The following is a 132,094-nucleotide window of genomic DNA, read 5'->3' as shown; positions in this document are numbered from 1 at the left end:
AAAACGGAAATTACCATACATATATGCAAATAGACTTAAGGTTCCAAAATTATTTGCTAAATGCATGGCTTACTCCTAAAATCATGGACACTTTGAATTATTTTAAATTAAATAAATAGTCAAAGTTCTGATTTATAATTCAATAAATAAATAATTTAATAAAGTTTATATATTTATCCTAAATTCAATAAAACGGTTTCTGCAAAAACAGCGTAAAAGTCCCAAGCAATAGGGAATTTGTTTTACGATTGAGAGAGGAAAAAATTTGACAAATTCAGGTGTGTCAAAATATCGTAGTATTAACATAGAAGGTCTAAAACAAATTCATCAAAGGTATAACAATAATGACAAATTTTCAATTTTCATGTACGAATACAGTCAATTAAAATAAACCAAAAACAAGGTATTGCTACAAAACCATTGTTCAACAAAGACTAGATGCACCGATCTGGATGTGCCAAATTGAGTAAAATAAAATAAACATACAGAGTTTGTTTCAAAATTAAAGAAACAAGTCAAACTTAATTTATCATTTAAACAAAAATTGACAATCACGTATCACCAATCCAATCAATTTTTGAAAATAAAATATAATATTTCCAAACAAATATTAGCCAGTATTGAAAAACAAAGTTTATGGATCATGATAGGCCAAAGAAATTGATTACACCGTTTTACCAAAATTGGTTTAAACAAAAAATATTGACTTGTTTTGAAACCAATGAAGAAAAAACCAAATTAGCATTGATAAAAAATAAATAGAGGTACTGGATGATAACAGAAGCATCACCGATTCGATTAAAAGAAAAAATGAATCGCAACAAACAAAAGTGTTTCATCAAGATTCATCCATGAATAAATTAAGCCAATGATGACAAAGTGTTGAAATTAGCATCGATGAATAACCAAAACAAAAAACAAACATCATCGATGGTTAACACACAAGCATACAAAATTATATATATAAATATAACAGCCATCACAATTAATACAACTATCAATCGATGAACAGTCAGGCCATATAAAAGTGATCGATTGAAAATAAAACATTAATCATCAATCGATGATATATACATATCAACCGAAACACATAATTTGCATAAACGATCCAATAAACCAAACATGAAGTGGCTCTGATACCACTTGTTAGCAAATTTCATAAACAGTTCAATATACATAAATTTAATTTATCAATCAACAGCGGAAGCAGTTATTGAACAAGTTTATGATCAGATACAACATGTTTGATTTACTGAGATTAAAGTTCAAGGTCATAGGAATACCTGGATCCATGACAAAAGAGTTTTTCCGGCAGCAGTGATCTGAAACAAAAACAAAGTCAGCGGCGGCTGGTTTGGTTCTTCCTCAACCTGTACCTTGATGCCCTAATGCGCTTCAGATGGGGAGAAGAGCGGTTTTGCTGTGTACGGTATATTGGGGACCATAGCCTCTTTATATAGGATGGCCATTAGGGTTTCCCATTATTCCGTTAATGGACCATCCAGACATCCACCCGATCCAAGCCCATATCACTTAAATAATTAATTATTATTTTAATAGAAACCTAATAAGCCTTTTTTCCATTATATGATCACTAATCAATTAAGGCCCTTAAAGATAAATAGCTAATATAATTAAATTAGATATATATGCCCACATAATAATCATTGGAATATTATAATTAAATAAATTAAAATATTCCAACAATAGAAAGATTACACAGTTAAAACAAATTCAACTAGCCTAATTATGAGTACCAAAAATAAGTGATATGATAAATATCTAGGACTTCAGAAGAAATAAAGAAAAAAAACCCAAAAAATAAAATAATGAACAAGGACCATATATGTCCAATTTCTAGTTGTAGATAGAAATTCCATATGTAACTGCAAAATCAATAGGCATACCATTAATGAAATATTTAAAATATCATCCATCACTCATCTGAAAATGAAATACCACATGATAGATTTTATGGTGGAAACTTTCCAAGCGGATATGGAAACGAACATAATATATGACTAGTGACATTACTTAAGATACACAAATCTAAAAGCCAGGACAAAAAAATATTCACTCATTCCTAATGGACTAAAAATAGGTCATAACAACCTAATGCCCGATAAAGGAAATTGAAAGCATAACAAGGGGGTAGGAGGTACATAGATTATACCCCCATAAACAGGCATCATCCCATGTGCCCTAAATTTTTTATACAAGACAACCATTTGTAAATAGAAAAATATAAAATAAAACGACCTAAATGCTCAAACTACTTTCACTTTAATTGACTTTTCGAGAAAATCATTCCCAAAATAAAAGTCTATCTATGGGAACCCTATCGTTGCCACAATACTTATAAGTTCAAAATACAATAAACAAGTGATTCAAGGATAGACACATTGTTTGAGCACAATAACATTTTAGCTAAAGCATCAACAAAAAACCAAGTTAATTCCTCCTACTTATCATCGTGGATGAAAGCGTCAACACCCAGGGTATTCATAACCTCTCTTTAAATGTAAATCCATAGGCAAAAGCTAATTATTCATCTAGCCACATAGTGAGTGACGTCCCTTTCATCTACATTGAACCAAATTTTCACCAGGGACAACGATGGGAAACATACCTATTAGATGAGGATTTATTTCTCATAGGTGATAACATAACCTAATGTAGTATCATGAACAAGGCCAAATATGTCACAAAACGAGCAAAATACAAGCAGAATGAATGTACACCTGGAACCACGATATCACTTAAGGTAGGAAGAGGGAACTCATTTAGAAAGAACATGAAGATCTCTAGAGGTATTCAATCTCTTTTAAAGGAATATTTGTCTAACTGCTAGTGCGTATATGGTATGCTTTAAAATCATTAAAATGGAAAAAGTCACATTATGAGAATATGCATATATGGTATAACTCATAGACTTTAGTTGTTGAGAGTCTTTATAGGTGCATCACCCTATTCCGGTGAAGTACAACAACATTCCACCATGTCTCACATACTTTAATCATTCCACTATATATATTACTATTAATATTTAGAAATAATCATCATGTTAGCCGAACTATAAAAATAGGAAATTAAATGACTACGTGAGAAGATTCTTAATCGAGTGAAGTGTATGCGATGGAGGTGATTCTTTCTCAAGACCACTAACTTAAAATGTCGGTCTTGAAAGGCTCATAATTGAGTCAAAATATAGTGGGGATGGACAATGATGCAATAAACCCATGATCCATGCTCTAAACGCCACTAAGCATTTTGAGGAATAAGGGAGAAGACACAATCTCTATTGGAACTTTGCATCAAGTACATTGTCAATGGATCATGCCAAGGAGAGGAGAATGAAGCCAAACATGGGCCGCCATAATCCAATAACAAGGGAGTAATTATGCAACACGAGTGAAACTAGCCAGATGAAGGTTTAAGCATTGTATACCATGTTATATGGGTAGTAGTCAACAATTACACTATAATTACTCTTTTCATACATTGTAATTAACACATCTAATTAATCAAACAAGCTTATATTACACTATTTATTTCTGCTTTCATTTATGCATTTCTTAGTGTAGCTAAAATCCAATAATAAATGTACCTAACGCTATAGTGGAGAAGTTAGGGAACCTACAAATGAGGGAAAGGGAATCACAATTGAGAAATGATAAGCCTACAGTGAACCTAGTAGATTTCTTGAAGTAAAGGGAATCACAATTGAGAAAACTCAGCTAATTTCAACTTTCATCGTATATATATATATATATATATATATATATATATATATATAATTCTACAGTGAACCTACTCATTTTAATGAAGGTGTATTTTAGATTTTATCTCATTTTCAGTCAAACCAAATAACATTTTTTGTGGATAACAAATGACTTTTTCCTCACATTAAAAAAGTAATAAAATCTATGGGGATGAAGGTAATTCCATCTTTTTATTAATTTTGATGAAACTTTTTCCCTCTCTTTCATTTGAATGTACATCCGGTTGATAACTATCAAATATGTATTTAGGGGGTCTTAGAGATATTTGGGAGGTCTAAAAAGAAACACTTATTTCATTTAGACCATATGAGATAAGCCAAAATATGGATCAAGCCCAAGCCATTAAGAGGCCTATACTTGACCCTTTCTCTTGTTGCATGGGTGACACACAACCTATTGCATGTGAGACACATGGAAGTTGCATGTGCTTAAGGTGACAAGTAGAATTAGAAATTGTTGCATGTGATACACCTGGCTTCTTGCATGTAACCATTTTAGTTGTTCTTCACCTATAAATAAGGTTTATATTCATCTTCTTAATCATCTTTAAGAATTAAAAATCAATAGTCATTGTTTCAAAACAGAGTGTCTGCGTTTTTCATCACAGGTTCTAAAAACTTTCTTCCTTCCTCTTTCTGATGTTACCTTTATTAATCCTAAAATTTAGAATTTCTATAAAGGAAATTTATATTTTTTTTCTTCTCTTATGTTCACTTCCAGAAATCAAATCAATATAATGATTATTTTAAAGTGATAATAACAAGGTTTAAAGGTCCCTGCACTTTCATCAGATTTTGGCATTGGTCCCTGCACTTTTTTTTGTTTGGCATTGGTCCCTGCACTTTGTAAAAATATTGGTATTGGTCCCTCTGTTAACTTTCTGTTAAAAAAAAACACACAAAACTAACGGAGTGCCACGTGGCCCAATCATTTCATGCCACGTGGCACCAATACCAATATTTTTACATAGTGCAGGGACCAATACCAATATTTTTACAAAGTGCAGGGACCAATAACAATAGTTTTGTGTTTTTTTTTTAACGAAAGTTAACAGAGGGACCAATACCAATATTTTTACAAAGTGCAGGGACCAATTCCAAACAAAAAAAAAGTGCAGGGACCAATGCCAAAATCTGATAAAAGTGCAGGGATTAAAGGCATATTTAAGCCTAAACTCAATTGCAGCTTCATTCGTATGAATTTATTGACTTTTATATTTTAAATTATATAAATAAGAGTACATATGGTAATGAACTATTCATTTTTTGACTGGAAAAATAAATAAATAAAAAGCAAGTCATTTCCATAAGTAATATTATTTTATTTGGTTTAAATTTAAAGTGAATAAACTTATATCTTTTCCCAATAAATCTACACATGGAAATAAAATATTAGGGAAAAAGATTTATTGAGATCAATTTTTTTTTTTTTGGGAACGTTCTAAATATGTAACGGGTCTAATGAAGTCAATCAAACTCAACTCATGTGAATTATTGTTAATTGTGTTGTAAACGTTGGAGATTCACTTTATGAGTGTAAGTTTTCTTTCTCGATGGTTGAGGTTGTGAAGATATATTTCTTATTATTTTTTATAGATTTCCTATTTGGATAGCTTCTTGATCTTCTAACTATAAAACTAATCAAATTTGATTTTTGTGATTCTTGGGTGGAACTTGTAAGGGTTTTGAAGATATTCACTTCAAAATGGACGACAAGAATAATGATCACCGCTTTGTTATTGGAGTTAAATCATGCACGATCCCTAAATATACAATTATTGTGTTCGATTCATGCAATTTGGATTTAATTTAAGAATTTTATTCTTTCTTTTTAATTTTTACAATTTTCATTTGTCTGTAAAATTCTTGGTCAATTGAATTTTAAATGTTTGTACAAGAATTTTTTTTTATTTGATTTGATTTTAGATCCAATATACAAAACATTGGTACAGTTTAATTACATAAGTAAAATCATTTCGTGTCAATAGCAATAATTTCCTTAACAAAAAGATATAAAGACAAAGACAAAAGACTATTATCTACTTGAAATTTCGTTAATTAACTTAAGGCTATCATTAAGGCACAACTGTACTTTCAATGTTTATATGTAATTGCATGTATGTTGTACGTATATGATTTATTATATACACACGTATGTATTTATACAATGAAAATGTAAACTTCATTCTACTGATTCTAAAGTTGATTTTTATTATAGTTGAAGTAGGTTCTTCTTCAAGTGAAGTTGTCAAAAGCATAGCTTCAAGCACATGTGTGAAAAAAGAGGATATTGGTATAAAAACAGATGTTAGGCCTAAACTATACACAAATTTAATGTTCTTGCGCTTTTGATGAAAACAACGTACTAAAATTTTATGTATTCGATATTTAACATTTTCTTTCCCAGTGGGTGTGGTTTTTACCATGATATACAATCTCATACCAACTGTGGCCTGATGCAATTATGAGTCCTGCTACAATTGATATCTTTCAATTGTATCACCCGATACGGTCCCCAATAAAGAAATGTTATATTGAGAATATATATAGACTTTGTTAACTTTATTAAACTAATTAAAATAATAGTAGATATGGTAATGATTGTTTTTTTTAATAGATAGATTTAAAAAAAAAAAACACACTAACTCATTGCCATATGTATTGTTTATTTTATTTGGCTTAAATGTATAGTTTATACATATACATTTTCCTAATTAATCTACATATGAAATTCAAATTTCATTTTGGCAACATTTTTGAGACATAATCTATCTAACTAACGATCACACTAATATAAAATACTGTTAATCATGTCTCAAAGATTTCATCTTAATGATTCAGTTTGTGACAATATTTTTTTTTTCTCAATACGTGAAGATGTAAAGAAAATATTTTTGATTTAATCATAATAGCTTGGTTCTCTTGATTAGATTTTATAGATTTTCTATTTAGCTAGTTTGTAGATCTTATTACTGTCAAATGAACCAAATTTTATTTTTGCGGCTCTTGCATGGAATTTTTTAGAGTTTTGAAGAGTTTCACTTCAAAGTGGGTGACAATAATGCGCATTGCTTTGCTATTGGAGGTAAATCATTTATTATACCATAATATTAAATATTTATGTTTGATTCATTGAATAATATTAAATTTGGATAAAATTTATGTATTACTATCTTTCTTTTTAATTTCTACAATTTTCATTTATTTATATGACTCTTGTGTTCTATTAAACTATGAGTACTTGTATGATAAAATAAACTTGCTTTTTGTTTTTTTTTCTTCATTTATTTGAATTTATCTCACATGGATAATACGAAAGTAGAGGAATAAAATTTAAAATTGAAATATTGAATTGATCTATTGTACGAAATCACCATATTAACATATAGTTTTTGCCAAAAATATAATAAAATCTTGGATAATTTTACAAACAAAAATCTTTGTGTGTGTGTGAGTTAGAGAGAGAGAGAGAGAGAGAGAGAGAGAGATCAAATGTCTGACAAAGATATAAGAAATTATAATAAGCAAGAGAACTTGGTTAGTGTGTAGGAGAGAAACTATTTACTTTGGTTAATCAAACCAGAATTACTATAGAGAAAAGTAAATTAATTCATATGATTAAATTCATTAAATCTAAAAAAAGACTTAAGATTATTAAAAACACTGTAATATCCCGCTTGTCAGTATCGGAATATTACCCGTCGAAAGCGTCAGATGATATGTATTTAAGGAAAATAAGTATGAGGGAAATGTTTATCATGAAGTGACAGTCAACACGAGCTAAGTATCAACGTCGTATAAACACGTACAAGGCAAGGGCATAATGGTAATTTCACGGTAAATGAGTGTTTAAGTGTTTTGGTCCAAAAATATCTCATTTTCTCATGTTGTTTCTCTTTCTAGGGTTTGAGAATTTGGTCTCTCCTCCTTCTCTCTCTACTCTCACGCCCTCCCTCTCTTCCCCAATCTTCTCAAAACTTCTTCCAAATCAAGAAATATGTTGTATAAGATCACCTCAAGATATTATGGTGCTTGGAAGCTTGGTTTAGGATGTTATTACTACTTCTCCTCTTCACTAAGATAATCTCAAGAAGTTAGGGTTTTGTTTAATTTGGAAGAGGAAGCATGAACTTGTGCAAGAGATGGTTCCTTCATGATCAAAGGGGATGATTTGAATATAGATTGATGAGTTAAGGCTTTGGAGGTTGATGAAGCAAGATGCTAGGGTTTGGAAATTGCTTGAGCTTGGAACTTGGAGCAATCTCAAGACATTGGTTAGGTGAGTTCCTAGTTAGATCCCACCTTTGGGAAGTCATGATTATGCTTGTGAGAAGATTTTATATTTTCTAGAGTTTATGTACATAGATATGATTCACCCTTTTCATGCCAAGCTTATTATACTTGCAAATACTTGTGTTATGACTGTTTTACAGGTTTTGTATGAATACTAGAGTCACAACATGCCTTGGGTCACTTGGTTATGAGGACTCTTCATCAAAAATATGTTTTGTGCAGGTGCTGTTCTGCATCAACTCGCCACTGCGAGCAAGGAGCTCGCGAGGCGAGTAGGATGGCCGAACTGGGGGTGTTGCTCGCCCCCTAGCTCGCCATTGCGAGTTGGAACTCGCCACTGCGAGTAGTGTAACGCCCCATTTTTATTCTAATATTTTAGTAGATGTGTGAGTATTTTTATATGATTTTATTTGTTAAATAGATGATTTTATGTGAAATATGTGTTTTTGGTGATTTTATTTGATATATGGTGTGATGCTATTTTATTATATGATTTAGGGAGTTGTATATTATTTAAATGAATATGACTTTATTATTTGTGGAAACATTAGGAGAAATAAAAATAGGAGTAAAATATTAATATTTTGGTTAATGGGAGTTAATTAGTAATTATGTGAGTTTAAGGGAGTTAAGAAAAATAAAGGAGAGGTTTTGTTTATTGGGAAATAGAATAGAAAGAAAGTCAGAAAGAAATATTTCACGTACAATTCAGAAAAACATAAGTTTTGGGAGAAGAAGAGAAAACCTAGAAGAGGCAAAGAGAAGAGGAGGAACAATTCTGTAAGCTTTTGATTCACCTAAATTAAGGTAAGGGTGGGATTCCTTTCAATAATCATGGTATATAATTCTGATTTTTGATGATTGTGGTGTTTTGGGCATTAGGGTTAGAAAGTTTTAGGTTAATTGCTTAATATGATGAATTGTGTTGTTGATGCATGTTTCTATGTTATTTGATTGCTATATTGCCTAATTGAGCCTGAAAACTACTGTTGAAACGTATTTTGGGTAATCAGGGATTGAAAATTGGGATTTTGATTGAAACGTCGGTGTCTGAATGTTCTACAGACAAGTGATTATGTGAGGTTGGGAAAACGATTTTTTTTGAGTGGTTTAAACTTGAATTTTCCTGTAGAATATGATAGAGCTTAGTGTCAGAAGCGCATGAGCGAAAACGGCATCGAAAACGGATTAACGGTTTAGGTTTTACGCACGAAAACGTGAGAGGTAGAAAATCTGATGTTGTCTGTCGAACTATGAACGTGCCACGATGGCATCCCAACGTGCCACGATTTTTCCAGGAACGAAACCATTTTTAGGCTGTCCAAACGTGCCACGATGGTACCTTAACGTGCCACAATGAAGTATTGACTTAGACTATTTTTGACCTATTTCTATGCCTCTAAAGGGGTCCTAAGATGTATAGTAAGACCCCAAATCAATAAACTTAAGTGTTAGGGATTTAGTTGAGGTGTTTTATGGATATTTGACTTATGTTCAATTGATCAAAACTTAATTGCTTTTGGGGGATGTTTTAGACTTTGAGATGAATGTAATTGATTTATAAATATATACTATGTTGTTGATTCCGTTGTTGACGTTGTTGTAACGTCTAATGTCAAAGTTGGGGAGTGTGTCATAATTGTTGTAGGCACATATGTTGTTGTTGTAGTCGTTGTTGAAGTTGTATGTTGATATACATAAGTCGAGTCCATATGCATACTCATGTTCTGTTGGGGGCTTATGCCCTGTGTCATACCCCAATTTTGGACCAGTCATTTCTTTTTAGTCGTATTTTTTAAAAACGTCAAACTCTTTTCGCTTTATTTATTTAAAGTCTTTTAGTCGTCTTTTAAAATTTTTTAAGGCTTTATTTTACAGTTCAAAGCGAATTTCTTTTTGTCCAACTTTCGAGTAATTATTTCTTTTGCGCGTCAGCTTTTTTTAAAAAAATATTTTACGCGCTCTTTTTAAGTGTTTAGTGTCCTATTTCTATTTTAATTTCCTGTAAGAAGCTTTTAATTCAAATTTTCCTCTTTGTCCGTCTTTAGATTGCTTCAAAAGAATTTTGTTCGCGCTTTAAAACGCCGCGTTATTTTAGACGTTTCAGTCAAAACTTCGGCAGAGAGGTATTTTAAAATACCTCATTTAAGATAAAGTCTTTATTTTTTATTATTATTATTATTATTATTATTATTATTATTATTATTATTATTATTATTATTATTTTTATTACAATTTTTATTAATATTTTGTTTTAGTCACGTGAGTTAAAAACTCACCATCCTTTTTATTTTCTTTTTGCCTTTTTATTATTATTCTCATTTCATTTTAGTCCTTGAGTCCTTTAGTCTTGTCCAAGTGTCAGTCTGTCATTGGTCATTCAATGACTTGGTCCCCAATTATCAGATGAAATGCTGGCATCAGGCCCAGTTGAGGGCATTTGCGTCCTTTGTATCTGTCAGCTAACCCTAGAAAATGACAGTCTATAAATAGACTGTCATTATTGCTTCACTGTAGACGAAGTCAGAGATTGGCAGCTGCTTTTAAACCAATAAACAATTCCCAATTTTCTCTCTCTTTTCTTTTAGATCAAACACCAAGAAATTCATGAAGAAAATATGAATATCATATGAACAGACTATGAACAATTTTCCAGAAACATAACAAAACCGAAATCAACAAATTCAAACAACACCTAAATTCATTCCAGCTTCGATTTCAAGCTTACCAACACAACACAATTATTTTCGAGCTAGAATCTGCATCAATATATCACCAAACCTTGAATCATGCATTAACAAGTTCATCACAAAACTTGTTTTCGGTTTCCTTTGAATCTGTACTGCAACAACTGCGATTCGGATCTTATAACAACATCTCAAATCGGACCAGTGATAGAATCAAGCAAAGAGGGGAAGAGCTTGAAGTTTTCCCGTCGGTTATCTACTTTTATTTTTTCTCCGATCTCGAAAGGTAACCAACTTCGTCTCACTCTTTTCTTTTTGTACTCATCTCATAGATAGAAAGCTATGCATATGTAAGTGTATGTTCAAAAATGCAAAAAAAAATCTACATAGGTTTGAATCCGATTTTTTTTAAAACGTAGATCTATGGATTTTTACTTCGATTTTGGAAAAAACGATGCCGGATTCAAACTCTATGTGAAAAAGGATGTCAAAAATTGTGGTTGTTTTCAAAAAACGGGGATGGTTGTGGTCCGGTACGGCGGCGCCGCCCTGTGGGGTCGGCAGACCACCGTACCGGAGCGGCAATGCTCGCCGGAAGAGATGAAGATTCATCTCTGTTCATACTGTTTTTTTTCAGAAAATAGAGAGAAATGAGAACAAGTGAGAGAGGGAGTATAGAGAAGAGGAAGTTGGGTTGTGGCTTGCTGGGTCGATTTTGGGGTATTTATACCTCAATAATCCGGTGCTTGCCTACCCACCCCTCTGCCGTATGCCCTCATCTCTCAGATTCCTCAGATCAGAATCAGATGTTCCAAATTGATTCGATCCAGGCCCAACACGTTTTCACACTGGCCCATCTCTATTCTCATGGTTTCTTTTCTAAATCACTACTATTTTGCTAACTAACACCACTGTTTTCACCATGACACTCCCTGTTTTCTTAAAGAAAAATCCTATGCGCATCATTTTTTCTTCATTATTTTCATTGTCGTTTTTTTTCTTAACATTTTAGTTTAACATATTAATCTTTAGCTATGATCTCATAATGTTCTAATTAGTGTTCTAATCTTTTTCTACATCATGCATTTGCTTCAATTTATCTAAGGATGTAATTGTTATTTCATGCATTTTAAATGTTTTTTTTACTCCATAATTTTTTTTGTTAATTTTGCTTTACTTCATGCATTGCTTTAAAACTTTTAACATCATGCATTCTACTCTAGTATTTGATGCTTTAAATTTCTCATTTATCTCATTATATCATGATTGCTTTAATTTTGGTACCTATTCATGTTTTTTTTTTCTTATTGCAAAGCCCCATATTTTTTTAGTGTGTATAATTAGGGGAATGATGTAATTTGTTGTGGGCTTTGCATTTAGGAATGGTATGTAATAGCTTAGTAATCGCACACACCGACACAAGCACCGACACTACACCATTTTATCCATGCTTTGCTTTACTTTTTGCATCGTTACGCCAATTTACCGTTAGTTTAGTAAAACCTTTTTCATTCCAAAAATTAAATAAGCAAAAGTCAAATTATTTTCATAATAAACTTTGGATCCAAATCCAAGTGATTTTCCCTTTATTTTCTTAATCAAAATCCTAATTGAACTTTAATTAAACTTAGACTCAATTTCTTAAATAAAATGAAACAACCTCACTTCTATTTTTATTTCTAGTGCCTTGAGGCCCCTCAATCTCCTTCTTGAAAACCATTTTTTCAAAAATAATTAAAATCAACCTAACCCACAAAAATATTTTTTATAAGAGTGAACTACGGTGGTTTTGATCCCTTTTAAGGGTACGTAGGCAGAGGCTTTATTCCTTTCAAATCAATCAAATAAAAATAACCAAAACTCCAACTTCTTCTCCCTCCATTCTTTCACTTCAAACAACAAATTTTCGAATAAAAATAAAGTTAGAAAGAGGTTCTCACGGAGTACCGTGAACGACGCGGGTGCCTAACACCTTCCCGAATCGTAACCAACCCCCGGATCCAAAAAGGGTTTTTCAATCTCTTTTTCCCTTCCCAAGAATAAAACCGAGCAAGTCCGGTAGATTGAAGGTTCAAGTCCAATCAATGGCTTGACACCCGAAAATCTTGGTCTACAAAAATGGCGACTTCACTGGGGATCCTACGCGGGTTTAGCCCACCTTTCTTTCTTTATTGCTTTTGCTTTATCATTTGTATATACTTTGTAAATATTTTTACGTGAGTGGTGAGACAAAGTCCTATACCCGGACTTGAGTGAAACATAGGATATAGGACGGGGTAAAATCATAGTGACATACCAAGAGCATTCTTGGACCATGTTTACAAGTGATAACCCTACTCGGCGGAGGCCTCACGGAAGGTAGTAGTCTTGTTAACATGAGCATTCGTGTTGACGTTATTACTTTCAATGTGAGTGTCCGGTGAAGCCGTGGACCTTAGTAACCCTTAACCCCACTTGGCCTTTTTAGGACGTAGTGCGGAAACTGAACCAAGAGCATTCTTGACTTTAGTTGTCACGCGATACTACACTCAAACTAGACTTCCTTATGGATGATATTGGACTAGGAGCATTCCTACGCACCGATAAATTCATAAGGGTAGTTGTAATTTGGGAACTTGGTAGAACCCTTGTCACATGTGCAAATGAAAACCATAGTCCTTACCTAATGGCGTTATTATCCCTTGACTCCAGCATTGTTTACCCTAAACCTCATTATGTTTTCATTGCATAATCATGCATACATGCATACATCCATAAACCTTTTGCTCATCAAAAAAAAAAAATCGAAGGACTTAGACAAGTTTTTGTAAACATTGTAGATATGGCTACTAGGAGTATTAAGAGGTATGGCTTCAAGAAACAAAATTTGGAAGACTTGAGGAAGTTAGCAGTCATCGTCTCTGACCCGGTGGGCTTTCGAGGCCGTCATGGAAAATTGCTCAACATTCTCAATCAGAAGTTTGACGAAGGAGTTCTCAAGACCTTGGTTCAATTCTATGATAACCGTTACCACAGTTTTACTTTCCCTGATTATCAGCTCATTCCTACCCTCGAAGAATATGCTTACCTGGTTGGTTTACCCGTGCTTAATGAAGTACCTTTCAGTGGTCTTGAGGAACCCCCCAAAGCAAAAGCTATTGCAAACTCTCTTCACCTCAAATTGACCGACGTAACATCTAACCTCACTGCTAAAGGAAAAGAGAAGATCTTAGGTCTCACTTCTGGGTTCTTGATCGGTAAAGCTTACACTTGTGCTAATGCTGGTAACATCCACGCTTTTGAGTCTATACTCGCCCTACTCATCTATGGTCTTGTGCTCTTTCCCAATGTTGAAGGCTTTGTTGATGCCAATGCTATCCACATTTTCCTCGCAAAAAATCCGGTCCCTACCCTTCTTGGTGACATCTACCATTCCCTTCACTATAGGACCGAGAAGCAAGATGGAACTATCCTTGGTTGTGCACCGTTGTTATATCAGTGGTATACCTTACATCTACCCCGATCCTACCTCACCAAAGAAAAAGCCCAATACTCTGAAAAAATCATGGCCCTTACCCCTGACAATGTAGTTTGGTATAACCCGGCTTATGATACTGGAGTGATCATTGATCGTTGTGGAGAGTATGGTAACGTGCCTCTTCTCGGCATTCATGGGGGGATCACCTACAACCCTATCCTTGCAAGACGCCAGTTCGGGTACCCTATGAAGCAAAAGCCCCTCAACATTGCACTAGACAGCATATTCTATCACTATCATACCGACAGCAAGGGTTTGAGGGAGCAATTCGTGAAGGCTTGGCATACCATTCATAAGAAGGATAGCAATCAGTTGGGAGAGAAGTCAGACCTCACTTATGCAACCTATAACCAATGGATCATAGATGAAGCTGCTAAGTACAGGATGCCTTACCCTATACCGAGATACTTATCATCAACCACTCCAGAGCAACCTTTCCCTTTACTTCCTGCCACTCAAGAGAAATATCAGGAGAAAATGGCTGACCTAAGCCGAGTGTGTGATACGTGGAAAAGGAAGTATGAAAAAGCTATGGCTCAAGTAGCAGATAAGGACCTCGAGATAGAACTGCAACAAAGTACCATCCTCAAGCAAGGGGAGCAGCTGATTGAGAAAAATATCCAAATTCAAGCTCTAAGCAAGAGGCTTGCACCGTTCATTAGCACAAAGGAGCGTATGGATTTCTTTGCAGGAACACACCCAGATGGCGAGGAGTAGGAGCGTGAGAATTTCCCAGGCTTTTTTATTTTATTTTTATTTATGTTATAATTGTAGCTTTTGTTTATGAACTTTGGAGTCTATCCCTTGGCTCAGTCTGTTAGAAAGGGAACTACCTTGTAGTATTTTCTATTTTGGAGTCCACCCCTTGGCTCAGTCTGTTAGAAAGGGATTTATCTTGTAGTATTTTATATTTGTAAGTTTATCCCTTGGCTTGGTTGTTAGAAAGGGAATTATCTTGTAGTACTTTTATCATTAATGTAATGTTTAAGTTGTTATGTTTACAAAATTACTTCTATAAGTCCTTCGATAAAAATGAAAAATGCATACTTGCGCATCTTGCATATCATGCATCATTTGCATTCATCAAGTGTCAAAATCAAGTCTCACACTTCACTCCTTTTCTGCCGCAGTAATTGAAAGTGGCCCGACGAATTCAATACAAGCCTACTCGCATTCATCACACAAGGGCTTACATTAAGAAGAAGATGGCAAATGCGGAACAGGAAAACGTTCAGCTCAGAGCAGATGTTAGTAATCTCAAGGCAGAATTAGAGAAGATGGCACTTATGATGGAAGTCCTGATGACTGAGAGAGAACATGCAGCGGTTTCCGAGCCAGCTCCTACTGTGGTCGCTTCTGCTGCACTTAATGGTACTTCACAGCCGATACCTGCTGTTGTTACATCTGCTGGGCCTACACAGCCTCTCATGGTGGGTTTCTCATCTGATGATATGAACAACCAGAATTTCCGTCCTCCTGGTCCTCATGGTGTTGCTTCCCAATACTACATGCCGCCCGGTTATCCATGGGGCATGCCACAAATGATCAATGACGGTGTTCGTCCTGGTGCTACAGAAATGCCGTTTCCTTATGGTCAACAATCACCACCATTTGTTCAGCCTGGCCAGCCAATTCCTCAGGCTACTATGACTCAGGCAGGGCCTATTGTCCATGCGACCCAGCAAGAGGAAGAACAGGTTTATCACTCTGGTAGCGTAATGGGGGATGATCGAGTGGGTAACTTGGAAGAGAAGTTTGATGCAGTACAAAAAGAGTTGAGGAGTATCAAGGGTAAAGAGGTATTCGGTCAAAGTGTGCATGATCTCTGCTTGGTTCCAAATGTGGTAATACCGCCTAAGTTTAAGACGCCGGTGTTTGAGAAGTATACAGGAGAAACTTGCCCGCAAATGCATTTAACCACGTATGTGAGAAAAATGACAGCTCATAGAGATAATGAACCTTTGCTTATTTATTGTTTCGAGGACAGTTTGGCTGGCCCCGCGCATACATGGTATATGAATTTGAAGAGTATTACCACTTTTGGGGAACTGGCCGACGCTTTCCTTCAGCAATATAAGTACAACTCCTATCTGGCACCTAATCGGAAAGAGCTGCAATCTATGACACAAGGGGAAAAGGAGTCATTCAAGGAATATGCTCAGCGTTTCATCCAGAAGTCTGCTCAGATCCGCCCAGCGCTGAATGAAAGAGAGTTATCTGATTTATTCTATGAAACTTTGAGCCCTTTTTACTCAGAGAAGATGGTGGCATGTGCTTCGCAAAAGTTCACTGACATGGTGGATACAGGGGTGCGTATCGAAGAGTGGGCCCGGAAAGGACACGTGGCTAAAGATAATGGTTCATCGAATGGTTCTTCGGGTGGCTCATCAAGTGGATCGTCTAATGGTAAAAAGTTTGGAAATGGGTATCCAAAGAAGAACACTCAAGAGGTCGGCATGGTGGCCCATGGCGGATCTCAGCCTGTATACCCAAACTACCCATATGTCGCCAATATCGCACCACAAACGCCAGCCCCACAAAACCCACCTCAACAACAACAACGTCCTCAAGCTCCTCCACAATACTATCCACCATTATACCAACAACCTTACCAACCATACAATCCTCAACCATTCTACCCATACCCATATTATCCTCCACCACCCTCACCACCTCAACAACAACAACGTCCTCAAGCTCAACAGCAGCCTCGCCCTCCTAGAAATCAATTCCCTCCCATACCTATGCCATACAAGGATTTGTTGCCTTCTCTCCTTGCCAGAAATTTGGTGCAAACTAGGCCTCAGCCTCGCATGCAAAACCCTTTACCAGCCTGGTACCGTGCCGATCGCACCTGTGAATTCCATCAAGGGGCACCGGGGCATGATATTGAACATTGTCGCGCCCTTAAAGAAGAGGTCCAGAAGTTAATCAATGACAAAGAGCTAACCTTCGCGAACCCTGACCCTGTTGTTCCAAACAACCCTCTGCCGCCACATGGGCCTGCTGTCAATATGATTCAAGGAGACAACTATGTTCTCTATGCCAGTGATATCAAGACTCCTCTGGTCCCGATCCATGTAAAAATGTGTGAGGCCACCCTTTTCAGTCATAATCATGAGGCTTGTGTTGTATGTTCAGTGGATTCTCGCGGGTGTAAGCAAGTCCAGGACGATGTGCAGGGGTTACTGGACAGGAAAGAACTTGTTGTCACTAGAAAGGAGAAAGATAAGAATGTTTGTGTTGTTACTCCAGTTTTCAAGACTCGGGAGCCACTTGTGATAATGGTCAATCGTGCCAAACCAGCCAGTACTCCCCTGGTGATCTGCCCGCCAGAACAGTTGCCTTATTCATCTCAAAAAGCTGTGCCGTATAATTACGAATACTCCATTCTGGAAGATGGAAAAAAGGTACCCCTTGATTCGTCAGTCCATGTAGACAACATTGCGGAAAATAGCAAGATCTTGAGAAGTGGACGGGTGTTCCCGGTTGTTAATCAGAAGGAAGTCAGTGCTCCAGCCGAAGAACCAGTGAAAGGGCGAAATCTTGATAAGGGTAAAGCTATCAGACAGCCCAATGAGATTGTCTATGAAGATAGTGATGAGATCTTGAAACTAATCAAGAGGAGCGAGTATAAGGTAGTGGATCAGTTGCTACAAACTCCTGCCAAAATCTCTATAATGTCTCTCCTATCCAGCTCTGATGCCCACAGAGATGCCTTGATGAAGGTGCTAGATCAAGCCTATGTGGAATATGATGTGACTCTGGGACAATTTGAAAGTATTGTGGGGAATGTGACTGCCTGCAACAATTTGAGCTTCAGTGACGAAGACCTCCCAGCGGAAGGAAAGAATCACAATCTGGCATTGCTTATCTCCGTCCTCTGCAAATCAGATTCTCTCTCTAACGTCTTGATAGATACTGGGTCCGCTTTAAATGTGATGCCTAAGTCCACTTTGGACCAGCTTTCATATCCAAAAGCTCTCTTGCAGCCCAGCACGGTGACGGTGAGAGCATTTGACGGAACTAGAAGGTCAGTATTTGGGGAAATAAAGTTGCCTATCTCAGTGGGCCCGCATGAATTTGAAGTTAAATTCCAAGTTATGGAGATTCAGGCCTCTTTCAGTTGCCTCCTTGGCCGGCCTTGGATCCATGATGCTGGGGCAGTGACATCCACTCTCCACCAGAAGCTGAAGTTTATAAGTCATGGAAAGTTAATAACCGTAAGTGGTGAGACAGCCTTGTTGGTCAGTAATCTGTCGGCTTTCTCTTACATTGGGGGTAGTAGCTCAGAGGGGTCATCATTCCAGGGTCTCTCCGTTGAAGGGAGTGCAAAGAAAGCTGAGACTAGTATGGCTTCTTTGAAGGACGCTCAGAGGGTTATTCAAGAAGGCAAGACTGAAGCGTGGGGTCAGTTGGTGGAGCTGCACGAGAACAAACGCAAGGAGGGAATTGGTTTCCCGAATAGCAAGCCTGGGGCATTCAACCCTGCTGGTTGTACTTTTTACAGTGCTGGTTTTATCAATGATCCACCGGAGACTAATGCGATCATTGAAGATCAATCTGAAGAGGTGGCACCTATCTTCGTAACACCTGGGGGAGTCTGCTGCAACTGGACCGCTGTGGATGTTCCTTCTGTGATACCTCGCTTTAAGTAATATGTTTGTCTTTGTTTTGTTTTTTCTTTAAGAAAACTCCTTTCGTCCTGCCCCAGACGAAAGTGAAACTTTGTAGGGCCTTATGTTTTGTTTCAAGTACTTTTGGTTATTAATGAAATCGTCGTTTCTATCACGGCCTTTATTTTACTTTACTTTATTTTATTTTAGTGCTTTTTCTGGAAAAATGGTAATACATAAAACCAAAATTGTTCTCTTTTTCTTTTAAAAAATCAAACTCAAAGGTCCTGCATTTACTCATTTAAAATCAATCATAAATCATATGCAGGCTGAACATAAATGAGCCCGTTGAACACAGTAATCCTATGCTTCCTCCCAACTTTGAGGTTCCCGTATATGAGGCTATGGTAGAAGGTGATGAAGAGATTCCTGATGAGATTAGATGGATGTTGGAGCGAGAAGGAAAAGCTATTCAACCTCATCAGGAAGAGATAGAAATTGTCAATCTGGGTACAGAGGAAGACAAGAAAGAAATCAAGATAGGGGCATTGTTGGATGCCACGGTTAAGGAAAGAGTTATTGAGCTTCTCAGAGAGTATGCTGACATTTTCGCATGGTCATACAAGGATATGCCAGGGATAGATGCCGAAGTTGTGGAACATCGTCTGCCTTTGAAACCCGAGTGCCCTCCTGTTAAGCAGAAGTTGAGAAGATCTCATCCCGAGATGGCCCTCAAGATCAAGGAAGAAGTGCGAAAGCAGATTGACGCCGGTTTCCTAATCACATCTGAATACCCTCAATGGTTAGCCAATATAGTACCTGTTCCAAAGAAAGATGGTAAAGTCAGAATGTGTGTGGACTACCGAGATTTGAACAAAGCTAGCCCAAAAGATGATTTCCCTTTACCTCACATCGATGTATTGGTTGATAATACTGCTAAATGCAAAGTGTTCTCCTTCATGGATGGTTTCTCCGGGTATAATCAGATCAAGATGGCTCCTGAAGATAGAGAGAAGACATCTTTCATCACGCCATGGGGCGCTTTTTGCTATAAGGTGATGCCGTTCGGATTGATAAATGCTGGTGCTACTTACCAAAGGGGCATGACTAAGATTTTCCATGATATGATGCACAAAGAGGTCGAGGTCTATGTGGATGATATGATTGTTAAATCAGGTACTGAAGAAGAGCATGTGGAATATTTGTTGAAGATGTTCCAGCGGTTAAGGAAGTACAAGCTCCGTTTGAATCCTAATAAGTGTACCTTTGGTGTCAGATCTGGGAAACTTCTTGGTTTTATCGTTAGTCAGAAGGGTATTGAAGTAGATCCCGACAAAGTCAAAGCTATCAGAGAAATGCCTGCTCCAAAAACAGAGAAACAAGTCAGAGGATTCCTTGGTAGGCTGAACTACATATCCCGGTTCATCTCTCATATGACTGCTACATGTGGGCCGATATTCAAGTTGCTTCGCAAAGATCAAGGGATTGTGTGGACCGATGAATGCCAAAAAGCCTTTGATAGTATCAAGGAGTATTTGTTAGAACCTCCAATTCTTGTACCTCCAGTGGATGGAAGACCTTTGATTATGTATTTGACTGTGTTGGAAGACTCTATGGGCTGTGTACTTGGTCAGCAAGACGAGACTGGTAAGAAGGAACATGCAATTTACTACTTGAGCAAGAAGTTCACTGATTGTGAGACTCGATATTCCGCACTGGAGAAAACTTGTTGTGCTCTAGTCTGGGCTGCCAGGCGTCTCCGCCACTACATGATTAATCACACTACTTGGTTGATATCTAGAATGGATCCAATCAAATACCTCTTTGAGAAGCCTGTCTTGAATGGAAGAATTTCTCGTTGGCAGATGTTATTGTCCGAGTATGACATCGTATACCACACTCAGAAAGCTATCAAAGGTAGTATCCTCGCTGATCATTTAGCTCATCAACCAATTGAAGATTACCAGCCTATCAAGTTTGACTTCCCGGATGAAGAGATCATGTATTTGAAGATGAAAGATTGTGATGAACCGTTGTTTGGTGAAGGTCCTGATCCTGAATCTGAATGGGGTTTGATATTTGATGGAGCTGTGAATGTCTATGGTAAAGGAATTGGGGCGATTCTCATCAAACCCAATGGCGAGCACATCCCTTTTACTGCAAGGTTACGTTTTGATTGTACAAATAACATTGCAGAGTATGAGGCTTGTATTATGGGTATTGAGGAAGCTATCGATTTGAGAATTAAGAAGATTAAGATATTTGGTGATTCAGCTCTGGTGATTAACCAGATTAAGGGAAAGTGGGAAACTCATCATGACGGTTTGATACCTTACAGAGATTACGCCAGACGTCTGTTAACTTTCTTCAACAAAGTAGAATTGAACCACATTCCTAGGGAGGAGAATCAAATGGCAGATGCTTTAGCTACCTTATCCTCCATGATCAAGGTAAATTGCCCCAAAATGGTACCTTTGATTAGTGTCAAGTTCCTTGACAGGCCAGCTTATGTATTTGCTGCTGAAGCAGTCTTTGATGACAAACCATGGTTTCACGATATCAAGGTTTTCCTTCAAACTCAAGAGTATCCGCCTGGGGCATCTCGCAAAGATAAGAGGACTCTAAGAAGATTGTCTGGTAACTTTTTCTTGAATGGAGATGTGTTGTACAAAAGGAACTTCGATGAGGTTTTGCTCCGATGTATAGATCGGCGTGAGGCAGATTTGTTGATGCATGAGATACATGAAGGCACGTTCGGGACTCACGCTAATGGCTATGCAATGGCTAAGAAGGCGTTGAGGGCAGGCTATTACTGGATAACGATGCATGCTGACTGTTATCACCATGCCAAGAAGTGTCACAAGTGTCAGATTTATGCGGATAAGATCCATGTCCCGCCAACTTTGCTCAATGTTATCTCCTCCCCGTGGCCTTTCTCTATGTGGGGCATTGATATGATTGGTCGGATTGAACCAAAAGCTTCCAATGGACATCGTTTCATACTAGTGGCTATTGATTACTTCACCAAGTGGGTTGAAGCGGCATCTTATGCTAATGTGACCAAGCAAGTGGTGGTCCGATTCATCAAGAACAATATCATCTGCAGATATGGTGTCCCTAACAAGATTATCACAGATAATGGTACCAATCTGAATAACAAGATGATGAAGGAATTGTGCGAGGATTTCAAGATTGAACATCATAACTCCTCTCCTTATAGACCACAGATGAATGGTGCAGTTGAAGCTGCAAATAAGAACATCAAGAAGATTGTGCAAAAGATGGTGGTCACTTACAAGGACTGGCATGAAATGTTACCTTATGCTTTGTATGGTTATCGTACCTCAGTGCGTACTTCGACAGGGGCAACCCCTTTCTCCCTGGTATATGGTATGGAGGCTGTACTCCCGGTGGAGGTTGAAATCCCATCTTTAAGAGTTTTGAAGGAAGCTGAATTGTCTGAAGCTGAATGGTGTCAGGATAGGTATGATCAGTTGAATTTGATTGAAGAAAAGCGTATGACAGCTTTGTGTCGTGGACAGCTATATCAGTCAAGAATGAAACAGGCATTTGACAAGAGGGTGCATCCCCGCAAATTTAAAGAAGGAGACCTTGTGGTCAAGAGTATCAAGTCCTTTCAACCAGACCCAAGGGGCAAATGGACACCTAACTATGAAGGTCCCTATGTTGTCAAGAGAGCTTTCTCCGGTGGTGCTTTAATACTTACAAATATGGATGGAGAAGAGTTACCCCGTCCTGTGAATTCTGATGCAGTCAAGAAATACTATGTCTAGAAAATATATAAAAGAACAGCTCGGTAGGTTGAAAACCCGAAAGGGCGGCCTAAACCAAAAATGAGCGTCTCGATGGATTGAAAACCCGAAAGGGCGGTCCATGCAAAAATTAGAGACACAAAAAAAAAAAAGAAGAAAAAAGAAAAAAAATGTTTACCCTGATAGATTGAAAACCCGAAAGGGCGATCTATGCAAAAGTTAGGGGTTTATGACAAGTAACTGCATCAGACTAAGCATCACTCACTTGGGGCACCTTAGTTGTCAGAAGTTCTCCTATATCAGAGCATCATAGCAGTGGATTTCAAAGTTGTTAGGGAATATAGTGGTTATTGTGTTCAATGTACCTTCCATATTTTAATTACCATTTTTCAAATTTTGTAATCCGTGGTGCCATGCCTTTGGCCGGTTACCATTTCTAATACATTAATTCGAGCCTCTGCTTTTGCTTGGAATTCTTATTTATTCTATGTGCAAAATTTCTTCCATTTTTAATATTATTAGTACTTGAAACAAAAACTTTGAAAAATCTTTTAAAATTTTCATGTTTTCTTTGGAAAAAACAAAACAAAAATGACAAACATATTATCTTTACAATTATGTATCATAGAAGCATGTGTCAACATTCGGTCTAAAAGCAGGTGGATACAACAATTGGACATAGTCATTGCTAAAAAAAAAAAAAAAAAAAAAGAGAAAAAGAAAAAGCTCGCTAAGTTGAAAGCCTGAAAGGGTGACTTAGGCAAGAATGAGTGTCCTGGTGGATCGAAAACCCGAAAGGGCGGTCCAGGCAAAAATTAAGGACATAGAAAATGCAAAAAAAAGAGAATATATTCCCGATGGATTGAAAACCCGAAAGGGCAATCCAGGCAAAAGTTAGGGATTCCGAAAGATTTGAAAGAAAAATATTCAAAAGAAAGCAATGACTATGTAGAGCATGAATTTGAGAAGGTGCCGCGGTTGAGAAATGTCGACTTCTGCCATTGATTTGTTTGAAGGGTGGTACCCCGGCTTTCGATTTGGTTCATCCCCAGCAATGTTATCCCCAATGAAGATTACTAAGTGTTGGCTATGTGATGTCGGGCCACTTTTTTGGACCTGCCCATGCTCGTCTCTATAATCTTTCTGTTAAATCGTCATATGAGTCTCATATGCATTCATTCATCCATGCATAGATAGCATGCATACAAATATCATTCATGCATAACTGCATTATTTTCCCATGTTTTACTCCAATACTTAAAAATGTCAATCCCAAGGTGTTAACCAATCAATTCATGCTCAAGTGGCAGGTCACATCAAATGACCATTTTACCAATGTTAATCAGTTTCCCAGTACCCTGCTTAAAGTACTCCAGTATTATTGATAGACAAGCTTTATCTTCCATTCTTTCGTCTTTACCACGGGCAGTTGGTAATAGACAAGCTTTAATCAATATTTTCGTCTTTACCACGGCAGTTGGTAGTAGACAAGCTTTATCTTCCGCATTTTCATCATTTACCACGGGCTGTTGGTAATTGATAAGCTTTACTTTCCACCTCAAGCTTTACTTTTGTCTCAAGCTTTATGTTCAGTCTCAAGCTTTATCTCCCGTCTGAGCTTTATTTTTTCAGTCCAAGCTTTATCTTCCGCATTGGCATCGTTTACCACGGGCTGTTGGTAATTGATAAGCTTTACTTTCCATCTCAAGCTTTACTTTCCGTCATAAGCTTTATTTTCCGTCTTAAGCTTTATTTTCCGTCGCAAGCTTTACATCCTGTCTTAAGCTTTATTTGCTGTCTGAGCTTTATCTTCCAAGCTTTACCGTCTGTTCAAGCTTTATATTCCGACAAGCTTTATCATCTGTATTTTTGTCTTTACCGCGTCAGTTGGTAATAGACAAGCTTTACCTTCTGTATCTCCGTCTTTATCACAGGCTGTTGGTAATAGACAAGCTTTACTTCCCGTTTCAAGCTTTATCTTCGGTACTTTCGTCTTTATCACGGCAGTTGATAAAAGACAAGCTTTATCGTCCGTATTTTCGCCTTTACCATGGCAGTCGGTATTAGACAGGCTTTATCTCCCCAGTGTTACTTGTCAGCTTTTGTCCCCCAGTCGATATATATTTGTCGTCATTGCATTCATAATCACATTGCACGCATGCATACCATAATACTCATGAGCATTGTATTCTCAGCATCTCAACTGGTCCAAAAGTGGTGTACTTAAGTATTTAAGTCTCTTCGACCCATCGATTTAAAAGTCTTCTTTCAAATCTTCGTGACGAAGAAACTTAAATAGGGGCATCTGTCATACCCCAATTTTGGACCAGTCATTTCTTTTTAGTCGTATTTTTTAAAAACGTCAAACTCTTTTCGCTTTATTTATTTAAAGTCTTTTAGTCGTCTTTTAAAATTTTTTAAGGCTTTATTTTACAGTTCAAAGCGAATTTCTTTTTGTCCAACTTTCGAGTAATTATTTCTTTTGCGCGTCAGCTTTTTTTAAAAAAATATTTTACGCGCTCTTTTTAAGTGTTTAGTGTCCTATTTCTATTTTAATTTCCTGTAAGAAGCTTTTAATTCAAATTTTCCTCTTTGTCCGTCTTTAGATTGCTTCAAAAGAATTTTGTTCGCGCTTTAAAACGCCGCGTTATTTTAGACGTTTCAGTCAAAACTTCGGCAGAGAGGTATTTTAAAATACCTCATTTAAGATAAAGTCTTTATTTTTTATTATTATTATTATTATTATTATTATTATTATTATTATTATTATTATTATTATTATTTTTATTACAATTTTTATTAATATTTTGTTTTAGTCACGTGAGTTAAAAACTCACCATCCTTTTTATTTTCTTTTTGCCTTTTTATTATTATTCTCATTTCATTTTAGTCCTTGAGTCCTTTAGTCTTGTCCAAGTGTCAGTCTGTCATTGGTCATTCAATGACTTGGTCCCCAATTATCAGATGAAATGCTGGCATCAGGCCCAGTTGAGGGCATTTGCGTCCTTTGTATCTGTCAGCTAACCCTAGAAAATGACAGTCTATAAATAGACTGTCATTATTGCTTCACTGTAGACGAAGTCAGAGATTGGCAGCTGCTTTTAAACCAATAAACAATTCCCAATTTTCTCTCTCTTTTCTTTTAGATCAAACACCAAGAAATTCATGAAGAAAATATGAATATCATATGAACAGACTATGAACAATTTTCCAGAAACATAACAAAACCGAAATCAACAAATTCAAACAACACCTAAATTCATTCCAGCTTCGATTTCAAGCTTACCAACACAACACAATTATTTTCGAGCTAGAATCTGCATCAATATATCACCAAACCTTGAATCATGCATTAACAAGTTCATCACAAAACTTGTTTTCGGTTTCCTTTGAATCTGTACTGCAACAACTGCGATTCGGATCTTATAACAACATCTCAAATCGGACCAGTGATAGAATCAAGCAAAGAGGGGAAGAGCTTGAAGTTTTCCCGTCGGTTATCTACTTTTATTTTTTCTCCGATCTCGAAAGGTAACCAACTTCGTCTCACTCTTTTCTTTTTGTACTCATCTCATAGATAGAAAGCTATGCATATGTAAGTGTATGTTCAAAAATGCAAAAAAAAATCTACATAGGTTTGAATCCGATTTTTTTTAAAACGTAGATCTATGGATTTTTACTTCGATTTTGGAAAAAACGATGCCGGATTCAAACTCTATGTGAAAAAGGATGTCAAAAATTGTGGTTGTTTTCAAAAAACGGGGATGGTTGTGGTCCGGTACGGCGGCGCCGCCCTGTGGGGTCGGCAGACCACCGTACCGGAGCGGCAATGCTCGCCGGAAGAGATGAAGATTCATCTCTGTTCATACTGTTTTTTTTCAGAAAATAGAGAGAAATGAGAACAAGTGAGAGAGGGAGTATAGAGAAGAGGAAGTTGGGTTGTGGCTTGCTGGGTCGATTTTGGGGTATTTATACCTCAATAATCCGGTGCTTGCCTACCCACCCCTCTGCCGTATGCCCTCATCTCTCAGATTCCTCAGATCAGAATCAGATGTTCCAAATTGATTCGATCCAGGCCCAACACGTTTTCACACTGGCCCATCTCTATTCTCATGGTTTCTTTTCTAAATCACTACTATTTTGCTAACTAACACCACTGTTTTCACCATGACACTCCCTGTTTTCTTAAAGAAAAATCCTATGCGCATCATTTTTTCTTCATTATTTTCATTGTCGTTTTTTTTCTTAACATTTTAGTTTAACATATTAATCTTTAGCTATGATCTCATAATGTTCTAATTAGTGTTCTAATCTTTTTCTACATCATGCATTTGCTTCAATTTATCTAAGGATGTAATTGTTATTTCATGCATTTTAAATGTTTTTTTTACTCCATAATTTTTTTTGTTAATTTTGCTTTACTTCATGCATTGCTTTAAAACTTTTAACATCATGCATTCTACTCTAGTATTTGATGCTTTAAATTTCTCATTTATCTCATTATATCATGATTGCTTTAATTTTGGTACCTATTCATGTTTTTTTTTTTCTTATTGCAAAGCCCCATATTTTTTTAGTGTGTATAATTAGGGGAATGATGTAATTTGTTGTGGGCTTTGCATTTAGGAATGGTATGTAATAGCTTAGTAATCGCACACACCGACACAAGCACCGACACTACACCATTTTATCCATGCTTTGCTTTACTTTTTGCATCGTTACGCCAATTTACCGTTAGTTTAGTAAAACCTTTTTCATTCCAAAAATTAAATAAGCAAAAGTCAAATTATTTTCATAATAAACTTTGGATCCAAATCCAAGTGATTTTCCCTTTATTTTCTTAATCAAAATCCTAATTGAACTTTAATTAAACTTAGACTCAATTTCTTAAATAAAATGAAACAACCTCACTTCTATTTTTATTTCTAGTGCCTTGAGGCCCCTCAATCTCCTTCTTGAAAACCATTTTTTCAAAAATAATTAAAATCAACCTAACCCACAAAAATATTTTTTATAAGAGTGAACTACGGTGGTTTTGATCCCTTTTAAGGGTACGTAGGCAGAGGCTTTATTCCTTTCAAATCAATCAAATAAAAATAACCAAAACTCCAACTTCTTCTCCCTCCATTCTTTCACTTCAAACAACAAATTTTCGAATAAAAATAAAGTTAGAAAGAGGTTCTCACGGAGTACCGTGAACGACGCGGGTGCCTAACACCTTCCCGAATCGTAACCAACCCCCGGATCCAAAAAGGGTTTTTCAATCTCTTTTTCCCTTCCCAAGAATAAAACCGAGCAAGTCCGGTAGATTGAAGGTTCAAGTCCAATCAATGGCTTGACACCCGAAAATCTTGGTCTACACCCTGGAATGTTTATCATTCAAATTGTTGGGGGCTTATGCCCTGGAATGTTATCATTCACCTGTTGGGGGCTTATGCCCTGGGATGCTTTAACCATCCAAATCGTTGGGGGCTTATGCCCTGGAATGCTTAGCATTCAACGCGCGTAGATTGGTACCACCTGCATGATGCATTAGTTGTTGTTGTCGTAGCATTGTCGAGTTGTTGTTGTCGTTGTAGCATTGTCGAGTTGTCGTCGTTGTCGCATTGTCGAGTTGTCGGTGTCGTTGTGGATAACGTTGTTGTTGTTGTAGTTGTTGCTGTACCTTGTTGCTGAAAATAATTATGTCGTTGCTTATGTGTTTATTTATATACATTATTAATGATGTCTGTTGTGATATGCTTGTTTGTTTTCATTAATTTGATGAATTATATATATTATTATTGGATAAGTTTCTCACCCCTTCTGCGTATATGTTGCCTCGACCGTGGGTAATGTGCAGGTAATGATGGCTTGTAGGTTGATTGACTCAAGTGTCTAGGGCTCTAATACATATTAGGATGGGGATCGTCGCGAGTGTCTTCTCATTTCTCTTATGTATCACATATTTTGGAAAAGACTTGCTATTAGAATAAAGCTGAATTATGTTGTGGCCTTTGTGCCAAGATTTTTATTGATGTTGAATTTGGTTGAATTTATATTTTAAAGAATTATTCCGCTGCAGTTTGTAAGATAATTTAAATGTTGGTATTTAAATAAATAGACAATTTTCTATTATGAAATTTTGATTAGCAGTGTGACACTCCGTTCTGTGATTACTCTGATTTTATTTATTAATATTACGTTGTTGGGAGAACGGGGTGTTACAATTGGTATCAGAGCAGGTCGGTCCGTCCGGCCAATTAGTAGAGTCGTGTCGAGCCATGTAGAGTTGTTTGACAATTTATATTGTCTTAGTTGTGCTGATTTTTGTTGTTATGTAGAGTAGAGACCTGGAGGCTGCGAATATTATCTGTTACAAGAGAAATAGAATGGCTGGAAGAAACGATGCTGCGGTTGCTGCTGCGTTGGAAGCTGTAGCCCAAGCTATAGGACAACAACAAAATGTTGGTGCTGGTGTTAATGCTGACGTAAGAATGTTGGAGGCATTTCTGAGGAATCATCCTCCTACTTTCAAAGGAAGGTACGGCCCTGATGGAGCACAGACATGGCTCAAAGAAGTTGAAAGAGTTTTCAGGGTTATGCAATGTACTGATGACCAGAAGGTACGTTTTGGTATGCACATGCTAGCTGAGGAAGCTGATGATTGGTGGGTGAGTCTCTTACCTGAATTAGAGCAAGGTGATGCAGTTGTGACTTGGGCTGTGTTTAGGAGAGAGTTCCTAAACAGATATTTCCCTGAGGATGTTCGCGGAAGAAAAGAGATTGAGTTCCTTGAGCTGAAGCAAGGAAACATGTCGGTGACAGAGTATGCAGCCAAGTTTGTGGAGCTGGCTCAGTTCTATCCACACTATACTGGAGATAATGCTGAGTTTTCCAAGTGCATAAAGTTTGAGAATGGTCTGCGTGCTGACATTAAGCGGGACATTGGTTACCAACAGATCCGTGACTTTTCTGCTTTGGTGAGCAGATGCAGAATCTATGAAGATGATACCAAAGCTCACTACAAGGTGATGAGTGACCGTAGAGGTAAGGGACATCAGAGTCGTCCGAAGCCTTACAGTGCCCCTGCTGACAAGGGCAAACAGAGGATGCCTGAGGAAAGGAGACCCAAGGGAAGAGATGTTCAAGCTGAGATAGTTTGCTACAAGTGTGGTGAGAAAGGCCACAAGAGTAATGCATGTACTCAACGGGATGAGAAGAAGTGTCATCGTTGTGGTAAGAAAGGGCATATCATGGCTGAGTGCAAGCGTGGTGACATGGTTTGCTTCAATTGTGATGAAGAGGGTCATCTTAGTTCTCAGTGCAAGAAGCCTAAGAAGACTCAGACTAGTGGGAAGGTGTTTGCATTGGCCGGTACACAAACGGCTAATGAAGATCGACTTATCAGAGGTACTTGTTTCTTTAATGGTACTCCTTTAATTGCTATTATTGATACTGGTGCTACACATTGTTTCATTGATGTTGATTGTGCAAATAAGTTGGGTTTAGTTATGTCAAGTATGCCTGTGGAAATGGTTGTTGAAACTCCAGCTAAGGGTTCAGTAACCACATCGTTTGTTTGTCAGAGTTGCCCTATATCCATGTATGGTAGAGATTTTGAAGTTGATCTTGTATGTTTGCCATTGACGGGTATGGATGTGATCCTTGGTATGAACTGGTTGGAATACAACCATGTGCATATTAATTGTTTTAGAAAGACGGTGTACTTTTCTTCTGCTGAAGAAGAGAGTGGAGCAGAATTTTTATCTACCAAGCAGCTGAAGCGGTTAGAGCATGATGGAAACTTAATGTTTTCCTTGATGGCGTATTTGTCTGTAGAGAGTCAGTCGATAATTGATAGATTGCCCGTGGTGAATGAATTTCCTGAAGTTTTTCCTGATGAGATTCCAGATGTGCCACCAGAGAGGGAGGTTGAATTTTCGATTGATCTTGTACCGGGTACGAAGCCTGTGTCGATGGCTCCTTACCGTATGTCAGCCTCCGAGTTGACAGAATTGAAGAAGCAGTTGGAAGAATTGCTTGATAAGAAGTTTATAAGACCGAGTGTCTCACCTTGGGGAGCGCCGGTATTGTTGGTGAAGAAGAAGGATGGTAGCATGAGATTGTGCATAGATTACCGTCAGCTTAATAAAGTGACGATAAAGAACAGGTATCCACTTCCGAGAATTGACGACTTGATGGATCAATTAGTGGGTGCTCGCGTGTTTAGTAAAATTGATTTGAGGTCAGGTTACCATCAGATTAAGGTGAAGGATGAAGATATGCAGAAGACAGCCTTTAGGACACGGTATGGCCATTATGAGTATAAAGTGATGCCCTTCGGTGTCACTAATGCGCCAGGTGTGTTCATGGAGTATATGAACAGAATTTTTCATGCTTTTCTGGATAAGTTTGTTGTTGTATTTATTGATGATATCTTGATTTATTCTAAGACTGAAGAAGAGCATGCAGAACATCTGAAGATTGTGTTGCAGGTGCTGAAAGAAAAGAAGTTGTATGCAAAGTTGTCAAAGTGCGAGTTCTGGTTAAGTGAAGTAAGTTTCCTTGGCCATATTATTTCTGGTAGTGGTATTGCAGTTGACCCGTCGAAGGTTGAAGCGGTATCACAATAGGAGACTCCTAAGTCAGTTACAGAGATTAGAAGTTTTCTTGGTTTGGCTGGTTATTACAGAAGATTTATCGAAGGATTTTCGAAGTTGGCACTTCCATTGACTCAGTTGACCTGTAAAGGTAAAGCTTTTGTGTGGGATGCTCAGTGTGAGAATAATTTCAATGAGTTGAAGCGAAGATTGACAACGGCTCCAATTTTAATTTTACCAGAGCCGGATAAACCTTTTGTGGTATATTGTGATGCGTCCAAGTTGGGCTTAGGTGGTGTGCTTATGCAAGATGGCAAGGTAGTAGCTTATGCTTCGAGACAATTGAGAATGCATGAGAAGAATTATCCTACACATGATTTAGAGTTGGCTGCTGTGGTTTTTGTGTTGAAAATTTGGAGGCATTATTTGTACGGTTCCAGATTTGAAGTGTTTAGTGATCATAAGAGTTTGAAATATTTATTTGATCAAAAAGAGTTGAACATGAGGCAGAGAAGGTGGCTAGAGTTGTTGAAAGATTATTATTTTGGCTTAAATTACCATCCGGGTAAAGCTAATGTGGTTGCAGATGCCTTGAGTAGGAAAACGTTGCACATGTCGGCTATGATGGTGAAAGAATTTGAATTGCTGGAACAGTTTAGAGACTTAAGTCTTGTTTGTGAATTGGCACCTCAGAGTGTGCAGTTGGGTATGTTGAAAATTAATAATGATTTCTTGAAGAGTATCAAAGAAGCCCAGGAGGTTGATGTGAAATTTGTAGACTTGATGGGTGCTAGTAATCAGAATGCAGATGGTGATTTTCAGGTTGATGATCAAGGAGTGTTGAGATTCCGAGGTAGGATTTGTATTCCTGATAATAATGAATTGAAAAAGTTGATTTTAGAAGAAAGTCACAGAAGCAACTTGAGTATCCATCCGGGAGCTACAAAGATGTACCACGACTTGAAGAAACTGTTTTGGTGGTCTGGGTTGAAGCGAGATGTCGCATAATTTGTATATGCTTGTTTGACTTGTCAGAAATCGAAAGTTGAACATCAGAAGCCTGCTGGTTTGTTGACGCCTTTAGATGTGCCGGGATGGAAATGGGATAGCATCTCCATGGACTTTGTGATGAGTTTACCAAACACTCAAAGAGGGCATGATGCCATTTGGGTTGTTGTCGATAGATTGACGAAGTCGGCACACTTTATTCCAATTAATATCACTTATTAGGTAGCTCAGTTGGCGGAGATTTATATTCATAATATTGTGAAGTTACATGGTGTCCTGTCGAGTATTGTGTCGGATAGAGATCCGAGGTTCGCTTCGAGATATTGGAAGAGCTTGCAAGAAGCTTTGGGCTATCAGCTGAAGTTGAGTTCAGCTTATCATCCGCAAACAGATGGTCAGTCGGAAAGGACGATTCAATCATTAGAAGATTTGTTGAGGGTGTGTGTACTTGAGCAAGGTGGAGCTTGGGACAGTCACCTACCATTGATAGAGTTCACGTACAACAATAGTTACCATTCGAGTATTGGTATGGCACCTTTCGAAGCTTTATATGGTCGAAGGTGTAGAACTCCTTTATGTTGGTTTGAGTCGGGTGAAAGTATTGTGTTGGGACCTGAAATAGTTCAGCAGACTACGGAGAAGGTCAAGATGATAAGAGAGCATATGAAAGCGTCGCAGAGTCGACAAAAAAGTTATCATGACAAGCGTAGGAAGGACCTTGAATTTCAAGAGGGTGACCATGTGTTCTTGAGAGTCACTCCTATGACCGGTGTGGGTCGTGCATTGAAGTCCAAGAAGTTGACTCCGAAGTTTATTGGTCCTTATCAAATATCCGAGAGAATTGGCACGGTGGCTTATAGAGTCGGTTTGCCACCACATCTTTCGAACTTGCATGATGTGTTTCATGTGTCGCAACTTCGGAAATATGTAGCGGATCCTTCACATGTTATTCCTAGAGATGATGTGTAAGTTAGGGATAATTTTACGGTGGAAACTTTACCTTTGAGAATTGATGATCGTAAGGTGAAGACGTTGAGAGGCAAAGATATACCTCTAGTCAGGGTTGTTTGGGGAGGAGCAACTGGTGAAAGTCTTACTTGGGAGTTAGAGAGTAAGATGCAGGAGTCATATCCTGAGTTGTTTGCTTGAGGTAATATTTCGAGGACGAAATTCTATAAGTTGGGGAGAGTTGTAACGCCCCATTTTTATTCTAATATTTTAGTAGATGTGTGAGTATTTTTATATGATTTTATTTGTTAAATAGATGATTTTATGTGAAATATGTGTTTTTGGTGATTTTATTTGATATATGGTGTGATGCTATTTTATTATATGATTTAGGGAGTTGTATATTATTTAAATGAATATGGCTTTATTATTTGTGGAAACATTAGGAGAAATAAAAATAGGAGTAAAATATTAATATTTTGGTTAATGGGAGTTAATTAGTAATTATGTGAGTTTAAGGGAGTTAAGAAAAATAAAGGAGAGGTTTTGTTTATTGGGAAATAGAATAGAAAGAAAGTCAGAAAGAAACATTTCACGTACAATTGAGAAAAACATAAGTTTTGGGAGAAGAAGAGAAAACCTAGAAGAGGCAAAGAGAAGAGGAGGAACAATTCTGTAAGCTTTTGATTCACCTAAATTAAGGTAAGGGTGGGATTCCTTTCAATAATCATGGTATATAATTTTGATTTTTGATGATTGTGGTGTTTTGGGCATTAGGGTTAGAAAGTTTTAGGTTAATTTCTTAATATGATGAATTGTGTTGTTGATGCATGTTTCTATGTTATTTGATTGCTATATTGCCTAATTGAGCCTGAAAACTACTGTTGAAACGTATTTTGGGTAATCAGGGATTGAAAATTGGGATTTTGATTGAAACGTCGGTGTCTGAATGTTCTACAGACAAGTGATTATGTGAGTTTGGGAAAACGATTTTTTTTGAGTGGTTTAAACTTGAATTTTCCTGTAGAATATGATAGAGCTTAGTGTCAGAAGCGCATAAGCGAAAACGGCATCGAAAACGGATTAACGGTTTAGGTTTTACGCACGAAAACGTGAGAGGTAGAAAATCTGATGTTGTCTGTCGAACTATGAACGTGCCACGATGGCATCCCAACGTGCCACGATTTTTCCAGGAACGAAACCATTTTTAGGCTGTCCAAACGTGCCACGATGGTACCTTAACGTGCCACGATGAAGTATTGACTTAGACTATTTTTGACCTATTTCTATGCCTCTAAAGGGATCCTAAGATGTATAGTAAGACCCCAAATCAATAAACTTAAGTGTTAGGGATTTAGTTGAGGTGTTTTATGGATATTTGACTTATGTTCAATTGATCAAAACTTAATTGCTTTTGGGGGATGTTTTAGACTTTGAGATGAATGTAATTGATTTATAAATATATACTATGTTGTTGATTCCGTTGTTGACGTTGTTGTAACGTCTAATGTCAAAGTTGGGGAGTGTGTCATAATTGTTGTAGGCACATATGTTGTTGTTGTAGTCGTTGTTGAAGTTGTATGTTGATATACACAAGTCGAGTCCATATGCATACTCATGTTCTGTTGGGGGCTTATGCCCTGGAATGTTTATCATTCAAATTGTTGGGGGCTTATGCCCTGGAATGTTATCATTCACCTGTTGGGGGCTTATGCCCTGGGATGCTTTAACCATCCAAATCGTTGGGGGCTTATGCCCTGGAATGCTTAGCATTCAACGCGCGTAGATTGGTACCACCTGCATGATGCATTAGTTGTTGTTGTCGTAGCATTGTCGAGTTGTTGTTGTCGTAGCATTGTCGAGTTTTTGTTGTCGTTGTAGCATTGTCGAGTTGTCGTCGTTGTCGCATTGTCGAGTTGTCGGTGTCGTTGTGGATAACGTTGTTGTTGTTGTAGTTGTTGCTGTACCTTGTTGCTGAAAATAATTATGTCGTTGCTTATGTGTTTATTTATATACATTATTAATGATGTCTGTTGTGATATGCTTGTTTGTTTTCATTAATTTGATGAATTATATATATTATTATTGGATAAGTTTCTCACCCCTTCTGCGTATATGTTGCCTCGACCGTGGGTAATGTGCAGGTAATGATGGCTTGTAGGTTGATTGGCTCAAGTGTCTAGGGCTCTGATACATATTAGGATGGGGATCGTCGCTAGTGTCTTCTCATTTCTCTTATGTATCACATATTTTGGAAAAGACTTGCTATTAGAATAAAGCTGAATTATGTTGTGGCCTTTATGCCAAGATTTTTATTGATGTTGAATTTGGTTGAATTTATATTTTAAAGAATTATTCCGCTGCAGTTTGTAAGATAATTTAAATGTTGGTATTTAAATAAATAGACAATTTTCTATTATGAAATTTTGATTAGCAGTGTGACACTCCGTTGTGTGATTACTCTGATTTTATTTATTAATATTACGTTGTTGGGAGAACGGGGTGTTACAAGTAGACTCGCTCGCGAGGCGAGTGAACAGAGCCTGTGCTTTGTTTGCTCGTCTCACCCTTTTTGGTGTCTTTTGGTTCGGTTTTCGTTCATGCATTCTTTTACATAGATAAACCCATTATAACAAGACCCAAGGCATGAGTTTAAAAATGATTTCATGATTATTGAAGCAAGTATTTGATTGTATAGTAAAGCATGGCATGCGAGAGATATAACAGGTTTCGAACGGGTAGCAAGTTATACTTCAAGTAAGGGCATGAACTAGAGCCTCGACTAGTTGTCGAGAACTAGCATGTTTAGCGAGAATCCCTAGTATGATATAGTAAGTATGATAAGCCGCAGAGTGGTTAGTTAGTTTCCCCACTATGTTTAAATATGTACAAGAATAATCAAGTATGAGTATACCGCTAATCGGATCGATTAAGGTTCCGAGGTAACACGCAAACATGAATAGGTTTAATCTTTCACGATGATAAGACTAAGATTATAACCGCATGGCGGTGCTCGTGTCTCTTGTTATCCACGTCAGGGGGATACGAGAGGTTCTCGACTCAAGGGGAACGGTTCAAGCCGTAACGGACCCGCACGACACCGAGGGAGTCTGATGTACGTACATCGGTCATGATGGGATTGTACTCGGGGTTACTCCACCCGGGACTCTCCATAAAATGAATCAAGATAATGATGTTTGTTCAACACTAACATAATGAATAATGAACTTATATGTGAATATGTACGATATGACTATGATTATGATCACGAATGAACTCATCCACGATTATGTTTAGTAAAGAATGTGATGTCGATGACGTTCTTAGGTTTCCCTAATCGTCCGGCTTAGGATTGTGTCGTGAACATGTTACAAGTAGACCTCGATGCGTTTACCGTGTCTTGGCATAGTGGTCTTAGGTTCCCTCGACCGCCATGACACATAAGATGATAGTAAACCTATAACAAGTAAGATGTTTTTATGACGGTCCTAGTCTGCACAACCGTCTAAGCATGCAAGTCCCCACTCACGTATAATCAACCGTCAGGTTGTAAAGTAGACACGTGGTGAACGTAGGTTTCCCCCGAGGTTACCTATAGCCTAGGATTTAGGGGAACTCACTGAGACATTATGTCTCATCCCAATCCTTATTTGTTTCAGATAAACAGGTTGGACGTCAAGTTAGTTGCCGAATGGATGATACAACAAGTGTTCGTTCGTACCGGCGAAAGATGAGATGGACGTTCAAGGATGCACCTATTATATTATGGACAAGATGAGTTGTATTTTTATGTACGAACACATTTAGTTGTATATTGTATTCATTCGAAGCATTATTGTTGTAAATTTCTAATGTATCCAGTACTAAATTAACGCACTTGCTAGACTTTCTAGATACGTCTAGTATGGGTGTTACATTTGGTATCAGAGCAGGTCGATTTAGATCGTGCCTTGGGTCATTAAGTTACAACTAAGGTAGTGGGACCATTGGGTTCCGGGTAAATGTTCTATTTGTTGTTGTTAGTTGAGCCTGATCAACTCAATTTAGCATTCAACGATTAGAATGGATGCCTGAGAGCTGAATAGGACCAGGAGGAACGAAGTATGTGATGAAGATGATTTGAGAAAGTAGAAACTCAGAATAAGAATAGTACGAGTCTAATTGTGCCAAAAGGTGGCAGGTGAACTATGTAGTCGAAGTTTGAATCCTCTGAAAATATAAAGCAATGTTAAAATGGATTGTTCCGGCAACGTAGGGTAAGTTGTTAATGATATTTCGTGTAACCGAAAGTGAAGGATTTGGAAGTATCTAAGTTTGACCTGGAGATTCAGTATGAGTTGTTGTTGGAATGGGATTGTACCCTAGAACGCAATTGCAAGGCTACAAGATAAGGAGAAGTCAACACATGTTGAAGGAATCAGTGAGCTTTCAGGGGTAATAGTATGTGGATGAAGTTCAAGATGTGAATGCCCAGAGTGGATAAGGTTTTGATGTCTGAAAGGTTGCGCAAGGAGACGTAGTTACGAGATAAGCTATGCGTAGTGGAAGAAGTTAAAGTTTTAGGTTAAGTGTTATTACGATTAAGACAACAATTTCTGATTGTGCCGGGAATTATGCTAATTGATATTAATGCTTGTCACACAAATATTATGGAAAGTTTTTATAATGTTAGGGGTAGATAATGTGCATTGTCACTTGTGAAATAAGAATTTTATGTAAAAGTTAGTTTTTTCTCTTAAAACATGGAATCGAAGAAACTCGCTAATATCCAACCTGGGGACGAAACTTCAATTTTCCTGAAAACCGTCAGTTCGTCTCTAGGGACTGCATTAGATATTTGGGAGTTGTCTTCATGATATTTTTATACAATAAAAACTCCTTGAAACACCAAGTATCGAATGCACATTACATCCTAAAGTTTTAATGGAAAGGCATGGACAACCATTAACGAAATCGATTTCGGTTCAAGGTAACATTAGAAGTTAATGTGTTAAGAGTTAAGAATGGGCTTGAATCAGAAGTTTGAGGTTTCAGATTATGGGATAGACGTCGTGGATACGAAGTCATGAGACGGAGAGTAGCAAGGTGAAAAGTTGTGTGTGTAACGCCTGTTTCGATTATTTAATTATTTTAATGAGTTTTAGAATATATTTATATGATTAGTGTGATTTATATGATTTTAGAGAAATTTATGAGACGTTGTGACTTATTTTATTGTTTAATAAAATAAGATTCGAAAATAAAATAAATATTAAGTTGTGGGGTTATTTTGTGTAGAAATATATATGTTATTTGGTGTAGAAATATATTTGTTATTTTGTGTAGAAATATATATTTTATTTAGTGTAGAAATATATTTGTTATTTTGTGTGGAAATATATATGTTATCTGGTGTAGAAATATATTTGTTATTCAGTGAAGAGGTATATTTGTTATTTGGGGTATTAATATTATTAAGTGGGAGAGATATATATTTAATTTAGAAATAAATAAGATTATGAGGAAAAGAGTAATTTTGAGGTGTAAGAGAAATTAGATGAGGGGTTATAAATAAGAGAAGTTAGGTTTAGAAAGACATAGAACGTACGATCAGTTTTTGGAGAAAACAAGGTTTAGAAAGAAGAGAAGAGAAGAGAAGAGAAGAGAAGACAAAGAGAAGAGAGAAGGGCTGACAATCGATAATTCTAAGGTAAGGGTAAGACTAACTTTCAGTAATATTAAGTCTATAATTCTGATAATTAGATTTAACATGTTGTAGGTTGAGTTTATGAGAATTTGAGAATTAAGGTTTTGAGAGAGATTTGATGATTAGATGATGAAAACTTGTTGAATTGATGTAGAAATTGTGTACAGACCTTAGATAATACATAGGATGATTATTGGAAGTAGTTTTGAGGTTAGAACCATGAGATTAGGTGAAACTTGGAGAAAATCTGCATTCTGCCCGAATTTTGATATTAAAACTGGTATTGATCGGTGCTGAATTGGTCTTAGGTGTAAACACGAAAGTTGTAGGTATGGATGTTAGCTTTCTAATGCCGTTGGTCTCACGTCAAAACGATTTATAGAACTTGAGTTATGGTCAAATTACTACACGTAGGTCATAGTAAATTTTTATGGACTTTTAGCACAACTTTTCCGAAATTAAAATGAAAACTGGTATTGATCGGTACAGAATTGGTCTTAGGCGTAAACATGAAATTTTTAGATAATTTTGTTAGATTTCTAGTGGCTTTGGTTTGACGTGAAAATGATGTTTGGTCTTTGAGTTATGATGAAAATACTACAGGGAGGTCTCAGCGAAATTGCACAGTGACAACATTTTCTGTTTCATGTTTTTGCGTTTTGTTCATATGTTTCTGTTTTGAATTGATCTTTGTTGTAAACATGAAAGTTGTTGATATTTGTGATACCTTTCCAGTAGCTTTGGTTTGACATGAAAATATGTTGTGGATAATTTATTATGTTTTTACAAAGATACATAGTGAATTATTGTTGATGTTTAAATACGATGTTATATGATGTTGTTTATGATTGATGAATATGATGTTTTAAGATGTTGTTTATTATCATTTGCTATTGTTATATTATGATATGACATGAATTATTTATGTGATCCATATGTTGTCAAGATGCTAAGATGTTAAGACGTTAAGACGTTTAGATGATAAGAGTTGTTAAGTCGTCGAGTCGTTATGAAGTCATCAAGTTGTTAAGATGTTATGTTGTCAAGATGTTAAGATGTTAAGATGTCATAGATGTTCATGAAGTTTATAAGACGTAAGATGTTGAGTCCATGCATACTCATTTAAAGATGAGGGCTCATGCCCTGGAGCTTTTGCTCAACCACGACGATGGAGCTTTTTCTCTACCACGACGATGGAGCCTTTGCTCAACCACGACGATGAGGGCTTATGCCCTAGAATGGTACCACATGCATTTGCATTTGTCAAGATGATTTGAGAAGTTGAAGTTGCATAGTCGAGTCGAAGTTGTTAAGATGTTAAGATGTCAAGTTGTCGAGTCGTTAAGATGTTAAGATATCAAGTTATCGAGTTGTTAAGATGTTAAGATGTCAAGTTGATGAGCTATTAATGAAGTGCTTTATGAATGATTTTGATGCTTAAGATGATGAATGATTATGATGTTTATGATGATTGATTATGAAGTTGCTTATGAAGATTGATTATGAAGTTGTTTATGATAAGATGCTATGTGATTTATGATATGATGCTATGTGATTTATGATAAGATGCTACATGTTTACTAATGATGATATGTGATGATGTTTGTGATATTTATGATGATATATATGATGTTATGATTAAGGTGATATATGATGTTATGATTAAGATGATATATGATGTTTATGATTATTTATTATGATAATATAAGATGAAGTTTATGACTAATGTAGGAAGATTAATGATACTAGTTGATGAAGTTTAAGTTGTTAAATGTGATTGATGAATTATATGCTTAATATTGTTGTTTGGTGAAATCTCACCCCTTTGCTTGAAAATGTTGCTCTTCGTATGGGTAACTTGCAGGTAACCAAGATTAGTTGCGGTCGTGAGTGGACTCCTCACAAGTGTGTCTTAGGTGCTCTGATACGTAACGGGATGAGATTATGTCTTTACTTTCTGTTCCTTACGTATTACTTTATGAATCTTTCAAGAATTGATGTTGAACTAAGTTTTATGAGATTTTATATTGAGGCCCTTGTGCCAAAGATTATTTAAGTTGTTGAAATTATTCCGCTGCGAAGTTTAAAATAATATGATATTGGATTTTGAGGGATAAATATTTATTTATTCAGTTTATGTTTTTAGAAAAAGAATGCGACATTCCGTTTAAGTTGAATTACTCTGATTTTTATTATGAAATTTTTATGTTGGGAAAACGGGGTGTTACAGTGTGTAGCCACAAGATTTCCGAATTATATGAAGTTATTGGTTTTCCTCGAATCTATGTTTTGCTTAATTGACTTGCTAAGGCTCGGCATGATGATGAATCATGAAGTTTACGTGGTTTTAGAAAGGATATATGCATATGAGTGATTGGAGTTGGCATTTTTGGAACTAAAATGGAATTCTGCAGGTACCAGTCAGTTATGACTCAAGTAGAGTAAATTAAACTCACTTGGAGCAAGTTGATGGCACTGTTGTGTTATCAACTTGTTCCGTGAAAATTTTATGGTAACGACTAGTACCCAGATTCACAATGTTTTTATATAAGATAAAGAAAACATCAACGCCAATGACTCGTGTGCTAATTTATGAAGTTTTCGTTAAAAGTACAATCAACGAGCAAGCATTAGTATGATTAAGCAAAGCATAGCATGCGAGGATACGAAGATGCAATGTTGGATGTTCAAGAAAGGTATGTATGAGTACGTGATGAGTCTACCATGGGAATTCGTAAGGATGATTCATGGAAATGGTAATTATGTGGTAACGAGAATGTGCACCATGAGTCAAGAATGCTCGGGAATGAGTTTGAGTATGGTATCGTTATGTCAGGAGATAAATTCAACCAATAAGTATGTAAAATTTATCCGCAAGGAAAGTATTGCGAGCATATGATAAACCTACCGTGAAACTTAATAACGCAAGGTGGTGAAGGTGCAAGGTCGTAGTGTTGGTTACAGCATGGAAGATTTTGATAAGATAGTAAACATGGGCAGAAAGAGATGTGAAGTTTTACCCACCTCAAAGGATTAAGGAATTGGTTAAAGACAACAGGTGAGAATTGGAGTGGCGCAACGGAAAATGATCAGTAAGGTCTTTGACGGTATTCACGGAATCATGAGTATGATAATAAGAACCTTCAAGAGGAATGGTAAGAAATGTCAAGTGTAGTAACATGGTTTTGGTAAGAGTGTTATGAGACGAATGAGAAGTTTCACTCGTCTCAATAGAATAGAGTATTGGTTAAAAACCAACTGGGTGGAAATCAGAGAAGCGCAACGGAAGTGAACCGGATAAGTTGTTAATAGTAAAGAAATTTGATGAAAAGCATAATGAGACGGGCGAGTAGTACTCGGAACGTTGATTAAGTAACGAGACTTTTGCCGTCAGTGTTGTATAAGGTAAAGATATATGGATGTGTTTTCACCTAACTATAATAGGAGAGGTTGAAGTTACTATCATGAAGTAATCAGGTTGTTTATTGGCGATGTCTAGCTCGTGCAAGAATTGTTAATCGGTTAGAAAGAATACGTGTTTTGACAAGAGAAAATACATGTAAAGTTCAAAAGGTCCTTTCTTGTGATTCAAAGCGATGATCAAGGCATCAAGCGAGGTGATCGATGTCTGAAGAATAAGTGCCATACGGGTGAAGGTAATAATATCTGAACATTATCCGAATGAGATGTTTTGAAGATACGAAATATGAGCTATGAATGAAAAGATTTATACCCTCTTGTGCCATACTTGTTAAGTGATGACGATACTTGCTAAAACGATGTCAAATTATAATTTAATTTCCCAACTTTTAAAAGTCAAGACGGGTATTAAGGGACTTGGAAATGAATTATGCTAACAACATGATATTTTCATTTACTGAAATCGATGACACGCGCCATAAGTGAGTAAGTTCACTTAAAACGTGCGGACTTCCGGACCAACTTGTCAATGGCGAGTTTGGACGAGATTCAACCTTTTTTAGAACATAGAAACTCGTCCTGTTCTGCAGTGCCGTTATCGGTTTGGTTCAAAATGTTTTCTTTAAAAAGAAAATACATATATTCATTCCAAGGATCCGTATACCAATGTTTATAAGATTTCCTAAAGTAAAAAGATAGAACAAGTATCGTTATTACCTAACAGTAAGTGGCACTTGAAAGTATGTAATACACAATGGAAAATAAATTTTGACGAAATGGATAACAACGTTCTCTAAAATGTTGTCTGAGACGTACAAGTATATGTTGAGGATATTCAAGTGCAAATGGTTTTAGTCGGAAATTTTAAGAGCATGTGAACTAAGAGACCGACTATTGAATGTCAAGTTATATGAGTTACCGATGGATTCGGGTGCAATGAGATCATATTGAGATCGGAAGATTTTCCTAAGACTCTGAAAGGAGATTCGTGGAATCGTCTGGTAAGTAATGTAAGTAAGAGTCAGGTGTCTCAAGTTACATAAGATAGAATACGTATGAGCTAAGTGTCTACACAATAAGATGTTTATGATGCAATTGAGCACTGCAGGGCAAACCTGGATTCTAGTGAGGCTCCAGTTGAAAGGCAAATCCTGAGTGTTCTAGATAATGATAAGTTACCTATATGAATGATTTACCCTAAGTAGGTGAGTTATGGATCCGAGACATCTAGTTCAATATGCCGTAAGAATAAGTTTTGATCATGATGTTTTAAGTTATGTTAAGACTATGAGAAGGGTGATTCCAACGATGCAAGGATTATTTCAAGATGTTATGTTTGAACTCGTTACATGATAAGTGATCTCTAAATTTCGAGGACGAAATTTTTTTTAAGGGGGGTAGAATGCAATATCCCGCTTGTCAGTATCGGAATATTACCCGTCGAACGCGTCAGATGATATGTATTTAAGGAAAATAAGTATGAGGGAAATGTTTATCATGAAGTGACAGTCAACACGAGCTAAGTATCAACGTCGTATAAACACGTACAAGGCAAGGGCATAATGGTAATTTCACGGTAAATGAGTGTTTAAGTGTTTTGGTCCAAAAATATCTCATTTTCTCATGTTGTTTCTCTTTCTAGGGTTTGAGAATTTGGTCTCTCCTCCTTCTCTCTCTACTCTCACGCCCTCCCTCTCTTCCCCAATCTTCTCAAAACTTCTTCCAAATCAAGAAATATGTTGTATAAGATCACCTCAAGATATTATGGTGCTTGGAAGCTTGGTTTAGGATGTTATTACTACTTCTCCTCTTCACTAGGATAATCTCAAGAAGTTAGGGTTTTGTTTAATTTGGAAGAGGAAGCATGAACTTGTGCAAGAGATGGTTCCTTCATGATCAAAGGGGATGATTTGAATATAGATTGATGAGTTAAGGCTTCGGAGGTTGATGAAGCAAGATGCTAGGGTTTGGAAATTGCTTGAGCTTGGAACTTGGAGCAATCTCAAGACATTGGTTAGGTGAGTTCCTAGTTAGATCCCACCTTTGGGAAGTCATGATTATGCTTGTGAGAAGATTTTATATTTTCTAGAGTTTATGTACATAGATATGATTCACCCTTTTCATGCCAAGCTTATTATACTTGCAAATACTTGTGTTATGACTGTTTTACAGGTTTTGTATGAATACTAGAGTCACAACATGCCTTGGGTCACTTGGTTATGAGGACTCTTCATCAAAAATATGTTTTGTGCAGGTGCTGTTCTGCATCAACTCGCCACTGCGAGCAAGGAGCTCGCGAGGCGAGTAGGATGGCCGAACTGGGGGTGTTGCTCGCCCCCTAGCTCGCCATTGCGAGTTGGAACTCGCCATTGCGAGTAGACTCCCTCGTGAGGCAAGTGAACAGAGCTTGTGCTTTGTTTGCTCGTCTCACCCTTTTTGGTGTCTTTTGGTTCGGTTTTCGTTCATGCATTCTTTTACATAGGTAAACCCATTATAACAAGACCCAAGGCATGAGTTTAAAAATGATTTCATGATTATTGAAGCAAGTATTTGATTGTATAGTAAAGCATGGCATGCGAGAGATATAACAGGTTTCGAACGGGTAGCAAGTTATACTTCAAGTAAGGGGATGAACTAGAGCCTCGACTAGTTGTCGAGAACTAGCATGTTTAGCGAGAATCCCTAGTATGATATAGTAAGTATGATAAGTTGCGGAGTGATTAGTTAGTTTCCCCACTATGTTTAAATATGTACAAGAATGATCAAGTATGAGTTTACCGCTAATCGGATCGATTAAGGTTCCGAGGTAACACGCAAGCATGAATAGGTTTAATCTTTCACGATGATAAGACTAAGATTATAACCGCATGGCGGTGCTCGTGTCTCTTGTTATCCACGTCAGGGGGATACGAGAGGTTCTCGACTCAAGGGGAATGGTTCAAGCCGTAAGGGACCCGCACGACACCGAGGGAGTCCAATGTACGTACATCGGTCATGATGGGATTGTACTCGGGGTTACTCCACCCGGGACTCTCCATAAAATGAATCAAGATAATGATGTTTGTTCAACGCTAACATAATGAATAATGAACTTATATGCGAATATGTACGATATGACTATGATTATGATCACGAATGAACTCATGCACGATTATGTTTAGTAAAGAATGTGATGCCGATGACGTTCTTAGGTTTCCCTAATCGTCCGGCTTAGGATTGTGTCGTGAACATGTTACAAGTAGACCTCGATGCGTTTACCGTATCTTGGCATAGTGGTCTTAGGTTCCCTCGACCGCCATGACACATAAGATGATAGTAAACCTATAACAAGTAAGATGTTTTTATGACGGTCCTAGTCTGCACAACCGTCTAAGCATGCAAGTCCCCACTCACGTATAATCAACCGTCAGGTTGTAAAGTAGACACGTGGTGACCGTAGGTTTCCCCCGAGGTTACCTATAGCCTAGGATTTAGGGGAACTCACTGAGACATTATGTCTCATCCCAATCCTTTTTTGTTTCGGATAAACAGGTTGGATGTCAAGTTAGTTGCCGAATGGATGATACAACAAGTGTTCGTTCGTACCGGCGAAAGATGAGATGGACGTTCAAGGATGCACCTATTATATTATGGACAAGATGAGTTGTATTTTTATGTACGAACACATTTAGTTGTATATTGTATTCATTCGAAGCATTATTGTTGTAAATTTCTAATGTATCCAGTACTAAATTAACGCACTTGCTAGACTTTCTAGATACGTCTAGTATGGGTGTTACAAACACCGTGTAAAAAAAAAAGTTGATGAAAACTTATACTTTATAGTGAGCCGAAATTCATATTGGTATGTAGATATGGAGATTCATCCTAAGGAAAGAGAATGTAGCATAATGTACAAATCGTGAGAGAGGCCGTTATATTTACTATTAGTATATGTATAGGGAAATGTTAACGAGTGCCCCCGGGGCACTCTTTAAGCACTTTAAATACTAAGTTTTTTATGAAAAGTTGGGTAATCAATGCATTGGAAATTGTAATAGTTGACTTTTTAAAGGAATAATTGCTAAATTGGGGATGCTTAAAGAGTGCCCCGGGGGCACTCGTTAACAAGACCTGTATGTATAAAATGGATGTGTTTAGCCTTATGCTTAGGTTGGATGTATGAATTAATTTTGCTTTAATATTTTTACCTCATAAAGTAAATAAAAGTAATTTCTTAAAAAAAAAGAGTAAATAGCAGAATCCATAAACTTATTAACCTTTATTATTGCTTCCATCCTTACTTTCCCCTATTTCTCATGATTTATTCAACACTCTCCCTTAGAAACCACAAATATTTTTATGTAATATCAATATTTTTATAACGTTGTATGAATTGAATAAGTTATAATTATTATTTAAAATAATGGCACACTATAGGTTTAACCACAAATAACATAAGTTCTTATTGATTTCATTTTATGTTTGAAGCTGGTGCTACTTCAGAGAGAGAATTGAAGAAGATTGAAAAAATTGACGTAACCTCACCACAAGATAGCAAAAGGAAAGAAAAGTCAAATTCAGCTTGTAAACTTGTACGTGCTTAAATAATTTTGATTATAATTATTCGCTGATTATATGTTCAATGATGGATTTCATACATTTTATTATTTGAATCTTTGGTTTAATATAAACATTACTGCATTTTAATTTTGATGACATATTTTCAGATTATTAAAGAAGTGACAACAGATGGCAGGCCATGGAACACTAAAAAAATAAATGCGACTAAAACTGAACCTTATGAGCCTTATCAATTTGTGGGACTCTATATCTGCAAGGAACATAATGGAGTTAGATGTCTGGGAACGGTTATTGGCTATAGTCCTGAAAAGAATAATAAGCTCATAGTATGTTTTTCTTTAAATTAAGCAACTTACTTAGTTTGTCTCGTTATAATTATCATTTTTTGCAATGTATGTTTTCTTTAATAAAGTATGTGCGATGTTGAGTTTTAAAATATAAAAACACTACATTTGATTCTAATTACAAGCTGGAAAAATTAAAAGCATTAAAACAAATGAACTCATTTGTTAATTTAAACTTTTGAATTTTCTTTTCTAAATATAACCTTATAAAAAACTACGAGACATTAAATAAAATTTCAAATATTCAAAAGAAAACAATTTTAAATGAGGGTGGATACTAGGATATTATTAGAAAAACTAATAAATAATTTTTCTTGATATTCTAAAATGACAAATAATTTGATATAAGAAAAATATTTTAAATGTGAGACTTATAGTGTCACATATGAAGTAAATTACTAATCGACAATTATAGATATAGTTATAGTTAGCTAAATTACTAATCGACAATTATTTGGAAGTAGGTTCAGTACAAAGAAGATGGAAGGAAATAATATATGACCCAACTTGATGCTTTGTACGGTATGGCAAAAAGTGAGGGCTTTTTGCTAGCTCAACCAACACCAATTGCAAGGTATACATACATATATATATATATATATATATATATATATATATATATATATATATATATATATATATTTATCATAATACACTATGATAAAAAGTTCAATTATCGATAAAAATCAAAGACGAAACAATTTACTCTCCAATTTTATTGTTTCAATGTTTAGTAGTTGAACTAAATTGAAGATCAAGTTATATTTGTCCCTTAAAAAAAACTCATTTTATTTTTGCCAATATTTTTCTAAGTTTAATTGATAACTTTCTAAGTTTAATTTGAATATATTGCAATCTATGCATTAGAGTAATAATAATCTAGTTGATCTTGTTTTCCTTGTATGAAAGTATATTGAACTTTTTATAAACTATATGCAATTGAAGAAGGCTTTCAAAGAAGAAAACTGATAAGAAAAAGGCTGACAAAGGAGAAGGATCAACTGCAGCCATGAAAAAAAGAACTACATCTGGAGGTAAGTACACATATCCTTTTTTTTTAGTGTCTGTAAAACCTTTTAATCTCTAGCAGAAAATACTTTGTTAATGTACTAAATAGATGGTCATGATGTTTTGATGAAGTAAATACCAATGTTTAAAAAACTGAACCAAATCGGAAGGATAAATTGGCTGAGTTATGAATCAATGTTCTCAATGATTTAAATATTGATATTGTAATTCGATTTCATTTTCATTGTGATTAAAATAGTTTAATGAATTGAACCATAACTTTGAGGTCTCATTGGTTCTATATCTAAATAATTATAAAAAATATGAGTAACATTTTTCTCTTAAAAAATGTTAAATACAATTATCATAACTTTATAGTTTATGATTTATTGATTGACATGAAAAACTATCATATAAACATACCAAAACCTTTGTTTGACCATAGTTTCTAGCATGTATATTTTAGGTCGAAATAAATGAAGAAAATTGTGCAACAGTGGAGAATAATTAGCTTGACAAAGTCTCCTGAACCTTAAATTATTTTATGATATTGTCAAACTATCGTGTGTCGTCTTATTTGTGTTTAATTACAGTTTCCTTCATTTTGGTACTTTACTCTAATGATTATACAAGTTTATTAAACTTGTCCGTATTTCCTTAATTCCTTTAAAGTGGATATAAAACTTGGATTGCTTTATAAATTTTGCCGTGGTATTTTTTTAATAATCAAATTTTGATGTGAGTATATATTGGCCCAACCTAACGTGTGGATCCATATTAAAAAAACTATAGTGGGCAAAAACAATTAAATTGGTCTAATATGATTTTCTTTATTTTTTAGAGATGTCTAATATGATTTTCCGGTTGGAATATTTTATTATTTAATTATATTCTAATGTCGTTATATGGGAAAATATCATTATAATAGGTATGCTAGCTATTTATTAGTAGCATTAATTGATTAGTGATTAAATAACATTAAAAGACTAAGGCTAATTAGATTTTCTATTTGAAAAATTAATTAAATATTTATTTAATTGTTTTTTTTGACAAGATATTTATTGAATTGTTATCGGCTTAATATGAGTGGATATCAGATGACGCATTAATTAATAAAATAATGGAAAACTCTAATGGTCATCACACACTATATAAGGCTAGTCCCCAATACACAATACACTAGCATATTCTCTCTATAATAACCCGCTTAATTTTCTTAGACCGCATATAATTTAGATGTGTGTGAGAAGAATTGTTTGATAGAGGGGCATTAGAGTAATTACCACATATGCATATATATGCCAAGAAACCTTCATTCTCTCATTTTTCTCATTCATTTTTTACACACATGCTGAAACGTACTCCCTCCTACTCCCTCTCTAGCTCTCAGCCTCCCATCCTTTCTCCCCCAATTAATTAATTCATCATTCCAAGTAAAACCAATGCAACATGCAAGCCTATAAACCTAATTCTTGAAGCAAGCTTGATTCTCTCCATCCTCCTCCCTCTTGGCCGAATGAACCTCATCCTCATCTACTGATTTGAGAAATTTTCAAGAATTTAGTAATTACAAGTACTTGCATGCATGTGTTTGGTGCTGATTAAGGTGTAAATTGGTGATTAGAAGCAAGGATTAAAGGAAGAAGCAAGGATTAAAGCTTAGGTGTTTGGATTGGAGTAGGAAGCTTGGAAAGAATTCAAGTGCAAGTGTACGTATTGCGAGTTAATTATGACATTAGGCCTAACATTGCATGTTTAGTTGCCCATTTGTGTGTTAATGCTTTGTGATTCTGTTGTGCTGAAGTTGCCATAATGTTATTTCCTTAGTGTGCAAATGGTTAACCCTTCTGCCAAGCGTGGAAAACATTTTTGAACTTTGGTAATCGATTCCACTATGTAGTGCAACCGGTTACAGTGGCAAGGCAGGGGTAATGCGCAAGCGGTTACACCTCTCTCTGTAACTGGTTTCCATGTGTGCAAAAGTTGGAAATTTTCCCTTATGATGTGTAATTACTAATTAGCATGCCTTTGATTCTATATCGTTAGTACAATTTGATGACAATGCATTAGTGCTAGAGAGAATGAAAAATGACATGAGATGATGGGAAAGATTACTAATGTAAGGGATATGTATGTATGACTAAGTATGATCAATACGAATATATCACATGATTCATAAAATATTTCGGATTAGATGTGTACCTCACATGCTCTAGGTTTAGGTTGGATGGGATTTTTACATATGGAAATCTACACGATAGTAAGAGGATTCCTGGCTTAGCCTGATTGATAGGTATTTTTCCAGATAGCTAGATGAATGTTTCGTGGTTACTCCACCCGGCAGATTAATTGTTTATTACACGAAATCCTTAATAAATTATGAATATGATAACCCGACATGAAATATGCTAGTATACAGACCGTGATCCTTGATTTTCCATTGACACTAGTACACTAGGATATGTGGAGCTCACTGAGATATTATGTCTCATCCCAATCCTTTTATTTCTTTTCAGATACACAAATGGCTCGTGGCAAGGGTAATGAGAAAGCAACTGAATGATTTATGCTGATATGTCTCATGTAATAGTGTTATGTACAATATGCTATGTCATATGTATTCAAACCATGTTATTTGATATCATGTACTTGCTAGTTGGCACATGTATATTCCAACACCTTATGTACTTATGCATGCTTGTATTGTTATGGCATTATGAGACATGTGTGTGACATACTTTCATTCAGACAAATTCTATATTGTAGTTTAATGTATCCAGAACAGAATTTAGCCCTCGAATAATCTTGACAACTTTATTTTGCGGTTACACTTTCTTTTCCCAATCTGAAGAGTATTTGAAGCATTAAGAGACCGTTTCAGATCCTTGCTGGTTTATGTACAAGCTCATTTTTTTTTTTTTGCATTGTAGTATGATTATGGTGTTAATCTTTATAGAGCATGTTTTGTATGGATGAATTATTAAATTAATTCCATTTTTTTAAAATAACTTTATGCACACCCTAATTTTTTCAACTGAGTATCTTTCGAGCACAAGCGCAAATGTTGATTTTTTGAATCTTGGGGAACTCAAATTAGCAACAAACTCTTGCTAAGAGTTCCAGCGCTCCACGCCCCATATTTTTAGAAAATCATATTATATATATATTGAGCTCTCCAAGGTATCCCCATAACTTAACCCATTTAAGCTTATGGGATTAATACTCGAGTCGAAAATGAGATAGCTAATTTTTTTTTTCAATTCAGAAGAGTCATTTTGCCCACGCTCCCAACACCATTCTGGTAAAATTACATGTTTTTGTAAGTGTATTTATGAAACACATATTTTTCTTCTTTCTTATTTGGCTTAAATACATTTTTGACCCTCTTGCCAAGAAACAATTGCGATTTGGCCCCTATTGAAAAAACAACAACTTTGACCCCTATGTTTAGCCCCTTTTGGAAAAGTGGCCCTTCCTTTGATTTTGTCCAAGTCAATGCCTATGTGGATGTAACGCCCACTTTGATATTTAATTATTTTTATTAAGTTAGAGTCTATTTATGTGATTTATTTTAAATATGTAAGGTGTTGGTATTTTATTAAGTGGCTTTATTCTATAATTTATTAGAATATGAGAATTATTAGAGTAAGTAGATTTGGGGGTTAGAATAGAAAGAAGAAAGTTATTGGACCTAAACAGATTTAGGAAGAGTATTTAGTATTATAAATAAGGAAACTTAGGTTAGAAAGAGTTTTTACGTTAAACCTCTTTTTGGAAAAGAGGAGAACAAGGAGAGAAGAGAAGAGAAGACAAAGAGAAGAGAGAAGAGGCTGCATTGATTGTTAAGGTAAAGGTGAGACTAGCATTCAATACTATTATGTGCATGATTATAATGATTAGATTTAACGAGTTGTAGGAAGAGTTTGTGAGGGTTGAGGAATTAGGGTTTTAAGTGAAGAATTGAGGATTAACCGATGAAAAGTTGTTAGATTGATGTAGAAACTGTGTACAGACCTTAGATAATCCATAGGATGATTATTGGATGTAGTTTTGAGATTAGAACCATGGAATTGGATGAGATGTCAGTGAGTTTAAGAATTAGGGTTTAAGAATTGTAATAGGTTGTTAATAGATTTGAGAACCCTTTGAATTTGCATACAGTAGGTTGATGAATAATTAGTGTTCTAATGATAGGGTAATCATAGGGTAATGATTAGGGTCAAGTTTGGAGAGTATTGGATCGAAAACGGAGTCGAAAAGATTTCCCCAAGGCGAAATCGCAGCTAAACTGCGATTTTGCTGTCAGTATGCAAAACGCGTTTTTATTGTCTCAGTTTGACAAGTTTAACTTCCGAACTGGGTTTAGGTGTAAACATGAAAGTTGTAGGTATGTATGTTAGTTTTCTAATGCCACTGGTCTGGTGTCAAAATGATTTATAGAACTTGGGTTATGGTCAAATTACTGCACGTAGGTCACAGTGAATTTTTATGGACTTTTTGCACAATTTTTCCTAATTTAAAACGAAAACTGGTATTGATCGGTATAGAATTGGCCTTTGGTGTAAACATAAAAGTTTTAGATAATTTTGTTAGCTTTGGTTTGACGTGAAAATGATTTTTAGTTTCTGAGTTATGATGAAAATACTCCAAGGATGTCTTAGCGAAATTGTACGGTGACACACTACTACAAAATTGGGAAAATATAGCGCCTCATAAATAGCGCTTTTAACACTAAAGCGCTATAAATTAAAACACGGAGGTCTTAGCTAGCGCTTTTTTGAAAAAGCGCTATCTATCATTTTAAGTATATATAGCGCTTTGTATTGAAAGCGTTAGTATAGGCTAAATAAAAATAATAGTTATTTAAATAAAAAACATGATTAATCGTATATGGCACTTTTTATGAAAAGCGCTATATATAAATCAACCTTAAATAGCGCTTATAGGTTAAAAAAAGCGTTATTGTATGCTTGGGAAAGATAGCGCTTATAGGTTAAAAAAAGCGCCATTTTATTAACTGATTTAATGTACATTAACTAACAGGTCCCCTGTTCGATCCCCTGCATAGCATATTTCAAATATTTTTTGAATTTTTATGAAAAATGGATTGCAGTAACAAAGCACACCTTTTTTTTAAAAAAAAATTTGGTACAAACCTTTTTTAATTCTTTTATCATATATATAACAAACCTTTGTTATGTATATTATATATAACAAACTAAATCTAAACTTTTAAAAAAAAACAAATCTAAACTTTTTCCCAAAAAACAAATCCAAACTAAAAAAACAAATCAAATGTCCTGGTCCCACTAAATCCTACTTTTCCATAAATCCTACTTTGCACGTTGCGTTTTTTGTTTTTTTATTTATTATATTTGAAAAAAAAACGCTTTATACACTAACAACAAAGCGTAACTTCTTTTTGTTATATACTCAAAAGTAACAAAGAATCCCAATTTTAATGGAAATCCCTATTTTAATGCATCCTAAAGATAAAATAAAAACTATAACATAATTTTCATGAAGTTTGCGTTTTTTGATTTTTTATTTATATTTGAAAAAAAAATGCTTTTTTTTGTTACACAAAAAAAAACGCTTTATACACTAACAACAAAGCGTAACTTCTTTTTGTTATATACTCAAAAGTAACAAAGAATCCCAATTTTAATGGAAATCCCTATTTTAATGCATCCTAAAGATAAAATAAAAACTATAACATAATTTTCATTAAACGTATTTTTTAAAGCAATTAATAACATAACCCAAAACTACTTTACTCAAAACTTTCATTAGATCGTGTGCAGGAAATTCAGTCCAGAACCACCACCTCTATTGATTCATTCATCACCAACCACCTATATCTATCAATTCATTCATCACCATCACTCGCTTCCTTCGATCTATTCCAAAACCATAACCGTCTCTTTCGATTCATTCCAGAACAACCACCTCTATCTCACTCTTAATTGCGGTGCATCATATCGTCGCTGCCGTCGACCGGTTACAGCTTTTTCAATACTCAATTCTTCATCTCAGGTACCATCTTCATTCTTTCCTTACCTCAATTTAACTCAAATATTCTTTAATTTTTTCATATTTTCATCTGGATATTTTAGGTTTTCAAGGTTCAAACTAAATTTAAGACTTCACTGTTAGTGATTAGGATGAATTTGACAATCGAAAATTCAAAATTTTTGTTTGATGAATAATTACTGAAATTTGACAATTGTTTATTAAAGATTTTGGGTTTAATTAAACTCTACACAACTAGTAAGATGAATAATTTTTCTTTTGGTTCAAATTTTTTTTTTTTATATATATAAACAATAACACTTTTTGTGTGTGACTAGAATTATTGTCTAATAAACTAATTGAATGATGTGATAATATGATATACACTATGCATATGCCTTTTGTATAACCTACTAATCAATTCCATAATCATCCATCGTGACTTCTACATGGCATACCAAATAAACTAACTTATACAATTACTTATTATTTTATTTTTTGTAGTGTCCTTGCCAAGAAAATGGTATAGATTGCGGGTACTTTGTGATGAGGTTTATGAAAGATATTCTCATTTCAAAACTAAATGAGATTCCAAAGTTGGTATGTTTTTTTATATTAAAGTATAATATTTATGTATAATTAAGTTTATTAAGTAACATGGTTATTTTTAATGTTATAATATATACAGTACATTGATGGTTTCAAGTGTGTGACATACTCAAAAGATAAACTAATAGAAATCTAAGAAGAATGGTGTCGGTTCATGATCAGCCTAAAAGTTATATGATTTTTTTATAATAAGGTGAGTTTAATGTTTCTAAATATATTTGCTAGAAGTGGTACGTAGTTGTTTTAATTTATAATCTTGCTTTAATTTCTACTCATGATCAGTAGTACTTTGAATTTATCTCTAATATAATATAGCGTTATTGCTTAATGGCGTTTTCTGGTATATATTCAGGTGGAGGAGAGTGAACGAAATTTGGAAATGAATGATGATTTGCGTGCTTGTTTTGGATAAAAATGTTGAGAAGACCAAGAAGATAGATGAAGACTGCATGATACCATAGAAGATTTTGATCTTTATGTCAACTAATTAGTTGTAACTCTTAGAGATATCCATGTTACCATATTAGAGGCTATACATTTCTGACTTTTATGCTATATATACATACATTTTTTATGATATGGTTATGTTTTATTCGATAAATAATAGTCTCAATTATAATGTGCCTAAATTATATACATTTCCCTTTAAATTTCAGACTTTATATATATATATATATATATATATATATATATATATATATATATATATATTACTTTAAATTATTAAAAAAAAACGCTATCTGGAAAGGAATTTTTTTTGACAAAAATAAAATAAAATAAATGCTTTTCCTAGCGCTTTTTTTCCTTTATAAAGCGTTATCTAAACCTATTGTTACATAGCGCTTTTAAAACAAAAACGCTGTTTTTAAACTTGTCTTAGATGACGTTTATTTTTGAAAGCGCTATCTAAGGATAACCTTTGCTAGCACTTTTTGACATAAAGCGCTATATAAACCCTGCTATAGCTAGCGCTTTATACAAAAAAAAAGCGCTATATTACCTTTACCAGCGCCATTTACAATAGCGCTTCAAAAGCGCTACCTAAAGCCAAAAAAAAGCGCTATATAAGCCCATTTTTGTAGTAGTGACAGCATTCTCTGTTTCATGTTTCTGCGTCTGTTTCACATGTTTCTGTTCTGAGTTAGTCTTTGGTATAAACATGAAAGTTGTTGATAATTGTGATATCTTTCTAGTAGCTTTGGTTTGGCATGAAAATATGTTGTTAATAATTTATTATGCTTTTACAAAGATGCATGATGAATTGTTGATATTTGATACGATGTTATATGATGTTGTTTATGATTGATGAACATTAGATTATGATGTGAAGTTGTAGTCGTTGTCGTCACCACTGTTGTCGTCAATGTCGTTAAAGTTGTAAGTTGTTTGACGATGTCGTTAAAGTTGTAAGTTGTTTGTCGATGTCGTCGAAGTCGTTGGTCGTCAAATATTGTTGTTGAGTCCATGCATCATCATTGTCAGAGAAGAGGGCTCATGCCCTGGAATGCTAGTCATTCACCCATAAAGATGAGGGCTTATGCCCTGGAGCTTATGCTCAATAGCGATGAGGGCTCATGCCCTAGGAGTATATTTATGCTCAATAGCGACGAGGGCTTATGCCCTAGAATGGTACCACATGCATTTGCATTGTCAAGACGTTTTAAGATGAAAGAGTTGCATAGTCGAGTCAAGATGATTTAAGACGAAAGAGTTGCATAGTCGAGTCAAGATGATTTAAGACGAAAGAGTTGCATAGTCAAGTCAAGTCGTTAAGTTGTGATGTTTGATGAAGTATCTAATGATGAATTATGATTAAGATGATATATGATGTTATGATTATGATGATATATGATGTTATGATTAAGATGATATATGATGTTATGATATACGATGATATATGAGGTTATGATATACGATGATATATGATGTTATGATTAAGATGATATATGATGTTATGATATACGATGATATATGAGGTTATGATAAACGATGATATATGATGTTATGATTAAGATGATATATGATGTTTATGTTTATAATTAAGATGATATGTGATGTTTATGATTATTATGATGATGATATATGATGATGCTTATGACTAATGTTTGATGATATATGAAGATGTTCATGATTATTATGTCGATGATATGTGATGATGTTTGTAATATTATTGATGACATGTGATGATGTTTATGACTAATGTAGGGAGAGTAATGATACTAGTTAATGAAGTTTAAGATGTTAGATATAATTGTTGAATTATACAGTTAAGACTCTATAAATTAATAATGTCAGGACCGGAGAAATTTATTAATTTAGTGAGTTATTAATTTATCGATAAATTAATAATTATTAATTTAAAGAGTTTTTAAGTAATTATATTGTACATACCAAACAAAAAGGCAAATTAGTTTATGCCTCTTAGAATTACGTTGCAGCGAACCTTGTGACTCAACGTAAATTAGTAACTACTGTGTTCATATGCATTGAAAATCAATAATGACTTTTGAAGTGCAGTAAATGTAAACAAGAGGAACAAATGTGTTCAATGTATTCTTAATATATTTTTTTTTCAGTTTCTATGATTATTAATTTATGATTTTCTTGGGACCGAAAATTATAAAGGGATCTCCCGAAAAATTATTATCTTATTATTTTATCGAGTTTTTCAATTTTTTACATTGGCATAAGTCGGGACCGAACAAATTTATTATTTTAGAGAGTTTATTAATTTACCGAGTATTAAATTAAAGAGTTTCTACTGTATGCTTAATATTATTGTTTTGTGAATCTCACCCCTTCTGCTTGAAAATGTTGCTCTTCGTATGGGTAACTTGCAGGCAATCAAGATTAGGCGTGGTCGTGAGTGGACTCCTCACAAGTGTGTCTTTAGGTGCTCTGATACGTAACGGGATGTGAGTTTTGACATTGTTTTCTATTCCTTACGTATTGTTTATGAAATTTTTAATGAAGTAGTTGGATTGAACTGATTACGATGTTTTAGACTATTTATGAGACTTTTATGATGAGACCTTTTGTGCCAAAGACTATTTTTTAGATGTTGAATAATTCCGCTGCAAGATATTAAGTACTTTGTGATTGAATTTTGAAGGATAAATATTTATTTATTCAGTTTATGATTTTTATGAAATGTGACATTCCGTTTACGACGAATACTCTGATTTATTTACGAAATTTTTACGTTGGGAAAACGTGGTGTTACAGTGAACACATACTTAGATGATTATGCCACATGTGTAATTTTTTTAAAATTAAGAAAATCCAACTAATCATTGATTTTAATTAAACTAAATTAAAAGAAACAAAAATCTCTATAACTCTCTCTCTCTTGATACTACTTCCTTACTCGTCTTTCAGATGATTTGAAGCCACAACTACATGGAATTTTAATTAATTCAGTACAAAGATGAAAAAGCACTCCACCCTTTCAACTCAATGCAACAATTTCATAATGGAATCACAACAACGCAACATCCTCAAAATTAAATCTTGCAAGAAAAAAACTGAGTCAGACATCACCATCTCCATCTTCATCTCCTTGTTCTACTTGTTATTGGCAAACCATTGTTAAAATTGAACACTTTAAGCACAAGTTCAATATTTTAATAACCATCTCCAACTCCTCCTCCTCCTCCTTCTAAAAATTCAATTAAGCGCAACTAACATTATATGAATAAGAAAAAAAATATGGTCAACTACCTAGTAAATGAATGATATGATGAATGTCTAGGACTTAAGTAAAAAAAAAAAAAAAATAGACGGAAAAATTGAAAACCAATGGGTTGCCACCCATTTAGTGCTCATTTAACGTCAATAATTTGACATATGAGTCTACGTTGTTCCCTTTAGTCTCTTCTCCATTGGCCTATCATCTTTTATCCTTTCTTTTTTGATGAACTGTAAGGTTGGTTCTATTCCTTTTATGTATCTCGGCTTGCCTATTGGCGGTAATGCGCGTCATTTCGCTTTCTAGGAACTGCTCATTAACCGTATAAAATCTAGACCGTCGGGTTGGAGTCTAGACTGTCCGGTTGGAGTTCGAAACATTTATTGTTGGGTGGTCGTCTGGTTTTGTTGAAGTCTATCATGTTTATGCTCTTTCCTTTTTCAAGGCTCCGTCAGGTATCATCTCCTCTATTGAATCTATTTTAAATCTTTTTTTTTTGTGGGGGGGGGGGGGGGGGGGGGGGGGGGGGGGGGGGGTTATACTATATATACAGAGATATATAAAGAGAATACATGATTTTGGTGTGCTATTTTCACTATCAATTATGCCCTTAAATAAATTTGCCTGTAAGAAGGTTAAATTGTTGACGTCATTCAAAAAGATAAGAATTCATTTTATATTTGCTATATTGTTGGTGTCGTTGAAAATGATAAGTATTGTTTGTTACAAAATAAAAGTAAACAAATTTCTATACCTATAGTTTTTATCAAAATCAAATAATTTTAATCAAAATTTCATAAAACAACTTTTCGTAATTTATATACATGAGCGCAATAAAAACAACGGACGGATTGACACATAATGCTTGTTTGAACGCTTCTCTATAAATAAAGTGGATACATGATTTTGAACAGACTTTTTATCTTCTAATTATACCCTTTATTTAAACTATCTTGATTAAAATCTATATATAAATATGGTACATTATTTTGGACTGAACTTTTATCTTTCAATTATACCATTTATTTAAATTATCTTTTGTTTAAATCTTCAAATTAAAAAAAAATAGTCATATCTCATTATAATATGAACAATTTCACTGCAATTGAAACAATATAAATTAAATTTTATTTGATTCGAAAAAATATATAGAAAAATACAATAAAATAAAAAATTATATTAAGCGTAGTTAGCATCTTAACACTAATGGGTATAAGTTTTGACACTTTCGGCTTCCTAGCATCAGAGGTTGTTGACCTTCTACATAGAGTCCAAAGAGTTATGCATAACAATGTTATGTGTCTTAGGTCCATGAATGTTGTGTTTAGGAGGATTTGTTTTGCCATTCAAAAAGGTTTAACGGTGCACCTTGTTGCCGCTTACCTCCTATTCATGTGTAAGTAATATCAATAGTGTGAAAATAAAAAAAAATAAAAAAAATGAAGGTTGACTATAGGAAGGGAACCACTCTTGGGGAAGTGGGCAATTCCCAACTTCACTTATGAGAGTGTTGCTCTGATAAGACAACATTAACCTTGAGCCTCGATTACCTAAGAATCACTTAAAGGACTCCCTGTCCAAGCCTTGTCATGATCAAGATATCCTTGGGAACCCTTATCACCGGCAACCAAGAGGGCTTGCGAAAAATCCTTCGTGAGAAACTCATTTATCACAAGAGACTTAAGCCTCGATTACCTATCAATTACTACTAGCTCTATTTTTCTATTATAAGAAGAAAAAAAAATCTAAGCAATTGAGTTCAAGTGGTTAATGAACTTATGAATCGTTCAGGAGAATTCGGGTTCGATTTTTAAGTGTAGAGGGTTAACATCGAAAAAAACCAAAAAGTGACTAGGTTATTGGTACTGTATTTTACTTATGGCACGTCGTATATAAGATACTCCCTCTGCGTGTCATAAATATATAATATAATTGAAAATATAAACTTTAGTGATGACGATTATCCAATATAGACTTAAGATAATCAATAACTACCAAAATTCTTACAGATTGGTTATATTCCGTCAAGAGTACTTACAGATTGTGTATGGAAGAATTGGTGGATGTTTCTCACCTTCGGAGGCCGGGATATTGGTATGGTATTTGGAGACTGAAAGTGCCGCCAAAAATAAAGAATTTACTTTGGTGAATGTGTCGTGGCTGCTTACCTACCAGAGTTCGACTTCAAGATAAAGGAGTGCAATGTCCCATAAGTTGTGTGAGTTGTGATGGCCCATATGAGGATCTTGCTCATATTTGTTTCGAATGTCCTTTTACTGTGCAGGTTTGGCGTACAACTGATCTTTTGAATACGGTTCATAAGGTGTTTCTTGAAAAGAATTCAGCAGCTGATGCCATCTTCGAATTGCTACATCAACTTTCACAACAATTTAGTCAACGATTTACAGCTGTCCTATGGAGCCTTTGGAAGCATAGAAATATCAAGCTTTGGCAAGATGTCACAGAAAGTTGTGCTAATGTAGTCGATCGAGCTTGTCACATTATGGAGGATTGGTATGCAGCTAATTCTACTATTCCAGCAGCTAGTCATAACAACACTTCAACAAATTCAGTTCGTAATGATCAGATGACAACAACAATACCGGTAAGACAAAGTGGTTCCGATACAACTCGAAATTCTTCTGCTACAACGAGTGATATGGCTTCGGTCAGGTGGCAGCGGCCACAACGAGGCCTTCTGAAATGTAATGTTGATGCTTCGTTTTCGGATCCGTTAAACAGAACAGGTATTGGCAAATGTGTCCGTGATGACGAAGGAACATTTGTGCTGGCTAAAACTGTATCTATCTCTCCTATGTGTTCTGTTGCCGTAGGAGAAGCTCTAGGCTTATTCCATGCCTTACAATGGCAAAGTGACATGCAATTTGACAACGTCGATTTCGTCTTGGATTCAAAGATTACAATAGATGCCTTTAACCGTCGTTGGATTGATGTTACAGAATTTGGCCAAGTGATTTCAGCATGACAGAGTCTTTTTAACACAAACTTCTCAAACTCTAAGGTCGAGTTTAACATGAGACAAGCAAATGAGGTAGCTCACACCCTTGCTGGGGTTGCCACATTATCAGCTAGTCCCAATATTTATTATCGTGTACCTCGTTGTATAAACTCTCTTATTATTAATGATATGTTATAAGCATGCTCTTTTCCTTTAAAAAAAAATAACTACCAAAATTATAATTCCTTAAAAAAAAATAACTACCAAAATTATAATTCCTTAAAAAAAAACTACCAAAATTATAATACTACTCTTTCTCCTTTTACTTGACACTTGTCGTTTTTTAAAACATTTTTTTAATTTTTTAATATGTAGCTTTATCAAGAGGAGTTTCTCAAAATTCAACCAAAGTTCTCATTAAATAAGGGAAAATAGAAGGAAAAGATGGAGACTTTACAAAAAATATAGTTTTTAAAGATATTCTTTTATCGCAATCATAGCAATGTTTCTTTTACATAACATGTAATTTATACATTTATGTTATGATCTTATTAATTACTATTAGAATAAAAATAAAAGATTATTATTTTATCTTTATTTCATATGCAGGCAAACTAAAATATGTTGAGTTCATAAATAATTTTCTTATATGCCTTGACAATATTTTGTTTATAAATCAATATATCAATAATTTCCATTAGTATTTTAAAATTTAAATCAAAATTATACAAATAAACATAAAAAAATAATCACATGCGAAAGCGCAGTAGAAAGAGCGGAGATAGTGCCCGTCTTTCTGCTAGTTATAAATAAAAAAAGATTTGTAGTTTATAGTAGTAGTAACTATGTGATTTATTTTTTTAAAGTGCCCGAGCTTTTTAGTCAAACTTTTAATGGTCCATCCAAAATATTTTTTCTGGCTCCGCCACCGTCAACATGTAAAGAAAACAAAACTATATAGTAGGGAAAACGGTCGCAAGTTGTTTAATGAGCATCAGAAAGTATGAAACGCAAATTTAAGAAAGGAAAATACACAGCCAGTTCTTGTTGGGCCAAATACACGGCCGATCTGATTGCTTGTTCGACCACGTCTAGTCACAGATTTCACTTGTGTACCATTAAGGGACCAATGGTATATACCATTGGCCAATTAGAGTGTGCCACCTACCAATGTTACTATATAAATGCTTTATTTGATATATTTTTTTAAAGGGTGTGCCTCGTGGCACATTCTAATTGGACAATGGTATATATCATTGGTCCCTTAATGGTACACAAGTGAAATCCGTCTACTCACTGATTCATGGTTCAACCGGCCGCATCATCCATAAGCTATGTTCCCGCATAGATTTTTTTTTTTTTTTTTGTTTACTTCCCGCATAGATCAATATAGCTTTTCAAATTAATATTTTGTATCTTTGATCTTTTATTTCTTTAATTAGTGCATTGAAGATATCCGAGAGTTAAGAAACTCAGTAGTTGTATTTTTCTTTTGACTCAAACCTCACTAATTGTACTGTGTCATCATTTGCCTCTATATAACTAGGTGCCCCAACCAGAGACTATGTACAAGAGCAAGAGTGAAAGACAAACCAGACCACAATGGCTAAATTCATTTGTGCATTTCTTTTCATGCTTGTCACTTCTATTGTGATTCAAGATGTCTATGTGAGTGATTCATTCTCTCTATTTGTTTCCCCTTAAACATTCTCATATATTATTAACATTTTTTTTTCTATTCTTAATTAAAAAAAATCTACAGGCCGGTGGGGAAGGATCTCTTAAACCTGAAGGTATTAATTCCAACTACTATTTTTTTTTGAAAAACAATTGTTTTTTTCAGTCATACCTGAAGCAGAACATTGTTCACCAATCACCATTCATATCATGGTATTTTTTTTTTTTCTTCAGAATGTGCGCCTAAATGTGATTATCGGTGCTCAAAAACTTCGTACAGGAAGGCATGTTTAACCTATTGCAACCTCTGTTGTGCAAAGTGTTTGTGTGTTCCATCGGGAACATACGGTAACAAGCAAGAATGTCCATGCTATAATAACTGGAAAAATAAGAATGGAGGACCCAAGTGCCCCTAATTTTGTATTGTTAAGCTCATACTTTTGATGATGCATTTATCTTTGTCAATGCATATATCTGCTATTTGATTATTAATAAAAAAAATATTGCTATGTTTAAGTTTATTCATAAGATCCAACCTCATTTGAACATGTGAAAATGAAATTCTTCTAATTGACTCAATGGCTAGAATTTGATTGTTTATTGTCTATTCTACAACTTGTGGTTGGTGGTCGTAAATAGTATATCATCATAAATCATGAATTTTTTTTTATCAAGTAGTCTAGTAACTAGAAATTCTCTTTTTTAAGGTAAAAAAAGTGGGGTGTTTTGGGGTTCAAACCCTGACCCTTGAATATAAATCATGAATTTTGAAAATTTAGTAAAAGTTATTATTGTACAAAAATAATAGAAAAGTAGCATAGACAGTTATAATATATTTTCAATTTCTATATATTCGGTGAAAATATGCATAAAAAATCCCATTAATATATATATATAATAATTACACATTTTAAATCGTATTTTTTTAGATAAATGATCGAGACTGCGGAGACAATATTATGAGGAATTGACATCTCAGCTATGTTGCTATCTCAAACCCTCAACAATTATCTACAACACACTCCCAAATATTATTGAAAATAAGAAAAAGAAAATTGGGGGACCTAATCAAAACCTAAACAAGGAAGAAAAAAAACTTAAAAAATCACATATACAGTAACATGAAGGGGATATAAAATTGGTTTGATGGTTGAGATGAGGGAGTTCAAGAGTAGAGTGATAAGGAGGCCGATGATTAGGCAACTTAGCGAATGGAAATTGGGTTTCGTGAAAAATGAGATCGTGACTGATTATGATTTTATGAGAGAGAAAATAATAACACTTGTAACCACGATGATTATATAAGTATCCCAAAACGACACACATGGTGGGACAGGCCTGAAGTTTGTTTATGGTATATAGGGTAATAGAGGATATCATAAACATACAAACACCCTAAGATGATGATAAAGAAGGTTCCTTTTAATAAAGAACTTTGAGAGGGGAAAGATATGATATTTGTTTGTTTGGAAGAATGTTGATAAGATATGTTGCCATTTATAAAGCATGATGCCAACAAACCTTTGTAATTATAAAAATAGGCAAATATCATCTTTAAATTTAACACTTAAAAACCTCTTTCAAATTTAAAACTCACGTAGCAAATACCACACTTAAATTTAAAACAGTTTTCTGTATTAAAATGTAGCTTTGTAAGTTGTATTTCATTATGAATAATGCTACATATAGCGACAAAAAAATTCACAAGGCTTCACGAACAGTGTATTTTACTCACACTAGTATGGATACCTGTGCCAAGCACGGGCTATAATTTCTTCATATTTGAGGGAGATAATGTTGTGATGTATCAAATGTAAGTTATAGTCTAAAATTGAGTAGAGGATTGAAGGTTGAACAACATATAAGTGAAAAAATTCATACACTTAGTGCCTTAAAATATTGGGTGAAAATGTGGTATCATTCTTATTTGTGTGGTTCCTCTCTGTTTGATTCAACTTTGTGGGGAAAGCGGGAGTGATTCAAGGTGGTAGATCACAGATGCAAAGAGTCTCATACTTGAAGAAGAGATGTTAATGTGTCAATTGTGAGTTAAAGTTTTGCATGAACGCAAGAGTAAATTTTAAAGAACATTTAAATGATATACCCGTATTCCTTAAAGTTCTATATTGGATGGAATAGTAGATTTCGAAGAAGGTATCAGTAAAAAGACTCATATACTTGATGCTATAAGATATTTTGTAAGGATGTGGTATCAATCTCACTCGTGTGGTTTCTAGTATACTGTGGGAATCATACCCAGTGTAGGATTCCCTGGTAGTTCCAAAATTATGATGAATTTTTTTGTTAGTTTTTGGATCCCTGGTAGTCCCCCAACAACTCAATATATTCCGTATACTTTCACAGACAAAGAACACGCTCCTTATTTTTTTTTTCCCTTATCATTTCTCTTATGTTAAAATTCATTTTCATGCTATATTTTTATTCAACCTCTATTATTTTAAATTCCTTTAATTTTGATATTTGGTGGGATGTAACAATCGAAAAATGCAGATGTGTTATGTTGAGTTTAGAAAATACATGCTTATTAAAACATTTTAAAATTATATTGAGTTTTTTTAATTAAGTCTAATTTGTTGGTAAAATAATTACTCAAGATTCCTCAATTCCTTCAACAAATCTATAAAATTAACGACAACTCGTATTATTCACTACTCTCTTATGGATAAAACACACTGCATATTTTTTTCTCTTATTATTTCTCTCATATCCAATGTCCTTTTTCGTATTCATTGTTTCTTCTAATTTTCTTTATCTCTTCTCGTGAAAGAAAGGAACATAAACATACATCCACGAAATCATAATCAACCCAAATTTTTGAACATGTTGTGTCTCTATTTTACTTTCCATGACTGTGTCACATAATTAAGAACACATGTAATCACACAGTTGGTTAAAATATGGTAACATTTTCAAGTGTGAGTTAACATTCTACATATTGGATGAAAAAGTAGATTTTGATCCAGATAGAAATGAGATGACTCATTTACCTAGTGCCTTAAGGTTTTTTGTGAAGACGTAGTTTCAATCTAACTTGTTTGGTTGCTATTAACATAACATGATTATTCAACCTAATGTAGGCTCTAGTGGAAGGACTAACATTATGATAAACTGATTTGTTAGTTTTTGAATGTCATTTGTTTGATTTTTTTTTATCTTAAATTTTAGTTATTAGATGTCATTCGCTTTAATGCTATATTTTTTATTCAAACTTAATATTTTTTCAAATTCATTTACTTTTTGCATTTGATGGGATTTTACATTAGACAAATGCAGATGTATTATGCTAAGTTGATAAAATACATGCTTATTAAAAAATTTAAAATGATATAACACTTTTTTTGGTTTAGTCTAATTCTTCTTCTAGAAAATATTAAATTTAAGTTTTTCCATGTTGTTCTCTTTCATACCATTTATTTCATTCAACATGTATTATTTCAAATTCTTTTATTTTTGGTCTTTGGTAGGATTTAACCTTAGAAAAGCACTTTTATGTTATGTTAAGTTGACAACATACATGTTTATTATATATTTTTAAATGATGTGGTGTGTTTTTAATTGAGTCTAATGTTTTGGTAAATTAATTATCGAGAAATTCTCAACCCTTTCAAGAAACTCATAAAATTACCAACAACTTTTGAAAAATGTGTTTCATAGTGTAATTCCAATAATCAAGAACAATTAAACCAATAAACTTTTTTCAATAAAAAACCAAGATGAGAGATGGTTCATGTATAATGAATATGCTATTTATCATGATTAATTTGAATTAAAAATGCATTTTCTACTTCATTGTGATTTTCCGACTCTAAGGGTTTAATCTAGTGGTAAAAAGAAAAACTTTGGATTTAGAGGTTCCAACTCATGACAGAAAACACATTACATATCTTTTTCTCTTATCATTTCTCTCATATTCAATGTCCTTTTTCGTATTCACTTTGCTTCTAATTTCATTTATCCCTTCTCATGAAAGAAAGGAGCGTAAACCTACATCCATGAAATCACCACTAACCCACATTTTTGAACATGTTTGTGTCTCTATTTTACTTTTTATGACTACGTCACATAATTATGAATGCATAAATTCACACACTTGATTAAAATACGTTAATGTATGAAGTGTGAGTTAACGTTCTACTTATCAGAAGAAAGAGTAGAATTTGATCAACATATAAATGATATTACCCATATGTCTAGGGCTTTAAGGTTCTGCGTGAAGATGTAGTGTCAAATTAACTTGCGTAATTACTATTGACCTAACATGATTACCCAACCCAATGTAGGCTCCACTGGAAATCCCGACATTATGATAAACTCTCAGGATTTAGTCTAGTTAATTGTGATTTTCCAACTCTCAGGGTTTAATCTAGTAGTAAAAAGACAAACTTTAGATTTAGGCTAGTATCATTGGAGATAGATGAAATCATATTTCATACCTTTCACAAAATATACATTCATCGACATATTTTTTTTTATATTAAAAATAATGTCAATATGATTTTTGTTTCTTATTTTATTAACTTCGTTAAATATTATACCTCAAAAATCGTTAGTGCAATGATCATTAAAGAGTTATCCCATGTACATTTTTATTTATAAAATAAGACATAAAGGCATTAAAAAAAGTGTTATTAGAAGACTTTTACATGCGTTATGCTATTAAAAGGACACGACATATATACTTTAAAAAAATTTGAAATAAAGACTTTGTAGAAAATTAGTAAAATTGGAATTAAAAAATCACCTGTTATTGCTCATATTTAATTTTGGGTAACATTCGATTCTTCTTCAAAACTTTATTATTATTATTTCTATAATTATATGATTTTTCCATTTTATTGAATAATCTTTCCTAAAAAATGTTTTCGATTGATCTTTTTTCTTTTAGAATATGCTAAAATTTAGGCTTTCATTTTGAATCAAAAAGTTGAGATTTTTCATTTTTAATTTATTTTAAATTTACAATTTAAAAAAAATGATAAAATGTTTAGATGAGTTAGGCTTCGGAAGCTCATCAGGGTCAAAACAAATCTCATGGCTCGAAGAGCATTTAGAGAGGTACTTGTAAATCATTCACTAAAGAAGTCCTCGCGCAAGCACACCATAAGTTAAATCAATTACCTTGCAGTTAAGTCAATTCTTTGTCAATTGAGTCTACCTTCCTTTGTAATGCTACTATTAGTAATTTAGTATTAACTTATAAAAAAAATTAAAGACATGTTTCCATATTTAAAAAAAAAACATGATAGCAAATATTAATACTAATAATATCATTCAATTCTCCTTTTAAATATTGTTGTTATTACTATTTCTATAATTATATGATTTTTCCATTTTGTTAATTTTTTTTCTTTGGCTTAAATGTCACTTTGGCCCTGTAAATAATTTTAAAGTTCAATTTAGTCCCATAACTTTAAAATTGGTCAATTTAACCCATAAACTTATTTTAAAATCTCAGTTTGGTCCCTTAATTTTAATATAAGTCAAATTGATCTCTTAACTTGTTTAAGTTAGTGCAACTTGATCCTTATCGTATAACCAGATCAAACTTTGTTAGTATCATGAACAAAAAAAACGGGTAAAGATCCTCTCCATTTGTAATTTGTTCTATTTGTTGCAATTTGGAGAGAGATAGACACAAAAAAAAATTAATGATGGTGGGATCCACTTAGTGATAAGACCCACCACTTATTTTTTTTGTGTCTATCTCTCTCTAAATTGCAACAAATGGAACAAATTACAAATGGAGAGGATCTTAACCCAAAAAAAAAAACACCATTAAATAGAAGCAAATTTGTATGTAGTACAAACGTATGGAATATCATCTTTTAAAAAAGGAATAGGTGTAAAAATATGATGACATATTCTATTTCATTATTTTTAGAAAAGTAATAAAGACCGTTTAGTGGAAATTATATTGTTGTATATTGTATGATTATTTTTAGGGAAAATGATAATGAACATTTATTCCCTAAAATAATAATAATGGGTATTTAGGTGTCTTTATATTTTTTTTTTTGGTTAACCTTATGGTTCCTAAGAGAAGAGTTCAACCGCTAAGTAACTAAAATTTGAGTTTTCCCAAAAAAAATCATTTGATGGAGTTCATTAACAACTTGATCCAAAATAAGTGATTTTCATATTTATTTTTTTAAATTAATATGATTACGATTTCAAAATCAATCAATTTTAATTTTTCAAGTTTGGAGAAGTGTTTTAAAAGAATTGTTTTTCCGTAGAAGTCAAGGATGGAATGAATATTGTGGAAAGAATTAAATATGGAGTCGTTTTTAAACCATTTGTGATTATAAGTTTTAATAATAGAGTGGATGCTCCTTAAAAAAAAGAATGAATACAAAGATATGGCGTTGAATTAAACATTAATATTTTTTTCTAAAAAAATTTAAAAATTTAATAATCATTAATTAGAATATTATTTTTAATAATAGTATGAATTCATTTAAATATTTCGTAAGGATGAAGGAAATAAAACTAAAAAAATCAAAATCATTATACACTAACGCAAGGTCTTGATTTTGTTTTTTATTTATACGCCCATTAATTAATTAACTTTGTCCACTCAAATATCTATTTGTTTTAATTATAAAATATTAGTTTTGTTGTTGTCTGTTTTAAATAAATCAAAGGAGCCATAAAAACAAATTTTTTTTGGTATATACAAAAGAAAATAGAAACATGAATAGAGATTCGGTCAAAAACAAAGAATATAGAAAAAAGCACCAAAAGAAAAATTTAAAAGAAAATATGAATAGAAAATAGCAACATAAGAAATCACAATAAAAAGTAACATGTCATTAAGAAATAAACAAATAAAAGAAAAGAGAATGGGGTTTAAAACAATGATTTTTTATGGGAGGAAGATGTAGATGAAAATAATGAAAAACAAATTGTCTCTATATATAGGAAAAAAATCATGTCATTATCAATTTTGATTGGCTCATGAAAAATAAATGAGTCATTGATCTATTTTGATTGGCTAACAAAAAGTAAATGATTCAATATTCATTTTGATTGGTTGACAGAAAAACATTAAATGAGATGAAGAGCAAGAAGATGCCACATGTACTATCGCTTATAGAGTTATGCTTTTGTATTATACTCCCTCCGTCTCACAATAATTGTCTCTTTAGCATTTTTTATTTTTCTCAAAATAATTGTCACTTTACAATACCAATGCAGCATTTATTATGTTTTTCCACTATTATACCCTTATTTATTGAATTTCATCTAACTTAACTACTCCACTAACTACATTTAATAAGGGTATTTCAGTAAATGCCACTAATTTTACCATTGAAATCAACACAACTAATCATTTCCTTAATTATCGTGCACAAACCTTAAACGACTAATATTGTGAGACGGAGGGAGTATAAAGATAAAGATAACACCACCACCATCATAATTGCCGTGAAATCCGGGATTAAATTATTAAAACTGTTTTGTAACATTTACTTATATTGACGGCTTCATGAGAGCAGCGCTGATTCATTATTTGTCTTGAGTCTCTTGACTATGCTGGCCATTTAATGCCATATTAAATTGTTGCTGATTTCATCCTTTAGGTACGCAGATTTTTATATTGAGAATTTTTTTTAGAAGAATTATGTGTTATATTTGATGAAAGCTCACAAAGGAATTGTGTGAAGTCGTTGAATACTACGGCTCGTGAATTTGACAACCTTCGATATTCAGCTACGCCATATATGCATAAATTTTTCATTTGTTCGTATCAAATGTTCATTTGAAATTCTGTGTTTGATTTTCCTTTTACAGGACAAAGAGAGTGTAGAGAAATTAGTGAAGCTGTTAGACAAAAACAAAAAATATGAGGGGGGGCATTTGCATATGTTTAAATTAGTGGTGGTGGAGGTTTGCCACATATGTTTTAAATATGGGGGCATTTGCATATAATTGTTAAATTTGAGGAGGTGTTTGCCTATTTTATAATCACACAATTTTAAACCAAAACAAAAAATAATCAATTGCAACCTATGACGTAACATAACCTTCAGTTCACGTGGAGGTGCCACATGTACAATTAACTACCACGTAATGCTCCACCTCGGACAATAAAATAGGCACACAAAATGCTTCGCCACACAAAGCTCGGATTGTGACCAACGTTGGCCGTGAGATAGCTCCTATATGGGAAGTACAAACCTTTAAAAATTCGTGATACTAGAGCGTGAGGGGCCCAAAAATGTGAGGCCCGACACCATAGAGCTGGTTGCTCCCCTTCTGGGTCAGGCCCACTAATAGAACTGGTTGCACTCCGCTGCACTATGCCTGGAAACTATTTCATAGCCCAGAGAAGAGAGAAACACAAGCAATTATTCTGGTTCACCCCACAATCCGAGGTTAACCTAGTCCCCTTGCACTTTTAAGGATTTTCATTATAATCTACAATTACTTAGACACGCAAGTTTAAGATTTCCTTGCCTCACCTTGAGAATTTCTGAAATTAAAGTTTACAAATAAATTTGATTGGTGTTTACACTTTGATACTCAGTGTAAACTAACTTAAAGCTCAATAGACTTATGACACTTAAGAGCTTCTAAGATTGATACTTTTAAGAATTTTCTAAGTGTTTATGCGCTATAAAATTTATCAGAGTTTTGGCACACTTAAAATTTGTTAAGTCTTTTTTGTTATTCAAAAGTTCAAGGTCCTTAAATAAGACAAGAGATTAAAGTTGTTATTTGAAGAAGTGTGAGTGCATTAATCTTCCATGAGAAACTTTATCAGATTTGAAAGCTTTGTCTCTAATGGATAATTTCGTTGAATAGTACTAGAGGTTTCCTTTGCTTCTTTTGGAATGATCTGTTGCATTCTATTTGCCTTTGAAAAACTTTGTTTGTTTCTACACGTGGTCAGAAGAAGACAAACAATACTGCAAAACTTGGAAAGCGATGTCTCTTCAGAAGAAGACAAAACTGACCAGAGTCCACCAAAGTGTTGACTATGACGTGTTCATTAGAATGTTGACCAATGACATGTCCATCAAAGTGTGCATCTATCAGAATCTGCTTCCATCAAAATTTCTTTCCATTATGAAGGTAACCTCATTTACTGATGTACCAGCATGTATTTATACCTTCATTTTTAATTAAATGCATTAAATTTATTCCCCTAAGGAAAAATAGATATCAATTCAAACACAACCTAAAATTGTTTTAACCTCCAATGCCTGAGGTAGAGTGTTGTTGGAACATGTTTCCGTCAACATTGCATTTTAAGTGTATCCATTGAGTATTAATCAAAGAAGTTAACCTAGTTTGAGTCGTATGACATTTGTCAGCTTGTTGTCAGAAGTTAAGTAAATCTTCTGCCCGGATAATGGCAACATACACCGATTTTCGATAATTTTCTCAAAGTTTGGTTTCCACCTTTAACCCCTACTTTGATATAATTTTCTAAATTTCTCCTCTTTTTTTTGTTCTCCCCTTTTATATTGTTCACATTTATTTCAATTGTAATGTTTTTCCAACAATATCAATCAAAATATGTACAACCCAATTTCAATTAGTTCACCATTTAAAAGTTGCTTCCTCCCTTTGGATAGTGCAAAGTGCAAACATAGAGTGATGATATAGGTGGCACTAACAGGGTCAAAAATAGTGAGTGCATCAAATCAAATTTCAGTTTTTTCTTTTTTTATAGATGGATCCAATTTTATACTTACACATTAATCAAGTGTTTGAGGATTAAAAATTGATGATTGCTCTGAACTTGACTCTCTTTATAAAAGTGTTTCCCTTGTGAAATAAAAGATACAAACCACATTTAAAACTATGTTCAAATCATCTACATACACTAATATCATATAAAATAAACCTAATTCCCACTTCTTATTTGTAAACAAGATGTTCGATGGCTAAATTTAGTAAGAAAAAAATTATATTTTGTTTCTTCTACTTGGCTCTGCCCTAGGGTGGCCACCTAACAAAAAATGAGGGTTGGGCTTCCTAGTGATTGGGTTATGAAGGAACCACTCCACCATGGGCAGAGTGGAGAGAGCGCTGCTCTGCTAAGACAGCTTCCTGAGCCCCGATACCAATCGACAAGCCCCGATTCCAAATTACTTGGCAAGCCCCGATTCCAAATTACTTCAGAATACCCAGAACCAATCGTACTTCAGAACCAATCGGCAAGCCCCGGGTTGGGCTTCCTAGTGATTGGGTTATGAAGGAACCACTCCACCATGCGCAGAGTGGAGAGAGCGCTGCTCTGCTAAGACAGCTTCCTGAGCCCCGATACCAATCGGCAAGCCCCGATTCCAAATTACTTGGCAAGCCCCGATTCCAAATTACTTCAGAATCGAATGAATCAATCAATCACCACTCAGGATTCTCCCATCCAACCCCATCCAACGGTACCAATCGGCAACGTTGAATTTCCTTCTTCCAATCCCTGTCACTTTAGCCTTCCAACACTTTATTACCCCCAACTGGGTTACAGGCTTGCGTTACCAAGCCCGGTATTTTGAGTACTTTCACCACCGATATATAAACAATGACACACTTTTTAAGTGCATCGATGTGGGACTTCTATTAGACAGCCTTAGGATTGTTTGTTTTGCCGTGTATGTAATTAAGACTTTGTCTAAAAAATATTTAAATCTATTTTTCTATTACATTATAGTACTAGTATTCCATGACACTTCATCAGTGGCTGGGGGAGTAAATTTGAAAGGGTCAATTATGGTATGAAACCACAGACTTAATCGTTCCACTAGGTAGGCACCAGTGACTCATAAGTCATAACCAACGCGTTACGAAGAAAAACACAAGGCATAGTAAAATTGGTTGAAGCAACAGACATGTGGTTAGTCATTTTAAAATCATTGTCCTCTTGAGCTTAGCTTAGTTGATATGGACAATGCATAAAATATGTAAGGTTCGGGGTTCGAACCCCGGCCACCACCCAAAAAAGTCATTTGAAAATCAGATAAGATTGGAATTATGCATAAATAAGAAAATGGTTTTTCTATCATGTGCTAATTTGCATATGTTAAAAAGTTTAAAATAGTAAATTTTGCATCGGAACTTATATATTTTGCATTAAATATATCATTAAGAAAATGGTTTTTCTATCATGTGCTAATTTGCATATGTTAAAAAGTTTAAAATAGTAAATTTTGCATCGGAACTTATATATTTTGCATTAAATATATCATTTTTTAATAAATAATTGTTGTTTTTCAATAAATACTTACTACTTTTAGTTGTTTAATGAGCATTAGAAAGTATGAAACACAAATTTAAGAAAGAAAAATAAACAGCCAGTTCTTGTTGGGCCAAATACACAGCCGATCAGATTGCTTGTTCGACCACGTCTATTCACTGGTTCACGGTTCAACCGGCCGCATCATCCATAAGCTATGTTCCCGAATAGATCAATATAGCTTCTTTTTTCGACAGAAAGATCAATATAGCTTTTCAAATTAATATTTTATATCTTTGATCTTTTATTTCTTTAATTAGTGCATTGAAGATATCCGAGAGTTAAGAAACTCAATAGTTAGTATTTTTCTTTTGACTCAAACCACATTAATTGTAATGTGTCATCCATTGCCTCTATATAACTCTATGCCCCAACCAGAGACTATGTACAAGAGCAAGAGTGAAAGACAAACCAGACCACAATGGCTAAATTCATTTGTGCATTTCTTTTCATGCTTGTCACTTCTTTTGTGATTCAAGATGTCTATGTGAGTGATTCATTCTCTCTATTTGTTTCCCCTTAAACATTCTCATATATATTATTAACATTTTTTTTTCTATTCTTAATTAAAAAAAAAATCTACAGGCCGGTGGGGAAGGATCTCTTAAACCTGAAGGTATTAATTCCAACTACTATTTTTTTTGAAAAACAAATGTTTTTTGCAATCATACATGAAGCAGAACATTGTTCACCATTCATATCATGGTATTTTTATTTTTATTTTCAGAATGTGCGCCTAAATGTGATTATCGGTGCTCAAAAACTTCGTACAGGAAGGCATGTTTAACCTATTGCAACCTCTGTTGTGCAAAGTGTTTGTGTGTTCCATCGGGAACATACGGTAACAAGCAAGAATGTCCATGCTATAATAACTGGAAAAATAAGAATGGAGGACCCAAGTGCCCCTAATTTTGTATTGTTAAGCTCATACTTTTGATGATGCATTTATCTTTGTCAATGCATGTATCTGCTATTTGATTATTAATAAAAAAAATATTGCTATGTTTAAGTTTATTCATAAGATCCAACCTCATTTGAAATGTGAAAATATGCATAAAAAATTCCATTAGAATATAATAATTAATTACACATATTTTAAATCGTATTTTTTTAGATAAAAGATCAAGAGTGCGGAGACAACATTACGAGGAATTGACATCTCAACTATGTTCTTATCTCAAACCCTCAACAATTATCTACAACACACTCCCAAATATTATTGAAAATAAGAAAAAGAAGGAAAACAACAAAGTTGGGGGGCCTAATCAAAAACCTAAACAAGGAAAAAGAAAACTTAAAAAATCACATATACAGTAACATGAACGGGATGTAAAATTGCTTTGATGGTTGAGATGAGGGAATTCAAGAGTAGAGTGATACAGATGCCGATAATTATGCAACTTAGCAAATGGGAATTGGGTTTCGTAAAAAATGAGATGTATGGTGACTGATTATGATTTTATGAGAGAAAAAATCATAACACTTGTAACCACGATGATTATCCGAGTATCCCAAAACGACACACATGGTGGAACGGTCCTGAGGTTTGTTCATGGTAGTATAGAGCAAAAGAGAATATCGGCCTTATAGAGCATTGCTATTTAACATTTAACACTTATATACAAAAAACCTTGATAAGTTCATAATCACTGTTAGAAAGCTACATTTTAAAATTTAAAACTCACTTAGCAAATACCCCACTCAAATTTAAAACAGTTTTCTTTGTTAAAATGTAGCTTTCTATGTTGTATTTCGTTATGAATAATACTACATATAGTGACAAAAAATTCACGAGGCTTCACGAACAGTGTATTTTACTCACATAACACCACCATCATCATAATTGCCGTGAAATCCTGGAATAAATTATTAAACTGTTTTGCAACATTTACTTATATTGAAGGCTTCGTCAGAGTTTTCGGGGAAAACTCTTTTGCTGCATATAGCAGCGCTGATTATTTGTCTGGAGTCTCTTGACTATGCTGGCCATTTAATGCCATATTAAATTGTTGCTGATTTCATCCTTTAGATACGCATTTTTTTATGAGCAAATATTTTAGAAGAATTGTGTGTTATATTTGATGAAAGCTCACAAAGGAATTGTGTGAAGTCGTTGACACTACGGTCTTGTGAATTTTACAACCTTAGATATTCAGCTACACCATATATGCATAATTTTTTCATTTGTTCGTATCAAATGTTCATTTGAAATTCCAAGTTGGATTTTCCTTTTACATGACAAAGAGTAGGGAAATTAGTGAAGCTGATAGGCAAAGCTAATCGGTGCATATTTTCTGGCATAGATGCAAGTGCAGTTGAGTTTAGCAAGATTGTTATGGAAGCTCCTGATTTGGATTATTATAGATATCCTTTTTTTCCGCATGCAACCATTTTGACTGATTTATCTTTTACATCAGTAACTACTGTAAATAATATCATTTGCTCATCAATTGCATAGTAGATTTACCATTCTGCACTTGTAATCTGAATAGATTCTTTCTTTGAATGTTTATATTACAAACCCATGAGCTGGAGGAAATGACTGATTGTAACTTGAAGGGTTTATGTAAAAGCTCTATAGAGGAGAGTTAGGGAAATATATTGGCCGATAATAGTCTTTAAAGGGGTTAGTAGGAGACTGTTCTAGACATTTCAAGGGTTTCCATTGAGTAATAATCAATGAAGTTAACCTAGTTTGAGTCTTGGGAGCATGTTGTCAGGAGCTAAGTAAATCTTATGCCCGAATGATGACAATATACACCAATTTCTGATACCACTACTTTGATATAATTTTATAAATTTCTGCTCTTTTATTGGTCTCCACTTTTAGAAATATAAGATAAATTTTGTAAGTTTTGTTTATTGCTAGAAATAAAATATTTAAAACTATGTTCAAATCATCTTTATACACTAACTAGTTACAAACCCGTGCTTCGCACGGGATAAATTACGTATTTTTTAAAAAATTTGCTCTAAAGGAGAGATGTTCAAATTACGAAACATTGCCATTTTTCGTAAATTCGAGAACGAAGGTCGCATAATCCGAATATTTGTGATGGTGGATCTGAATAAGTTTGGCACCCTAGAGAGGATAATCTATAATGTCAATGGGATAATATTTTTCTCTATGTATTAGTCATATTTAACAGTGATACTTCGTAACACCAGTCATCGCATACTTCATAACACCAATCATTGTTATTGCACTTTAAAACCCCGTTCTCTGTTGTTGTTCAACATAAGAGAACATAAGAAGAGGAATATGAAAGTAGAAGCAAGAGAGAAATATCAAGATAAAAATTTAATAAAAAATACAATTATGTATGTAAATGATACAAAGTATCCACTGGAATAATAGCATGGCGAAAACCATACTCCAGGATTTCACTGTGCTATGAAAGAATAATCTAAAAATCAGAATCCAAGAGTATACTACAAAAACTCATGCAACAAAATATACAAAAAAGGTCTAACACCAAAACTCATAAGCCAAAATCCAGCATCTATATCTATCTCCGTACCCTACACCCTAGAACCATATCCATTACCTGTAGTAGACAAATTTCAAGGTCTGAACTTGTATTTCAAGAACCTGGATGATTTCACTACTGATGAAAAACTCAAGGAAATGTTCTCCGAGTTTTGGCACAATTACTTCGTACAAGGCGTGCACTATTATTCTTTTAACTGATATCTGTGTCAGTCTATTCATTTTTTAATGCTGCAGACGTTGGCCAATTAAATTCTTTTCACCAATAATACTTCAGATTATGCGAGACCCAAATGGTGTCAGCAGAGGATCTGGCTTTGTTGCATTTTCAACTTCAGAGGAAGCATCAAGAGCTATAAGTCTAAATCTATTAGTGGCTATTGTATTTGTTTTTTGTGAAGAACTGTAATATAACATTCATACCATCCATTCCTTGCAACTTATTCTCTGATTTCTTCCTCTAGATCACAATGATCCATGTGTAAGCTTTCAAAAGTACAGCAATGCCATCCAATGCTGCAATAATGCCGGTGTATGCATGCTTCCAGTTATTGTAGCGATCTGCTGTAGACACCTCCAATGTCTCAAACCCTTTAAAGATGTTGATGATGTTGATGATTGTAGTTGCATATCCGACACCCCAATGGTAAAGGTTCCAGTAGCATCTGAATTTGTGATCTTTTTTTGGCCTCAACAGCATAGCAAAAACCTGTATTCAGTAGCAGAAATTTCTGTCAATTTCATTTTAATTATTAGCAGCATAACGTAGCATTCAAAAGAGGCATATCAGCAAGGCTTCAAAAACAACTTCGACACCGCAATCTGGATGTGCATCAACATTGCTTTTTTATATTTTCACAACAGCAATTGAAGTTGCATCAATCATATTTACTGTGTTTCTCTGCAATATCAATGATTGCAACAGTTTCCACAGCCACAATTCAAAACCTTGTATATTAGTAGTTTACAGTATAAGAAACTACTCATCAACAACAGTTGAAGTTGGGTCAGCTGTATTTGAATGTGATTTTCGGCAATATCAATTGTCGCGACACAACTGCAACAGTTACCGCGTATGCAATTTAAAATATTTCATGTAAACAAATCATGAACATGAACATGTAATCTCATACCTAAAGGGCTCCAAGGCAGAAGATGATGATCTCGAGTGTTCTATGAGTTGAATATGTAACAACAGCCGAGTCACTGCCAAACTTGAGACCGGTACCCCATCCAGCAACACCAACTATATAGGCAGCTGATTGGCAGGTAACATGAAGGTGAAACCAAGCAGGGTCTGCAGATTTGAACATCTTCAAGTACCTTGCAATCGGCATCTAGATCCCCCAGCCCACTACATTCAGCACTCCATGAGTCTGAAAAACAATTAACATCCTTAATCAATTTCCAAATCACCGAATAAAATCCAAACCTTCTTGTTGCATAACATCTAAAACCATTGCAGAACATGATCACAATGATATTCATCACCCATAACTTTTTTTGCTTTATGTATGCTATAACTATGATCAAGATTGTCTAAACAATTATTCCTTAACATATGCTAATATTTCCCTTCTACTTTCCCTTTACATATTCACCTTTTGTGCAGTAAATAGAGAAATCTCATCAAGATTTTAGCAATGAAAAAATAGCTTTATTAGAATCCAAGGTTTTACCGCAACCTACTAAACTCAGCTAACAATTAAATCAAAACTAATAATTAAAGAAACACAAGTATCTCCCTATAACTTGTCAGCTACTTCACTTTGGTACCTATCACTTACTAACTTCTAGCTTCTTCCTTTTGCCCAATTAAATTGAGAAAGAGTGCTTAGTTGTGCAGGTATCTCCGAATAATTTAAATCCATAAATTTTAGTATAAGAGAGGCAAATTCCATCTAATAGACTACCAATAAACAATTACAAGTAGAGCAAGCAGAAGTCATAAGACCACTCCAACTGGGTTGATGAAAAATATATACCAGGTCACGTACTCTTCGTAAGAGTTACAAATTCTTGAAGATCTTCAAATTTTGTATTCGAGAGGCCTGCAACCAGAAATATTCAACTTAGAACTGTGGAGTTCATCCTGTGAAAATAAATTCATGTTGCAGAACAATGAATGATATTTTGGTTACCTTTTGCAGCATGTGTAGCAGAAATGTCCACTTTATTGTTGTCAATCCTTTTCACTTTCATTTTTCTGGTCTCTTCAATCATGTTGGTGTTAAGCTTTCACATCTTCATTCGAAGTTCTGAGGCGGTTGTCATAATCTTTAGAGGGAATACAAATAAATGTAAAAATCTACTGACTTATAAAGTTCAACATATAAAATTACCTAAATAATTTTTTAATAATTTCAATCAGAAAAAACAAAGTCATTCTTTCCTACAAATTGCAGTATTAACATCCTGACCTATGGTACCTAATACCTATAGCGGTACCCCCTAAATGTTGCCCCCTTTCAAACAAATTTTATCTTAATCTAATACACATGGACATGAAAGGCATTATAAGAAGTATAAAACACAATCAAAAGACAGATTATCCTGAAAGTTCATTGTTTGCTAAAACATGTTATTCAAGCCAACCACTGGAAAAACATGTTCTAATGAAAAGATGTTTTCGGCAAAACACCAGTTACTTTATATGAAGAGCCATTAAGATGCACCTCAGAGTGCAGAACGACAGTCACTGGTTACTTTACTAACCTTAGATATGTATGGTATGAGTTTAAATCTTGAATTTCTGAAGGCACTGTCACCTTTGATAAAACTATCAAGCAAAGGAGCATCTTCCTCAGGAGTGTTCATCATATAGTATAGTGCCAAGCTATATGTTGTAGAACCTGGAACCTGGTTCAAAGAAACGTCTAAATCAGTGTCATGCTAAATTTTATGTTAAGAACAACCTAAGCCAAGGATTACTAATTAACCTGGATGTTTACAATGAAGAAGAACTCAGGCCCACCCTATGCTGCATATGTCTGCAAGTTAACAAAATTCATTAAATTGATTTTTCTTCATAGTATAAAAAAATATATATAAGTAATTACTTGATGGCTAAATATAATCAAAATTCAGAACCAAAACACCAAAGTCAACCTGCACAATCTACCAATTGATAATGATTGTTTTATACATTGAAAGAAAAAAGGACATTTGTATGGAGGAAGTGTATGCATAATCCATAAGAAGGTTGGTTCTACTCCTGAGACTGAGATGAAAACAGACACATTAACTTTGTTTATAACGGGATTTGATAATTTTTAAATGCTTTAAGAGATATAGCAATATTTATTACAGGAAATGATGTTAGAAATTATTAGCCCATCTCCTATCTAAAACTGAGTTGCTGCAACATATCAGCTTCATCAAATAATGACTTCACTCATTCAGTATTTCTTGAAAGAAAAAGAACCAAATCCATAGAAACAAATCTTAGAATTTAATTAACAATACTAATTACTTGGTCAATAAGTCCAAAAATTAATTCAGATCACTTATCAAAAGCTACATCATAACAGAAAGATGTGGCAGTATTGGTTCAGTGTGCTTGTGTTTCACTTCAAAAATCAATTTGTCACTCTATAATGATTTCTGAGCTTACTATAGTATCTATACATGATGAACTCAAAACTATTTTTCATTGTAACAATGATTCCCAAAAAAGGATATGATTTTCAAAATAATAATGTTAATGTTAAGATCCTCTGAAATCTAAAAATCAAAGCGAGACCTAATATGGAAATTAGCTCTTTAACATCCTCAGCTTGCAAAAGAAATACACAATCTCTCTGTTTCTATCATGTAAATTTTATAGTTCAGGCCTGCAAATTCAGGGATTAATGAAGAAAAAGTGGGGAAAAAATAAAAGAAGTTCTTTGAAAAACACCCTCCGGACTCAAATATAAGTAAAATTTTCTAGAAGAGCTCAGGCCTACATCTTCAACAAAGTTCCTCTCTTCCAAGAAATATTAAGAAGAAACTAAACTAAAACTATCAACATAATCTTAATAAACTCCTAATATCAGTTTATTTGCTAATCCCTTTTTTCTTTTGCTACATGACTTTAACATGAATCAATTCTACACTTTAGGACTGAAAGAAGTGACATATAAGCAAGCAAAGAGAAGTTTCAAATAATGCAATCAATTGGTGTTTTCTTTCAAGTCAAGCATTGTATTAACCGTGCATAAAGTTGTAACCTCTTTGAGCCTTTAAAATTTTGAACTAATTATTCTTATCGGCTCATTCGAAGAACCACTTCCCTGAAGTTAAAAATGCATTCTTTAGAAGAAAGAGGACATGTCTGGAGGAGTAATAAAAATGACAGCGTTCTCATGGCTTCTCAATTGATAATTAAGGTTTAGCATCATGTCCTATCTTTTTTTGGAGTATAAATTGTAATAGATTAGTCATTAGATGTAAAAGATACAAAAGGAAGATCATGATGAAAAATGTTGCTACTACAATTTAAGACAGAAGAAAAGAGCTATTTGAAAGGAAGATCTTCATTAATCTTAGTGAATCCCCTGAAGAAGCATTTAAACAACAATGAATATAGTTAAAACATGGATTGAAGTAAAAGGCCAAAGTATTCCCATACTACAAATCTACAGAGGATGCAAGGTAATATATCATTATTCAAATCTGCCAATAGAACAGATACTTAACAATGAATATAGTTAAGACATGGATTGAAGTAAAAGGCCAAAGTATTCCCATACTACAAATCTACAGAGGATGCAAGGTAATATATCATTATTCAAATCTGCACATGGATTGAAGTAAAAGGCCAAAGTATTCCCATACTACAAATTGCAGCAAGATATCTAGACATCTTGAGCTAGATATCAAGAATAGCGACACAACCGATCGTTATCATTACTACTACCATGGTTTAAAACTTCATCTTAGACTGAGAACTTACCATGCTCACAAGAGAAGAAACTGAAATCATCATTGTAGCAGGATATCTAGACACTTATGTTGATTGAATAAGGTTAGTGTACTGCTTGAAAAGTGAAACTTCAATTATATTCTATTTCCATCTATCAACTCTCACTACTACTAACATCAACCTCAACATTAACAACAATACAAAATGCAATTGTCATGATGCGAGTAAATACTACAATTTCATGAAATGTAAATGAAAGCATGCTCACCTGTGGCTATAATAAGAAACATAAAAAATGGAAGACATAAAAAACTGTTGTAGAACATGATTCCCACTGATGAAAGTCCATTCTCAGTGCCAGATTCTTCCACCAGCACAACGTACATGGTCTGCATAGGAGAGTAGGCAACACAATGAGAAAAGCACGCACAGTTACAGTATCTATTACCCCATTTAAAGGATTATGCACAACAAAATATCAGCATATCACCTGGAAGAAAACAGAAATGAAAGCCATGCTATACCCAAAAAGTCAAAGGAAAAATATCCAAGGGCTTCTATGAGAACTCCAGCAGCAATCAATATCACTGAGAGAGTCACCTAATATAGCACAGAAAGGAACACCGTTTCTATTCAGTGTAAACTCTACTAAAATTGGTAGAGAAATCAAAACAACATCCCCACAAAATAAATACAATCATAGTTTAGATTGAGATTCCATAACGTCTATTCTACCAGAAATTCAGTAAGATAAAAAGCCAACTTAGCAAAATTCATATCACAGTTCAATCTTAATTTACACACAATAGCAACATATAAAATATGTTACCTTTCCATTAGAATTGAAAAGAAGAAATGAACTTGTAACAAAAAAAATTAACATTGTTCGATCATTGTTATGAAAAATGAAAATCAGGCACATTCAAAAAAATAGAGACAGAAGTAACCCTCAAAATGAAACTTAAATGAAAGGCAATAACTAACCGTGTAGTCCTGATTATACCAATCACCAACATAATGAAAATTTATCAGTTTTTTCTCACAAGATTTTGCAGTGGTTGCAGGTTTGATAGTACCACCAAATTTCCATACACCATTAGCCCCAGTTTGTTTCCATTCACTATAGGATTTAAGAGCCAATACACTACTCACAATCCTTGATGATTTTCCTCCCTAAAAACATAAATCAATTACATAGAAGAAAGCCAAAGTCAAATTTTATTGAACTTACATAGTAAAAACATAATTAACTTCTTATATATCTATAATCTAACCTTTCTATCTCGACCAACAACAACTCCACACGCTATTTCTCTCATCGTCATTAAGGAGTGAACTTGCTGGTCATCTAAATTCACCAAAGACATTGAATTGAAGTCAGTACCTATAGATTCAGCCAAAGTGGGAAAGTGAGGCCGCAAAACTCAGTGCACCATGAAATGTCTCTCTGTTTTGCAAAGAATCATCACACGGAAGTTAGGGAAAAAAATAGAAATATGCTATACAAAGTTATAACACCTTTAAAACACAAAAACAGCTTCTGCAGAGACATATTTGCATCAGAAACTAATCATTGATATTTCTTCTCAGCACAAATTAAACCAAAAACAGCCCAAATCAGTTTAATCATCAAAAACCAAGAACAAAAATCACTTGATTCGACGTTACAGGAAGTGAGTTCTTACCCTTTTAGTGGAGCCTTGTCACAAATACGGGTTTCACCAAACTTCTTCCAAAAACAGCTTATTCCTAGCTTGTATCCCAATCAGCGGCCTAATTACAATTTATCCACTTCTGCCCTTGCCCTAATCCTCCATAATCACTTTCTGTCAGCTTCTAAAACAGCTCAACTATGATTTAAGCAATTCTGTCAACTCCCAAAACAGTTTATCAGTCCAACTACTCATATGGTAACTTAAATATAGCATTGGTAATATAAAGAACACATAACCATACCTGCAACAACTTGTATTCCAACTTAAGCTTCTGCAAAACAACTTAATTGACAGCTTATTGCTTATAAAGACTTCAATTCTAACCCAAACACTAAACATCAATTCAAACATACCCCACAACAACTTAATTGCTACTTTCTAAACAATCTGATCACAATAGTTCAAAACTATACAAATTGAGAAATTTAATTTCACATAGATGAATTAAACCCAAAATTGCAAAGAAACAAACCAAAAACCTAAATTTTTGAATTAAAAGCACAAAACTCATTCAATCTGAGACATGCATGGCCTTAGATTCAAGAAGGAATAAGAAAATCACCTCTTTGATGAAGAAGAAGACGACCCTTCTTTCACTGTTCCCCCTTCTTCCTCTCCCGTTCCCGTTTCTCTCGTCCCACTTCTTTTGTTTTTTTTTTTTTTTCTTTTCACACATATATAGGCAAGGGGAGTCCATTTACCAATTGACGAAAATGCCCTTAATAAGGGCAAAATTGTAAAAAGCACGGACTATTATTTTCCTATCTAGTTTAGTAGATATCATATGAAATAGACCTAATTCTCACATATACTGCTTCATTGAAAAAATCCATTAACTTTTTATTTTCTTAGTTTTACATCATACGAATAAAAGATGAAAATTATACTCACATATACTATTAAAAATATAAAAAAAAAAAAAAAAAAAATTGTGTCAAAAACCCTCTTCTACTTGGGTGGCCACCTAAAAAAATTGAGGGTTGGGCTAACCCTAGTGATTGGGTTGTGAAGGAACCACTCCACACCATGCAGAGTGGAAAAAAAAAAAATTGTGTCAAAAACCCTCTTCTACTTGGGTGGCCACCTAAAAAAATTGAGGGTTGGGCTAACCCTAGTGATTGGGTTGTGAAGGAACCACTCCACACCATGGAGAGTGGAAGGAGCGCTGCTCTGGTAAGACAACTTCCTGAGCCCTCGATCAAATTACTTTGAATCGAGTCGAATATTCACCCGCTCAGGATTCTCCCATCCAATAAGTTGAATTTCCTTTTTGCAACCCATTGTCACTTTAGCCTTCCAACACTTTAATACCCCCACTTGGGTTACATGCTTGCGTCACCAAGCCCGGTATTCTCAATGCTCCAACGTCAAATATATAAGCAGTGAAACATCTTATTAGTGCATCGATGTGGGACATATATTATTTATCTTAGGATAGTTTTGTTTTGTTGTATGTAGGACTTGTACATAGCTCAATTTTTCCATTATTGGAGAAAATAAATAAATCAGGAAGTGAATGGGTGACTGATATTATATTATATTCTATAACAACACAAGTCATACAAGTGACACTTCCTCGGTAAAAGATGGGCACATCGTTTTAATTAACCTGCTGCCATTCATGATAGTAAAGCCTCTATTGAGTTATGAATTTCAATTTCACCAAGTAAAAATCAAAGGTAAAGAGTAGACTTGAGAGTCTTTTATCGGATGACAATGTGAAAAAATACGCCAATTAATAACAAAAATAAAAAAAAAAACCACTTGGAATGGTTTGATAGTGTTTTCAAGGTCTTAGATTCAATTATTTCTGGTACCAATTTCGTTGTACTAGGAAAGTTTCATAAAAAAATAACATCAAATATAAGCTACTAATTTATAACAACATTTATGATAACTAATGTCCTTGAGATACTTGTTAAGCAAAAAACAATAAAATAATTTTGAATACTTAACAAAATGTCAGAGGATAACACTATCCTTAAGCCTTTGTTTGGAACGCAAGAAATAGGGAAGAGAGACTGAGGGACGAAAGAAGATGGAGAGAAATGTGAAACTCATCCGGTTTGATGAGCAGAGAAAGAGGGACGAGAGATTAAAATTAACATGGATCCCATGTGAATTTGTTTCTCGCCAACTTTGTGAAGCTATGAAGCCCAGATACATGATACGATACGGATACGATACGACATCGATACGTCGATAAGGAAAAAATTTAGAATTCAAGATACGATACGGCTAGTATACTTCAATAAAAAAAAAATTAAACTACATATTAAAACTCAAAATACAAAATATGGACTAAATCTCAAAAGCAAAAAAATTGGCGCAAAACCTAGACCAAACAGACATAGAAAAATGATAAGGCACAACAATGAAATTACATTAACACAACAATCAACAATAACATCGTTCTCAAACAAAGAAGGAGACACAAAACAGACAGCGGCAACAATAGAAATATAAATGTAAGTAATATTGATAACAAAGAAACCGACAATTACTCAATTACATATATGATATATCCTAAATAGAAAACATCATTACTTAGTCAATTACATATATACTAAATATAATAGAAACATCAGGTAGCCCGCACATATCGGTTTTCCACCGCCTATCGCTTGTAACCCAGATTTATCTGAAAAGTATCGGATAATTGTTTTTTAAGAAAAAATTAATCTTCGGATACTCTCTTGATACGTATCAAAATGTATCAGACAGGTATCGGTGTAGGATACGCAGAAGATACAGTACGTCATCCATTTTAAAGTATATGGGCTTTGGAGATGTGAAGAAACAAGGAGAGACACAACTTTATCACGTATTATTTGCTAACGGCATATTAGCTGGCAAAAGTTATTATGCATAAGGAGATCCTTATGCACCGTGCATAATTGCTTTCTACACCCAACATAATTGCTTTTTACACCCCAAGTGAAAAGAATTATTTGGGTCCACTATAAAATATAATTATTTGTGGGCCTAATAAAGTCCCATATTATAATTTTTTTCTTAACAATTTATTTATGCAAAATAGCTTATTCGAAATAGTTTATTTATGCAAAATAACTTATTAGAATGATTTTTTAAAAACCGCTTATTCAAAACAACTTATTTATGCAAAACAGCTTATTCCGATTAATTCTATAAACCAACTTATTCAAAATAGCTTATTTATGCAAAACAGCTTATTCGAAACAACTTATTAAGATCACTTTTTTTAAAACCGCTTATTCAAAACAGCTTATTTATGCAAAACAGCTTATTTGTTCAAAACAACTTATTCAAAACAGCTTATTTATACAAAACAGCTTATTCCGATTTCATTTTAAAAAACAACTTATTCAAAACAACTTATTTATGCAAAACAACATATTTATGCAAAACAGCTTATTCAAAACAGCTTATTCAAAACAACTTATTTATACAAAATAGCTTATTTGTGCAAAACAACTTATTCAAAACAACTTATTTATACAAAATAGCTTATTTGTGCAAAACAGCTTATTCAAAACAGCTTATTTATACAAAACAACTTATTCCGATTTCATTTTAAAAAACAACTTATTCAAAACAACTTATTTATGCAAAACAACATATTTATGCAAAACAACTTATTCAAAACAGCTTATTTATGCAAAACAGCTTATTTGAAACAACTTATTTATACAAAAGAGCTTATTTGTGCAAAACAGCTTATTCAAAACTTATTCCGATTAATTTTAAAAACCAACTTATTCAAAATAACTTATTTATGCAAAACAGCTTATTCGAAATAACTTAATAGGATCACTTTTTTTAAAACCGCTTATTCAAAACAGCTTATTTATGCAAAACAGCTTATTTGTTCAAAACAACTTATTCAAAACAGCTTATTTATACAAAACAGTTTATTCCGATTTCATTTTAAAAAACAACTTATTCAAAACAACTTATTTATGCAAAACAACATATTTATGCAAAACAACTTATTCAAAACAGCTTATTTATGCAAAACAGCTTATTCTAAACAACTTATTTATACAAAATAGCTTATTTGTGCAAAACAACTTATTCAAAACAACTTATTTATACAAAACAGCTTATTTGTGCAAAACAGCTTATTCAAAACAACTTATTTATACAAAACAGCTTATTTGTGCAAAACAGCTTATTCAAAACAACTTATTTATACAAAACAGCTTATTCCGATTAATTTTAAAAACCAACTTATTCAAAATAGCTTATTTATGCAAAACAGCTTATTCGAAACAACTTATTAGGTTCACTTTTTTTAAAACCGCTTATTCAAAACAGCTTATTTATGCAAAACAGCTTATTTGTTCAAAACAGCTTATTCAAAACAGCTTATTTATACAAAACAACTTATTCCGATTTCATTTTAAAAAACAACTTATTCAAAACAACTTATTTATTCAAAACTCTCAATTTTCTAGAGAATCCATTGTATCTTATTGTTTACGTTGGATTTTCGTAAACAACCGCTGGTTTACAAATGGTAACTTGCAAGATCAACCAGTAAATCTTAGGACATATTGTGTTTGTTCTTGTTGTTAGAAATTCTGCGTTTTTGATGCCAAAAATATAAGAAATATGATAAAAAACAATCGAATTCAATCCACTTGAACTCAATCGAACTTAATAAAGTAAAGTGCAAGAACACTTAAAGAACAAAGGGTAAATTGCATTGATTAAACAAAGGTTGGTACACAGATTCATACATTGCAACTTGTGACTCGTTTCTCGCTTCCATACGGATACTTTGAGTATAAGTTTGTATGACGGAATTGTGACCTGTTTTTCCTATGAAAAACTACTATTTATACTAAGTCTAAAAATAACTACACTTCTTTGAAATTCAAACTACAACTGCCACAAGTCGACAGTTTTACTTATTTGAAAACAAACTTAAAATAAAAACTGACTTAAAGAATAACTGTTGATAACCACCTTCGAAAACTGCTTTATCGAAGTCTTCTAGCATCTTCGAACCCATATTTGCTTTCAACACAACACTCTGTTCGAATCTTCTTTAAATCTAGGTCAACTATACTTTGACCACATTTATTACAGCTAGTAAAATATATTGGCTAACAAATTGCCCCCCAGAAACGCCATTTTCGATTTCACCGAAGGAGAAAAAGACGTTTTTGAAAAAAAACTAACATTCTCCATCGAAATGAATGATGTCAGTATTTAATTCAAAACTAATTCAAATTTCCTTTAAATACTGACCCCACAATCTTAGTTAGTGGGCCACGTTCTCTATCATTGGAAAAGACAACACTTTAATGGTAAAACTGTTAAAATAAGATCTTGACATGTGTCATGATCAAAGGTCCATATAAAAGCAAACTCACCTTTACTCTTTTCACTTTTCACCATTTCATTTTCACTTTCACTGTTCCTCTTCTCCGCCAAAAGTTCTCTCGAAGAAAAAACTTTAAATTTTCTGCAACTCCTATCTTTACACACGAACTATTCATCAAATTCTCACAAAAATACTTAAACAATGACGAACGCAGCAGGAACTTCTCATGTGAATCGCGAAGAACCCATTGATTTTACTAAAGAAATCGCCAGTGCTGCTCCTGCTTTTATGAACGAACCAGAGATCAATGAAGCTGAAAAAGCTATCTGGAAAACCCAGGTAATCATCCCTTGTACTGATACTCCACATGCATTTTTAGGCCCCATTTCTCTAGAACCTGAAACTCCAGAGATTAATTCTCTTTTCCCATGCATTGAAACTCAACCTCCTTTAATTTTCACAAAAGGTCCTTTTGACCTAAGTTTTGTAAAATCCAAAATTAGGACTGAACCAAAAACTTATCCAGAATATATTACTTGGTTAGACAAAGTTCAAAAACAAAAGGGACAGTTCTGGAAGGAGAAAGGGATTTTTGATCTCATCCAAATATCTCGATATGGTCTAAAATACCATAATGAATTGATATTTGCTGCTTTACATTTTTGGAACCCATCGAACAACAGCCTTCACTTGAAATGTGGAATGCTCACTCCTACCCTTTTAGATGTGGCTGGTCTTACTAGCTTAAAACCAACTGGATACACCTTTAATCCAGATGTTACCACTTCTCAATACTCAGTAAATTTCGATAGCCCTGCCTATGGTTTATTTATAGCTAACAACCATGATACCGAATGTGCTGAAGTATCTGCAGATGAACATGTAGCTTTTTTGACCTACTGGTTATCTATGCATGTTTTTTGCTCGAGGTCAGTACAAGTCCCTAAGAAATTCATGTGTCTAGCTAGTCAGTTGCATGAAGGAACAGATATCTGTTTAAGCAAACTGATTCTAGGTTCTTTATATGAAACCCTTAACCAAACAACTAATAATCTTAGAGATTATCCCCAAACTGGTGGAAATTTAGTTGTATCAGGACCCATATGGTTGTTTCAACTATGGCTTTTAGCCATTTTTGGATCAAAACTTGCTTCGATCCTACCTTCCTCTTACACATCAGCATACTCAGACAAGACCACTGAAGGTATAGGCTTAGCTATGTTTCACCCCGATGGGAACAAGTCTTCACAACAACTTTTTGAAAATGCTTATACAACCCTGCTTGATTGTCCCATTTTCACCCCTATGATGGCACCATTTACCACTAGGAAATATGGACCTAACTGGTTCAAAGAGGACTTTCCCACTACTTCGAAAAAAGCCAATAAAACAGAAATCAATGCTATATGGGAAGCTTATTTGACCCCTACCTATCTATCTAGCAGACTTACACCTGGTAGCCCTTATGGAGTATATGGTTATCAACCTAACCATGTAGCTAGACAGTTTGGTATGGTTCAATCAAAACCCAGCTCCTTGTTCAAAAGTATAAGTGAATGGAGAATTCCTCTGATCGAACCTGTGTGGAAATCCATAATTCAAGCCAAGAGAACAACTGTATTCGAGCCTACATATTTCTCAACATCATTTGCATGCTCTGAAGCATTCTTTCGATGGTGGCAAAATTATTACATGCGCCAATCCAATCGAGGGAATCCCGATGAATTGCTGCCTCAACTGACCAGTACTTTTCACACTTTGCAGAACAAAGACAAGAAGACTAGAGGTACGCACATTAAAGAAATTCAGCAATTTCAAAGATATTATCAAACAACATATGACCCTTTACATCCAAAGAGGACAGTATATTATGCTGCTCAAACTCTGAGAGATAAAGTTCGAGAGAAAATTTCAGAAACAATTTTTCCCCCTGGAACACCCAATAAATATCTTTATGTTTTAGAAAAGAAAATGAGACTAGCAAGACTTCCATCTTGTAATCTTGCTTTGGCCTTCAGGCCACCATACCCAAAATGGTTACTTTATAATTTCAAATTCCCACAAAATAATTTAGTAACCTATGCTAAATGCAATTTATACCAATATAATGGTGAACTTGGCTATGAATTATCCCAAGTTCGAATCGAAACTCCCAGTATCATGGGTATGATTTTTTCTTTCGCTAAAACACATTAATACTATTGTTAAAAGAAATAGTACTTATCTGTATAATCACATATTTCAGCTTTGCCTTTAACTCCAGGAGAAGCAAAGCTCGATGATGCCAGCGCCCAGAACACTTCGAAAAGCAAGTCTGACAAGAAGAAAAAGAAAGCTTCCCAAACTAAAGAAGTTGAATCGAAGAAATCTGAGGCTGCATCGAAGGAACCTCCTAAATCAAAGGAATCCAAAGTGAAAACAACTTCATCAAAAGGACATTCTAGATCGAAGAGCAAGAAAGAACAAGCAACTGTCGATCTCTCTGATGATGATAGTGAGGTGGAGATAACTAAAGAACAGATCGAAGCTTCCAAAGTAACACTTCCCAAAGTCCATACTGAAGGAAGAAGGAAAAGAAAACAAGAACAAATATCACTTGTCCAAGAAAAGGAAGTCGAAGTGGAAGCTTCTGAAAGTTCTCCCCCCATCTCACCATCTAAACCATTCAAACGTCGTCGAAAGACTTCTCATTCTAGTGCTCATTCACATGTTGGTGATAATGGTTCGAAGGTATTTTATCGAAACCATATTTTATACGAAATATCTCTAAATGTCTTGTTTTTTAAGCATCTATCTTATTCTTTTTAGGGTATCGAACAAGAACAAACTAATCCATCACAACATGGGCAAGTTCTTCCTTCTTCGAAGACCACTTCACCAATTGCTGAAGACAAAGAGGATGAGCATGATGATGCTAGCAGTCCAGAAGGTCTTAAAGTGGATCATCCTCAACAACAACAGGCAGAAACACCCACTGATGACTTGGTAAATGATGAATCACTTAACAATGACCAATCTCATTCTGCACCCACCCTTGGAGATAATGTATCGAACTTTGCTACTGAAGATACAAACATAACTACTCAACAAGATGCTCCTGGTGATGCAGAGATGATTGCTCAACAAGATGCCCCTATGATCGATCTGGAAGAAATCGATCGATTGGCCAAAGATGATCCTTTCAATGCCTTTGTCTTGATAGCTAAGAGTAATACTCTTTTCTCAACTAGCACTGGCCAAACTTCTGATTCATCCAAGGGAAATCCCTCTGAGACTTCAAAGAACAACCTGCTAGCAGAATTTCAAAAGAAGATCATCGAAGCCAACTTGCTAGAGTTGATTGAAAAAGATGCTGGAGCTCTTGCTGAAATCAAGAGTTTATTTGAAAAACTTGGTGCTCTCCCAACTGGTTGGAAGTTTCGAAACCTGTTTAATTATCTTGAACCAATGTTGGAGAGTGCTAATCAAAATTTCCAGAAGAGGAAAACTGGTCAAGCTCAAATGGCAGAGAAGAAAGCGCATCATGATCAAATTGTGATCGAACTGTCATCTTTCCAAGAGAAATTTAGAATTCTTCAACAAGAGAGAAACAATGCGAAGCAGCAAGTGGTTGACATCGATGCCAAGATTAAAGAACTGGAAGCTCAGAAAGCTGAAATTTTGGCTAAGGATGAAGCCAGAAATCGAGAAGCCAATGAAGCTGTTAATAAATTCAAGCTCTCCAAGGAACTAGAGTCTACCATTGCTCAACTTGCAAATGACAACCATGCTCTCGATACCCAATTGGCTGAATACAAAAGCCAAATTGAGAAACTCATCTCATCATTTGAGATTTAGTTCTGTTTCCATTTTATTCTCTAAGACTTTTATTTTATTTCAGCCTTATCGAATATCTTGGTCTATAATGTTTTTATAACAATTTGTGGACCATTTTCTATTTCGAACGACAATTTCTTTTCAATCATCGAAATTCCTTTCTTATTTTCTTGTATCGAATTTAAATTTTATTTAAATCCAAATAAGATTGGAACAATTTCCAAGACATTTTAATGATGAGAAAACAAAAAAGTAACTTTTTGTTTAACCCAACAAGTTAAACTTGCCTAGGAAGTTGAAAAGAAATAAAACAAATAAATGGCCTTTTAACACAAATTAATCCTTTTTAAAATAAAACCTTTAAAACTTCCCTCAGATTACGAAGTTAAGTAACCATTGGCCATCGGAATAACTGTTCCCACGTGTCATCATCTTCAAAGCAAGAAGAACCGTTTGATTGAGCCACTTCTTTCAACTTCCCTCCATTATAAATATGATTTTCCCTTTTATAAAAATCACTCTTTTTCTTTGTTTCGTCTTCGTCTGAAAAAATCCTTCTTACTCAAAGCTTTTCTTTCTTAAATCATCATGACCACTATTGATAATCTGAGTGATGATCTTTTAGTCAAGATTGCTGCAAAGATTGCTGCTCAAAGCAGGAAAGATCTTTTCGCTTTTCGCCATACCAATAGCAGGCATTGGCGCATCAGTGAGGATTCTGAAGTTTCTAGGGCTTTTGGAAATGATGTCCTCTACTTCCTCTACGACCCCAATGAATGGTACAACAATGCTATGGTGGCTCATTCTAAGTTTGCTTTTAAACTTAGACTCTGGAATCATGGCAACGCCATGTTCTGTATTCTTCGAAGCACTCAACACATGTTGGATGCTAATCCAAACGTTGAAGAAATGAAACGCCTCCTTACTACTGCTATCAATGCCACTGGCTCTCTGAGTGCAAGGTACTACCTTCTTCTCATCAATGCGCTCTCCATGCCTATGCCAGAAAACATCCTCGAAGACTTCAAAGATCTTGCATGGACACATCGATTGGCAGAATTTCGAAGCGACATTTTGGGAGGAACTTCGAGTTATCGATTTCGCTGTCCTTGGTGGAATAGGCCCATGCCTATTTGGCTTACTAGGCGTCGTTTTTGCAACAACTACCACAACTGTGCAGGAGATGGGAGAATTGGAGGCTGGTATTCACTTCTACCTGGGCCAGATCATGACTACTACCTGGTCAATGCTTGCTTCAGGTGTCGTCTCGATACAGAAATTCGCTGGTTTCTCGATCGCTTTGGGATTGTAACTGAATGGTGAAAACCATTTCTAAATGCTTTTTGTCTTTAAGTACTTTGTGTTTTCTTTTGTAATGGTTTTTCCGTTTTAAGCATTTCGATGTAACCTGCCCATCAGTTGGCATTTTTAAATTAATGCCAAGTTTTATTTCGAATCAAATTACTCTTGTGTAACTTTAATTTCTTGTAACATCGGTTTATATTTTTTCAAATATTTACCGTTTATGCGTAGAATTCTCTGATCTTCTTGTAGTTCCTCGATCTCATACGCATTATTCGAAAAAACTCTTAGAATTTTCCATGGTCCTTCCCAACTAGGAGACCATTTTCCTAAACATCGATCCTTTTTATCCATAGGCAAAATGACTTTCCAAACTAAGTCTCCTTGCAGGAATAATTTCGATTTAACTCTTTTGTTATAGGCTTTTGCTATTCTTTCTTTTTGCTTTGTAAGCACTTCTAAAGCCATCAATCTTTCTTCATCAATATCTACTAATTCATCCAACATCATATCCAAATATTGATTTGTTGGAATTTCGATTTGTCTTTGAATTCGAGTAGATTGAAGTAAGATTTCTGTTGGCAATACAGCATCATGGCCATATGTTAATCGAAAAGGAGTAGTATTTATAGATTCTTTAGGAGAAATTCGAACTGCCCATAAAGCTTCATAAAGAAACTCATGCCATTCTTTGGGTTTTTTCTTTTGGCTAGCTTTTCTTTTGATTATAGTAATCAAATTCTTATTTGCTGCTTCTACCTGACCATTTGCCTGAGCATAATATGGTGTTGAAGTCAACAATTTATATCCCATTTCTTCAGCAAATTTTACCATCTTTCGACCAGTGAATACAGATCCTTGATCTGTAGTAATAGTTTCTGGTATGCCAAATCTATAAACAATAAATTTTTGAATGAAGTTTATAACTTCATCTTGAGTAACATCTTTTAGTGGAACAGCTTCTATCCATTTAGTGAAATAATCTATTCCAACCAAAATATATTTGTAGCCTTTGGATGACTTAGGTTTAATTTCCCCAATTACATCTAAAGCCCATCCTCTGAATGGCCAAGGTTTTACTATTGAATGTAATTCACTAGCTGGTACTTTTTGAATTCCAGCATGTTCTTGACATTCTTTACAACCTTTAGCAAAGTTTATGCAATCTTTTAACATGGTTGGCCAATAAACACCTTGTCGAAACAAAAGCCATTTTATTTTATGGCCTGCTTGATGTGTACCACAAGCACCACTATGAGTATTCGATACAGCCAAATATGCTTCTGCTTCACTAAGGCATTTAAGTAAAACTCCTTCTGGAGTCTTTTTAAATAATTCATTGCCTATTATCACATAACTCAAGGCTCTATATTTGACTTTTCTACAAGTTGTGCCATCTGGATTTTCCAAAAAATTGACTATGGGTTTTCGCCAATCATCATCATCCAAATTGTTAATGACCAAAATTTCAGAAAATTTTGCACTCTGAAGGTATCCTTGAGATGTTTCCATGCCCCCAAGTTTTGGTCTTAACAATTTGTTAGGCACAATGTCCATCGAATTACGCTTTGTTTTAATTTCAATAACCTCTTGCTCTTGTTCCTTCGAAAGTTTGTACCCAGAAGCCAATTGAGCTAAATCATTAGCTTCTTGATTTTCTGCTCTAGGAACATGTTGAACTTCAATTTGAACAAAATGTTTAAGTAATGCATTAACTATAGTGTAATACATTATCAAAGTTTCTTTGAGGCATTTATACTCTTTTGTTATTTGCTTTATTACTAATTCAGAATCACCTCTAATAATTAAACATTTTGCCCCCAGTCCGAGCAAAATCTCTAAACCATTTATTAAGGCTTCATATTCTGCCTCATTATTCGAACAATATTGACTAATTCGAAATTTATATTTGGTTACTTCATTTGTTGGTGAAACAATAACTATACCTATTCCAGAACCATTTTTATGACTAGACCCATCGAAATACAATGTCCATGGAAATGTTTCGATGCCCCCAGTCACAGGTTCTTCAATGGAATGATCAGCAATAAAATCAGCCACTATTTGGCCTTTCACAGTTTTCAAAGATTGATAAGTTAAAGAATATTCTGTGAGTGCCAAAGCCCATTTACCAACTCTACTATGCAGAATAGGTTTAGATAACATGTGCTTAATAATATCGAAATGGGAATAAACATAAACATCAAAAGGCTTTATATAATGTTTAAGTTTCATACATGAGAAATATAAACAAAGACATAGTTTCTCACTAGGATGATATCTTGTTTCAACATCACTTAAAACTCTACTAAGATAATAAATGGCTCTTTCTGTACCATTTTCATCCTCCTGTGCTAACATACTCCCTATAGTTCTTTCAGATGATGCTATATATAACTTCATCTTTTTGTTTTTCAACAAAGGTGAAAGAATAGGAGGATTAGATAAATATGACTTTATGTCTTCAAATGCCTTTTGATGTTCAGGCTCCCATCTAAAAGTTTCCTCTTTCTTTAATCGAAGTAATGACGAGAATGCTTGCGCTCTGCCACTGAGATTAGAGATAAATCTTCTGAGGAAATTTATTTTGCCTAATAAAGACTGCAACTCTTTTTTGGTAGAGGGTGCTTTAGCCTCCATTATAGCTTTAGTCTTATTTTGATTGATTTCGATGCCCTTTTTATGGACAACAAATCCTAAAAAATCACCTGCACAAACACCAAACGCACATTTTAATGGATTCATTTTTAATCCATATTGTCTCATCCTTTCGAATGATAACCGTAAATGTTCTAAGTGTTTGTTTTCAGAAGATGATTTCACAACAATATCATCAATGTAAATTTGCATAAAATCTTCAATAAAATCATGAAACATTGAATTCATTGCTCTTTGATATATAGCACCAGCATTTTTAAGACCAAATGGCATTACTATCCACTCATAACATCCTAATGCCCCTGGGCATCGAAATGCTGTTTTAGAAACATCTTCTTCAGCAATAAATATTTGATTATAACCTGAATAACCATCAAGCATACTCAAATATTCGAAACCTGCTGCAGAATCTACCAACATTTCTGCTACTGGCATAGGATATTCATCTTTGGGAGTAGCGAGATTTAAATCTCTAAAATCAATACAAACTCTTATACTACCATTTTTCTTTTTAACAGGAACTACATTAGCTAACCAATCAACATACCTTGCAGGCCTGATGAAGCCACATTTGAGGAGTCTTTCGATTTCTTCTTTTATTTTTGGTAGAATCTCTGGTGCAAACCTTCTTGGAATTTGCTTCACTGGTTTCTTGTCTGTCCTGATTGGCAATTGCAACTCTACTACCTTTCTACTCAAACCAGGCATCTCATGATAATCCCAAGCAAAGCAATCCTTGTAATTTTTCAAAAGCGCCACAATTCGATCTTTGAAGCTCTTAGGAATCTTTGAACTTATGTATGTTGGTCTTTTTACAGAACCATCTCCTATATCCACTTCTTCAAGAGGATCTTGGGCCTTCATTTTTATTGTAGATCCCATTGGATCTTCTTCAAAACCCAAAGGTTCATCATCATAAATACAATCTAATTTTTTATCATCAATGAGGTCATCAGAATTATTTTCCACTGAAGCATCGAAGACCTCTTCTTCTTTGGCTGTTTCAGCCAAATCGAAGTTTTTCTCGGCTACATAAGCCGTAATCTTTTCCCATATGCTGGGCTCAACCATTGATCACTTATTGATATCCCACCTAGTTGGTGAGATTCCATTTGCTGAACATCCTTGGTCATCAGTGACCCTCTTGTACGAAGTACTTCTTGTCTTCAGCAAATCTTTTTCCTTTACAGGTATCTTCTCATGGCAATCTTCGTTGTTCACCACTACGAAGTCATCGTCGAATGCAGTTTTCCAACGAAAACCCCATTCTGGTGCAAGTTTTACAAAGAATTTTTCTTCTTTAGTCATAGAACTTGATGCATCATTTTCCATGAATGGTGCAATAAATTGAAGCTGTTTGTCAAAGTTCTTTTTGTTGATATCTTGATTATCAACTTCAGCTTTAAAATAATAACTCTGATCAGCCTCAATATTCTCTACCAAACCATCTTTCCTCCAAATCACAATCCTTTGATGCATTGTAGAAGGAACTGCACCTACAGCATGGATCCATTCCCTTCCTAATAATGCATTGAAATTGGCTTTAGAAGGAACTACCAAAAACACAGTTGCTCTGGTTATGCTTCCTACTACCAATTCTAGTTCGATAGCACCAAGAGATTGTCCAGTAGATCCCTCATAATTAGTGAGCACTACATTATGTGGTTTCAAATCACATTCAGAAATACCAAGTTTCCTTAGAAAAGATTGTGGTAAGAGATTAACAGTAGCACCACCATCTACCAACACTTTGTTAATTCCAACACCATTTAATTTAGCTTGAATAAACAAAGGCTTTAAATGAAGCTTCATGCTATCATCAGGTTTCTCGAACACTGCATGTTGATCTTCGATGCAGCCATTATTCATAACATAATAACATAGAGGTCTATGACGAGCCATTTCCTCAGTGAAATCACATTCATCATCATGATTGGCCTTCGAAGATACATCATGTGCATATTCAATTGGTAGTACAGAAACCACACATATAATGTCAAGACTTGGTTCAGAATCTGAAAAAGTAGAAGTTAGAATATCATCATCCCCTTTAGGGATGTTTAAAGCAGAAGATAATGGAGGGAAAATTCTTTCAGTAGCTGGTTTTTTAACCATTTCGAAAACTATTGGTTGTTTTCCCTTACTTTTGTCACCATTAGTGACATCTTTTAAAACTCCTTCCTTTTTCTGGCGTTGAAAACGGCGCCATTGAGTTCTAGTCATAGGATTCTTACCTTTATAGTTATTTTTGTAAGCATACTTGTTAGGATTAGAACTCTCTGGTTGGTCTGGAACTTTGACAGCTCTTTTTACCCATTTTGTTGGTGGTGCTGGAGGCGCAGAATGACCAGTTTTCTTGCCTCCAGAGAAAACCCAAGTATCAACAGGAGACTTCGATGAAGGAACGAACGTCTTCTTATGGTTCTTCATTTGATACTTCTCTGAAGTTTTCATCTTGTAAGGAACACCTCTTTTGTTAAAGCCAAACTTAGAACGGTTCTCGAACCACCCTCCTTTACGTTTTGTCTGAGGTTGATATCCTTCAACTGATTTCGCAGCTTCTTTATCGAACACTGCACTACATCGAGGACAAAGCATAGCATGGGTGTTAGATATTTTACATCGGTTTAAAAAATCAACCAAATCTTCTTCAGCCTTTGGATATGCTTTCTCCATTTCCTTGGCCAATTGATCTTCAGTAACCACTGGCTCTTCAATTCGATGGTCCTCAGTAACCATTTCTACATCAATATTATCTGAAATTTCCACCATATTGATAGAAATACCAGCAAACATGGATTCTACCACATTGGTAGACACATCAGCAAACATGGACTCTGCCTTTTTCATAGGATCTCCATCCACTTGTTGTTTTGGTTTTTCTCCGAATTTTAGCCTCCCTTCATCAAGAGCTTTTTGTACAGAATCCCTGAAACGAGTACATCGAGATAGGTTATGACCTAAAAAACCATGGAATTTACAAAATCCTCTTTTCTTCCTTTGTTCCAAAGGAGGTAACTTCATATTAGGTGGCACCAATATTATGCCATCATTAACTAATAGATCAAAAATTTCTTCACTTTTAGTAATATCAAAGGTATAAGTTTTAGAAGGATATTTGTCACTCTTGGGATCTTCGGGATTTTTTCCATTGGATGGCCTCAACATTTTACAAGCATATGGAGGTCCATCTTTTAATTCTGCCAGGTTTATATCATTGTCTTCAACGATATCTAAACCCCAATCGAATTCGGGTTCACTATCTCCTGTTTCTATATAGGCAATTTTTTCTTTTTTAGAAAATTTGTTATGAGTTCTAGTTTTTTCAGCTTTAAGTCTTTCAACTTGTCGAACTCTGTCTGCCAATTGGGCCATGTCTCTTAAGTACTGGGTATTTAATTTCTTTCGAACAGAATAATCGAGGCCACCAGCAGCCATTTCGACTAATTCATATTCTGGAACAGAAGTAAAACATCTAGCCTTAAGGAGACGAAACCTATTGAGATAATCATCGATTGACTCATGACTTTTACGTCGAACACTGGCCAATTCTTTCAAACTAATCTTAGATTGACCCATGTAAAATTGTTCATGAAAAGCTTTTTCTAATTGGTTCCAACTATAAATTGAATGAGGAGGTAAAGTTGTAAACCAAGTAAAAGCATTTTTTGTCAAAGAACTTGGGAAATATTTCATTCTCAAATTTTCATTTTCTGCAATATTTCCTGCTTCCATGAGAAACCTAGCAATGTGTTCGACAGTAGACTCATCAGTTTCTCCAGCAAATTTGGTAAACTTTGGAATTTTCCAATTTCTAGGCAATTCAGCATCTAAAACATACTCAGACAAAGGAGACACAAAATTTGGTCGACGTAAACCCATATTAAAACCACTTTGGGCTAACAAGGCCTCGACAATACCCGCTATATTATTCTGACCATCGAAATTGTTCCGACGGGCTTGTAAAACCACTTGATCGGCATCCTGGTTTCTATTAACCAAAATGGGTTGCCTTTCAGGTTCTGCCTGAATTTGTGGTTGTACTACTTGTGGTTGGACAATATTTTCATGATTTCGAACCACTGGTTCATCAGCAATTATTTCAATTGCCCTCACATTTCGATTTTGAGGCAATGGGTTATTTTGGATTGGTGGAGCGCCAAAGAAATTGGCAATTCTTTCCATTTGATCAGACAACCGTTGATAACTAATGTTGGTGTTCGAATTAAAGGATTTATGACAGTACCAATTTGTTGGGTCATCATATTAACCATATCATGATTAGTTTCTTCCATAGTTTGCCTAATGGCAGCCATAGAAGCGTTGGTTAAATTTTGTTGGGGACTTCTATATGTTGTAGATACCCCAGGACCAAAAAGTGGTGGTAATGAAACATTTAAATTCTCTGAAAACATATTACCACTAGTTTGTAAGCCTTGCATCAATGATGATGGCATACCATATGGCATTGATCTATGATCCCAAACTCCTTGAATAGAAGTATTATTTGGATAATCATGTGAAGTTTGGGTAACCATCGAAGGCATGGCTTGAGAAATTACTGTGGCCATCGAAGGCATGGCCTGAGACGATGTTTGAATGACTGTATTACTAGTTGGAATAGCCTGGGATGTTCTAACATTCCCTGGGGATGAAACATCATCTTCAACCGTCACTTGATCCACATCTTCATTTGAAGATGTTGGATTTGTTTTCTTTTGGTTGTTAGCGCGTGTCATATTAAGAAGCAATTTCTTGTTTCTTAATTGCATACACAACAAAACAAACCAGAATTAAAAGAAACTCTAACAAAAACTATAAACAAAAACACAAACGGTCCCACTGGGCGTGCCAATTTGTTTACGTTGGATTTTCGTAAACAACCGCTGGTTTACAAATGGTAACTTGCAAGATCAACCAGTAAATCTTAGGACATATTGTGTTTGTTCTTGTTGTTAGAAATTCTGCGTTTTTGATGCCAAAAATATAAGAAATATGATAAAAAACAATCGAATTCAATCCACTTGAACTCAATCGAACTTAATAAAGTAAAGTGCAAGAACACTTAAAGAACAAAGGGTAAATTGCATTGATTAAACAAAGGTTGGTACACAGATTCATACATTGCAACTTGTGACTCGTTTCTCGCTTCCATACGGATACTTTGAGTATAAGTTTGTATGACGGAATTGTGACCTGTTTTTCCTATGAAAAACTACTATTTATACTAAGTCTAAAAATAACTACACTTCTTTGAAATTCAAACTACAACTGCCACAAGTCGACAGTTTTACTTATTTGAAAACAAACTTAAAATAAAAACTGACTTAAAGAATAACTGTTGATAACCACCTTCGAAAACTGCTTTATCGAAGTCTTCTAGCATCTTCGAACCCATATTTGCTTTCAACACAACACTCTGTTCGAATCTTCTTTAAATCTAGGTCAACTATACTTTGACCACATTTATTACAGCTAGTAAAATATATTGGCTAACACTTATATTCCTATTGTATCATCAATAAAAGTAAGTTATTTATGTTATATTTCTTTGTTTGGTACCAGTTTTTATCATGATAATTCAGAGAATGCGTCTTACATATCTTAAATATTAAAGCTATCTGTTAATTGTTTGCCTTTAATATCTTTTGAGTCAAAGATAGAAAAAAAAATATAGATTTTCAAGTTCACGGGACATTTTGCACATATGTGCAAAACTTCATGGGGTATTTGCAAAACTTCATGTTGACTAACAGAAGAATTTGACGAATAAGTTAAATTGATTACCGTTGTGCAATTTCAAAAGGTAATTAAAGTTTTTTTAATATCGAAAAAATTGACGGAGATAATAGCCTACTTACTCAAAAAAAGACGGAATAACTACAAACCAAAAATGCGTCTAAAACAAAAATGATTTATTTGAGCAACCCATGCCGAACACGATTCCCGTGCTAACCACGGGTATACTTCCCATTTGAGTGCAGTCAGTGAAATGACGAATTTACACTTACAAGCATCCAATCCAACACTTACACCAACATCTCTCTCATTCGTTACACTCAGAGTCAGATCCTCTCTCTTTCTTTCTTTTTCCCCTCAATTTTCGAATCAATCAATACAAAATTCCCCACTACATCCCTATATTTTACACATTTTTTTATTCCAAAAAAATTACACACGCACATCTAACCCATCAAAATTAATAAAACCTTCCTTCACCATTTTCATTCACAACTCAAACAAAACAACAACAAAAAAATCCTCATCTTCATCTTCATCATTTTTATTTTTTTGAAATGGCACTATCACGATTATCATCATCATCTTCAACCATAAATCTCATCAAACCAATCTCCACCATCTTCACTCACAACCGTTCGATTTCCTCTGACACCACACTCTCAATCGAAACCTCCATCCCTTTCACCGCTCACAACTGCACTCCGCCTTCCACCACCGTCACCACAACCCCCAATGAACTCCTCGACTTTTTCCATACCATGTCTCTAATGCGTCGTATGGAAATCGCTGCGGATTCTCTTTACAAATCCAAACTCATCCGTGGTTTCTGCCATCTTTATGATGGTCAGGAAGCCGTCGCAGTCGGCATGGAAGGTAGTTACAATTAGTTACTAGTTGGTTATATTAGTTAAAATATAGGGTGGCCCTGACGGAAGAGGCGGCCGTTCAGGGACCAATTTGATTAATTCTATTGAAAATATATTCTTATAATTAAAAGGGCGCAACTTTATTGATTCGTCTATAACATTAAAAAATCTTAGGAGCGGCCCTGTTAAGTTAGTTGGTTATATTGGTTAAAATTTTGTCGGACAGCTGTAACGATGTTTTATAGAACAGAGCGTTAGGGGGTTAAGAACCGGCACGAATAAAATCAGTGTAGCGAAAATGAGGATGTTGCGTTGGATGTGTGGTGAGACTACATGTGAAATAGTTAGGTTAGAAATGAAAATATTAGAGAAAGTTGGGGTAGCATCTATAGTAGAAAAAATGGTAGAAAATAGGTTTAGGCGGTTTGGGCGTGTAAAGATAAGATTTGTAGATTCTATAGTAAGGAGAGTAGATCAAATGGAGGATAGTCAGATCACAAGAGGTAAATGAAGACAGGTAAATGAAGACCTGGAAAGACCAAGGGAAACTACTAGGATAGATTTAGAGTTTAATGAGTTGGACTAAAATATGGTTTATGATAGAACATTGACGTAATTTGATCCATGTAGCCGACTCCACTTAGTGAAATAACGCTTGTTGTTGGTTATAATAGTTACCATAATCAATCAATCAATTTCAGTCTATCAATTCCAAATTTCTTATGTCTCTCATTTCATTCTTATCAACAGCATCAACCACCAAAAAAGACTGTATTATCACTGCCTACCGTGATCACTGTACTTTCCTTGGCCGCGGCGGAACATTGTTGGAAGTCTATTCTGAACTTATGGGGAGAGTTGATGGGTGCTCTAAAGGGAAAGGTGGGTCCATGCATTTTTATAAGAAGGATTCTGGGTTTTTTGGTGGTCATGGGATTGTGGGAGCTCAGGTTCCACTTGGTTGCGGTTTGGCTTTTGGGCAAAAGTATATGAAGAATGAGAGTGTTACTTTTGCACTGTATGGTGATGGTGCTGCGAACCAAGGGCAGCTTTTTGAAGCGCTTAATATTGCCGCTCTTTGGGATCTTCCTGCTATTTTGGTTTGTGAGAATAATCATTGTGAGTGAGTTTGTTTTTGTTGAATGTTTTTTGTTTGGCTGTTAAAGTTTGGTGATTTTAGAATTGGGTTTGATTTAAAATGGTGGTTGATTTGTGTTTTGGGGTTTTTGATTTTTTAGATGGAATGGGAACTGCTGAATGGAAAGCTGCTAAGAGTCCTGCTTATTATAAGAGAGGTGATTATGTTCCTGGGTTGAAGGTGAGTTTCAAGGTTTTGTGTTTTGGTGTTGATTTTTGGTTGGATTGTGTTTGTGTTTTTGTTTTGTTGAGTGTCAACTACGAAGCACTTATCCAGACATAGACACTAACTCAATGGCACCGATAATAATTTAAAAAAAATAAAAGTCGGTGTCGGGCATTGGCACAGGTCAGTCATCAGACACACTTTCAATCTGAAGTATCAGTGCTGCATAGTTTGTGTGTTTGTCATCTTGGTGAAAGTGAATGATTAGATTCGTTGAAATGGTTAATTTTTTTGTTGAGGAAGGCAACTTAAACTCATGCCTTCTGCTTTCATGATAGTTTATTGTGTAGCTTTTCGGTTGGAAGGGAATGATGGGTGGATTTGTATTAGTGTTGTTTACTAATAAGGGAACTTTGCCCTGTTTTGATCAACAACTCAAAGATTAAATTAAGTCAAATTATTTCATGAGTTTGAGTTCATATGAACTATAAGTTGTTCTCATTAGCTGTCCTGGAGAACATATAGAAATAATTCTACAGAAAAAATTTGAAAACAGTTATGGATATGCCATAAGTTGTTTATGTCAGTAAATAAGCTCGAATAAGGCATTCCAAACGGACTCTTAGTTCAATAAACATACCAATACAGAAATGACATTTGAACTTGTAAATGGAGGTTATGTATTGGGTAGTCCTGTTATGATTATTTTGTCTGATGAGAGGGCTTTTAATCTATTGAATATGCTTCTCAAAGCTTGATGATTGTGTGTTTTGTGTTGAGAGAAACATTTGTATTTTGATAATGAAGGGCGTATGCTTAATTTAGCTTGCCTTAGCTAAAAGTTCTGAGATTGTTCATTGTATGGTTGCGCTTAATTTAGCTTGCTTTTGATACAAGTTCCTTGGATATAATGGTAAAACTATATTATTCCTATGTCTCTCGCTCTCTACTCCTCTTTTTACTTCAATAAGATTTGAGGCCTCTTTCTATTATTTTTGAATCTTTAAGTCTTATCAGATCACTTTTCTAAGAGTCTGAATTAGGTTTTGATTTTTTGAGTGCTGGTCAGTTTTGTTGTTCTTGTATCGAATATTGACATCGGTGTTTATGTGGACTTCTCTTTCATACTTCATTCTTATTATCATCATGCTTTGTTGTCTAAATATGTAGAACTACATTGCCTATAAGTGGTCTGTTTTGGTTGGGTGTGCAAGTTCTTTGCTACCATTATTTATGTGTATTTCACGAGTAAGATGCATACCTTTATGCCCTACTATATACATGTGTTTTCAAACAATGTTAAATAATTCTTAATGTATTTTAATACTTTTTCAGGTAGATGGCATGGATGTTCTTGCTGTGAAACAAGCTGTTAAATTTGCAAAGGAGCATGCTTTGAAGAATGGACCCATTGTGAGTAATTTTTTCTGCTATGAATACCTTAATTTGTTTCTTTAAATTAATTATTAGCAATTGAATATTTTAAGTTAACCATTCATCTACTTGCTTGACAATTCTCATTTTAGTGCTGATTAAATCATCAATTTTTAATCTCTCAGATTTTGATTAATTTATGGATCGTAATGTTTATTCTGTCCAGATTCTTGAAATGGACACTTACAGATACCATGGTCACTCTATGTCTGATCCTGGCAGCACATACCGAACACGTGATGAAATTTCTGGTGTGAGACAGGTTTGTCATGTTTTCCAGCATGTGAACTTTGTATTAGTTTAATAATTTGTACAAATTTGATTTAACTTTTTTCTCTTGACTAATATGATTGTAGGAGCGTGATCCAATTGAGAGAGTAAAAAAGCTGTTATTGTCTCATGACATTGCTACCGAAAAGGAGCTAAAGGTGATTGCATCAAATTGGAATTCATTCTTGATCCTTTAATTGTGAAATATTGAAATGCGCTAATTTCAGAACTGGCTATGCATGTCATACTATGGTTTGTATCTTGATAGCTGTGACTAAATCTAATCTTGCATTTTTCCTGAAGATACTCCATAAATAGAACGTACTTCAGCTTAGATATTCCCAAATATTAACAGTTAGTTACAGTTGAATATCAATACTTTGTTACTTAAAGTTGTTTGAAGAACAGGGGTGGCATACTATGAAGCACGGACACGGACACGGACACGACACGGACACGCCGACACCGCTAATAATTTGAGAAAATTACATAATTCAGTGTAATTACAAGTGTCGGTGTCGTGTCGGACACGATACGTGTCCGACACTGGGACACGCCTAATCCGAGGAGTGTCTGTGCTTCATAGATGGCATATCTTAAATAGGAGCAAGTGTAGAAGGGAGAGGTGATTCAGATTTGTTAGTTTAGAAATACAGGGCAGTGCCTAAAACATTAACGTCGCAGTTTTTGCACTCAACTGGATAAATATATCTAACGTCCCAAGTCCCAACACACATTCACCTTCAAAGGAGGTGTATCATGTTGTATAGAGTCTCAACCTCACGATTGAAAAACATGAACAAACCCATTGTTGCATATTGCACCATTGTTGCATATTTGCAATGAACCCAACAGGTCTGCAAGGTGAATGAAATTAACTCTGATGAGTTGAAACCTAGCTCCTCCACCGAGCTGAATCCAGCTCCAGTGGGGGAACCCAATCCCACCCTCCTTCACTCTAGTAATTTTTTGAACCTCTCAATTTATCATTTGTACGTTGATTTTGAACTTGTGTGCTGAGTTGTAAATATATCTTGTGATTTGTGAACTTGTCCGTCAATTTTGAATTATGTTACTCTGTGTATTGTGGTCTCATTTGGACTTGGAGCTATGAACCAATTTTAGTTTAATTTATTGGCTGCTTAGTGAGGATAAAGGGAAATGGTTAGACGAGGAGGGGGAAATCATAATAGAATGGACAGGTGGCACTTCGGAGAAGGGGGGTTGAGAATTAGAATTTAGAAATGAAGTGATGTGGTTATAAAGGGAGCAAGGAGGCATCGGAGGGCATTGATGATTTGTGAGAGAAATTTGTTTGTCGAAAATTCACTTGGTCTGATACATAGGCCAATCCACTTGAGTTTCCGACTGACTAAAGATGATACACCTGCATGCCATTGTGAGAAGAAACAGATTCTTCCTCAGGAGAATAGAGTGTTATAGTGCTAGCTTTGCATTTCCATTTCCGTGAGGAGCTATGCTCCAGTCACTGTTATCGTTTCCATTGCATTGTCCATAGCTATTTCCACATTTTGTACCATGAAATGGGCCATCTGAAAAATATAGAAGACAAAATATATTTCATGATTTTATTTTCAATCTTTTTTATTCTATAATTTTTCTGCCTATGAGATTTTAGTTCTATTCGAATGAAGTTTGAATAGTTCCTATTTTCTATCTTATTTTGCACATGTCTTAGATACTTGTGTATATGTATGTATGCATGCATATATATAAACATTTGAATTTGATGCGATGCTAAAGATTTTGATTTCCTTTTCTTCTTTTAGGACACTGAAAAAGAAGTCAGAAAAGAAGTTGATGAAGCCATTGCTAAAGCAAAGGTAAGAAACATGGCTATGCTGTTTATTCTCTAAGCTCCTACTTGTGTACTACATAGCTTATATATATACATATTTATTGACTGCATATAGTTTACGATCTTAAGAGTTTTTTGTTTTCTATTATGATTTCCAGGAGAGTCCAATGCCACAGCCATCTGATCTATTTACCAATGTATATGTTAAAGGATATGGCGTTGAGGTATTGATTTCATCCCTATTCATTATCCGTTAATTTAAATTTGAAGTAAAAAAATGAAGTTATGTATGACAGGTTTGATAATCTCTTGCTTTAAAATTGAGGATAGTATTGTTTTTGATGTTTGAGATTCTACTGGCTTAGAAATGTATAGGATAATGAATATAGTTGAATAGTTCGATTCAGTGTTATGATACAACTCAGTGACAGGTTCATTGGTTTTTAAGATTACTTGGTAGTAGTTAGTATGCTTTTACAACACTCTTACTGTTGGTGCATCAATCTTCTTAATTGCAGGCATTTGGTGCTGACAGGAAAGAAGTGAGAGCTGCTTTGCCATAAATAGGAAATTTAGTGGTACCAGGTTGATCAATATGATGAATAAAAAGGTTCTTCTGCAGAACAAATCTGAGTCTATTGTTTGAGTTCTCTCGGCGTATATAGGAAATTTACCCTTGAATAGCAATGGGGGTGGAAATGCATACTTTTTGCCATGTAATTTTTTGGAGGATATAGGCTTTGGGTAAAGCATTACTGTGTTAGATGCACAATTTGGATGTTCTGCAAATTTGAGGAATTATTTGTGTACAACTCCCCTTAATCTTGGTTAATAGGTGGCAAGTTTTTGCCATTAGTTTTGTTGATATTCACCATCTTGTGCTTCATTGAAACTATTTTTTGGGTACTATCCAAGAATTCATGTTTCTTTTGAAATATTTTCAAAATTTTAGTTGCTGCAATTTGCGGATTGAAATCTTGGATATAGAGGCTTTTTATTGCTCGGTTTAATGATAATTTTACCTTCTCAACGCTTAGGATACTCGTTATTATTTTCCTTCTTATTTCCGGAAGCTAATCATGGCTTTAGGACGTGTATAATGATGATGAGTTTTGTTTCTCTTGCTGTCTTAAGATGTCCTTACCTGCCCCACTCAATTCACTCATTTTTCACATGTACAAACCTTATACACTCATTTTTTACAGAACTGGTTACAAACCCGTGCTTCGCACGGGGGTTAGCTACTTTTTAGACAAAATATTATATCGGACAGATAGATTGCGAAATGACAGATAATTATAAACCATAACCCAATATTTAAAGTACTCCTGCATCACGGGTTAGAAAATGAAATGTTCAAAACGGCTTATCACGAGTAACAAATGAAAACGTCAAGGACTTTTTTTGTAGAGAGAGATACAAAGCAAGTTGCAGCGAAGACAACAATTGAGAAGGCTAAAGTTCATTGGAAAAGTAGTGGCTTTCAACAACTCAATAACTGTAAAGTTAATTTAGTAGAATAATTGTGAACTGAGTACTTGATCTGATCCCCCACCCCTGCACTATGCAGAGTCAATCTAACCTCGCGGGTACCCACTATACGGGTACTCGTGGGTATTCAGGTATCCATGGGTACCCATGAAGTTTTGAATTTATTTATTTTTTGGTACAAATAAAAACATTTTTTAATTACCAAAAAACCTCAACTTTTAAACATCAATACATAATACTTTCAAAATTTCATAAATCATATATAATCCATAGGAAATTTATGATTCTTAGATAATCTATATGTTTTATGATGTGAATGAAGTGGAAACGGTGAACCTAATAAGATGAATTAAAAAAATTTAAAATAAAAATAGGTTATCATTGAGGATTTTTAGGTGGGCGGTAAAATTTTCTTCAATAAGGTAACAACTTTAAGTAATAAGATATGATATATAAAAATATTTTAGTAATTTACTTAATTTATTATCGGGTATGGTACCCGTGGTTATGGATACAATCAAATCTGTGTCTGTGTCCATATAATAATGGGTAGTCAAATACCCGTTTATTATACCCGTGGATACCCGTTTAGCTACCCGCTCCATGCCCGTGACAGATTTTACCCACGGGTATCCGTGGGCATTTAGAATACTATGGTTTTGAAATTCTTTATTATATGTTTGAATAAGTTATAATTTAGAAAATCTATTTATTACTAAAACCGATTCATATTTGCGCTCATGTTTCTACTCTTTTTAATAATGTTGATACAATTTATCTAAGAACATATATGTAAATGTTGCAGATTAATAACTCTAAAATGATAAACAGTCAAAGTTGCACATTTATAAACTAAAGAGGATCATTGCATCTACTAATGTGGGTGGGGTTCCAGAAGTGGACCTCGATCCAACCGAAAAACTATTGTGCTAAAAACTTTTTAAAGTAATGAAGGAAATTATAGGTTGAATAAAACAGTTTCTGAAGAGGGTTTGTATTTTGATGTTGTTTTGTTTGTGATTAAGACTAAACCGTGCCAGCAAATGTTGTGCCTGGAAATGTAGAAACTGCAGGAAATGCTGTTGCAAATGCTGGACTGACATGACTCCTAAATTTTAAGGATCAGTTTGGCAATTAGTATATTAATTGAAGGACTGATATGATTGATTATGTTATGATTTTAGGGACTAATTTGATTGAATTTGCAATTTCAGGGTGTTGCACCAAGGAGGCATGACCTTAGAGGACCAGCTCTTTCAGCTGATAGGCTTAAGCAAACACCAATGAGGGATCCTGCACCAGCTCATCCTACTTCTGTTGGCATAATTAGGGTTCCATATCCAACCTATGGTCCACCCGGTTCGACTTAACCTACTAAATTCATGGAGTTTATACCAACTCTTGAATTTCCAAAGAAGTGATGCTTCGTGGAGTTTAAAAGACTTGCCTATGACTTTTGCCCATATAATATTTCGGTTTCAATTTGTGTGTTCTGGCTTTTTTAGTTTATTTTGCACACATATGTTTCAAGGATCAATTTGATATCTGATTAAACAATCCAGAGACTTATTTGATGGTTTTTTAATATAACGTAGGGATCTATTTGATAGATGGAGAAATAATTCAGGGACTAATTTGATGATAATATTATTACAAAAATGTTACATTCCTCAATCATCTTCAACCTCTTTTCATTAGAACTTTGCCATAGGGCAAACATAAATTGGTCTTCCTGGGTTTTTTGAAGTATTGGATTTTCTAACAACACAAATTTTAGGACACCAACATTTAAGCACTCTCACAACACCATTAAACTTGGAGCTCGAAGATGAAGCTCGATTTTCATAACTGTTTTTTCCCATATTCCCACCCCCATCATTTCAGATTCAATCTCAATAGTTTTGCTTCAAGAAACTTGGATACTACATTACATTTCTCTAAATTTGTGTGTTTTAGATGTTTTTGTTGAGAAAAACACACACACCTCAGAATTTACCCATTATACTATCTTATAAGATGAATGATTTGATTTTGAAGGAAGATGAATATTTTTAAGAGAATTAGTTACAAACCCGTGCTTCGCACAGGTTGAACAACGTATCTTGTAAAAAAAATTGTTCCAAAGGAAAAATAAGCAAATTAAGGAATATTGCACAAACATTAGAAATATTTATCAAAGAAAAAAACATATATTTTGTTCATGAAGTCAGGAAAACAACATAATTAAGATTAAACTAATTGGAACCAATGAAGGAACCAATGATGTGCAAATTACGATTACATGTTAGCCAAACTTATAAAAGCAAGCGCAACTGTCACAGAGTTACCGGATTAACACCAATATTCACATCACACAAAATGAACCAAAGAAACAAAATGAGTGGGTAAAGACCTTTTTGACTTAAAAAGTATAATGTTCGTTCATGTCAATTCTAATATTGAATAAATGATCGTTGGTGGATTGTGTATGATCCTCTTGGATGTTGAAGCTCTATCGAATTAATGGCGTGTCTTCCATACAAAATCATTTCATTTCTCTTTTATTTCAACTTTGGCTATCATTTGAGCTCCTTCCTCAGGCCTCACTGCTTTACCTCTGGCGCTATGTAATAATTTGGTGTGGATGGCGCACACAATGAGAGGAATTTTTTGAAAAATAATCTCAGTACTTTCTTAAAATTAAAAAATAATAAATTTTGACAAAAAAATTGTTTTGCAGAATTCTTTCAGAAAGAAAAAATATATGTTCTTTAGTACAAATTGTTACTATCATTCTCGTGGATATTGAGAACTCGTTGTGTTGTTTTGTTCAATTATTTAGCAACAACAATTTTTGAACATACACTAACAGAACATTTTATTAAGATATTGTACCTCTTTGATAACTAAATATAACATAAAAAAAACATCAATAATATTTGAGAAGTCGTTGTGAATCATAAACTAAAAATGACTAATGGAATGTAATAAAATAAAAAACTTATCATAAAGAGAAACAGAATTTAACTCGGAAATGAATATCTACTCTTGACAAATTAGATAATAGAGGTCTCAACACAAGTAGAGTCTAGACCAATCAACAATACAATCAAATGCTGAAATAACAGCAACCAGATCCCAAACTCAAATTAAAACATAATAAATTACACCAATACAATGCTAATAGAATTGCAAAGGGCAGGGCAGAGAAACAGCTGAAAGCAACTAACGAAAATACATGATAATAATTTTCTAATTGCTAATAAGAATTGAATCTAATGGTGGAAAAAATGATCATTACAAATCTATAAGGCAACGATTAAGGGCTTTTGCATTCTTGAATTATTTCATCGCCGTTGCGAAGTTGCAGCCAAGTGAAATTATCTATATCCAAATGCTCTCCACCTACAGCATAATACACCAAATATCAGTAAAATCACTACACCAAGAGGTATCTAAATTTCATTTTAAAAGTTAAGTTGAATCAATAAAATGCTAGTCATGCCCCCAAAAATTACCTGTTGTACAAAAAATACTAATTTGAATAACTCATTTTTGGAACTCAATTAATAAACACGGTGAAACCAATTCTGCAAAGATTTCCACAAAGAACAGAACTGTTAACAGCCTTCTTCTCTCCGATGTAATCTTTGATCCTCTAAGCCATGAAATCAACTTCCTGCACCATTAACAGCCTTCTTATCTCCATTGTTGAGGGAAGATGCCATGGATCCTATAGAAATTTAACAAAGTGTTTTGCTTAATGAAATTTATACCACAAGATTGCATAACCCACACCAAGATGTATGTAAAACATTCACAAATTTCCTGAGCAGAAAAGACATCATAATATTGAGAATAATAGTATGGGGCAAGAAGGAAGGTGGAATAAATTTTTGAAGAAAAAAGAAAGAACGGTTTATTTTTGGTAGAAAAGAATAGAAGTATAGAAAAAATGGGTAGAAAAAACTTAAAATATTATATTTATGTTAGTAGTTGTGGCAGTCCTTTATATTTCAATAGATAGAGTGAAAGCTAATTATTCAAGGAAGTCAAATAAAATTACCAATAAAATCATCTTACCCTATTTCATAATATAAAAACCTAATCATTTTATTTTACATAAAAACATAATATGGAGTACAACATTCCTAGAGGACTAAGAAAATGCTTTGGTTCTGGGAATTCAAAGAACTATCTTAGCAGTTAGTTAGGACTGTTCAAATAAACGGAAAAACAAAACCCAACTATAAAACCAAATCATACTACACTAAAAAGAACCAAACTGTTTCTCTGATTTGACGAACTGATGTTTCAAACATGGTTCACTACACTAACCGAACTCAAACTATAAAAATTGATCCACACAAACTGTTGTTCTCGCTTGTTTTTAAAACAGTTCAGATTCAACAAACGAACTTGCATCAATTACAAACTGTACTCAAATTTTGAACTTATATAAGTATGCCTTGTGATGTGCTTTTAGTCAATTACATGGTAAGCTTACAGGTTGCTTAGACATAGTAAGCTTACAGGTTGCTTAGTCTACTTGTAATAACTCGAGAAAAAAAGGAGTACGTTGATACAGTCCAAAATTATATAACGCACTTTTAATGTCGAGGAAACTTTACCCCTATTTCAACTTGAACACCAAATTGTCCATGATTCTACTTTGCATTAAGCCAAAACTTCAATCAAATCAATGCCAATCAATTTTTTTAATAAAATAACAATAGACAACTTTAACTGCATTTTTTCATCGAGATAGAAGAGCATGTGCTTTAAGAAATTATAGATCAAAGCTATATACACATAATAGAACAACCACATACTTTTTATCTATTAACAGACAAGATAAACTCAGCAAACTCATTTTTTTTAACAAAACATGGAATATCTTTACATTGACTCTATTCCTTGGCTCATCTAATAGGAACATGCAAATGGCTATATTTCATTAAATTCCATATGCATGTAAAGACAAAGTAACAATTGATCAATATATTATAGTAGGAAGATAAATTTTAGAAGTGCACGTAGTAGCCAATTAGACCAGAAATAATTAACGGGGCAGGAAGACCAAGCCATTTCTTTTGTAACCACATCACAGAAGGATGCATGAACAAATGCAAAAAAGAGGATGCATGAACACTGACATATCAGGGAGATGAAATTATTAATCAATAAAAAAGATCTTTCACATCATTTTTTGATGATTTGTGATAATACTCATTATTTTGAAATTCAATAAATTAGTGGTGTCAATAATGGGAATGAATCTGCCATTTGCAATAGGAAAGAAAGTGCTTAAAAACCATCTGAATTATGCTTATAATTACATCCACATACCTCATAAGAAGAAAATGCATAACACCAAAAGGACAAAAGGTGTCAAAGTGAATCAAAAGTAAGTTGAGGTGTATGATTAAAAGTTGTGTTATCCAAGCATTGATATAGACCTGCCGTTTCCTATCATCCAGCTTCACCGAACCGTCAATCCTGGAAACTTCGAAACCCTTTTCACTAAAATAATAATCCATTATATCTAGCACTTTGGTCCACTGACTGAAGATCAGAACCTAATAGCATTTAGCAAAGGCAGGTGCAGATGAGTAGCAGCTTGGCCACAAAAAGGAAGCAGAAAGGCACAAGCACAGAACTTTAAAGCATACCTTGTGATTCCGTGCAAATAGCCGCTCCAGGAATCGGTCGAGCAATTGAAATTTTCCAATAAATCAATACAATTAAAGAAGACAATGAATGTGACATCTGAAAAACAAAGTATTGAGCTTCCTTAAATGACATCATAGAGATTTAGATCAATTGTCTCCCTTGGCTCAATCTCGTGTTGTTGGTTGATGTTGTAGGTATTATCTATAAAACACAGTAAGTAAAATTTAAGGAAGCCATCATCAAGCAAAACATCATATAAACCTTCACATAAAACAAACCTAGAGAAGGAAATAATAAAAAGAGGAACTTTTGCGATTAAAATAACGGGCTAAAGTAATGACTAATTCACAGACCTGGCGCTCAGTAAGCTCTCCTCTTCCTGCGAAGTCAACCCGAAATAGAGCAATCGAATGCACAATCTGCAAAAAAATATATTCAGTCAACTCTCCAAATCACATGATTGTCTCATGTTTGCTATTTTATCGGTTCAACTGATCTCTTCAGAAATGAAACTCAAACAACAAATTTAAACATATATAATATAGAAGGAAAACATAAGCATACACTCTTTTTTCAATGTGTGTTGTAAACTTGCCAAACTTCTATTCTAACATATATAGAAGATGAACCATTATTTGTAGCTTCTATTCTTAGCTTACTCTATTCTAACCTATCTCAAAAAAAATTGTTTTGTTGTATTTAGAATCAAAAAGAAATAATTTTCTCATCTTTAATACCATGATTTTGTTTGGCACATATATGGTATTCTTATAACAATGTAAATTGAGCAAAATAAAATCTTCAATCATAAGCTTTCAAGTCAGTAACTCTCAACACCATAAACATTACCTCAGCTTTTCTCTGCAACCTAGCATCACCTTCAGCCTTAATACCATCCACCTTCAGCAATTTCCTCATAAGTAACTCTGTAGTCACAACAAATTCTTTGTCAGAAACCTTGGTCCCTCCATTGACAGCCACATCCAAGACCAATACCTGCAAAATTAAAATCAGTAATATCTTCATTATCTAGTTCAAGTTATAATGTTTCTATAATGAATGATAATAATATTCAAAAATAAATCAAGCAATTAACAAACCTAAAAATAAATTGTCACTAATTTCTTATAAATTCAAAAATAAATTGACAGTAAGCTCTAAAGTTAAAAAGTCCATGAGCCCTAAAAAGCGATCAATACTCCAAATCATGAAAGTAAAATCACTAATGAACAAAAGAAGCCTAAAGTAATTTTCTGGAAAAGATAAACATACATCATTGTCACTAATTTCCTTCTGCCAGCTCTTCAAATTCCATGTATCAACTCCTTTAGAACCATAGGCTGCAATGTGAATGCACAAGAAACAACTTAATTCACCAAAAAGATCACGCTTGTGAATTGAAAAATAGTGAATTAAACACAAAGTTATGAACAACATATCTCATTCACAAGGTGACCAGTGGGAGCTAAGAAAACAATCAATATTTTGACACCAGTGGACCTAATAGCTTGACCAGTCTCTTTGATAAGCAGAACAGAAATCAATGTTTTTCTTAAACCTGTATCCATTATTGCAACTTGAAATGCCTCCAACAGATCCTGTAGTGAAAATCCAAAATTGCATGAACCCAAAAATACAATCTTTGACAAAACACAAAAACAAAAAAAACCCATACCAGTTGGACGCGATTCAGAGAGTCCTGTTGAGGCCAATCTGCATTCTAAACACATGAAACCCTAATCACCATCGAAACAGAGAAAAAAAAATTCTGGAAAAAACAATAAAACAAAAATCAAGCATTCAATCATGAGATCAACAAATGAGAACAACAAAAACCCAATTCTCTCAATCGATCAAAGAGGAAATGAATAAAACAGCCAAATCAAAAAAGAGAGAAAAAATTAATAAAAACAAACAACACAAAAAATGAAATACATCAATAACCTAGACATGCATGCTGAAAAAGATGATGAACGGTGGAGATTAGTGTGTTCGACGGCGAGATCGACGACGGCGACGGCGAGATTGACGGCGGCAGTGAAGATCGCAGGTGACGGAGAAAGCGTTTTAGAGAACGCGTATTTTAGAGAAAGCAGAACGCATTTTTTTTTTTTGATTTCCTTTTCCAGAGTCACTCCATATATTGCCCAAATGTTAGTGGAAACATTGAGATTACTAAAATGCCCCCTTCTCAAATAAGTAGATTACCAAAATGCCCTCAGAAGGGCAAAATGGTCAAAAACACAGACATTTATTTTCTTATCTAGGTTAGTAGATATTTGTTATATTATTGGTAGGTCCACTTTTGAAAAATAATCATTTAGTAGTAGATCTTAAATATTTTGGGTCACTCTAGAAAGATCCATTTTGCACCCAGTTTTGTACTTTGTGAACTAATAATTGGGATAATAGTCACTTTAGTCCTTGATATGTAATGATTAGTCATTTTAGTCCTTCATTGTATCAAAATTTCAAAATAGTCTCTGATTGTGAATTCTGTTAGTCAAAATAGTCCTTGACACTAAAATAACCTCCCAATGTTCACAATAACTATTTTCAAATAGGGACTCAAATGATAATAAACATGTAGTTATAAGAACTAATATGACAATAAGTAAGTATATTGGAGGACTAATATGACAATATTAATGAAATATTTTAACATTAAGGACTATTTTGACTAACAAAATGCACAATCAGTGACTACTTTGGTTGTTTTAATACATTGAATGACTATTTTAACTACTCATTACAATTTCAGTGACCAAAGTGACTATTACCCCACTAATAATTGGAGCATTGTTGTGAGAAAAATGCAAACCAGCAAACAATAAACTTTACACGATATTTATATTTATGTTTAATTTATTAATATTGTCTGTTTTTTTTTAAATGAAAGTATGTTGAATTTGAAATATTTAAGTTATTATTTGTCTATAAAAAAAGTTCCTGTGTAGCAATAGCATTGTCCGACACTAAATGTGAACATTATATGAACCAACAAATCGTGATAAGTTGTGACAAATCGTTGCTACTAGCAATGACTTTGTCTTTCATTACGTCATCATTTCCATATCCCTCTCCCTTGTTCTCAATTACTCATCAAATGGGACTTAGTTTATATCTTTAAGTTCGATCATTGACAAGGTTCAAAGATTACATTGTAATATTAAAAAATACGAAAGTCAAGGGTCGAGATCAAAGGGTTGTTCTAAAAGACTGTAAAGCCTTGCTCATGACTTAGGTCTGCTTCTAGCTATGATCAACAAAAGTTAAATGGATTAAAAGCATTTATTTACCAAGGACATTAATATATAACCACATGAAGTTTCAAAATAGAAGAGACTTGTCACAATATCCAGCATAATGGCTAGTTGATAAGCCTTTCAATTTAAGCCAATTTCTTGGAAGCATTTACTCAGACTCGATTTGGGTATTCAATCTCGTTGCTGAGATCATTTGACTTCTTAATGAACTATGACTCGATTTGGGTATTCAATCTCGCCGCTGAGATCATTTAACTTTTTAACCTTGATAAAAATGTGGCTTATTCAACAATTCATCGACATATTGTAAAAGTCGACTACCTCCTTCCACTAAACTAACTCAATTATTTATTTTTCTTCTCTTCTAAGCATATAAATAGTTATAAATACTATTATGGTTTAGAATACAATGTTGAACTTTTTATGTTCAAATAACCATTCTTTTAAAATTATTTTCACCACTCACTCTCTTAATAAATCATTACAAACATTGAATTCATCATTTCTACAGTCAAATCTTCAAAGTTCAAAGTGAAGTGCACAACTACACACTTTTGTTCTTTTCTGTCTTGTTTTTTTTATCCTTTCTGTTGTAACCTCCAGGCCACGTTGATCAGCCTTTATAGTACCAAACTCGAACAATGTATCCAGCCACTTGTAAATTCATGACGGAAGCATTTCATCACCACCACATAATCTATAATGTGTTTATTTCTTTTCTGCTTCTTTTCTCATTGTTTGAAGACAGAAAATCTCAATCCTTCAAAGTTCAAAGTGAAGTACACAACTACTCACTTTTGTTCTTTTCTGTCTTGTTTTTTTATCCTTTCTGTCGTAACCTCCAGGCCACGTTGATCAGCCTTTATAGTACCAAACTCGAACAATGTAGCCAGCCACTTGTAAATTCATGACGGAAGCATTTCATCACCACCACATAATCTATAATGTGTTTATTTCTTTTCTTCTTCTTTTCTCATTGTTTGAAGACAGAAAATCTCAATCCTTCAAAGTTCAAAGTGAAGTACACAACTACTCACTTTTGTTCTTTTCTGTTTTGTTTTTTTTATCCTTTCTGTCGTAACCTCCAGGCCATGTTGATCAGCCTTTATAGTACCAAACTCGAACAATGTAGCCAACCACTTGTAAATTCATGACGGAAGCATTTCATCACCACCACATAATCTATAATGTGTTTATTTCTTTTCTGCTTCTTTTCTCATTGTTTGAAGACAGAAAATCTCAATCCTTCAAAGTTCAAAGTGAACTACACAACTACTCACTTTTGTTCTTTTCTGTCTTGTTTTTTTTATCCTTTATGTCGTAACCTCCAGGCCACGTTGATCAACCTTTATAGTACCAAACTCGAACAATGTAGCCAGCCTCTTGTAAATTCATGACGGAAGCATTTCATCACCACCACATAATCTATAATGTGTTTATTTCTTTTCTGCTTCTTTTCTCATTATTTGAAGACAAAAAATCTCAATCCTTCAAAGTTCAAAGTGAAGTACACAACTACTCACTTTTGTTCTTTTCTGTCTTGTTTTTTTATCCTTTCTGTCGTAACCTCCAGGCCACGTTGATCAGCCTTTATAGTACCAAACTCGAACAATGTAGCCAGCCACTTGTAAATTCATGACGGAAGCATTTCATCACCACCACATAATCTGTAATGTGTTTATTTCTTTTCTGCTTCTTTTCTCATTATTTGAAGACAGAAAATCTCAATCCTTCAAAGTTCAAAGTGAAGTACACAACTACTCACTTTTGTTCTTTTCTGTCTTGTTTTTTTATCCTTTATGTCATAACCTCCAGGCCACGTTGATCAGCCTTTATAGTACCAAACTCGAACAATGTAGCCAGCCACTTATAAATTCATGACGGAAGCATTTGCACACACTCTTTTGGATTCGTGAGTACGTTAAGTACAAAATTTATTGGAAGAACACCATTCTGTTTATAAAATACCATGAAGTATTTAAAAAGTAGTCAATACTATTCTTTATAAGTAAATTGTTGATTAACATTGCATTAACAAGTTTGATCATATCTCATTTAAATAAATGGTAAGACGTATTGATTCAAGGATAAAAAAGTTTATACATAAGTGAATATAACATCTATATTATTTGTGGGGTAAATAGTCATTTTTATCTTTAAATCGGTAATGAATAATCACCTAGTCTTTCAATATATCGAAATTGCAAAATACATTTTGATTATGCATATCGCAAGTCAAAATAGTTCTTCAATGCTGACATTAACTCTTTTTGTATAAAAACTAATGTGACAGAACTTTATTTTTATAGGGATTGATATGATATATAAAGTAAATACTTATAGAAATTGATATGACAGTAAATATATCAAGAGACTTATATGTCATTGTTAACGATTAAATTTTTAAGTCATAGTTCAATTAGTTCAACCATGATCGACTCATATGAAGTAAAAGTAGAATCCAAACTTAGTTATATCACTTGTTCATGCTTTCTAAATTAGAAAGTAGAAATCAAACTTTAAATTAAATCAGTACATGGAAACTTGAAATACCACCAAACAAGAAAATGCAAATAATGAAGTCATCTCTGCGTTTCACGAGTGGGTTTTGGACCATATGATGCATAGCTTCGATCACTATTGATGATTGTATAGTCTTTGCATTTTCGAATCTTCTGATAATTTATTTTCTTAATGTGTGTCCAACTTGTACAGCTGCATGGACCGCCTCTGAAAGAGACAGGGTCCACATTCTAATTCTATGATATTTTTTCGAATATTGAATTCCCACGTGGCAGCATCTAATGTCCAACTCAGATGAAGACAAATCCACCGTATATGACTCTGTAGACAGACCGTAAGCTATGTTGTACCGACATTCAGAGTTATCCAATGCATTCTCATACACTCAAAGTGCATATTATACCATATACTCCCCCGTTCCAAAATGAAACACTCCCTCCTAGGAAAATAAAATTTCTTTAATTTTCCTTAAAAAAAAGGAAAATAAAATTTCTCCTAATACCAATCCATTTTAAACTATTAGGTGTATTTTTCTTTTAAAATATAGCTATAATTAATAATATATTTAACTAGCGGAAAACAGACACTCGCGTGTCCGTCTTGCTTCTCTTTTTATTGTACTGATGTTAGTAAATTATTAACCGTGCTTTTTATTAAATTTAGATTTTGATTAAAAATATGAATATCGACTTTTGTTTATTTATTTCATTGACATTGACAATATATCAAGTATAATATAAATTTTTGTCTTTTTTAATATTAACAACAATAAACGTTATTATAAAAAATATTTTGTAAGGGTATAATTAAGATAATGAAAAAACCAATCCAAACTACCATACTCTCTTTATGTATAGTATAGATAGAAGAATATAGTATACATTTTAACAAAATTGTATAGATAATAGTGTTCTTTTGAGTATAAATTATGAACAATAGTTTTTATGAAATTTTGATTAAAATTATAGGTATAGATAATAGATATTGATTAAAATTAATTTAATTTAATTTTGATTAAAATTATAGGTATAGCTAATAGATATTTTGAACTTTCATATTGTAAGAAACTATAATTATATTTTTCAATGATACCAACAATATAACAAATATAATATCTTTCAAAAAAATATAACAGGCATAATATAAATTCTTATCTTTTTTAATGAAACCAACAAAATAACATTCCTATGGTCTTTGTCAAAAAAAAAAAAAAAACATTCCTATGGTCAAATTTGCTTGAGAATATAATTGAAAGGAGAAAAAAGCAGCCCAAAACGGACTCATAAAATAACTGAATAAAAAGACTTAAATTAAATAGATCCTACAAATAAAATAGTGGTTCATCTTAGAACCCTACCCAATAGGGTTTAGTTAAACATACCCTAAAGACTTAGAGTGAGGAGAGATACTCTTCCCTTGAAGCTCCTAGTGCTTGCCTCCCTCTTGAACCGCTATGTTCTGAATGAAAAATTATGAATGAGAGGAGTTGTATTTATAGGCTTTATTTCCAACTGAGTTTGGGCTGAAAACTGGGTTTTTTTCCACCCAAAAGTAGCAAAATACTATAATTTTTGAAATAGCACACACGCCGCGCGTTGACCACACACGAGGCGCATATGTGCCTTTTTGCGAGCCCAGGGGCCCACAAGCATTATTTTGCATGCTCGAGGGCGCATGGCTCATACGCGGGGGGGCACATAAGTGCTTTTTCGCACATAATCGCATGTTTCTTCGTATTTTTTGTGTTTTCTTCCATGGAACTCCTTCTTGTAATGTCTTCAGAGGCCTCTTGAATCTTCATTCATTGTCTTCAGAGCCCTCGTGATATTACCGTGAATTACATCAAAAATACCCTAAAATTGTTTGGTTTCAGGAAAACAAGAATTACATGACTCGAAATGAAAACTTTACAAATGTCACGCAAACCATACGCAATTGTAATAAAACCCCTCTAACTTGGATAAAAACTAAATGAAAATGACTAAATATTGGGCACCAAGGCAATTTTTTCTGCCTTGAAAACATCAAATTCATCTTTTTCCTTATTCACGGCCTCCAACTTCTGCTCAGACAAAATGGAATTCTCCATCGGGAAATCCAACTTTTCTTTGGTGGTTTGACTTCATCTTCTTTTGTAGTATGTTTAGTAGCAAAGTTTTCACATTGTCATCCAAGGAAGTGATGCTTTGGGCCTTCTTGTCCAAGATTTTTTAGGCCTTTGTCAATTAGAACTAAAGTTCATGCGACACATTAAGATTGTCAACATAAATTTCTAGACCTTTAAAAAAACATAAATTTCTTGATATACATTAAGTTTGTCATGTCCTCCATTCTAATCAGGGCCGGACAGGGGTGTTCATGGGTTGGGTTAACCCAGAAAATTCGGTCAAACCCACCCAAAAAACGCAAAAAAATGGGTTGGGTAATTGGGTGGGTATGTTCTAAAAATGGAAAACCCATAAAAATAAATGGGTTTCGGGTAAAACCAGACCCAAACCCAAAAAACTCACTTACTCAATAATGTTAATATTTTTCATCTTTATTTTTATAGGGTAGAAGAAAGTTATATTTTCAAAACGTACACATTGTACCCTATATATTGAAAATCAAAACATACTAGAGTTACAAATTAATATGTTGCACTTCTTAGTTATTTTGATACTAATACAATTTTATGTCATGCAACTTTAGTTTGTTGCAAGTATTTTATGATTGAGTTTATTATTTGATATTCTATGATGCATAAAATTATAGTAAAATAAGTTAAACATTTATTTTAAGAAAATTAAAAAGTAGAGTACTATTTTAAAACAAATTATGAGGACTCGTCATTTAATATTAAAAAAATAGAAAAATAAGTTAGGTAACTCATTACCCAATCCAACCCAACCCAAAAATTAATGGGTTTGCCCAAACCCACCCAATAGTATAACGGATGGTTATTTTACCTCACCCAAACCGGAGTACCCTATTTGGTTTGGTTTTGGGTTTGGCCAAACCCAACCCAAACTCACCCATGAACACCCCTAGGGGCGGATCTAGACATTTGATACATGTGGGGTTAAAATAGTCCATCAATGTATCAAAATTTTAAATTGTCTCTGAGTGTACACTTCATTAGTCAAAATAGTCCCCAACATTAAAATACGTCATTAATATTGTCATATTAGCCCTTCAATATACTTACTTATTGTCACTTCAAGGACTATTATGATTAACAAAGTACAAAATCAGGTACTATTTTAGAATTGTAATATATTGAAAGACTATTATGAGTACTTAGCACACATTCAAGAACCAAAATGGCTATTACCTATATATATATAGGGAAGTGGCATGTGGGGCTTTAGCCCCACATAGCCCTTGAATAGATCCGCCCCTGATTCTAATATACTCTATTTTCTTCTTTAAGACTCTGTTAGATATCCTATCTTTTTCTTAAATATATTTTTAATGCATGGGGGGGGGGGGGGGGGGGGGGGGGGGGTTCCAGGGGATATTATTTGTTTGAGAAAATAAAATGGTGACTTAAGAGTTAGGAGGTTAAAGGAGTTTAATTTAACTTTGTTTAGTAAATGGTGTTAAAGGAAATGGATAGTTTATGGTATAAGGTGTTATGTGTCTAGTATGGTGAGGAAGGGGGAAATTGAGTTTCAGGGGAGGAAGAGGATATGTTGGCGGAATGAGAATAGGATTATAGAGGTTGTTCATTTGGTAGATGTGGGTTGCTTGCTCGATAATATTGGTGGTGAGGTGGATGATAGGTCCTCTGTTTTGTTTGAGAGGGATCCGTGGCTTAATGGATCTTCTCTCAATACTAGATTGAGAAGCCTTTATGATTTAGTGGAGAACAAATTGGCAACTGCAGCTGATATGTTATGGAGGTGAATAATATTACGGAGATTATGGGATGAAACAGGTGACATTCAATTTTGATTATCAATTTTGGAGGTTAAATCTTATTTCTCTCTTATTGTTTTGGTTTTTTGTAGTGTAACTATACTCTTTTACGAGTCGTTTCTTATATACCTTATACTCTAACCATACTTTTTGTTGGTAACATATTTTAATTTTGGGCTTATTAAAAAAAGTGAATCTTACTTTTTAAATTGAACAGTAGCAAATAAATCCCTCGTAATTAACCTCCCTTTCCTTCACTCCTTTTATTGTCCCCCAATTTTTTTCCCATAAAAAAGTGCTAATTATATTGGATTACCTGCTATATCAACTTCCATGTGCAGTTAAATTTGTCACACTTTTCAATCCTTTTTAAATAAACAATATGTATTTTGTTTGCAGAGTTGGTAAGAGACAGTTTGTTCTGTTTGGTTTAAGAGCCAATTGTGAAAGGACGAGCATCCTTTTTTTTTAATTAGACTACAAGATCAGCTTGTTCGAACTTTACATAACCTTGGCTTATATTATAGGTAATATAATTCACTGATTGCCAAACAAGGCATTGAAAAATTAAACTTATCTTAATCATTAGCCACATTATTTTTATGTCAACTTGGGGGGTCTCCGGATCTCAAACACCACCCAATACCAATTTAGAATTGTTAATTATTGAAATTAATTATAATATAAAAATTTCTTTCCCCTTTCTAGCATAATACTACTCTGTACTTTATTATTATAATCACTGACACTCTTTCCATTTTCATAGGTATATTTTAAAAAAGGCTTTAATATGTCATCGGTCCTTGCACTTTCACCATTTTTTGGCTTTGGTCCCTACACTTTTTTTTTGTTTGGCTTAAGTCCCTGCACTTTGAAAAAGATTTGGCATTGATCCTTCTGTTAAATTCAAGTTAAAAAAAATGTTAAAACTAACGGTGTGCCACGTGGACCATTTACTTCACGCCATGTGGCACAATAAAAGACAAAATTTTCATAATTAAAATAAATAGAATAAAATAATTGATTTTTAATAGTTTTTATATTACTATTATTATTAAATTAGAAATAAAAAATTAAAAGAAAAGATATCAGAAAGAAAGAAATGAATACGTTAATCTTCAATTGCATAAATCTTCAATCAAAGATTGTTTTGTTGGATTCATGGCATTTACTACTACATTGTTGCCACGGTGCCTTTCCAAGATTGGAGATACATTGGTATTTACAAACAGAGAAGGGAAACGAGTAATTATTTTAATCGGAGAAATAGGAGAGTATAGAGACTTAAAGGGGGAAGAAATACAGAAAGCAAGAAAGAAATGAAAATGCATAAATTCAATGAAAACGCGAGCGACAACTAAAATTCAATGAAAACGCGAACAACAACTAAAATGAGAATATGAAATCCAACTGTTAAATGATTATGGACGTCGAAATCGAATTGATGTATGGAGGTCGAAATCGAAATCCAAACTTAAGGCAAGGAAACGAATCAAATTTGTTCAAGTTGAAACCCTACAAACCATTTTCCCCCTTTTCTCAAAGCTTCTGCTTTGCGTTTCTGCATTTCATTTCTTCTTTCTTTCTGATATCTTTTCTTTTTAATTTGTTATTTCTAATTAAATAATTATAGTAATATAAAATCTATTTAAAAATCAATAATTTTATTTTATTTATTTTAATTATGAAAATTTTGTCTTTTATTGTGCCACATGGCGTGAAATAATTGGTCCACGTGGCACACCGTTAGTTTTAACATTTTTTTAACTTGAAGTTAACAGAAGGATCAATGCCAAATCTTTTTCAAAGTGCAGGGACTTAAGCCAAACAAAAAAAAGTGTAAGGACCAAAGCCAAAAAATGGTGAAAGTGCAAGGACCGATGACATATTTAAGCCTTTAAAAAATGTATGTACTATGTAAATATGTAAAATATTTATATAAGCATCTATGAAAAAGGACTCAAAGTGATAGAAAAAATAATATAAAAATAACATTTCTCTAAACCATGTTTATAAACTATGTTTAACATCATTTAAAAAAGTAAACTATTTTTTTAACTTCAAGTTGGGTGTGCGTTGAAACTTGAAACTGTCACGGGCCAATTGAATGTTTGCAAACAGCTCTTATTTGTGGCAGAATTGTTCAATTTGTCAGAATTCGGATTCTCCTATTTTTGTTCATGCCAGAACTATATCCAAAAGATTCAAAAATATTTTCTTAAATGTGTGTTTTTAATCATGTTAATGAGAACTAGGTTATTGTTGCCGATAGGGAGCACCAAAAGAAGTAACAAATCTTAATGAATAAAATCTTATGAATAAAATTGATACATCATTCAAAGTGGAAAACTAATGGATTCGTGGGAGAGAGATGCTCTTAAAAATTGATATAAGTAAGACGTATGATAGAGTGGACTCGAGGATCATCTTCAATGCATTATGTTGAAGATGGATTTTCACGAAAAGTGGATAAATCAGATATTTGTATGCATAGAAACTCTAAATCACTGGGCGATGAATGGAGAGGGAGTAGGAAAAGTCTCATCTCGGAAGGTTATAGACACAGTGATAGATTGTCACCCTGCCTTATTATTTTGTGTCAAGAAGAGTTCATAGCCCTTCTTGCATTTTATTTGTTAATTATTTATTTTATTTTTTTTGCATGGTGGCAAAGCAGTAAACCCGAACATTGGAAAATATTCTCTAAACATAGCATAGAGCCACTAGACAAGTTACTAATGCACATATTTGTTTTAGTAGGAACACGACCAAAGGCGTTAAAGGTCATATTACTATATGATTTTGGGAGTCACAAAGCGCTTGGACGTTGTAAAGTATTTAGGCTTACCATATATGATCAAAAGAAACAAGAAGCAATTGTTTGGATACCTAAAGGAATGCATCTTGAGGAAAATGCAAAATTAATTTGATAAACACCTACCTAAAGTAGGGAGGGAAGTGCTAGTTATGTCGATTGCACAAGCAATTCCATCATATTGTTTAAGCATATTTTTTTCATCATCCATTCTAGGGGATGAGTTGGAAAGAATGATAAAATATTTTTAATGGGGGTCAAATAGAAATATGTGGAAAGAAATTGATTAGTTAAATTGGGAGAAACTAGCGATGAAGAAAGAATATGGTGGAATGGGTTTCTGACATTTCTATGGTTTCAATTTATCTATGATAGGGAAGCAAGGTTGGAAATTAGCAACCAACCACAACGTTATTGCATGTGTCTTCAATTCATTAGTACTTCATTTACTTGAAACAAACAATGCATCATTTGGTCTTAAAATAACTCTCTAGAGTTTTCTACGCTTCATACATTTTCATCAATACAAAGAATCAACTTATGAATAAGAGAACATAGTAAATATTACACCATCTACCATATAATTAGAAAGGGGGGATTTTCAATTCCAAAATATATGGTATTAAAAAATCGTACACCGAGTTATGCAAACCTGTACGGATTATAACTCCACTACTTAAATGAAGAAAAAATAAGGATCGAGAGATGTTGCGTCCACCGTTGATATGCCTCAAAAAAGGAAGGAATAACAAAATTGACAATGTAAAATCTTTGTGCATAGTCATCAAATCAAATTTCTGTTTAAATACGATTTTAGTCCTTGTAGTTATAGCGTGTTTTTGGTTTTAGTCATTGTAAGTTTTTTGTTGGATTTAGTCCATGTAGTTTTTTGTTTAAATATGATTTGTTTGGAACACGTGCTCTGATTTTATTGGACCACGCATGATGTCAAGGAATAAAAGCAACAATTTTTGAATTCGTTGAAACTGAATCCAAACAAAACCGGAACTAAAAGAAATGCTATAATTCCACGACTTAAAATCATATTTAAACTCAAATTTCATCGTAATATTTATACTCTTACTTAATTTTATTTATATTAAATTACTCAAGTTACACACACTTTTATTTTACCATGTAATTATAAAAAAAATAGAAAAAATGGTTGTAATAAATTTATTCAAAATGTAAAATAGAAAAACCTACTCAATATTTTTAATTAGTTACAACATCTAAGTTTTAGTTAATCAAATTTTAATTTTCAAAAATAACTTAGTAGGAAATTGTTAACAAAGTATACATTTATGGTGTAGAAGGTGTACCACTATAGAATCAAGAAAGAATATAATTAAGGAGTACAATTTAATTTGTTGATATGAGAACATAAGTATATCAGAAGAACCAAGTTTGATGAAGTTGAATATTTTTTTGTAGGTATCTAACTTCGACTAAAACTCGGATTATCAAGACTTTTTCCCTAAAAATCAGACTCATAAGAAAACGTAAGTAGAACAAAGACATTTCATACAACAAAAATTTCCTATAGCAAGAAATCGGTGGTCTAAAGATGATTGTGAATTAGGTCAAAATGCATTATTGTCGTTGTTCGTTGCTTGTTAGTTTAGTCCTCTACTTGTTCATTAGAACTTTGGAATAACATTTCCTATGTTGTTACTGTATGTGCATTTTACTGCGCTTTAGACACGCAGCAAAATGTGGAGTGCGACTACATTTATATGAGAAAGCCCTAGATTTCACATTAAGTCAACGATTATAGGAATATATTATTCTCTCTCTCATTTGTTAGCAAATTGCAAAGCAAAATCCCATCCTATTCCAATATATCAGTAAAGGCATATGGATAACGGTATAAATACGTTGCTTAAAGAATAAAAAATAGGGAATAACAAAATTTACTATAAAAGGAAAAGAACAACAAAACCCTTACGGCAAAACACGTTTATGAATAATTTGGTACTCACAACCCACTCAACCAGATGTAACTATAATATTTTTTATGGTAATAAAATGTATCTATATTACCGACATCATTTACTCGTCATGTATGAATTTATATACATATTATAATTTCTTTTGATGGAATGCATATAATATTGTCTAATATGAATCCGGGTGACGAGCATCACTTAACCTATAGTTCTTTTTTAATCAAATTTTTTTTTTATGTTTTAGATACTCTTCAAATAAGGAGGAGAGAAAATATGTGTTGTAACCTTTATATTGGATATATATCATAGTCTATGTATAAGGTGACGAACAATCAATAAAATTCACTCATATTGATACCTAATAATATCATAGTGCGATATATTTCTTCTCTTCGTATTTTATTTCGGAGTATATTGATTTTAATTTTACTTATCCAAATTTTAAAGTAAGCTTCATTTGAACCTATAAACTTGCTAAGAAAGCCTTGTTCATATAGCTAGTCCCCTTCCATCAGAGTCTTCATTATTTGTATTGTTGATGAACTAATAAATGAAAGGTCTTGTGTTTTATTACATGATGGACAATCTTTATCTTTATTGAATGACTTATTAACAAGGTTAGGTATTGTTGAACATCAATAATTCAATTTGTGATTCTTAAATCACAACGTTCACATAAATAATAGAAACGCCAAAGACTAATACCTCTTGAAAACGAAATATTTAGAGAGCATATATCTATATTTAATTAAAATGTGAAACGTAACATAATAGGGACTAATAATGGAAACAGCCGTTGAGATTATTATTTTATTGTTTGTAAATATACAGGGAAATTAGAACATAAAAAATAAGTCGTAAACTAGCACTAGAATATTCCAAAAATAATTAATAAATTCCTGAAAGTTTCAAATTGGAATTGAAATGAAATTTGGAAAGTTCAATAGTACACAATTAGGGATGCACGTGATCACATGGGATGGGATGTGTAGGAATTTGGATTGTGGGGCTTTGCCAACTAAGCAATGTCTATATCATCTCAATTTGGACTATTTTCAATTTACAAAAATGGCTTCTCACAGCTGGAATGGAAGCAAAGAATATTATTACCTTTTTATAAATTTGGTGTCTAATTATGTTTTGGAGAATTATCTTATATATAATCTATCTATCATAGATTCATGTTTCAGAATAGTTCAAAATTTTAACAATGATCGGTGCAGTTGCTTGAAGTAGAAACTAATGTTATTTTTGGTTTCTAAATTTGAGACACTAAATCAAGAGATTCAAAGATAGAGAAAGAAAACAAAATAATAGTCCATTAAACTCAATTTTTATTTTTCTAATGGCAAAGTTAGTATGTTAATTATTATGTTAGTTTTTGTTTTCAATTCAAAACTTGAATCCTATATCTCCAGCTCTTTAA

The 132,094-nt window shown here is 34.1% G+C and overlaps 7 protein-coding genes and 2 long non-coding RNA genes across 31 annotated transcripts; 7 read left to right on the top strand and 2 right to left on the bottom strand.

Moving 5' to 3' along the window:
* The first annotated feature begins 13,582 nt into the window (after positions 1-13,582).
* LOC146921245 (uncharacterized) lies at positions 13,583-14,995 on the top strand. The gene has a single exon (XM_085711272.1). It carries the CDS (start codon positions 13,583-13,585, stop codon positions 14,993-14,995), a length of 1,413 nt encoding a protein of 470 aa, XP_085567398.1.
* Positions 14,996-15,424: 429 nt separating this feature from the next.
* LOC146921244 (uncharacterized) lies at positions 15,425-45,953 on the top strand. The gene is made up of 11 exons (XM_085711271.1): positions 15,425-18,932; positions 19,223-21,840; positions 22,243-22,682; positions 24,602-24,727; positions 28,991-29,083; positions 29,270-29,385; positions 29,638-30,059; positions 30,159-30,280; positions 44,232-44,329; positions 44,484-44,565; positions 45,843-45,953. Exons 1-11 carry the CDS (start codon positions 15,484-15,486, stop codon positions 45,951-45,953), a joined length of 7,677 nt encoding a protein of 2,558 aa, XP_085567397.1. The 5' UTR covers positions 15,425-15,483.
* A 7,898-nt stretch (positions 45,954-53,851) lies between these two features.
* Positions 53,852-55,424, top strand: LOC146921243 (uncharacterized). Its single transcript, XR_015012052.1, has 4 exons — positions 53,852-54,262; positions 54,743-54,838; positions 54,927-55,040; positions 55,200-55,424. It is a non-coding gene; the product is annotated as an uncharacterized LOC146921243 (long non-coding RNA).
* Positions 55,425-63,045: 7,621 nt separating this feature from the next.
* Positions 63,046-63,778, top strand: LOC146921242 (peamaclein-like). The gene is made up of 3 exons (XM_085710763.1): positions 63,046-63,162; positions 63,257-63,287; positions 63,406-63,778. Exons 1-3 carry the CDS (start codon positions 63,097-63,099, stop codon positions 63,585-63,587), a joined length of 279 nt encoding a protein of 92 aa, XP_085566889.1. The 5' UTR covers positions 63,046-63,096; the 3' UTR covers positions 63,588-63,778.
* A 6,908-nt stretch (positions 63,779-70,686) lies between these two features.
* Positions 70,687-77,248, top strand: LOC146921240 (uncharacterized). Its single transcript, XR_015012050.1, has 2 exons — positions 70,687-70,775; positions 76,682-77,248. It is a non-coding gene; the product is annotated as an uncharacterized LOC146921240 (long non-coding RNA).
* Positions 74,795-75,451, top strand: LOC146921241 (peamaclein-like). The gene is made up of 3 exons (XM_085714674.1): positions 74,795-74,924; positions 75,023-75,053; positions 75,165-75,451. The coding sequence occupies exons 1-3, from the start codon at positions 74,859-74,861 to the stop codon at positions 75,344-75,346; spliced, it is 279 nt and encodes a 92-aa protein (XP_085570800.1). The 5' UTR covers positions 74,795-74,858; the 3' UTR covers positions 75,347-75,451.
* Positions 77,249-77,725: 477 nt separating the features above from the next.
* LOC146921239 (uncharacterized) lies at positions 77,726-85,233 on the bottom strand. Of its 14 annotated transcripts, XM_085714672.1 has the most exons (13): positions 85,111-85,223; positions 84,790-84,819; positions 84,519-84,700; positions 84,108-84,280; positions 83,818-84,006; positions 83,324-83,433; positions 83,102-83,222; positions 80,867-80,917; positions 80,643-80,786; positions 80,069-80,185; positions 79,913-79,978; positions 79,061-79,303; positions 77,726-78,636 (listed from the first exon to the last, which is right to left on the bottom strand). In XM_085714672.1, the coding sequence occupies exons 4-7, from the start codon at positions 84,198-84,200 to the stop codon at positions 83,108-83,110; spliced, it is 507 nt and encodes a 168-aa protein (XP_085570798.1). In that variant the 5' UTR covers positions 84,201-84,280; positions 84,519-84,700; positions 84,790-84,819; positions 85,111-85,223; the 3' UTR covers positions 77,726-78,636; positions 79,061-79,303; positions 79,913-79,978; positions 80,069-80,185; positions 80,643-80,786; positions 80,867-80,917; positions 83,102-83,107. The 14 variants fall into 14 exon arrangements, with proteins under 14 accessions (XP_085570798.1, XP_085570790.1, XP_085570789.1 ...); XM_085714664.1 differs by lacking the exons at positions 84,519-84,700; positions 84,790-84,819; positions 85,111-85,223 and adding exons at positions 82,864-82,944; positions 84,352-84,506 and having other exon boundaries at positions 80,069-80,204; positions 84,108-84,217; XM_085714663.1 differs by lacking the exons at positions 84,519-84,700; positions 84,790-84,819; positions 85,111-85,223 and adding exons at positions 82,864-82,944; positions 84,352-84,506 and having other exon boundaries at positions 84,108-84,217.
* Positions 85,234-103,870: 18,637 nt separating this feature from the next.
* Positions 103,871-110,007, top strand: LOC146921238 (pyruvate dehydrogenase complex E1 alpha subunit). Its single transcript, XM_085714659.1, has 9 exons — positions 103,871-104,253; positions 104,997-105,365; positions 105,485-105,564; positions 106,885-106,962; positions 107,150-107,245; positions 107,340-107,411; positions 109,044-109,097; positions 109,231-109,296; positions 109,591-110,007. Exons 1-9 carry the CDS (start codon positions 103,935-103,937, stop codon positions 109,633-109,635), a joined length of 1,179 nt encoding a protein of 392 aa, XP_085570785.1. The 5' UTR covers positions 103,871-103,934; the 3' UTR covers positions 109,636-110,007.
* A 3,557-nt stretch (positions 110,008-113,564) lies between these two features.
* On the bottom strand, positions 113,565-118,334 carry LOC146921237 (uncharacterized). 10 transcript variants are annotated; one of them, XM_085714658.1, is made up of 10 exons: positions 118,160-118,334; positions 117,891-117,983; positions 117,774-117,813; positions 117,488-117,555; positions 117,065-117,211; positions 116,569-116,634; positions 116,215-116,416; positions 116,002-116,121; positions 114,061-114,275; positions 113,565-113,947 (listed from the first exon to the last, which is right to left on the bottom strand). In XM_085714658.1, the coding sequence occupies exons 3-7, from the start codon at positions 117,781-117,783 to the stop codon at positions 116,357-116,359; spliced, it is 351 nt and encodes a 116-aa protein (XP_085570784.1). In that variant the 5' UTR covers positions 117,784-117,813; positions 117,891-117,983; positions 118,160-118,334; the 3' UTR covers positions 113,565-113,947; positions 114,061-114,275; positions 116,002-116,121; positions 116,215-116,356. The 10 variants fall into 10 exon arrangements, with proteins under 10 accessions (XP_085570784.1, XP_085570780.1, XP_085570781.1 ...); XM_085714654.1 differs by adding an exon at positions 115,174-115,230 and having other exon boundaries at positions 117,488-117,813; positions 117,891-117,935; XM_085714655.1 differs by having other exon boundaries at positions 117,488-117,562; positions 117,614-117,813; positions 117,891-117,935.
* Positions 118,335-132,094: the final 13,760 nt, after the last annotated feature.

Source organism: Medicago sativa, chromosome 5, assembly GCF_051527215.1.
Source record: "Medicago sativa cultivar Bolivia chromosome 5, Bolivia_mono, whole genome shotgun sequence".
Classification (NCBI taxonomy): domain Eukaryota; kingdom Viridiplantae; phylum Streptophyta; class Magnoliopsida; order Fabales; family Fabaceae; genus Medicago; species Medicago sativa.
The sequence above is the reverse complement of the archived record's forward strand: the minus strand, read 5'-3'. Positions and strand labels throughout refer to the sequence as shown.

What these genes read in the sequence shown, in the direction of transcription:
- LOC146921245 (XM_085711272.1), top strand. Translation starts at nt 13,583, where the DNA reads ATGGCTACTAGGAGTATTAAGAGGTATGGCTTCAAGAAACAAAATTTG.
- LOC146921244 (XM_085711271.1), top strand. Translation starts at nt 15,484, where the DNA reads ATGGCAAATGCGGAACAGGAAAACGTTCAGCTCAGAGCAGATGTTAGT. An exon ending in TCTGTGATACCTCGCTTTAA is followed by an intron (nt 18,933 to 19,222) that starts GTAATATGTTTG and finishes AATCATATGCAG; the next exon opens with GCTGAACATAAATGAGCCCG. An exon ending in AATCTCAAGACATTGGTTAG is followed by an intron (nt 44,330 to 44,483) that starts GTGAGTTCCTAG and finishes ACTGTTTTACAG; the next exon opens with GTTTTGTATGAATACTAGAG.
- LOC146921242 (XM_085710763.1), top strand. Translation starts at nt 63,097, where the DNA reads ATGGCTAAATTCATTTGTGCATTTCTTTTCATGCTTGTCACTTCTATT. An exon ending in TTGTGATTCAAGATGTCTAT is followed by an intron (nt 63,163 to 63,256) that starts GTGAGTGATTCA and finishes AAAAATCTACAG; the next exon opens with GCCGGTGGGGAAGGATCTCT. An exon ending in AGGATCTCTTAAACCTGAAG is followed by an intron (nt 63,288 to 63,405) that starts GTATTAATTCCA and finishes TTTTTTCTTCAG; the next exon opens with AATGTGCGCCTAAATGTGAT.
- LOC146921241 (XM_085714674.1), top strand. Translation starts at nt 74,859, where the DNA reads ATGGCTAAATTCATTTGTGCATTTCTTTTCATGCTTGTCACTTCTTTT. An exon ending in TTGTGATTCAAGATGTCTAT is followed by an intron (nt 74,925 to 75,022) that starts GTGAGTGATTCA and finishes AAAAATCTACAG; the next exon opens with GCCGGTGGGGAAGGATCTCT. An exon ending in AGGATCTCTTAAACCTGAAG is followed by an intron (nt 75,054 to 75,164) that starts GTATTAATTCCA and finishes TTTTATTTTCAG; the next exon opens with AATGTGCGCCTAAATGTGAT.
- LOC146921239 (XM_085714662.1), bottom strand. Translation starts at nt 84,385, where the DNA reads ATGTCTCTGCAGAAGCTGTTTTTGTGTTTTAAAG. An exon ending in GCTGTTTTTGTGTTTTAAAG is followed by an intron (nt 84,218 to 84,351) that starts GTGTTATAACTT and finishes CTGAATCTATAG; the next exon opens with GTACTGACTTCAATTCAATG. An exon ending in GGTATAATCAGGACTACACG is followed by an intron (nt 83,434 to 83,817) that starts GTTAGTTATTGC and finishes GTGCTATATTAG; the next exon opens with GTGACTCTCTCAGTGATATT.
- LOC146921238 (XM_085714659.1), top strand. Translation starts at nt 103,935, where the DNA reads ATGGCACTATCACGATTATCATCATCATCTTCAACCATAAATCTCATC. An exon ending in ATTATGTTCCTGGGTTGAAG is followed by an intron (nt 105,565 to 106,884) that starts GTGAGTTTCAAG and finishes ATACTTTTTCAG; the next exon opens with GTAGATGGCATGGATGTTCT. An exon ending in CTACCGAAAAGGAGCTAAAG is followed by an intron (nt 107,412 to 109,043) that starts GTGATTGCATCA and finishes TTCTTCTTTTAG; the next exon opens with GACACTGAAAAAGAAGTCAG.
- LOC146921237 (XM_085714652.1), bottom strand. Translation starts at nt 117,652, where the DNA reads ATGTTGTTCATAACTTTGTGTTTAATTCACTATTTTTCAATTCACAAG. An exon ending in AGGAAATTAGTGACAATGAT is followed by an intron (nt 117,212 to 117,487) that starts GTATGTTTATCT and finishes TTAATTTTGCAG; the next exon opens with GTATTGGTCTTGGATGTGGC. An exon ending in GGTTGCAGAGAAAAGCTGAG is followed by an intron (nt 116,635 to 117,064) that starts GTAATGTTTATG and finishes ATTTTTTTGCAG; the next exon opens with ATTGTGCATTCGATTGCTCT.